The following is a 143845-nucleotide window of genomic DNA, read 5'->3' on the forward strand; positions in this document are numbered from 1 at the left end:
ATTTTTTTTCTGAGGAGAAAAGAGGTGTAAATATGTGTAAATTGCTTCCTGATTCCACACCATTCATCCATAATACACAGTGGCCGGCTGACTGATGGAATGCCAAAGAAGTGATACCTCAGCCAGAAATCAATCCACGCCGCCCTTGCCAGATTCAGCCCACTCATTCACTGTAGTAGGCTCTCATTACAGAGATCAGATTTCAGAGTACCAGCTCAGCTAAGGCATTTTCCTCTATTCGCCCGAGTATAGTCGACTCTAGTGCAACATGAACTGCCTATTAAACCTTATTCCCTGTGTTGGTTTCACCACCCCGCTCAAACATTTACTGTCATAATAACTTAGAGTAATCAAATGCTTGGAATATCGTTTTTCCAACAAGGGAACCAACTGTTGCCTAATCAGGTTTGAAGTCATTTAGATGCACTGTATTTTTTACAATTTGTCTTTATTCTACACTTGTGACGGCTTTGTGTCTGTGACTAAGGTCTCTGTTGCAAGCAACACCGCATCATAGTATTTAAATTGAATTCTTCTTGTCTTTATTGTTGTTATTTATATTGTAACAGCACATAGTCGTAAAATCTAGAGACACATTTGAGTTGAGATTTTCACTCTCTTAAGCAAACTGACATGGCTCATCCTGTAGTGTTCATGAGGTTCAAACTGTTTCGGTAGAGTATGGGACTCCCTAGTGCTCTTCGTTAGAAATGTCTTCTTAACGTTCTAAGAGAACAAAGCATTTGAAAAACCTTGATTTGAAGAGTGAGTCTGTAGCTTATAGTCAAGAACTGATTGACTTGTACACAAATGCAGTAAATATGAACAACAGAATAGTATCCACACATTTGACTGGTGCTCATTGAATAAATGTTTTCTTTTTTAAAAACCTGTGTCAGCTGTGTTTGTGTTTGCATATGTTGAATAATTTAAACGGGGCTCAGAAAGATCACAAAACACTCTGAGTAGGATTCAGCCCGTAAAGACTAGCCTCACTCCCGCACAAAACACGGCACTTGACCTGGTTATGCACATTTGTGCCAGGTTAAAGCAAACTAAGTGACCTTTTTCATGCTATGTCCTTCTAAAAATGTGAATAAGTACCCAATGACATTAAGGATACCTGACACACCCTGTAGTATATCTATATTATTGTGTAGTCATCTAAACATATATCCTTTTAAGGATATAATTTGTAAAAGGGGCAACTCACTTCTGTTCCTTTGTGTGAGTCTGCAGTACCATCATCTTGGATGGTTCCCTATGTCCTGTCCTGCAGATATTAATGGCTTACTGGAGGCCTGTCCACATGCCCACACATTCTTCTGAGCAGGACAGCAAAGCGAACTCGGGTCCTAATGAAAACTACAACAGAGCTGAGATCAGCGACTCCGGATAACTTAGCACATCTTGCAGATGTTTAATGAAAGAGAAAAGATTCAGGTACCAACTTCACTCCAAGCACACACTCCAAATGCATTCCCACCTCATAACTGGATGGAGCACTGAGGTGCCACAGACCACTTAAGGCATCTCTGGATTTCCGAATAGTGAGACTATTACATCTGGGTTTGAGCACTGTATCTGCAATATTGTTTAATATCAACAATATGTACTAAAGTGAAATCTTCATCAACTCTGCTAAGATACCATTGATTATGGAGACAGTAAACAGAAACCATGACAACTCACTGACTATATCTTCAGATGTTCCCCCCTGAAGGATGTTCTTTCCCCTGAGGATGTGTACGACTCAGCATCTCCCTGGCCTCTTTAAATGGGGATTATTTTAGGCTTGGTGACACAAAATTTAAGAGAGGGCAGTACATTACCCCAGCTGAAGAGGAGAGGGGAAACATTTTTAAGGGATGGAAGTACTTTTCAAACCATTGTATTAATTCAACCTTTTTGTACTGAGATTAAACTGTGGAATTGGAAAATGAAAAGAAGCCCATGGTAACTGAAAAATTTCCATTCTATCTAAATGGAAAAGTTTTTTTTTTTTTTTTTTTTAAAGGTCACTACCTGTTTGCTCTTACCAGTTGCTATTGCTCACAAGCAGATATATGCTCTATGCCTAAAATGCTTTTTTATATATCCTCCATATGGTTTTACTTAATTTTCTGCACTCAACAGTCAACAGGTCCATGCAACCCACTTATGCCGGATTCGGAGTGCTATGGCAACAATCCCAAAAAAGAACAGGGGACCTTAACTAGGTTAATGGATATTTGCATAAATGCATTAATTGTTTTGGTGTTTTATCTCCTTTATGTGTTGACAAGCAGCACTGCATGTATCAGAGCTCAAACAGGAGTACACAGAATGTCCATGTGATAGGCTGATTACTTTATCAATATCATCATGCAGATGAGTTTTCAATCATTCAGTCGCTGGTGGAGAGTTCACTGGTGTGGTACTATTGTGTGTCTACAAGCAGATGACGCAACAGTACAATTTGGTTGGAAATAACTCTCCCGATCTGAATGCAATCACGAAATGAGACAGAGAGTCCCATCATTCCCGATTCCTTCTGTTCTTAGCTGCGCGGACATGTTGAGGTTCAATCACGTGGTGGTGAACAGGACAGTCACTAGCTCTTGTGTTCCTGTTGTGTCTCTCCCCCTTTCTTAGGACAATCAAAACCCCTGGATCTTCAATGGCTCTGGTGTCCTCAGACATTTTGTGGACTTCAGGCAGCCCAAGAATCTCCTGGCTAGCCATCATCACTTGCCTGGTGGAAGATCTCTCCAGTGTTCATTATTTGATTGTGTTTAATCCTGTGTGCTAAAGAGCACTGGTGGGAGTCTGTTGGTTCATTGAACCTATCTCTGTCTCCTCCAAACGTTTCTCTCATGACTTTATTTAACATGCTAAAAACTCAGACTAGTTTCAGGTTGACTTTGTTGACTTTGTTACTTGCACCTGTCTCTTGTTAGACCTTGCTCTTTAAATACATCCTTGAGAATTTCAAATGTTTTGTTGTAATGCCATATTTGCCTTCCTTCCTTTGAGTTTGTTTCCTTGAGCATTTTTGTCCTGCCCCATTTATGCCAATGTTACAGGTCTTCATCATTAGAAGATGTTTTATGTCATCTAATTGAACACAGGGGTCAGAGTAGAGTCACTCAGTAGACCAGGAGGAGATACAATGACCACAAAGGGGCCACTGCTGTACTGTAGAGTTCACATTTACAACATGGAGTCAACAGCACAACAAATAATTTATGTGCTATGGACATATTTGGGTCTGTAAGATCTGACCACAATTTCAGACAGAAGAGAGCAGTGTCCTCTTTTTCAAAGAAAATATCTTCTGAATGTAGCTCGTATTCAAGGCAGCAAATATAAGACAGAATGTGAGCATCCTACTTAACAGGACACCTGACCAAACCTGAGAGAGTGAAGGTGAAGCCCAAGGGGGAAAGGCCTTAAAAGCCAGGAGCCACAGCATCTGGGCGTGGCTGAGGAAGCCAGGAGCCACAGCATCTGGGCGTGGCTGAGGAAGCCAGGAGCCACAGCATCTGGGCGTGGCTGAGGAAGCCAGGAGCCACAGCATCTGGGCGTGGCTGAGGAAGCCAGGAGCCACAGCATCTGGGCGTGGCTGAGGAAGGCAACAGTTTTTTTGACCGTGTGCCAGGACTTTGTAATGAGCTGTGCTTTGACAAAAGACTCTTTAGTTTAATATATTTTATTTTATTTCAAACAACTTGTATCCACCATTTGCAATAAACGGTCAAAGGGACCAACTGGACTCACCTCTACTCCTCATCTTTTATATACGCGTCAGAACCAAAATCCAACTCAGCCACCAGTGGTAGTATAATAGGAATTGCTGCTACAAGGTCTGTCAAGACATGCTTCAATGAAACCACCATTTATTATATTGTTTTTTCCATTTCATTATACAGTATATCGTAGTCACAATTTCCCCCCCCCTCAATCAGTGAATTACAATTTGGTTAAGGTTGCAACATATATATGAAACAGACAAGTATGAAAATCTACATGGTGCAGCATGCAATGTTCCCAGAGCTCCATGTGTGTGCTTATGTTTATGTTATTAAATTGTTCTATTATGTGCGTAATGATCCATTTAGAGTTTTTTAATGTCGTTGTGACGTTCTGTCAGCGTTTTTGTGTGCTAGTGTCTGTGCCACCCCTGCCTTGTAACCTGTATCTGCGTATAAGGTCCCTGAGTCGTTCCCCTGTTCTGCATCAGGCTGAAACTTGGACTCTCATGATTGAATCAGTGGAGTAATGACAGAGGAAAGCCTGACTTTTGGGTTTTTGGTACAGTATTTCACAACTCAATTCATTCTCAGTCTGTTATGTGTGGAATAACGTAGCCAGTCGCCAATAAAGATTTTTCAATTTAGCTTTTTCCACGATGGGGCTTTTATTGGTCTGCAAGCTGCATTTCCTCACACTGGAATACTTTATCCTACCTTCAAAAAATATTTAATCACTGCAGCATATCACATGATCTTCACTTAGAATAAGTCAGCACATTGATCTCTTTGTAATTTGTCTACAGTTTAGCATTGTGCAATGGAATGTGTTATCATTCAGAATGTGTATTTTAAGTTTCCCCTTATTTGCTCTACTCCTCTACTTTTTGGGTTGCTTTTAAATGGTTTACTGCAGTGCACACTCTACAGCACAGGGACAGAAATGAACCGCTGGAATAGAGACCAAACAATAGGTTCTAATCAATCTTTGACGTCCCCTGAAGAATGGGCAAAAGGATGGGTGGAGTGCTGCCTCGGGATCTGTGCCAGTGCAGGCTGCTGCTCCTGGGGGCTGTTGCTGCTCCTTCGCCATTCAAAGAACATGAAGACTAACCTTGCCCAGTTCTGACATCAAATTAGACCCTATCAAAGAAGTAGCACAAAATGGAATAGGAATGAAAAGTTTGGATGGGCATTTAATCTCAAATGAAAGAATGGCCTAATTAGTAACAATTATAAGATTATTAGTATATGTAGACCTAGGCATATGGATGTGTGTGTGTGTGTGTGTGTGTGTGTGTGTGATTTAATTTTAATTGGCCATTTAGATCACCCTATACCCTATCTTACCAGCGACATCATGGGGCAAGCCTTCTCTTCCACTCGCATTAAGGAGTTGGGTACAGGGATAGGAGGGGGCGGGTAGGGGGTGTTCAGCCTGGGCAGGGTGTTTTCGCAGTGTTGACCAATCAGGTCCAGGTTTTTTTCCTAAGCAATGACCAGAGAAGTTGAGTGTGAAACGGCGTTCTGGCCAGTTAGTTGAGTGTTATTACGAGTCACAATGGATGCCATACCTTGTTGTTTAGTGTTATTTACGCTACTTTTTGTCACGGGAATGCAAGAAGCTCATGGTAAGTGTTTCTGGACAGCTTGTAATTGTATTTGTATGCGGCGGCGTATGTGAATTTCCAAGTTTAATTTACGCACATGCTTTTAGCATAAACAGGCTGCTTAGAAGCGGTATTCAAAGATGGCGCAGGTCAGGGGGAGCCGTGCCGTCAGGAATGTGTATTGTTAAGCGAAAATCCTGGCTAGATAACTGGATCACATTGAGGAAAGAGAAAAGTCAATGGTTTGTACGGAGCCGTGTGCAGCTGAATTCGTTTGTGCTGGAGCGAGCAAAATATTGCTGCCACTCATTCGTAACCCTGTCTTTGATTTACATCCTGACTGCGATACACGTTAAACATCCTGTTGTCCTACAGTAGTTTAAGAAATAGCCCAATGTCTGAAAAGGTTGTAATTCTTTTCAGCTGACAGGTCGGATGGGCCAAATCGCTTGCCGGCACCGTTCCTCATTTTCTGTTGTAAGTAGCCCAGAAGGCTACCGTGCAGAAAAATGAGTGCCAAAAATACTGAACCTTTGCTCACCCTACAGCATGTGCTTCTATTTTGCTCTCGGTGTTATATATGGGACGCATGTGGATTTAACTGCATCCTATTTGCTCTATCACGGAACCAAACTGGAGCAAACAGTGGAGGAGGAAACGTGGTGTCCGTTTCCTGCCACATAACCTGTTAAGGCAATCCGCTACTTTGTTACAAGTTCTTGTTAACCCGTGCAATTGCTTAGGCTTCTCTGAGTTTTCACACCGCACGGGCTTTCATAGCATTTATTCATCTAAACTACACAAAGAAACAACAATAAACAATCAATGTTCTACTTGTTGGTTGTTCATGCTTGAGCCCGGATTTAAACTCCTGCACCAGTTTAGTATTTCGGACACGGACTCTATGTCCATATAATGTTTAATTGTGAACGGCGTTGCTATTTCATGTGTGTGGTAGCTCACTACGTGAAAACACCGTTGGAATGTTGCTATTAGAAGGCTCTCGGAAGATGCAATTACCCGATATCGCTCATGCGTTCCTCCGCGAAATTAAAATAGGTTATATCTAAATATGCTCTGTTCTGTTTTTTACGATTAACGTTGACATTGAGATTGTCTGCATAAGCAACTAAGTATTTTGATTGCACATGGAATGCATTTGTTACCAAAAGCAAAGAAAAACACAGCAAGGCTACCAAATAACGGGTGGCCGTGACATTAAATAATAAGCTGTCCTATATGTGGGATGCAATGTTCTCCACAATTCCGCTAACGAGCAGAGAAATACTGCTTATCCCCACCCCAGAAGCTTTGTCTGCTCTGTCCTCTGCCCAGAAGCCCGTACAGGTTCAGCCTGTTGGTCTACATCGGGGATTTCTGATGGACCGGCAAACAAAGAGGATATGAACGTGTCTAACTAGCTTAGCCTAGTGTGCGCTGCTCTCGGTGATTTAATGTGAATAACAGTGAGCACCATTACATCAAATATTACTGTCAAAGTGTTGCATTTGTTTCCATGTGCAGAATGTACATCTACTACTGTTGTCTACCTCAGCCTGCTGTGAAAAATCCTTAAGTCTCCACTAATGACTCTGTTATGACTTTGTTACAGTGGTGTAGACAGAGCACTGGAAATGAGCTGCTGTTAAATGTAGTTCGATGGTTGGTAAAGTGAACAATGTGTGTGATGGTATAGCAGTTCATGCTTTCTGTTAATGGCAGTAATGTTCAGAGCGTACTTGACAAACATAAGTCTGAAAAATATGTGTTACGTGCCACCATAAAGACATATAGGTCACTATCATTCAAGCTGCTTCATTTAAAAACTCCCGTTCCTCTTTTCTGTTCTGGCTTTCTAATGTGAAGTTGTGGTATTTTTACTGAAGCTGGTTTCTGTGTTTGAAATATCACCTGTTTCACACCACAGGACTGAGATCGAACAACCAACTTCCGATTCACAGTGACTGCAACAGTGCAAATATGTAGAAGAAGAGATTTAGGAACATCTGAGCCGAGCAAAATTAAACAAGAAAAACAACTACACACTGTATGGATAAATGTATGGTCTGTTACATTTAACAGATATAAAGTGTTGTCTCTTCGCTCTATGTACATGGCACAAGGAATCGCTGAAAGGACTTACTGGTCTCCCCAGAAAAGTGGCTTAGGAATTTTCTGACCGATTTATTTGTTTTGTTTTGTTTGTCTGTTTTTCTGTTTTTATAGTATGTTTATTTTGTTTATGCCGTACTTACTTGACTAAAATGATTTCTTGTTGTGATACAGTCAAGAAATCTGTCTGCCATGGTGTAAGTTTGTTATGGCATAGATAAAATATAGAGATAACCTTCACCTTTTTATCTGCCACTTTATTTCATGCACTATTTTGAGTTTGACAGAATCCCCCATCATCTTTATCAGTGTGGAGACCTGTTCTTTATGGCTGTCAGTCTATTTGCATAGTGATGGGGCCACATTGGCTGCCCTCTCAATGCTCTGTCCCACCCAAACCTTCTCTCAGTTTAAGCTGTAAATATTTCATCGCTCTAATCACCTATTATTTATTCATGACAATGTTACCATTTAATCATTGCGTCTGTGGTGCCAAGTGTCTTAAATTCCACTCCAGAGTGAACCTTCATGAACTGGTGTTTTGATGTGGGGAGGCATGTGTTCAGTTAGTGTCGGAATAGGCCTGCAGAGTTTCTTTTTGCAGCTATGCAAAGGCCACATGTGCATGTCCCAGCTCACCATGGCAGGGGTCAGTGTGGGTAAACTGAGTGGGTAGTGTAGTGGTCCCTGGAGAAGTGGTTATATTCTTATTTTTTTTAAGCAGCCCATGCAGCACAGGATAAACGCCCTGTTTTGAGAAGTGGGTATACCCACTGCTGACTGAAAAAGAAGTGGGTATACTCCGTATACCTGCGTTTACCCTGGACTACACCACTGGGTAAACTTGTTACTGGCCTGCTCTTTTTTTGGTCAGTTGTTTGGCTGCCATGCACAATCTCTTTTTCCAGTTGTTTTTCCCCTGTTTTCCAGCATTGCAGCAAAATTGAGTGGAATTTACTTGTTGAAATCACGACCGTTGGTCAGAGGTATGGTATTTAGCTCTACGTGATCTCAGCCTTGCCCCTTTAGCAGTTCTTAACATGAGTCAGTGCTCTAGGGTCATTCAGATGCATGTATGAGTGGAATACCTGGCTTAAACATTACATTACATGAGTCAGTGCTCTAGGGTCATTCAGGTGAATGTATGAGTGGAACACCTGGCTTAAACATGAGTCAGTGCTCTAGGGTCATTCAGATGAATGTATGAGTGGAACACCTGGCTTAAACATGAGTCAGTGCTCTAGGGTCATTCAGGTGAATGTATGATTGGAATACCTGGCTTAAACATGAGTCAGTGCTCTAGGGTCATTCAGGTGAATGTATGATTGGAATACCTGGCTTAAACATGAGTCAGTGCTCTAGGGTCATTCAGATGAATGTATGAGTGGAACACCTGGCTTAAACATGAGTCAGTGCTCTAGGGTCATTCAGGTGAATGTATGATTGGAATACCTGGCTTAAACATGAGTCAGTGCTCTAGGGTCATTCAGATGAATGTATGAGTGGAATACCTGGCTTAAACATGCTCTAGGGTCATTCAGATGCATGTATGAGTGGAATACCTGGCTTAAACATGCTCTAGGGTCATTCAGATGCATGTATGAGTGGAATACCTGGCTTAAACATGCTCTAGGGTCGTTCAGGTGAATGTATGAGTGGAATACCTGGCTTAAACATTACATTACAGAAGTGGAGTTGTGCTTCAGCAAACAGCACAAGAAAGCAGATATCCCAACTCTGACTGGTCAGTAGATATGTGTCCCTGCGATTATGCAGATGGGTTTTCTTTTCTTGTCCAAAGAATTTCAAGAGACCGTCCTCGTGTGATGGGCCGTTCATTTATCCATCCAATGTCGATGGGGACCACCTGTCCAGTTTTGGTAAAGCTGGCGTAGCGAAGTCTAGTTTGGGCCACTGAGTGGGCATCTTCTCCGTACCCCAGGGGCCTGATGAGGGATTAATTAGCGACCACCTTAGGTACAGCAGCCTTCTCAAAAGCTGCACCTTGCACTTTTCTTTTCTAGCATGGCCTTTCTCGCAGTTATTTATAGCCTATAACATATCGTGCACGTTCATTTATAGCACGAAGTAAGGCAAACACGGCAAGTCTTGGCCACAATTCTCCGGCATGTCCAAACTCAACTGTTCCCTTGAAATGTGCACGGCAACAGAAGCTATGTCATCGTTAAACTGTTGTTCACATCACCAGTTGCAAAGTTGAACGACTGCAGTGAAGGTCTGCCGTTCATATCCATACCTGAGCTTCATGAATGGAGTCGTGATTCCTGTGTCAGGAGGACGTAGCCACAGTGTGTAAGACTTGTTTTGGAATCACAGATCAGACTGCGGAAGGCGCCCCAGACTTGGCTGCCTGAGATGTTTGTGAGTGTGTGTCCTTTCCAGATGGTGTGTGTGTGTGTGTGTGTGTGTGTGTGTGTGTGTGTGTGTGTGAGAGAGAGCAAGAGAGTGTGTTTGTGTATTTAATTGTCAGGGCAAGTATGTCAAGCATTTAAGAAAATTGGCCTATTTCACTCTTAATCAGGTTGAAAGAATGTTTTGTGCTAATTGTGCTTTTGTCGTGGCATGTGACTTGTGATGTCATGTGTTTTTAACGTAACTCCACTCTCAGGACGACCGCTCAATGGAATGGAATGAGCTCAGACAGTGTTTGCCCAGCAAACGATGTCGCTCACGCCTAAGCTGGCTCTCGCTGCTCACACGCTCACGCCATTCACCACCAGCCACAATTTCCTGTCCACACAAAATACTTCAGCCCTTCGCTATTAACTCTCTGGTGTTTTTCTTCTAGGGGGCCACATGTAAGACTACCGCAGACAACATGCTGTAAATGTTTCTGCTGTGAAGCCCCTTACTGTGCTGTGAATGTGTCACAGATGAGTCCTGCGTGTCCCCCTGCAGGTGTCCTGCCATGAATGACTGGATTAAAGGTCACCCTGCTCTTAAGACATCGTGGATAGGATATCACGGATGCTGCTACATCACTGCCTAAGTTGGGCGCGGTTTAAAGCCCATTTTTATACACTGTGATCGAGTGGAGTGTGAAGCAGCTGTTGCATCTCTAGCTGTGTGAATCACATGATTTTGAGAAGAAAATGGTTGGAAAAGACTTGTTCTGCTTCGCTTTCTATGGTGCGTCTTGAAATCATGCTTCTGGTCAGTGGACATCTTTTGTGTCGCCCATAGACTATGTGCACATTTATGTTCATATCTCACACACACACACACACACACACACACACACACACACACACACACATATATATATATATATATAATGGGGCGTGTTGTTTGTGAGTGCACGTGTGTGTGATTAATGTGATTTGTGCTTTGAGCTGAAGGTATCTGTACGAGCTGCAAATCAGCGGTCTACCGTGATTTTTGGTTGCCAGGCGACAGGGGTAATTGATTCATTTTTTCAGGGGTTGCGGCGAGTGAAAGGAGGTGTGTCTCCACCCCCCTTCGGCTCCTCTCCGCCTCACTGGCTCATTCCTTTCTTTCCTCTCTGCCCCCTCCCTCATCCCTCTCTCTCTCTCTCTCTCTCTCTCTCTCTCTCTCTCTCTCTCTCTCTCAATTTTTTTCAATTCAAATGGCTTTATTGGCATGAATGTACGATACACTGTTGCCAAAGCACTAATAATAATAACAATATAATAATAACAATAGTAAAAATAAGAATTGGTAATACGGGAACAGATAAAGTAAGTAAAGCAAGTAAAAGCAAGTAAAAGGAGTAAAAAGTAGTCATTACAATTCATTAATTATAATAATTACATAAAAAAAAAAAAAAAACATATACAGTAATAGGTAAGAATAGATTAAAACAAAAAACAAAACAAAACAACTATGAGTTCAGGCCTATGTTTCTAGGTGGTATGGCCTGCTCTCGGAGGATGTGGCAGGACTGCACATATTCAGAAGCCAAAAAGAAACATGTCTCAATTTCCCCCAGGACGAATGGCAGTTTCTGTTGGTTATCTAGGTTCATGAAGCCAGGGTGGATGTTTTCAAATTGGTTGAAATATGCATTTCTTATATTTTGGTACTTTGCACACTCTCTCTCTCTCTCTCTCTCGCTCTCTCTCTCTCTCTCTCTCTCTCTCTCTCTCTCTCTCTCTCTCTCTCTCTCTCTCTCTCTCTCTCCCTCATCCTCTCTCTCTCTCTCTCCCTCATCCTCTCTCTCTCTCCCTCATCCCCTCTCTCTCTCTCTCTCTCTCTCTCTCTCTCTCTCTCTCCCTCCCTCATTCCCTCTCTCTCTCTCTCTCTCTCTCATACACACGCACGCGGCTGCTCGGCCTTTGTGTCTCGTATTCAGAGGGTCTTTAGGAGCCAGAGTTGCACTACCTTGCTCCATGATATGACGCAACACCTGTGCCCATGCACATTACTAGTTGGTTTGAATCGCCTTGTGAATCCCATCCCAGCTGTATCTTCATAAAACATAGCCTTGAGTTGTCTTTGTGTGTGTTAGATTTGTGTGTCTGTGTGGGCATTTTAAACCCACCTTTTAAGCCGAGCTGCATATTGACTGACCGTTGTTTTGATTGATTAAGAATGCTGAGGATTTGAGTGTTGAAGTGTCTCAAAATGACTCAGCCCATTCCTTATTACTGTTAGATGTTACAGTATATCCTTTGAGTGGACCTTTATGATCAATAAGCTGCTGTGACCACCAAAACTTGGTCAGCAAATCTCCAAAATGGTAATCTTATCATGGTAACAAAGGAAAGGCCCCCTCTCTGGTATTACTCAGACACTTGGTGTGAGTGCCTGCAACTATAACCATACCTGCAATCATAGTATGGGAGTAGGTGTAGGCCATTTAGAGCCATCTCAGGCAGCAGGTCAGAGAAACTTGATTATCATACAGAACAACGAAAGGTTTCCAGACCTGTTGGCATTGAAAGCATAGCTCATTTACATGTACATTAAAAGCATAGGAGTTTTTTTTAAACAGTATGGCTAGAGTTGGAGGTGTTGCTTGTTGTTTCAGAACTGCACCGCTGAATCCTGAGTATGTAACCCCTGCTTCAGTACTGCACTTTACTGGAATGACTACAGATTGCTGCATCAATCATAAAAAAAATAAACGCCCTTTTTCATACATTGCTGATTCAGTCTATGAAGTCTTGTCAAGGACTCAATTATCTTTTCTCTAACAAAAACTTTTATTGGAGCTTAAAAAAAAATGTCCATTTTCCATCAGTTTTTTGGAATCTGTCCCCATGTTCCCAAAGCTTCTCAGGGCTAAAAGTAGGTCCTAACTTGCTGATTTAGGTGATTTGAGTGTATGAGTCCTAACTTTGGGACTTTTTTTGACTAAGAGAAATTCACAAAGTCCCTTAGTGCTAAAAGTAGCAGCTAAGTCAGGGAGAACTAAAGTCAAGAGGACTCCTAACTCACTAAGACTCACTCCCAAATGAACAAAAAAGTGCAGAAGCAGAATTACAGTAAAAAGACTTATTTATATATCGGTCTTTGTTCACCAGCACATGCCTGTCTCTCTGCAGGAGACTTGACGTCAGCCATAGCAACGGAGTCTCTCTCTTAGTTTAGGAGTTATTGCTTTTCTTTGGTTGATCTCAGCAGCTCTGTGAGTTTTAGGAAGAACAGATTAAGGAGAAAACGTTAAGTGCAACTTAGGAGCACTCTCAGAGGTAAGATAAATGCTTTGTGAATACAGGCCGCCTTGATGTGAGACATTATTACACTCTTCAGGTGAATGGCCATGTTGAGGGAATGGGGAAGGACTCCTGTTTGCCACTCATTTCCTGTCGATTTTTCTTCTCACCGAGCAGACGTCTTGAAAGAAAGGAAATAAGAATATTTCGTGGGTATTTTTGCACAGGCTGTCTTTGCCAGTGGTATGCTCAGCAGGTTTGTGTTCGTGTTGGGAGGCTGAGAGGCTGTGCTTGTCCTTGTGTCACTCAGGAGCTAGAGGCACTGGCTTCTCTCTACTTAAAGGACATGGCAGTTGAACCAGTGAAGTGGAAAAATCTTAGCCAGGGATAAATCCAGAAAATAAAGCCAGGGTTCCATGAGAGATGACGGTGACAGAATAAGGAATAGGCGGGATGAAATTACAGCTTCACTGTGGCTAAATTGCTACTCAGTCTGCAAATGGCGTTTAGTTTCATGATTTGTAGGTGTTAATTATCTTCTACAGGTTGACAGTGTAATTGTACCTTGCACTCCCTCTTTTGCAAGAATGAGTTATTGTGACAGAGTGCTGTCACTACAGATGAGTTCATGCTCTGACTGCCATGCCATCGAGTATGGCTCTTTGGCATTGTGGTCAGAGTGCAGGTTTGGTACCCTGTAGACCCGTGTTCAAGGCTGGGTGGGGTGATGGCTCTCTCCCTTTGCTCGAAATGGTGTCAGAAGTTGAATGGTTTGCCGTGAGGTCACCGAAGCAGGCCCAGTTTGTAAACCGTATGAGGGACCCCAAGGTAGGATGTCCCCTGTGTGAGGAGGGACCCCAAGGTAGGATGTCCCCTGTGTGAGGAGGGACCCCAAGGTAGGATGTCCCCTGTGTGAGGAGGGACCCCATAGATGGGTGAAGCACTCGTGTGTGCCGCGCCCTTGCGTCGGAGAAGTACGGTTGGAGGTTGCGTGAAGGATGCCTGTGTGCGCTTCCCGAAGGGGAGGGCAGTCTGTCAGTGCCATTACTACAGATGTGTATGTGCTCTGACTTCCATGCCATCGAGCTTGGCTATTTGGCATTTGTGGTCAGAGTGCAGGCTTGGTAGACCCGGGTTCAAGGCCGGGTGGAGTGATTGCTCTCTCCCTTCACTCCAGTTAATATAAGGTATCTAATGGTGAACGATGCCTATCCTGTTAGCTGGGTTGTAAACCCAACATTGTCTTTGTATTGCATTTTATGATTTAATGCTGACAGAAAGATCCTAACTCCGCAACTCTTTGATGACCAGAACCTGGGCTGCAGTGGCATCGTCCGTCCCATAGTCCATCCCATCGTCTTTTCCTGACCACTTTTCCTTGGCCTTAGTTTTCCTTTTCCCTCTTCTGTGTCCCTTTCCTCTGTTCTGCACAAACAGAATGGGAACGTTCTTTTCCATTCCGGGGCGCAGTTTAATAACATCTCTGTGGTTTTTTTCTCCAGTGCAGAGGTTATGTCTAGACACTTTACACTCCCACATTGGCTGACATGTGATCTGTGGTGTCTGTGTGAGAGTGCCTGTGTGAGCCTGTGGGTTCTCCTGTCTGTTGAGATCTGTGGTGTCTGTGAGAGTGGCTGTGTGAGCCTGTGGGTTTCTCTGTTGAGATCTGTGGTGTCTGAGAGAGTGGCTGGGTGAGCCTGTGGTTGTGGTTGTATTGTCTGTTGAGTCAGGGCTAGACATGGGAAGTGTTGGCTCTGCTGCGAGGCTCACCAGCAGCTTGGCCTCCTCCCCCTGGAGAGACAGGCAGGCTGCCTGAATGGAGTCAGTCTTCTCAGGTCACTGGATCCACGTTCATTTCCCAAGTGATGTGACTTCTCTATCTTAACCAGCCAAACCTTTATCAGGCTCTATCAGACACCTGCTCAGGTGAATAGGGCAGAGATTAGAAGTCAATGTCAGTAATGAAGTGTGAACTTGAATCTATTCAGAGATAAACTTCTTCACAAGTGCCTTCTGTTTAGACATTTAGACAGACCACTGTGAGCGCTTCAAATGAGCTTTATTGGCATGACAAAAAAACTCGCTTTGTATTGCCAAGGCATTTCTAATTATACTGATAGTTGGTATCACTAAGGGAAAAATAGGTAGTGCAATGGAACAAGCTGCCTAGCACTACCAGAGCAGGGGCGTCCCTCTCTACCTTCAAGAAGCTCTTGAAGACCCAACTCTTCAGAGAGCACCTCCCTTCCTAACTGGCACCTTGGCTTAACTTGCACTCAAGCAGTGACAGGCCCGCACTTCTTTTTCTTTCTATGTCTTTTTCTATTTCTTGAAAAAAAGGGGGGGGAAAAGCAGTATTTATTGTTACACCAGCGTCTGCTAAATGACTAAATGTAAATGTCAATGCAACGGTAGTGTGTTTCTTCATGTGCTTTACTGATGGCTTCTCTATGGCCAGCATCTACATCTTGCTGTGATCTGTTCCTCCCCTGAAAACATCCTTTTTTCTCTGGGCAGCCAGCTTTGCCTCTGCATGCCCTTTATCAATAGCCAGGCTATGGTTGCTTAGTCTGCACCTGTTCAAGGTTTTCCTTGGCTTAATACAAGTCACTGTGGATGAATGAATGCCCTGTATACTTCAGTCAACTGTTAATTATTTCACTGTAATAACTTTGAATACATTTCTTGAACCTCTGGAATAAATTAAACATTTTTGTATATATACTGTATGTCATCACTAGTATTTGGTCGTTGATTACAATGCATTTGTTTAGTGCTACTGGTGCTGCTGTGTTCTTTCAGCACTGCAGCACAACTAGGCTGTTCTGGCCTGTGAGTACTTATCTTTCTCTCTTTCTCTCTCTCTCGCTCTCTCTCTCTCTCTCTCAGTCTTGCAGTGTTATTGCCAGAGATGTGTGAACAGTACATGCCACACCGACGGTATGTGCTTCGCCTCCCTCATCAGGCACAGCAGCGGGCGCATTGTGGCCAGCGGTGCCATGTGTCTGCAGGAGGCGGAGCTTATCCCAAGGGACCGCCCCTTCCTGTGTGCCCCATCCAGCAAGGAGGGCAACAGCGTGCACCCTTTCTGCTGCAGCAGCGACATGTGCAATAAAGACCCCGAGGGCTATATAGCCTTTCCAGGTAAGCCTGCCATGAAAAACACTGCTTTTGTGCCATTGCTGTCCTTGCCGTTAAGTTTTGTTTTGTTTTTTGGTAAAACCACAAGTCACACCCCTGGTCATTAGTTGTGTAGTCTGAGACCCAGCATCTCAAGCTCTGCTCCTAAGAGGGTGAAAACCTGAGGCGAGGCCAGAGTTTCAAGCTTTTTGTTGGAAGAAAATGGATGAGAAACTTCACAAGGATAACTGCATTACTACAAGGCTACTTCTTAAAAGGGTACCAAGCCTTCTTGGGAAGTTTAAAACTGACAAATCGATACAAGGGCATACAATGTGACTGGCTAAGCAAGTAACAGATGACCTAATTTCAAAAAGTTAAAGATGACACATTGAATTAATATTTAAAGCAAGATCATTTTTATTTGCATCTTTTACAGTTTCAGTATAATAAAAAAAGGAAATAGGCACCATGCAGGGTCAGTCCCTAGTATCACAGCTTGTAAACGCTTTTTTGTAGCCATCTAAGAGTCTTTCAATTCTTGTTTGGGGGATTTTTGTCCATTCGTCCTTGCATTAGGCTTGTTTAGACATTCCTTTGCAAACTTCTGATGCTGGATTTTGTGGTGAGCCGGCAAAAGAGGTTTTCTTCTGATGACACTTCCATGAAGGTCATATTTGTGCTGGCCATGCTACACAGTAGAACAGTGCACCATTACTCCAGAGTGTGCTAAATCTGCCTGAAGGCATTTTGCGGTCAAATTGGGGTGACCATTCTAGCAATCCCATGAGTTCTGAAAGTTTTCTTGGTCTTGCGGACCTCAACTTGACCTCCCCTCTTCCTGTTAACTGCAATTTCTTAATTACATTACACACTGAGGAAGCGGCTACCTAAAAACATGTCACTATCTATCTCCTGCTTTGTGGACATCAATTACTTTACTTTTCAGAGTGCTAGGAAGCTGCCTGAAGGAGTCCATGGCTGCTGATTGTTTGGAGAAGGTTTGAGGAGTTGTTTACAAGTCATAGCTGTAAATTAATAATTATTATAATAATAATAATAATAATAATAATAATAATGTTAGGATGAGCCTCTAATGGGTGGGTAAAGGTTCCTCTGTGTTATGTAGTGGGATCAGGGATTGAAATCTAAGGCAATGTAATTGTTACCTCTCATATGTCGGAAGACACCTACTGTTACCTCAATCCAATCATTCATACTCTGTAGGCCTGTAAGGTGTTGCTGTGCTTTTCTTGATGGCCGTTTGTTCTATGGTTATCAACATACTGTGTAAGCTACCTTTGTGTTAATTTCTTATTGTAAGCGGGTAGAGCTATTTCAGATGTTTGATAGATAGAAAAATTAGCTGTGGTGGTCTGAGTCCAGGGCAGGCTGTTAGATTAGCGACAATACATTTGGCACTTCGGCCAGAACCACCAACAGCAGCAGCTGGGTTGCAGGATGGGAGTTTCATGGTGAGCGCCTCAAAGGTGATTCGGCTTTTCAGTTTTCTGGTGTGTGTGTGCGTGTGCGTGTGCGTGTGCGTGTGCGTGTGCGTGTGCGTGTGCGTGTGCGTGTGTGTGTGTTCATGCGGCTAGGTGCGCTCTAGTGTGCACGTGTGGTGGGGGTGTCATGGACTGGGATTCATTTGAATTGGGAACGAGTGTGGACATGTGGCCACATAAACGTACTTTACCTTATTTCACAGCAGATGTGACACCGATTCAACAGATTGGAGAACGTACAAGGTCATGATTATGTGTTAAAACAAGATGATTCATTATTTTTGAAGTGATCTTGGTGCATGTCCTATGATTAAAAAGACAGAACAGCCTACATGAGGAAGCTCCCCATACACGCCCATGTTACCTTGGGAGAATGGGATGTTTAATGTTGAGGCTGCCGGGTGCCTGTCCTCCTAGCATAACAGATTACTCATTAGTGCAGGTGTCTGTGATGTTAAGCGATCCTTAGCAGTTTACTTTTGTGTAACTAATGTAATGATACCTTTCTGGTCCTCCTGGTCCAGAACCTTCCACATGCATCACTTCAATGGTTTTCTTGAATCCAAATCAATGTTACAACATCAGTATCAGTAAACCTGTCATGTAGTCAAGTGTTAAAGGTGCTTTGATTATAATCTATTACACTTTTCATTGAATTCATCAAATTATCCTCATGGTCCTCTTGCTTTCCATCCAGCTAAAAAACACAAACAATTTCACAGAATTTCATCCGTCGGACAATTCCACATCAGTTACTGGTAGTCTGCTTAACTCTTTTGTCTAGAGTTACTGAATGGGATGGCTATGTAACCAGCCAACTGTGAAATAATTTTAGTAATATGATTAATTAATTCAGATTTGAAATGGAACTGATGTGATATATTTCTGTCCAATGCTGGTGCTGGCAATCAGGGGCCTCATCATGATAATTGATTTATTGTAACTGTTAATTTTGAGAAACCCTGAAAGCTATGTATTCCTGTTCATGATATTAACGACAAATCATTTTGATGCCTTAATCTGTCTTCATTTTCTAATCCTTTGAAATGTTTCCTTTTTTTATAAATACTTTTGAAATGCATAATTGTGGTGCTCTTGCTACTGGGAAGATAAAATAGTATGAAGTGTATGGATGGTATCAATATTATATCCCGGTATTTTGAATCTGAAGTTCAAACATTTGAAAAATACAGTAAAAAAAAATGTTTGTCCATATCCCCCACCCCTAGTGTCCAAACACAATCCTCTCTCTCTGTCATTGGGAAACAAAGAGAATTGCTCAGACCAATCCATACTCCATATGGAGCACAGAACGGAGGAGTGTCATTTCACAGGCGGTTGAGCTCAAATATCAACAATTTTTGTGTTTTAGAACGCCAGCAAACAGCATGTCTGAGCTTAGCCTTGCAGCGCTGCCCACTCTGATCCCCACAAAACTTTATTCTTACAGTTGTTCTGTCTCCCTCGCTCTTTCTCTTTCTCTCTCGCTCGCTCCTTCTCTGTGTTTGTCTCTCAGACCCCACTCCCAGGAGTCCGGTCCTGGGCCCCGTGGCCCTGGCGGCTGTTATCGCGGGGCCCGTCTGTGTGCTTTGCTTCGTGCTGGTGCTGGTGTTCTACGTGTGCCACACCCGCTCAGTCCTTCACCACCGCGTGCCCAGCGAGGAGGACCCCTCCATGGACCACCCGTTCCTGGCCGACGGCACCACACTGAGGGACCTCATCTATGACATGACCACTTCAGGCTCTGGCTCGGGTAGGACTGAGATCATGACTGTCTGTCATCTCTGATGTGTTTCATTGAGGAAGACTAATTAGTCTGTAATCAACCCCCAAAGCCGGCTGCATGGTCACAAAAGCAGAGAAATTTTTTATCTGTTTTGCCTGGAATCTCGAATCCAATCTTCGAACCACATTATCACACCAATACAATAATAGCAGTGCCATACACCTTAAAGTAATCAGAGTAATACACTAGCAAATTAGATTACATAAAAAAAAACACACTGAAATAAGTGAAAGTGAAATGTAGTTTGCTGTGTGCTAGTGTGAGCTACTAGGCTATGTGCATGGAGTGATTAAGAGCTTTTATGCTTGTAGCACACCCAAGACCTTAGAGAATCACCTCCAGTGACCAAAACAGTTTGTCACTGTGTTTCAGGATATGTTTTTTCACATACTCCATCTCAAGTAAAAAAAGAAAAAAGTAAAAGTACAAATATGATATGCATGCTACTCACATTTTATTGTACCTAAAGTAGTAAATAATTCAAACGATAAAATAAAACATGTCACAGGATGTCAGAACCACAATAGTGCCTGAATCTAGCCCCAAACTCCTGGGGGTTAAGACACTGACTGAAGGGGAAATGCTCTTAGCTTATCAGTTATTTGTATTAGTTTCTCAAACACTGAGGAGCCATTTTCCTCTGCTTATTCTGCAATGTTGAAGAGAAGTAGCTGGTGTGACACATTAGGGCATTTCAATGCTCCACAGGACAATGAGGACCAGAGCCACTGTCTATGATGTGCTTGCAGTTCTCACAAGGATAGAGCGTTGTGTTGGTTGTTTATTTAATAAGCTGAATTCCGTGTGAAGTTCCTTTTCGGCGTAGCATCTCCTAAAGTGGAGGTCGTGTTGTGTTCTGCAGGCCTGCCCTTGCTGGTGCAGAGGACCATCGCCAGGACCATCATCCTTCAGGAGAGCATCGGGAAGGGCCGCTTCGGGGAGGTGTGGCGCGGTCGGTGGCGGGGGGAGGAGGTGGCCGTCAAGATTTTTTCGTCGCGTGAGGAGCGCTCCTGGTTCCGTGAGGCTGAGATCTACCAGACCGTCATGCTTCGCCACGAGAACATTCTAGGATTCATCGCCGCGGACAATAAAGGTGAGACGACAGGACTTTCAGAAGTTGGCACACTCCGAAGGAACTCCTAGGTAGAACTTACTAAAAGTTTAAAATAATAAAATGTATTTTTGCAGAATAAAAGTAGAAACTGCCAAATCCAGAACATTGTGTTGGATTTTAAAAGCGCTGTTTCAATACTCAACCTTTTCATTTCAAGCTATTTCATACTGAATGGGTGCAGTGGTTTTGAAATTCAGCTCTAGTAGTAATTGCAACATAAATTGTCATGAATTCCGCTGCACTAAATAATGTATTGCATCAAGGTGCACAGTAGATGCATCATAATTTTGTATTATTTACTGTGTCGGAATGAAACAACTTGGATTAGATAAAGCAGCTGTAGGTTTAGCTGCTTTATCGCAACGGTGTGAATCTCACTTTCTCTCTGTCTCTCACACTTCCCCTGTCACATATTTTTTTCTCTCTCTGTCTGTGTGTGTGTGTGTGTGTGTGTGTGTGGTTTGTTTGTTTGTTTGTTTGTTTGTTTGTTTGTGCGTGTGTGTGTGTGTGTGTGCTCTTTCCACAGATAATGGCACTTGGACTCAGCTGTGGCTAGTTTCAGATTACCATGAGCACGGTTCACTTTTCGACTACCTGAACAGATACACAGTCACAGTGGAAGGCATGATCAAGCTCTCTCTGTCCACAGCCAGCGGTTTGGCTCATCTCCACATGGAAATAGTGGGCACTCAGGGTGAGTGTGTGTGTGTGTGTGTGTGCGTGCGCGCTTGCGTGTGTAGGCACTATTATTTATATAGCACATTTAAAAACAACAGCAGTTCCTAGTCCAGAGAGCGATGTAAAACAAAAAATACTAGTTTGCATTAAGTTTGTACTCCATAGAGACACACACACCCAGTCTGTCCTCAAAGGACTGACACTGCCCTTGTGTCTTTTGCTGCTGTCTGTACTCAGGTAAGCCTGCCATAGCCCACCGTGACCTGAAGTCCAAGAATATCCTGGTGAAGAAGAATGGCACAAGCTGTATCGCCGACCTTGGGCTGGCGGTGCGCCATGACTCTGCCACAGACACCATTGACATCGCCCCTAACCACAGAGTGGGCACCAAAAGGTAGGAAAGTTTCAAAGTCAAATTATTACACCAAGTTTCTTGCAACAAGTTATAGCAAATGATACCAGTGTGTGAAAGTCGTGGGGCGACTGCACATGATAGGCACACTCCTGCTCCGTAGATGTGAGCGCTAGCGCACACAAAAACACATGGGTTTGCACACACATGCAGCACACAACTCACTGCACAAACTTCTATAAAAAGTTGGAACCATATATTTAAGTGAATTAAGTTGGTGGACCAGCGGAGTTTCATGGAATAACGATAATAAATTACAGACTAGTTGGGAGTTTGAGTCCTCGGATCGCCGACCAGTCCGGTACAAAGAAGTAACGCTGGAAACATGGAACATATATTTGGTTCCTAGCTTAATTACATTGCTGATTCCCTAGAATGGCAGTAGCGACACTGGAAATGGTCTGGGCCAGACCACTTCAATAAGGTTTTTTTTTTTTTTTTTTTTTTACATACCTGGGAAATGTGACTTTATTTAGATATTTCATTGTTGTTAAGCACACAGATATGTTTTAGTGTCTGTCATGTCATCTGTGTTTTGATTGATTTTTGTGTCTTGTGTGCTGGCCACCTCTTATAAATGTTCATTGATCTGTGTAGTGGGGGAAGTCTCAAGTATAGACCTTGAACTGCTGAATGTTGACCTCTGCATAATGAAAGGCTTAATAGGTTTCTGGATATTTGGAAGAGTCTCTGAGCTTTTTGGCCAAACCCACATTTCAACGGTAACTCGAGGCTTGGTCCGTCAGGCAGTGTTAGGATTTTTTGTTATGGAAAGAAAACTTTAGTTAAAGTCCCTATCCATAGTGTAATGATTCATTATGGATGCTTATACAATTGTTAGGTCCAGTCGAGCTATTTATTAATGTGTTCATTTATTAATCATTTATAAATGATTAGACCAGAGGCATTCCATGAGTTTGGATATTCTGGCATAACCCCCACTCTGTCTCTTCACCACTAGTAATCACTCCGCGTTTGATATGGTTTCACCATTGAATTGCACAACGTTAACATTCCATTAATTTAAAGCAAGAGGGCAGAATATCAGGGAGCGACATCACAACGTTACATTGGACAGTTTTCCAGTGAGGTAAAGGGAACGGTGCTTGGCAATGATTGACCCAGGTTGGAAATAATTTTAGGGTGCGGAAAATGAATTAAAAAAAAATCGAAAGAAACGAAAAATCACAATCTGGTGTCTTGAAACTCATTTAGTCGGAAGTAGAACTGTTGTATAAAAGCAATATGACACTTGCATTTGGGGGTTGGTTACCTGCGACACTCAGGCTTTGTGCCTTCGGCCGAATCACAGCTTTGGGGATATCTTTTACCAACCTTGCAAACAGAAGTGTCATATTGCTAAAATAACTTAATTATTCACACATAAGTCATAAGTCACAAGACTCAGGAACAACATCTTTTTAAAGGGTTCTAAACCATTGCTCGTCTTCTGCATTATAGATGTTTGCATTGGATTAAGTGTCGCCCGTTGGATGCTATGTTTGCTGAAACCTGAATAAATTCTTGCAGCAGGCCTCCTGGTATGTTGTAGCCAGGGGTGATCCCCACGTGTGCTATTTCAGTGCTCATGTAGCGCAGTATGGTGTGCATGATGGAAACAGGAGCAGAAGGATGCTCTCTCGTTCTCTCGCTCTCTCTCTTTGCTCCTGCCCTTGCATGGCTGCCTCTCGGGAGAAAAACTGATGTCTTTGAAGGGATTGAAGGAGTGCTGCCTGTCAAAAGTCCTTATCACCGAGATCTGGATGGCAGTGCCTGAAATGCCCTCACAAGGAGAGGAGAAGAGAGCACTATTGCATGGACCCCTCTGTGCATCTCAGGGCCTTGCTCATATTCAGGTTGCTTGCAAACAGTTTGGGCTCCCCTGGTCAACATTTCTGTTACTGTGAGTAGCTAAAGAGTAAAAGATGACCGCAGGCATCAAATTTAAGATGATACTTTTTGGTCACACTTCATTTAGATCGTCCCCTATAGACTATCTACAGATGCTCAGATTATAAACAAACTGTCTCTTGAATCTTTATGGTTAAGGTTAGGGTCAGGGATTGGGTTTGGTTAAGGTGATGTTTGGTGAACAACTAGCCATTCAATCCTTTTCACTTGAAGCCCTGTATTTAAGGCTGTGTGTTTGAATGATACGAAGGAGGCTGGCACAGACTGCTCTGGGAGACAGATGGAGATGGCTCTTGGGACCATTTCACTGGTTTGCCCTTCGTCAGGCCGTGTCTGTTGGTATTTAAGGCTGAAGATGAATGCAGAGCAGCACCCCTGTGTGTGTGTGTGCGTGTGTGTGTGTGTGCGTGTGTGTGTGTCTGTGTGTGCCATCAGGACAGGCAACCTGTGAAATACTAAGAGAAACCCCAGAGATAAATATAGACCGAGGGAGGGTGAACTGTTTAGTTTGAAGTGGTGATTATAGGTTGCAGTATGTATGGTGTGAGGTTGGGGAAAGGGGAGTGTTTGTTTAAGAGGAGGTTTCTAGATGAGTGTAGCAGATTTCATAGATGAAGTGTGTTTGTGTGTTTATGTGTGTGTGTGTGTGTGTGTGTGATGTTTGTTGTGTGTGTGTGTGTGTGTGTGTGTGTGTGGTGTGTGTGTGTGTGTGTGTGTGTGTGATGTTTGTTGTTTGTTGTGTGTGTGTGTGTGTGTGTGTGTTGTGTGTGTTGTGTGTGTTGTGTGTGTTGTGTGTGTGTGTTGTGTGTGTTGTGTGTGTTGTGTGTGTGTGTGTGTGTGTGTGTGTTGTGTGTTATTGCTGTGGGCAGGAGCTGTACTCTGCAGTGCACTGCAGGAATCTGTCACTGTTGATCTGAGGGGAGTTGTGATGGATGAGTTCCCTCCCCCCATTCTCTCTCACTCATTCACAGGCACACGCACACACACACACACGCACGCACACACACACACACACGCACACACACACACATATCCCCCTGGTGTCTTCGGACAGATCCTCTCATCACACCCTCTCTCAAGCCCCTTTATTATCACCTCTGGGCAGAATCTCTCTCACTCTCATAAACAGTCTCTCTTTCTCGTGCGCACACACACACACACACACACACACACACGCTGCTTCTCTACGCTATGCACAATTGTTGATTCTTGTTAGATGCAAGTCTCCAGTGTCAGCCCTGCCTCCTCTGACCTGTCTCTGATGTTCACAGTGACTGCTGCGCTCCCCTCTTTGCCCCGTGTGCCCCCTGTCCTGGCACACCAGCTTATGTCCACTCCCCCAGCTCTCTGGACACCACCACCACACCACCCCGACACACACACACACACACACTTACACACACACACCCACACCCCTCTCCACTGCTCCCACATGTCGCCAAGAGCAAGGCCACAGTGATTTCATGTGCCTTGGACAGCACGGCCGCCAAAGACTTCCTACAATAAACCAGACAGTTTTCAATTTCTGTTTGACCTCCAGCTCAGCTGATAGAATGGAGAGCACGCAGTGGCAGGGCCATTGGACTGTTTCTTGAGTCAGAAATATACTATATATAGACGACTCTGTGGTTACTCCGTGGTCACGCAGTTGCCTCCAAGGACTCGTTGTGGGTGTTGCAAAGCAAAAAAAATAAATAGAAAAAAAGATGGCGTACCAAACTCTGTAGATTGTCGTATTTGTACATAAAAGTTTGCAATTTTTTGGCTTAGATTTTGTTGAAGTTACCGAGAAATAGACACTGTGCAATGTAAAAAAAAAACCTGTTATTGTAACTGAAAAATACGTCTAAGGGGATTTGCGATGTGTCTGAGCCAGCTATCTAATGTTGTCATACTACTACCCACAAGGTAAACAGTGACGTATTGACGGAGTTGGATAGTTACTAAATTACGGAGGTGCGCGGAGAGGGTTTGCCACGACGGAGAGGGCTCTCCGTGTCTCCGTAAACGGACGGCCATAAATTGCGCTTTAGTGAGCACAGATGCTGGTGAAATGTAATGCCAAGGCAGCATTCCATTTGTGAAGTGACTGGGTCTTTACATGGATGTGCACTTGAAACAAAGAAGCATGGAGTTGAATGGTGAAGACGAAGAGTACCTTCTGGAGAACTGACAGGACCATGTTTGTTTTGATTTTTTTTCATTACAGGTACATGGCTCCGGAGGTGCTGGACGACTCCATAAACATGAAACACTTTGAGTCCTTCAAGCGGGCTGATATCTATGCCATTGGGCTGGTGTTTTGGGAGATTGCACGGAGATGCTCCATAGGAGGTACAAGACTGTCTGCCTTTTTTGTTGCAGTTTCTACCATCCATTCATTTAAAGGGGACTAAACCAGTACTTGAACATCGGTTTAAAAAAATTGTGCCCCCATGTGATGACAAATTCTACCTTCATCTGGAAAATAAAAGTAACTTTAATTTCACTTAAAGTAAAGGTTGAAGGAATAAACTGAACTGTTAAAGACTACCTAAACTAGGCCAATATTGTCAGAGGTGAGAGTCAGTAGTTGTTAACCCATGTAACATAGCAACAATGCAAGTCTATCCCTTGTTTGAGAAACGAATGTAATATATTATAAAGTTTAATAAGTCTTATTGCCCTTTATGGAGTGAGTTTGTTCATTGTGTTGACAAATGTGTCCACAGGTATCCATGAGGACTACCAGCTGCCCTACTACGACCTGGTGCAGTCCGACCCCTCAGTGGAGGAGATGAAGAGGGTGGTGTGTGACCAGAAGCTACGGCCCAACACCCCCAATAGGTGGCAGAGCTGTGAGGTATTGACACCAAAGGCATTTTCTCCACTTCAAGCGTAGTTGGTCAAATCTTTGGACCCTGATTAAAGAGTCCAACAGAGGCTTTTCCTCAAGGGACAAACTGGGAGGGGGGGGGGGGGGGGGGGTCGGGGGGGGGTACACAAACACTTGTAAAGAGACACAGATTTTCCTGAGATACAAAACAGGAAATGACGTACTAACCACACTGCTATGTGGTACTTTGCCCTGTGCTAACAGCCTAAATCTCATGAACTCAGCTCTCACAACAATGTGGTACAAAGTTCTACAATCAGATTCAAAAGTATGGAGATTGCGGACCACAAAGAATGCATCAATCACTGTGGGACAACAGGCTGTCTCTCTTTCGTCTCTCTCTCTCTCTCTCTCTCTCTCTCTCTCTCTCTCTCTCACTCTAAATCAGCCTGCTGCTTCATCACACTTAGCCGCAGCGCTAGTCACTGCATCTGTATCAATGTGCTTTTTATTGCTGGGAAGCAGACAATTAGATTACAGCCAATTTGCAGTCATAAAAGCCAGGCTAATCTAATAGTCCCTCTTGTGCCAGCGCAGGCTGCCAGGCAGAGGCCCGTAAGTAAAAGACACTATTGATGAGTGGGCTGCTGAATATTAAAGAGGACTGCTTGGATTTCCCCCGCTTCACTCTCTCATCCCTTCGGGGAGCAGGCAGGGGTGGAATTTGACACAGCATTTCACGTCTCATATGGGCACACGTACAGTACCAGTGTATACACATACTACACATACATACTAGAGCTGAAGCGGTTCACTTACGTGGTTTGGTTCATTGGTTATACATGGTTTTGTGGTTTGGGTTATGGCTTTTGGCACAACAGGAAAAAATCAAATGCAAATGACTGCATTTTGTAAAACAAACAGTGCATGCTGTGGGCCACAATGTTTTTAGGAAGAAAGAAAAACATAAAACTGAAATTAATATCTTCATCCTGGACTAGAAGTACAACAAATACAAAAAAAATTGAATTATAAAAAGTGACATTGTTAAGACAGGGAGCAAAAACAAAAAAAAGGCTGAGGTGTACCTAGTGTATATTTATGTTATATAATACAATATAAATATATATGCATATACATGTCATACATATCGTACATACATGCACATCTGTGCACACTCACACACACTCTTTCTCATACATACATACAGTACAAAACACACTCAGGCTCAGGTAAACCAACACACACCTTGTGGGTAGACACGCACGCACACTCACATACATATATTTATATACATTGGTGCGTCACTCAGTACTGCTTCAGGCCGGCGGTTCACATCCTGCAAGGAATTTTTAAGGATGTTGATGATGATTCTCACCGTGAGGAGAATGGGCTGTCTAGACATATCCACTCTGAGTGAAAAGCTCGGCAGCACTGCCTCTAAGGGAAGGCTTTCTCCCCATCCTCTCCCATGCAGACATCTCTACAGGTGCAGCTCTCTCTATTCTTTGACCGCCGCTAGACAGCAGGCTTGCAGAGCCACAAGGTCGCTGGACATACATCTCTCGTCACGACTTTTAAGTCCTCGCAGCAGTCGTGCATTGGTTGCAGGAGAATTTTAATTTTAATTTAGTTATTTTGTTTTACCTCTTGCGTCACAGCTCCCCAAGTTGCAGGAAGGATATTAATAGTTAGTTGACCTCAATCGAACATCTATAAAAACTCCCTCTCTTTGGCTCAGTGCCATGTCTTCACATCCTCTTACATGCGTATTGTGTATTGCTTCGCGTGATTGAATCGCCTGTTTATGTCCTCTTTGTTGAAAACCTCAAGATAATGGCCATCTCTGTTTTGCGGGCCGGTCTGTAACACACTTAACACATGACAATATCCTCATTATACACAGCATACTGTTTCTGTGTGTGTCAGCTGCACCGGGCTGTAACACACTTAACACATGACAATATCCTCATTAAAAAACAGCATACTGTTTCTGTGTGTGTAGGCTGCAGAGCACGGGTCAGCTCAGGACTCGCTGTGATTGGAAGGATTCTCAAGGTTGTGGCTCAGATTCAAATTAAACTATGTTTGTCTGTTTGTCTGTTTGTTTGTTTGTTTGTTTGTTTGTTTGTTTGTTTGTTTCCAGGTCTTGCGGGTGATGGCTAAGATCATGAGAGAGTGCTGGTATGCGAATGCGGCCGCACGCCTCACCGCCCTGCGCATCAAGAAGTCCCTCTCCCAGCTCAGCCAGCAGGAGGGAATCAAGATGTAGAGCCTTCATATCCACCACATGCACCCATCCTCTCTCCCCCTCCCCCCCTCTCTCTCTCTCTCTCCCTCCCCCCCTCTCTCTCTCTCCCTCCCCCCTCTCTCTCTTTCTTTCTCATTCCCCCTCCCTCTCTCTCTCTCTCTCTCCCTCTCTCTCTCTCTCTCTCTCTCTCTCTTTTTCCATCTCTGTCTCCCAGCAATATCTCAGCCTTTTTGGATCAGAGAGCCAGAGAGGATGAAGCTCTGTTCAAGTATGTATTATCCATCAGGGTCCAGAGCCCGGTCCACCTGGGCTTAGCTTCGATGCGACTGCAGGGGCAAGCGAGGAGGCGGCGCACCCTCAAGAGGTAGTGTGGGCCCTGCTCTTTGGAGCCAAGGCAAGGGGACAGAGTTTCTCCTCTACCCCCCTTGTGACCTCCAGCCAGGCCCACATGGCCTTTCCTCAAACCCCATAGTGCAGCAACCCAGGAGGACAGAGACAAGCCTGGCAGGCCTATATGCTGAATGGAAATGCCCATCACCTCCTTCACCGTGATTTTTTATAACCTTGGGTTAAAACAGCAATGTACAAAGAGAGACCCGTGCCTCAGTGAAGTGTGGACTGAAGGAGCAGGATGAGTGGAAGTATGGCTGCTTTCCTCGGTCACTGTGTTGTTGGGGTACCTGCAGCCTCTGCACACGCTACCCCCGGCCCCCCTCCTTCTCCCCCCTCCCCTCGAGCCACACACTGGCGGTTTTGTCTTTGAGTGGCAGGACCTAGTTCAGTGTCACTGCGGTCACACCACGTGACGTATGCAATATATATGCTCACTCTTTTGTATATATGTATCCATCCATGTAGATATTCATCCAAAAAAAAAGTTTTGTATGCCGATGTATTTATGCGTACGTACATATGGGCAGGTTTACATGGTGTGTGTGTGTGTGTATATACATACATTTGTAGACATCCATTGATACCTCTATTTTGTAACACTTAATGCTGTGTATTTGTTTATTTGTTTGTTTGGGTTTTTTTTGCAAACCATGACGTGGTATTTCCACTGCGCTCGTCTGACCTTCTTTGAGTCATTTTGATTCTTCACTAAGAGGACCTCTTAGTTGTACGTATATGTGTGTGAGTACACATGAGCCGTATGGGTATGTATCTGTGTGCGGGCAAATGCATTGTATCAGAAAAGAGTTTCCGGAGTGCCATAATGTGGCAAGCTCAGTTTGAGATCGTCTGTTATGGTGAAGTAGAATTGGAATGAATGGGGAATTATCAATAGCAGTGAAAGGTGAACTAGCAAGGAAAGTTAAAGCAAGCTGTGTGTAGACTCGAGCTATGTTCATGTCAGTTCAAGGCCATCTTCACTACTCAAGAGTCACAGTAAAATGTGCAGATGCAAAGCGCAGTGCTTTTGTGACTTTACACTGAACTTTATAAACACGAGAAGTTTCTGAAATTATTATATTTTCAGTAATAATTGGCCTTTTTTCTTTTTGCACATCAATGATGGCGTTTTGATCTTTTCCCAAGCCATGTTCATGTCATGTCATGTCATGTCCATTTTTATATGTTTCTATGTATCTATGCTGCCTTTCATCCACATTAGAAGAAAAGCCCACTTTATAAGACGGCTGATAGGCTCTGACCTTGCTGTCTTACGCAGTAAGGCCTTTACATTGCTGACCTCATATACTACAGGTCAGCTTCTGTTTGGGTTGTATCTGTGACTTTTGAAGATATTTAGCTGCTATGGCGTGTGGCTTCATTGATTCTTCATGGGCATGTTACAGCAGGAGAATATGCCTCACTATTTCAAAGAGAAAATAGTACTTAACAGGCATTTTCAGCAGTGTGTGCTTAGAATATGTGGTTATGTCGCATTAATTCTTTTTGTTTTTAATGAAAAGCCTTGCATTTATGTGCTTTGGGGTAGCTCAGCGTCTCAAAGCGCCTGCTATTCTCTCGTGCCATTTTTGCACCATGCACACAGCACCCGATACGTTTGGTTGGTTTGGATTGAATAGCTCAGTAACAGTTCAGGGCGCTGGTCCTCCTGGTCTAGTGAAGGCATTGGTGTATAGTGTTCTGTTCCGTGATCAGGGGGAAAGGATCATGCATTCATGCTGCTATGACATACGGTGAACCAAAAAAAAAAAAAAGCTCTTTTGTTTCAGAGGGGGTGACAACAGAGGCCTGTCATGCAGCTCTTGGGCACCTCCCTTTGGAGCTCCACTGACAGCTCCTCCCAGCATTCATAGCACTGCCCCCGTGCAGCATTCCGGAACCACCAGCAGCCTTCTTTGGTTTTTCTAAAATGGACGGTTAAAAGCTTCCATCCAGGTACTGCTCTCAGACATCCAGGTATTCCACAGCCTCTGAAGCCTCAGCAGCTATGACTGAACAAACCTGCACATCCTCTGCTCAGTATTGCCTTCTCATGTGTACACATAAGTGAGTGTGTGCACACGCGCCTGCCTGCCTGCCTGCGTGCGTGCGTATCAGTGTGCATTCGTGTTCATTGGGTAGCCAACAAGTTTTAAGGAGCTTAGCTTCTTAGTGTCTTGCTTTCCTGACTGGTGTGTGCGTTCTTGTGGTGATTTTTGTTCGGTGTCGTCACGCTAGTGCTGTCGTCTGGGTGACTGTTCTGACTAATGGACTGGTTTGGTTTTAGCCAGACCACCTTCAAAAATGTGTACTACTGTGCCATCATGGGTTAATAAGATGGCGGTTGCCTTTGTCACCCTTCTGTGACCCAAACCCAAATTGCAATTTACTAAATGAATAAATGCCCTAAGGTGTTGTGTCTGACATTTACATTTACTGGTTAGCAGAAGAGAAGTGGTGTCCTAGTCACTGCCTGGAATACATATGCTCTAATATGCAAGGGGGAGGGTTAAATGGTCATCTGGATTTAAGGCAGCAGATTGCAATTGAAGTGCCTCTAGCTTTTCTAAGCATTGTGCAATCTTTAGCATATTATGTTCTTATGGTCCGCTCCACTAAGTTGCAAGTTGCCCAGTAAACTGACAGACAACCGAATTAAGTCATTTAGACACAGTATCTGCACTTTGGTTGTGCCTCCAAGCAATTCTGAATCAAACTGTAAACATTCCATAATTTAGCCTAGTCTTATGCAGGGTGCAGGAGACGAGCAGTAGTGTTGATTTGATAGGAGTGAGGACATTACACTCACACAAAACATGCAAAGGCTTGGGCCTGATCTCGTTCTGACAGATGAACATTGCTGATGCATATATGAAATACCTCTGTTTTTAATGCATTCCTCAATTGAAGGGACACGCAATGGAAGTGGTTTGGGCACAGACGGGGGGGGGGGGGGGGGGGGGGGGTTATGGGTTTATGCTGTAACAACTGTTCACAACATTACCACAGTTGCTTTGCTGCTCAAAGGCCATTGCATACAGGCTTCTGGAAGATTTCTCTTTTTTGTGTTTAGTGCCTAGTTTTCTCATGGAGCATGTTGACCAGTTTTCTTAGTGTCTTGTGTTACGCTATGATCAAGAGAGGGTAATTGTATTTGAAGAAGTTAGTTTCAAAATCTTGAAAGCTATTTAATCGCAACTGAAAATGATAAAGCATAAAAATACCTCTCTAGTCTAGACCAATGTTTTATTTACCTCAGTGTGTATAAAATCTTTTTTTTATTTTGTTTTGTTTTATGTTGTAGATCTGACTTTATTTGATGTAATATCTACATCATGGAGAAATGCACATACAGTCGTTTTTTGGGGGCGGGGGGGATTGTAGCAAAGATTTTTCTCTCTCTCTTATTCATACCGTTGCAGTATTTGACAGTTTGCATTTGAAAGAATGTTGTTTTTCTCTCCCAGTTCATGTTGTCGCTCTTGCAGCAGGGCAGAGCCTTGTTTAAGGAGTTATCATCCATTGGTCAAAAGGATGGTTATTCTCTGACCTATTCTAAGGTCACTATCTATCCTTAGCTTAAAGTGTTTTTTGTTTGTTTGTTTTGTAAAGTGCACAAAGGAAGGAAGGAATGTTCATTGTGGGAAGCTAGAGGCCAGTTGATTATGTATGGTTCCAACTAACATTAGCGAGGTAGGACGTTATGTTAATAAATTATGTTAATAAATCTTTACTGTTGAATGTGGCTCATGTCTTCAGTTTTGAAGTGAAGTTATATGTTTTCAAGAAAAGTCATGCATGAAATAGCACAGCACTGTTTTCCAACAAGTACTGAAAACACTTCGTAAATCCTGGCTTACATAAAGCAGGCAGCATTTTTTTCTATTTACACTACCGAGGTTTGCAGTGATCAAAGAATCCATCAAACGTATTAATTTCTGTGAAGGTAAATTTGGGTAGATTTTTACATGAAACAAATTCCTCTGATGTCTAATCCGGTTAATATCATGAGGGAAATGTGCATTTATGTTCCGCTCTCACGAGAATATCACACGATTAAGTTCATGAAGAGAGTGCCACCACACATGCGGTCACGGAGGACCTTGACCAATCTCTCTTACAAAATACAACAGGGGAACAAAAGGAACCTCGTAGGGTGCACTAGGCAGCCAGAACCAGGAAAGAATAGAAGCCTTAGCAACACAGAAAGAAAACATCTGATCTAATGGAATCAAACTTCTGTAAGGCCGCCCTGCTGGGGAAGCATGTTTAGAGATGCTGAGCACAAAACGATTTGTTCAAAGTCTCGCAAAGTCAGCTATGTGGGTAATTTGGTATAAATGTGGCTGAAACATATGGCAAGCGACTCATTCAAATCATCATCAGCTGCCTCTCATCGTGCAAATAGAGATCAAATGGTCTAAATTCTCAAGGCCTGTATAAGAACTACAGTATATGGTGCAAGTTAATCTATTGATTAATCTATGGCACACCTCTAACAAATAGTTTAATATTAAACAAATGTGATGTTTCTTTATCTATACTCAAAGATTCTATCCATGTATCCTTGCCCGTTAATGTACACTGTTGTATGATGAATGAGTATGGTTTCTTTTCACTCACAGTATTAATTTACCACCTCTTTAATCATCCAATCCCAAATAACAACTTAAATTGGCCAGCATAATTTACTTGAGATGGTAGTCACCCAGAAGATCTCTTTGTCTGATCATGTGATCATGTTCTCTGTCCTGTATGCAGCAGTAGCCAGAGTATACTCAAACTTTTATGAGGTCTGCCATATAAATAAGTCATAACGTGCCGAAGGGCACGGCGGGGTCGGTAGTCCCCCGTCGGAGGCTTATACCCACCTCCACTCCACTCCACTCCACTCACCTGCTGACAGGCCGAATCAGTGGATCCGATTTAATTAGTTTCATTCAAGAAATGATTGGCACAGGTAGGAAATCACAGAACCGCTGTGTAAAATGTCGCTTTTTCAGTTACGATATTTTGGATACACAAGAAGATGACATGCCAAGTAGCACACTGTTTATAATTTGTTGATAGATAGAGAGATAAAGAGTGGTCCTAAAAGATGAAAGTCATTGGGAAATGCCACTCCTTATCTCGCTCTTTCTCTCCTTTTCTCCTGCCCTTGATTCCTCATGCGTAGTACTTTGAACTGAATGATCCTTAATAAGTGTGTGTAAGAGTGTCAAACTGCGTCCGACTTACCAGGATTGTCATGGGAAACTACAGCAGGTGTGTGCTGTGAGCTAATCGCTCTGCACCCTCTGAAGTGGACACCAGATTGTTTTGAATCTTTCAGTGCACAAACAATAAATCAAACCACAGTGACTGCTGAAGCTGTGCCACTGCTTCATGGAAGTAGCCTAACTGCCATCCATTAAGATATTTTAATATTTATGAGAAAATGAATCACAGAGGGAATGAAGATGGCTGCTCAGCTTCTATTTCTGTTGTCGTGATACTAGTATTGAACGACATTGTTTACAACATAATTACTCTTATATCACATGTACAACCCATGGCTTTGGTATTCTGTAATATTTATCATATATAACATTCAAGTTTCTTATGACATTTGGAGGTGCTGTTATCCGCAAATATACATTTGGTAGACAAAGTAGTTGCTCAGGATGTCCGGCTGTAGGACAACATGACAGCAAACTCTATTCACCAATGCTGAACATAGTTGTATTGTTGTTTATGAATACATATTATTAATCTGTATTAATTATTATGATGAGTTTGTTTCATTAGGACTGAAAGGTCCTGATGCAGTGTATAACCTTCTATACTATCCACCTATACTCACCTGTAACTGCACCTCCTTAAAGGATCTTCTTCCTTTAAGGATCTACAGTCCATTGCTTTCAAACCACCTCGACATAAAGGCATTGGGAAATGAGATATAGTGGCTAGAGCTGTTCAGAGTCTCATGGAAGTGCACAGTCCCAGCTACTGAATCTGCAGTGACATCTTGTGGAGTAAATCACCACACACATGCACACCACCTTCATGCTAACTTACTCTTGATCGTTGCATTCCATCTTGCTTGTAGGTCACCCTTTACTAGAGCATCTCAGTAGAGAGATGAGGGCATTTTGCTTGGATAGAGCAAGAGCACCCACCGAAACACATTTTCATTAGATTTAACTTAAAACTTTACTGAAACTGATTCTCTAAGAAACGTTTTCTCAGGGATAGGAAAATATATTCTCAACATATTCTCAAAGTATGTAACACAACAGGGAGAAAGTTTATTAGTGGATGTATGTACATTAATCGTTTCCATGGTATAGATTGAAGAACATAAGACACTGTTAACCCACAATGGTTGGTGCAAATAATGTTTTGCCAAGATTTCCATGTCTTTCAAAAAATAGACAAAAACATCCAAAAGTCCAGGTTAAATTGGAGTAGCGTGAAAGACCAACTTGTCCATTGGTTACTGGAATTTGTAGTATTTTACTATTAATATATTACTAATTAAATAATCATCTGTCAGAGCCTTGTTAAAAGTCAAAACAACAGAACAAACTTTCTTCCAGCCATAGCCTTGGGTATCCCGTATTAGAGCTCAGCTCTCAGCACCTGGCTCAGGTGAAGGAGTGTACGGAGCCTGAGGGGCTATTTCTTCTGTGAGTCCTTCACTGCCTGCTCATATGATGGGGGTGGCTGGCTGCTGTAACCTGGTGGTGGTGCGTAAGGAACAGAGAGATGAAGCGCATGAGGCTGTCCTGGGTAGGCAGGAGAGAAGAGTAGACCCTGTGACCCTCTATAGCTGTGAAGGTCAGTCTCATGTCCTGGGTAGGAGGGAGAGAACAGTTGACCCTGTGACCCTCTATAGCTGTGAAGGTCAGTCTCATGTCCTGGGTAGGGGGGAGAGAACAGTTGACCCTGTGACCCTCTATAGCTGTGAAGGTCAGTCTCATGTCCTGGGTAGGGGGGAGAGAACAGTTGACCCTGTGACCCTCTATAGCTGTGAAGGTCAGTCTCATGTCCTGGGTAGGCGGGAGAGAACAGTTGACCCTGTGACCCTCTATAGCTGTGAAGGTCAGTCTCATGTCCTGGGTAGGGGGGAGAGAACAGTTGACCCTGTGACCCTCTATAGCTGTGAAGGTCGCTCTCATGCAACCCTGCTGGGCATAAAGATTAAAAAAAATCCCCTTCAATAAAACATAACAGCCAATACATCATGTGTATGGCAAAACATGCTTTTAATACAGTAAAGTACACGGTACACAGTGCAGCGCTCCGCACAGTATTGTCAGTATGCCGTCACTAATGTAGGGAAATGGGATGTCTTTTGAGGTTTTTCTACGTTAGTTGCGACACATTAGGTCCAAGGCAGAAGGTAATGAAAACATAACCAGTGAAGTGTAAAGGGAAAAGTAATGGACTGTGAGAGCTGGAGTGGAAGTCAATGTGGACTTTAATAGAATACTGAATGGAAGTCTGGGGGAGAAGGAGTCTCTGGACTGTGGATGAACAAGGAGTCGTGAAAGCCGATGAAGTGAATTGAAAATGAAAGGTGAAGTGCAGGGCGACTGATGTGCAAAGAGTGTGCAGACATGGAGTGGCTCAGATTCAGAGAGTGACTCAAATCCTGATCCAGCTGTGCACAAGCTGATCTGTTCACTCTTAATACTCTGTCGTTTTGTTCAAGGCTTAGGAAACCAGCATGACGGTCTACATGTTTGACACAGCATACTAATGTTAAGGAATATATGTCCAATGATTCTGTTGCAATGCATCATCTAGATGTGTGAGCAGGGATTGGGTACTGGCCTGTTGCTGTGACAGGATGTCTGGTGAAGGACACGTCGAAAGTGGCCTCATCGGGAATGGCCGAGGCATATATGCGTCTGCGGAACAAGAAGCCAACTCCACAACAGAATAAGATGGCCAGCAGTAACAGCAGCCTGGGAGCACATCTACAGCAATCAGTGCTCAAGTATTTCTAACTTGGAGGAAATCTTTCATGTGAAGGAAACTGGACACCAACTGGATAAATGCAAACTCAAACCAGACACAAATATTTGATGAAAATTAGCAACTTTTCATGTTGTTTTGCTGATGTTAAACTGATTTTTCTTCATCTGGAGAAAATGAATGTCACTTCCAAACCGCTTAAGATAACAGAAAATCATGTTGGAACAAAACACATTCTTTTCATTAATTTCCTTCTGATTGCATATTACTTACCAGAAGTACCAGATTTTCTGGATGGAAAGGGCTCGCACACAGCACTGGGTATCACAGCAGTCCTCATAAGTCCTACATCTAAAATTAAGGAGTATGAGGTAAGTCCATCATCACAAACCTATAAACCTGAAACAGAGATAAATTAAACTAAAAAACGAATTAACAGGTATTGCCCTTCTTAACATAATGTACCCTAGGCGAAAGGCACCTTCTCTTTGGTTTTTATGATTTAATTTGAAGTGTTAGCCTTCATGAGAAATAGGCCAATTTAGGTGCTGTCATTAGCTCAGCTTCATTAGCACTGGGTATCATAACAGCCCTCCTAAGACTTATAGCTAACATTAAAGGTACAGGACTTGATTGTAATCCATTACACTTTTTCAATAAATTCAGCTCTAAGCTCCCCATCCAGTGTGTGTGCTATAAAAAAGCACTCCCGTGTGTAATCCTGGCTTTGTAAATGGGACAAAGTGGGTCAGACCAAGCCATACACTGTTCCAACCGATGAACACATTGCTTCAGGAGCATCAAATGTGTTTGGCTGTTGAGCTCAAATATCAGATTCATGGTCTAAATAGGCACAGTCATCCTAAACATATGAATGTGAAAGAGAATTAAGATGAAATTAATGTACAGCTACTGCCCTTCTTCATCGAATGTACTCTCTTGCCTCTCTCCTTCTCTCTCTCTCTCTCTCTCTCGCTCTCTCTCTCTTTGCTCTATATGATTTCATCTAAGTGTGAACATGTATGAGGAATGAGCCACATTGAGGTGCTTTCATTGGCTTTTACAAATGGTGAAATGTTATGGAATATATTTTTTGGCCAATTTCTAGCTGCTAATACAACATCCAGCATCCAGCAGCTGAAGTGAATGTGCTCTTGAGCACATAAAGGCATGTCACCAGACTTTGCCTCAATGGGAACAGATGCAGCTGTAGAGCAGCTGAGAGGACTCCTGCCATGTTACCCACACAACTCCCATTCAAGTACAGCAGGTTTCACATGGCTGAAACCAGTGTCTCTGATCCCAATCCTTTTTTCTTGGGGGGGGGGGGCGGGGGACTTAGCTTATCTATGCTCTGCACCTGTTGCTCCACAGGTGTTACTTTTAGCTTCACACGAGACGTTAAAAGGCACCTGACGATACAGTATGTATCAAGCATGAGACAGACGCTCTGCAGATCTTGACACTGAGCTGAGCTCCAGAGCCATTAATCTCATTTAACGTTTTGTGAACAGATTGAATAGCTTCTGGCCAATGCACCTCCTGTGGTCAATTTGTCAGGGATTCTGTATACAGGCAACTCATGATAAATTGCTCTTATTGTTAAAAACCAGCGAGGAGAAAAATCATCTCCAGTCTTTCCCTGGGAATTGGGGTTTTGTTCACAAAGTAAGGTGTGAGGTTTGGTGTGGAAAACCACCAAATGTGGGCATGTAAATGTGGTTGTACAGAAGTGAATTAAGAGATGATATAGTGTAAATATGTTGTATATGTTGTTATGGCAAAAGAATCACGATGAGTTGTGTGCGTGGTTTATAAAAGGCTGAGCATGTTAAACGATGCGTTGGCAAAGAATGTTGGGTTAATGCCCTCAACTAATGCCAGCCACAACCCCGGAGTTGGCAAAGTCATGGCAACAGAGCTTGATTCCAAAAGAATGCCAAGCCAGTGATGGTTCATCCAAAACCTGTTAGTCACAATCTTCATGCAGAGTCCAGGTATGAAGTACTTACATAAAATAGATGGGATAACTTTCTTCAAAGTACCAGCAGTACTTTTTGTCAGCTGCACACTGTAATGATGCAGTTGAGAGGAGAGGAAGGTTTTCAGCAAGCAAACCTTAAACTGGACCTGACACTACACACACTTATAAAGCAGGTGGTCTAAGGATTTTTTGTTTAATTGTTAAAGAGCTAAATGTACAACTCAGATTATGTCAATTTTTGGAATGGACAGAGGTGTCATTCAGCCAGTAACAGTATTTATTAACATCATTTTTATTATAAATATTAACAGTATTTTGTGGTAAACTAATATCAGTTCTGCCATGGTGCCACGATTGTAATAATGTAATGAAAAAAGCTAAAAGGGGAAAGCGCACGCCATGGTCTGTTCACACAGGAACATTTATAAGTCTGATGACCCCCCCAGTTATGCCCAGCTGAGCTAGTCTTTCAGAGAAAAAGATCACAAAGCGTGGTTTGTCCCATTGTTTTCCACTACTGAAACAATCAACAATAGTCAGCGTCAGGCAAGCTATTAGTGTATGTGTGGGTGTGTGTGTGAGATTATGCACATTTTTGCAAAGCATGCGAGCATTGTTGTGTGTGTGGGGGTGGGTTTAAGGAGAGAGGTGAAAATGAATGGAACATTACTTTTTATAACCAAACTGAGTTAGATATTCTCTATTCATTTATTTCAGAGAATTTTACAAATGTACCAAATAGGTCTTCAGTTGCACAAGTGGTATGCGTGACACAATTGTTTTGTTACAGGAATTTGGTCGTGTTTTAGGCTGTAGGTTGTTATTCAGACGATTTGATGTATTTTACTTTTTATGAAATTGGCCCTCACGTGCATTGTACACTTATAGCCTACTTATCGCACCTTCAATGTCAAATGTCATATTTTTTACACTTGAACTGTAATGTTGGAACTACTTCAAGTTACGTTCGAAGCATTCGGTAGGCTATATGGAAAGGCCAGTCAATAATAATATAATAATAATTAACTCACCTTGTTGAATAACCAAAATGTAATTATGACGAGGACAACTGCCTTCATTTCCTCAACACAGCGTGGAATTCTGCATTGGATAACACTCCAAGACAACTATTCGTTTGCGTGCCAGAAATGCTGTCTAACAAATCGATCGCAATTACTTCAGTTTTCAATTTCTCGGCGCATTGTGACAGATGTGACAGCACTAGCTCAACCAAGGCAGCCACTGTTGCTCAGCATGCAGCTTTGCACATCGTCTTTCAGTCACAGCGAGAGGCGTGCTCACTCGAACACATGGTATGATGTTTTTTTTTTTCATCGGATTTGCTTACAAACGAATTCTCATTCTCCGTTGATACAACTGCGATCTAGGTGAACATGTGTTCTGAGGCTCAGCTTTAAATAAACTGGAACGCAACCTTAGGTCAAGATGTATGAAAGTGTTTTCAGACAGACAATGTTTTCATGAAGTTCATTTTATTTCCAGTGTTTACATGATAATATGCCTTTCTCCCAAATCCATGGCACTTACAGGCGTTGTGTTCCATGTGTCGGAGCTTGGTCTGAGATTTCAAATTCAACATATCATACAATGTCATCAACTGCAAAATATATTTCTAAAAAATAATGCATTTCTAGTTTTGCCTTTTTACAAGAGATAAAACTCCAATATAAGAAATACTTTTTGATCTAGCTAAATGGATACCTGTGTACTGTTTGTAGTGATAAATTGTCCCTTGTGAAATGTTACACAAACTATATTCCAGTCTATAAGCACTCACTTAATCAAGTGTCAAGTAGCCTGCATACCTGAACACAATGAAAATATCCTTTTAAAGTGCATGGGCCAAAAGCATGACTATTGTAAATTACTGTAACATAACTTTGAACAAAAGTTATTTTGTTAACCCCCCCAAGACAAACAGTTTAATTAACTTTAATTAAAATTGCAAAAGCCTGCTAGAGTGAAGTAGAGTTAATGATACTATTCAAGGATCAACACATAAACTAAACACATAAACTGAACAAACAAATCTAAGACAAAGACAATTATCATCTGGAAGTGATTTCAGTGACCAGCTCTCCTCCGTTGAATAAACCGATGTTGTTCACCCAAATCTGTCTGGTCATACCCTTTGAGGCATATTGTTCACAAAACCTACTGATTCATGGGTGTTAAGTTTTTACACCCAAATGCCACATGACCCACCCAATCTCAGCCATTCATAAAAACCTCACCAAAAATGAGTGAGTACCTTTCAGAGTGACATATTACAGCATGCTAGTGTCCGTTTGTACTGACAGAAATAGACAATAAGCCAATACAAAAATTAAAAGGTTGGCAAATTATTGCTATTACGCAAATATAATGCGTATATTCTCTTCAAAACCAATTATACAATGCATTTTTAAAAAAAACAGACTGACTGAGGTCCAAATAGAGGACACAAACACAAAACGTAAAGGTAGTGTTGTAAGTCTAATTTTAAGGTTTTAAAATGTAAAAACAACTAAGACATACTTTGGCTAATTGTATGTCAAGCATACGCTTTCAGAACAAGCATAAAAAGACTGCCATTTGTATAATGCCAAATTGTATTGACTGTGACCTGTATACAGTCTCATAATATAAACCCTATGAGACATTCAATGTGTTTTGTACTTGTGTTAAAGACATTATGATCATTTGTGATATATGACCTGCTCTATGACTATATTTCCGTTTTCTTCCCCTTCAATACTCACTCAAATCATTAAGTTTCATTACATCCATCGTTCTGTAACATTAAAGACCACGGTCATTCCATCTCAGCCCTTATGACAGGTAAGTGCTGATTGTGATGCAAGCGAGGTTTGGCAGCGATAGGTGACGGACGGTTGACTCTACTGAGCAGCAGAATCCGTCTCTTTGGTCTCCGCACTAACCTCACCATCCAGCGGACCCAGGGACACTGGGTCAGGTAGAGTCTCCTGCAAGCTGTCCGCTTCAAGCTGGGCGTCGCTTATGGCAGGCTCGCTGATTGGCTGATCCGCTGCGATGTCCAATAGCAGTGGAGGAGTCTGAGTGGGCAGGGCGGCGGCTTCCAGAGGCAGAGCAGCGGGGTCGATCAGGAGGGAGGAGATGTCTATGGGTGGGACTTCGGGTGACAGAGAGGGGTCGCTCAGCAGGGCGGCGATGTCAATAAACGGGACGGAGGGGTCCAGAGGCAGAGGGGAGAAGCCAGAAGGAGGGGAGGGGGGACTGAGGGGGGGAGGGAAGGGGCTGATGGGATCTGTAGTCTCCTCGGGTTGGGGCGTGGGCTCGACGGGCGAGAGGGAGATGATATCTGGCATTGATTCTGGTTCTGATTCTGGTTCTGGTATTGGTTCTGGTTCTGGGCTCGGCTCCTGGGGCTGCGTGTCCATTTCACTCTCTGGGGCAGGAGCTGGAACCTCAGCATCGCTCAGCTCCTCTGTTGAGGGGAGGGGAAATGATGACATTTAAAAAGCTTACCCGCAATGACATGAATGATGGATGAACATCACAGTTAACGTGACTGTAATGAAAACTAGCTTTTTTTTATTACTGTGAAATCCAAATAAAAATACAGGCAAGATTGCCTAACACCACACAAACACTAAAATCACCTACACACTTACACATACACACTTCCTCTCATGACTATTTTATTAACCAAATTCATGTTGGCTTTTAGCCCTCTAGATGAAAACAAACGTCTGCTTCTGCTCAACACACCTATGCCAGAAATGTCGCTGTCTTTCTCCTCGTGCACAAACAGTGAGGTGTTGGTCATGTCAATGGAAGACACCGACAGGTCCAGACGATCGGCCACGTCCGACACTTCTGAGTTCATCAAGGCAGCCTCTGATTGATCTGAAAACCCTGCAGGACAGACATTCCATTTCACCATTTCAAGAACCCTGCTGCTCAGACGACATCACATGGTTGGTTTACACTAGAATTCTGAATTCTTTCATTGTGTCAGATGTGTTTGTGTATGTAAATCCTACCTGGATCCATGACCCTCTGAATAGGCGGGGGCAGTGGTGTGTCCCCATCAGCGTAGCTGAGGTCCTCAGACTTGTCCAACAAGCCAGAGGCTGCCATCAGAGGGACCTGGAGAGGAGAAAAATTAGGCATTTTCAGAGGCATTCCACATGTATCTGCTTCAAAAAATTAGCTTCAATTTTTTCCAGTACAGTTTTGAAAAACCCCCAACAAGAACGATGCACAAGAACTACATACTGATTTTAAAACGAAATCAACCGAATGATCCATTGTCCTAAAAAAATACCTCTGTGTATCCGTTCGTGGGAACATCAGTAGGCGGCGTCTCCTCCGCGGACGGGGTGGCTGCTGAAGCCTGTGGGCTGCCCGGACGAGCGGGGATCCGATGCAGGTAGCCATATCCAATGCCACAACCTAGACTGAGAGCCATTGGATAGAGTCCATCACAACCCTGAAGTGAGACTAGTGAGAGGTGATCTAAATCACCCTAGTCAAAAATGTTATCATGTTGTCAGGATTCAGGATGTATAAGCACAGTGTACTTACAACAAACAAAAAAATGTGTTTCCTTGTACTTTTGTCTCGTGAAATAGTTGTAGTTATAGAAATAGTTATAAAGAAATAGAGAAATAGAATAAAAAGCTCTTTTCAATCAATCAATAAAACATGGACACAATTATAAATAATTTAACTGAAAGGTAAAGTGTATAACTTGTCCACAAGGGTGCCCTATAGAGCAAAAATAGTTATTAAATGTTATATTATCCTCCTGTGTGTGTGTGTGTGTGTGTGTGTGTGTTGGCTTGTTTCCCAGTTGTAAGTAAATTTAAGCAATCTAGCTACTGCGATAACAGAAGCTGTAAGAGGTAGGGAAATATTTGATCACTGGGTCTGAAGTATATGAAAGCAAAAAAAGACAGTAACATCTTTGTGTTTTTGCTTACATTGGAGTCAGACTTGGTATCTTTACCAACTCCAAACCCCTAAGAATCCTTCATGAAACCGTAAGGCAGACAGCATACCTGCCCTCTCCCCCCCAGGCTCCGTTAGGCGTGACCACCACTTCCCTGCAGGCGTCCGTCTCCATGTGGTAAACCAGCAGTTTCAACGGCTTCCCCTCGTGGGCTTCAATCAATGAGAAGAAGTCTTCAGACTACAGAGACACGGGGGGGGGGGGGGAACTCCATCAGTCAAAATGATATCTCCAAGAGACTTCACCATCTACTTCTCTATTTTCCTTAAAAACATTCTCTGTTTTAGTATCAATACATTGTTTGCCCATAATGTCGGGCATGTCAGACCTCATAAGTGAATCACAGAAAGTGGTTTTATGTGAATAATATAATAATATAATAATACCTACATCTTGCAAGACTTGGTCTGCACCAACGATATAATCGGAGTGAGGCAGCAGACCTGCTAATGCTGCTGGGGAGTTTGCGTCCACATCCTAAACACAAGGTTCAGAGGTTACACAAACCCTCACTGGATCTTCAAGCAGAACAACATTCTACAGGTGGACCATCTCCAGCAGCCAAGCTCACCAGAACATGCCAAACATTTTCATTGGCTCCTTGGAAGCTGCAGAACCTGACGCTGGCCCCCAGCAGACCCTGTCCGCCCCACATGTTGCTGGGGACCACCTCCAGCTCCCGGACCTTCATGGACTTGGTGCTGTACACCTCCATCCTGACAGGCTTCTCCACATTTGCCTTCAGCAGATCCTTCAGCATTTCGTTTTCTTGGTTCTGGATGTGTCAGAAGAAGCTATTAATCGCACGTGATATTGCAGTGTCGTGATGTACTGCTATGTTACCTCGTGTTTATATCGTCAGGTTTTGTAACCCCTGACACTTAATAATAAACACCCAGATCACTGACAGCACACAGTAAGCACAGACATTGAAGGGCATTGACAGCAAGTGTCTTTATCTGCACAAAGGATATGTTAAATACAGGCAAGATCTAGAGGGACGATCAAAGACTTTTGCCAAAAACTAAACTAAGAAAGCTCAGATCAGCAGAGCAGATTGCTGCGGGCAGCTCATTCCAACAGGCTTAATGAAAACAAAGGGACTCTGGGTTAGCATCCAAGAATTTGGCCGACCATCCCTGTCCAGATAAGAGGTCAGTCCTCAGTAAACAATGACAGTTTATAATTGTGTCTACTCAAATCAAATAAACTTACTAGTCGGGTGTTGCCAATAGATAGTATGAAATCAAAGAAGGGTTCCAAACCAGCTGTCGCTGCTGGGGAATCCTGTTGGATCTAAAAATACAAGATACGGGTTGGAAATAAATTGCAAGCATTAGCATACACATGTATGTCACAAAATATAAAACACATTTTGCCGCCAAATGTATATTTATGATTATGAAGGCACGGCCAATTTTAAGTTTAGATCAAACTTGTGTCTGGGAACAAGTTGTTCTCTGGGCCAACCATCTGGAGTTACATAATATCACTGCTTAACTTTAACTTCATGCACTCAGCCATTGCTAAACTGATTCCGAACAAGTGAATTGAAATACTGAATGAAGCGATGCTCGAGTATTAATCGGTTACCATTTGCTATATTTTGGGACATGGATGAGCACGGTCTGTCCTATTGCTACAGTGTGAACCCAATTTAACAGAATGTTTTTGACAAAATCGCTTAAACCACCACGGGCTTACTTCATTATAATTTGACCCATCATTTCCCATTATGTGTACATAGCAAAGAATATTCCACGTAGCCTATTGCACTGGCTTAGTTTGCCAGCTGGCGTCTGAGACGTCCAATAGGTACGGTTCCAGCTTGCAAGCTGCTTTCCTACTTATGCTAGCTTGCTAACTCACTCATCTTCGCTTTATTAGGCTAGCTCATATAGTAGCTTACCGGTACTAAACTTACCCCATGAACATGGTATCCATCCGTCCCACCCTCTGGCACACCAGAACTTTGCGTTAATCCCATGTCGTTTAGTTTAGTATATGTTGAGTTTCTGTGTTATTACATAGAATGAATTATGTTGCGCAGGGAGGAGCGTAGATTTCTTACTTCGTGGCCATATTGTACTAGCGCGAAACTCATTCCAAGGCATAAGAAGTCGAACCCGATTCAAACGATTGCAGGACGGTTAAACAGAAAAAGAGTAAATGATTGGCTTGCACCTTCCAAGGATGTCGTTCCCTGACCCACAATTAACGTTTATCAAAGTCTATTACTATGGATAGCATCCTTTGCTGACATGACTAGTTGCAAAAGGCATTTTTTTTTTTGTGAGTCCCGTTTCCCCTGATGGTCTGAGAGTGTTATCAGTCCACGTTTATGCATTTTCAGTGAGTGTGAGTTAAAAATGTAGTTTATTAAGAAATGTAACAAGTAAAATAAACCATTCAAAACATTTACATATTTATAAAGACATTTTTACCAAAGACGCTCTATGTTATGCAAAAGCAGTAAGAATAATTTACATGGCTGCATTCCAAATATTAAATAAGGCATACTGAATGTCAATGATAATAGATAATGACTCATTTCAATTCCAGTAGAATTTCATAAATATATTTTTGATATTTGATAATTCCTATTTGCCATTACTATCAACAAAAACTGGGGGGGGGGGGGGGGGGGGTATAATGTTCCAGGGGTGTGTGCTTGAGTACTGAAAAGATTGATTGTCATGTTAGTCATTTACACAACAAGAAGGTGTGAAATGGCAAAAGTCTCAGTCAGTGCATTGCCAACACCCAAAACCAAAACCCAACTACAATTTATACCTGTTCTAACTTCCAGTGCGATACTGCCCTGGCACAAGCGCATTCAAATGAATAAGACACTACAGCTGTCTGGATGTGGAAAGTAAGCAGTATAAATTAATGCTAATGTTATAACAAGGCAGGATTAAAACATCCTTCAATTTTGAAAAGTGAAGGAATATCCTTTAAATACATTTAAGCCACTTGATGTAAAGTCTTCCTTAATGTTGTTTATGCACATACATTAAGGGATAATATAAACTCTGCCATTAACATTGACTGCTCTTAATGGATAGTCAGTAGTTGGTTGTAACAAACTACAGCTGTCCGCCATGGCTACGCAACTCCTATTAGTGACTCTAGAAGTTGAGTGCCTAGATCTTCCCCTTGGGGAAAGCCAGTGCCACTGGCCAAGCAAAACAAGTTGTCATTGACATAGGTGTACTCTTTAAGATGGCTGTTGACTGGACTAGGGTGGCATTCATACAGACTGTCAAAGAAGCCAAGGTCGGAGTCAGAGGACAGACTAAGGTCCATGTAGCTGTGAGATGTGTCATCAATAGACAGTGACGGAGTGTCAGGGGTATCTGGTAACACATCACATGGAAACATGGCGTCAGTTTGACTGGTGTTTTCATCCAGGCACACCGACATGGTCCCTTTCATGTGTTCCTGAGGAGGCAGACTGCAGTCACTTCCATCACTGCTGAATGGGAAATCCTCATCTGACTCTCCAAAGCTGAGGCCGTGAGCCATGCCCCTGTCGTCTGTGCCCAGCAGAGGCGGGCAGGACTGAGGGCCTGGGTTGGTGTCAGTGTCCTCGCTCTTGATGGAGGAGCAGGAGGAGTTTGTCATGTCGCTACTGCAGCTGTCCTCTCCCTCGACGGTCAGCTCAGTACCAAAAAGGAAACCGGGTGCAGGAAAAAGCGATGCAGAGTAAGGGGTTGTGACGCTTTCTAATGACAAGGTGTTATCGAAAGGGTTTCTGTGCCAGTCCTGAGCCCCAGGGTCTTCCTCTCGCCCATCCTCTTCCTCACTCGTCTCACGCCTCCTCTGGGGCTTCTCCTCCTGCAGCCGTCTCTCCAGCTCCAGCTTCATGAGCGTGTGGATGTAGTGTGTCTGTACCCGGCCAGCGTTGAACTCGACGCGGCCAGCGGGGTTCCCACAGCTGTCCTTGGTGCAGCCACAGGGGAAGTTGGAACGGTCCATCTGCAGAAGTTGAGAAAATGGACAAACCATCCACACAAAAAAGACATAGATTAACTAAACTTACTTTTCGTACTTACAGTCTTGATACTTCGGCAGTATTATTTGAAAAGCAGTATTTATTTATTGTTACACCAGGTTTTATTGCTCTTAACTTGACTGTTCTCTCCCTTGTACGTCGCTTTGGACAAAAGCGTCTGCTAAATGACTAAATGTAAATGTAAATGTATTTCAAGACGTGCAGTGCTGCATACGGCACAGTGCAGTACCTGACACTTGACGCCCGCCAGGCTGCAGGCGCAGGTGAGCGGCTCACAGAAGCCTTGGCAGTGGCAGCCGCAGTCCTCTCGCCAGCGTCGCAGCTCCTGCAGCTGCCGCTTCTCCTCCCGCTCTATGCGGACCACGCCCGCACGCTGCAGAAGCCTCCGCCTCTGCTTAGAGGAGTACGAGTGCAATAAATACCCTTCCTCCTTGTCTTCTTCCTCCTCCTCTTCAGCCTCCAGCTCCTCTTCTGGAACATCCTCTACCAACAGTATCTCTGCTTCTTGTGTTGTTAGAGTGCCACTGCTTAGTAGCTGAGGAAACAAAATGGGTCCAAGGGTTAGTGTATCATAGTGTTTTTATTCATTCCTGTTATTAGTTATAATAAAAAAAAAATTGTATTCCAATTCAATAACACTTAACTATCTTATACCATCAACTGCGTACATCTATATTTCTAACAGCTTTGGAACCAGTCTATTAAATACACTGTTGCAGTCATGTTTGTCACGTGGGACAGCAGCAGGGAGCTCACCCTCTGTTTGAGAGCCTTCAGTCTCGCCTCCCTCAGCCTGTGTCTGAGCTTCTCCCTGCGCTGGCGCCTCTGCTCTGCCTGGTGCTCTGCCAGGCTGTAGCGGTGGCAGGAGGAGTGTTGCCTCACCATGCCCAGACTGCAGCCCCCGTGGCTGGGCACACTGGTGAAACCTTGGCACCGCTGGAAGAGGAAGACCGTAACTGAGTCGAAGCGGACTTTGCACTTCATCCTGGTCCTCTTGGTCGTCTTCAGAATGGAGGAAACTGAAGAGATAAAAACAAGACAAGTTGTTAACTAATCTGCAGCAGCAGAGTGAAAGGAGCTGGCCAATGGTAGGTATGGCACCAATACTCTACCTACAGGGAGACCGCACATGCATTTGTAACACATATTGGTGTTGCAGCTCTCTCAGCTTCCACTAGATGGCAGGTATATATATTTTTTACCCTCCACTCAGTCTCACACAACTATCCTATTCGACATAAAAACATGTGTTACTTATCACATTTCTATAAAATGTGTAAAAATAGAGTTTTGCTGACCATCCTCAATAAACATATCACCAATCACATTTGGTAGCACTTCAATCCAACTTAGGCCTATGAATAGCTATGACACAGTGAGTACGTTATAAGGACCTAGTACCACAGAATATAGCAGTATGTACTGGACAAATGTTTAAGCGTAAAAAAGCAATAGATGACCTTCCTTTAACATGACAAGAGAATATCAATCTCCTGTTACTTTCTGTGCTCAGACACTCCTTTAGGCATTTCTGTTAGACCCTTATCAGCTGTTGTTCTTCACAAATGCTTTGAACTGATAACAGGAACTTCATGTGAGTGCTTGTGTGCACTGAGCGCTAAGTGACTGTGCACGTTTGTTTGTTTGTTTTTAAATTGTGGACTAATGGCCTATTTAGAATGGTGTGCTGACTCACAGGAGAGGTTTGGGTGATGGACTCGGTGAAAGGGGAGTGGGGACGGAGATTGTCTCTGGTAGTTCTCCTCCTCCGAGTCCAATTTGGAGACGATGGGAGAGGACGAGGATGAGAGAGGAGAGGAGGAAGAGGAGTAGCAAGGTTCCTCATCACTGTCCTCAAATTTTCTTTTGAGGTCCCTGCTCATGGCAGTTGGAAATCTTATCTGACAAAACACAAACAATAACAAGATAACATTAATATCGCGAGTCGCATGGAATGGACTGAGAATGATTCAGAGAAATGGGTCTGGAAAGTGACTGTGTCACTACCATAACTGCTGAGTATGAAGACTAGTCATATCTAGCAGCCTTTCTGGCACTCAATGACAGTCTGGCACAGAAAATGTAGTCAAGCTGGTTTGGCAACTTTACTGGAGTGCTTTTGGCATGGGTAGGTTCAAGGAAATTGAAGACCAGCTGTTGTCAAATTAGTTGCTGATAATAGAAGACATAGTAGTGTACAGAACTGGCAAAGGCAGTAGTCAATGCCTCTCTTTCTCCTCTAAGTGATTAACATTCCTGAAATTCCTTGAGTTAGTCCAGAGAAAAAAAGTCTGGACATTCTGCCTAGCAGAACACCCAAGCAGCCACAGATACACATTGCCCTTAGGTCAAACTTGTTTACAGTTTTCTTCAGGTTTTTACATTGTCCATATTCTACACACCTTTAAAGCAAGACAACCAAACAGGGGGAATAATGTCTCCGTCGCATGACGCAAAGCTGTTATAGAGGATGTGTGGGTGGGTTTTGGGTTACAAGGCATCAAAGCAAACACACACACACTCTCTTGACATACGTCACGGCACAGACCAACAGAACAGGGACTGGCATAACAGCATGGACCAAAAGTGCAGCACGCCCCCACCGGAAGCTACAGGTGCCAAGACCAGCCCAGTATTCTGGCCAAGTCTGACACTCTCACACAGGTACATCTGCACACTCTCACACAGGTACATCTGCACACTCTCACACAGGTATATCTGCAAAGTTTCTCTGGCCCATGTTATGTAAACACCCTCTGCATAATTCCTCCACATCATCCTGACATATTAAACAAGAGTTTCAGATTTATAATTCATAAGAAATATGCTTTTTTTCATTTACTAAAAAATTTGATCCCTCATGATTGCGTTTGCCAAGAAAACATTCCGTTCACTGACCTCACTCTATTCACGTTCCACAATAACGTGTGCGTGTGTGTGTGTGTGTGTGTGTGTGTGTGTGTGTGTGTGTGTGTGTGTGTGTGTGTGTGTGTGTGTGTGTGTGTGTGTATGTGTGTGTGTACATATGCATTGCTTCAGCCACATAAATAATACAATGACTTAAAGCTAAGGGAGAAATTCCATTCTAGCTGAACGTCAAAACCCTCAGCAAGCATCTACACAGAATGCTGAAAACAAGATGCCCAGAGCTAGATGTTGACCAACTGGTACAGATTGAGTAACAACTGAAACAAGTAGCAGGAATTCCTCTCAGTCACACAAGCCTTGGTCTGCAGGGTAAATGTGTGTCATCCACTGGGCCGTGTGTTTTGCACATGAAGTGACGTTTTAGGGGCAGTTTCAGTGAGAGTGGGGGAGAGAAAGCAGGTGCAGGGTGTGGAAGATCACCACCTCAGACCAAGAGTGCTGAGAACAGGCTACAGAGAAGAGCAATCCCACCCTCTCTTCTCAACACACAAACTCTCTCTCTCTCTCTCTCAATCCCCCCCCCCTCCCCCCACCCCTGTCTCTCTCACACACACACACAAACAGACCTATACTGAACCCCAAGGAAAAGCATGACATACAGGACTGAAATGAAATTGATTAAACACATACACAGCCTTTAAAAAGACGGCAAACAGCTAATATACACGCAGAGAAACAAAAACAAATCTGACAGCCTAAAATGGCAATATGAATGTGCAAAAAATGAAACTTGAAACCACTGAACTGAATACGTACTTGCCCTCGTTGTACAATTACTCCACTAAAACACTCATTATCTCTTTCTCTCACACACCCACACACACACACACCCACCCACACACACACACACACACACACACACAGCTTCTCTGCACTTCCTTCCTCTCCCCCTGTTCTGAAAAGACTAGAGAGCCCTTTCAGTGACATGAGTAGATGTGGGAGGTAAAATAAAATGATTAAATGAATCAGGATCATGGTTCACTTGACTCTCTCTACACATAGTGCGCACCCAGTCACATTATCATCAATATTTCACTTAAAGTAAAAGTACCTTAAGGGTGCCATACTACAAAGAAAGTAAGTGAAGACATAATAAAACTGACTAAAATACTAAAAAAAAACAATGATTACTAAAACAACATGAATGGTAAGTTATACAAACTATATTAAAATTAAAATCATATTAAGATCATTCCAAATACAACTTTAGGCTATGTCGGTCATAATAAGTAGCCTACTAAACTAGCTGTTGATGGACAAACATGAAGAGTCATGGGAACGTACAGTGACAACGTTAGTAAACTACTGTCTTCTGTAGAGCCCATACTATAATAGAATAGCACAAGTAATTTACACTCACTTCGCAGCCACGACGCTGAATATGATTTTAAATTCAACAAGAGAACATCATCCATTGAAACTAGTCAACAACACTTAATGTGGACATCAGCACTTACTCTTCGCTGCCGATAATCATGAACGGAAATCGCCAAACATCAGTATTCCTGGTTGTACACAGCTATCTCTGGTAATTTAGCGACAGATGTCACTTATATTTGTATCACAACAGTAACTGTGCGTACGCTGCCAGTTGTAGTTTCCTGTGTAATCCCAATCGCTCTGCAGCGCACTGTTATCGTCAGTGGAAAGCTCCCCCTAGAGTGGTTGACGTATTGAGTAATGTGAGGAGTAATACGCATGTGTTCGCACATACACATACACACACGGAAGGCAGGTCACGGCACGGCACAGTACAGCACAAATATACAAATGATGTGTGAGTAAATCATACATCGGAAATGAAATACATAATACATCTTGTGAAATAGTTACGCATGAAACCTTCGCAGTTGATGTTTATTCATAAATGAAGTCCCATTTGTAAGGGAAATAAACAGACACAAATCAAACATACATACAAAAATCCTTTCTGATGTCAGATTTTATATACTCAGGTTATGTCCACATAGCTGTAGGCTACTGGAGGTCAGTGACCAGAGGGGCTGCTGCAATCTGAGACGTTGGTGCACTCTTGATATGGTTGATAGTCCAAATGTCAGTAGTTTGTCTGTGTGTGTATATGTGAGTTCAGGGAGAGGCAGTGTGTGAGTGCATGTACATTTGTTTGGGTGTTATGTCACAGAGTTGTGTAAAAACCTGAATGCACCTAATAGCTACATGAAGGCAATAAAACCACTTCCTAAAATGCAATCCAGTAGTTTATGGTTTATGATCACAGACCTGATCCCAGGGTCGTATATCATACAATGTAAAAACAGACAGGGGGACTACTTGTATAGTTCCTCAAAAACAACTGGTTTGGCAGCATAAAAAAGGACTGTATAATCTTGAAGATGTGGTTATGGTGAGCTTTAAGTCTGTGCTGTTAATGCTCTTCCATGTGTTGTTTTAGGGAAGTGAGTCAAATTAAAGGCAGGGGGGAAATGTCCCCAGTGTGTTTACCAAGACATTTGTCCAATCACAGACCAGATGAGTTGTTGTCCTGGGATACCAAACAGCCTTTCCTCATTCTCTAACCAGCAAAACCCATCCAAAGTGAAAGTGTTCTACACACAGGTTTGGCCGGTAAATGGTAGTAGGATGTCTGCTCTTCAACAAGCCTGTCAAATGTGAGTGTGGAATGAAAATAGCTTGTCGAAGCTTGTCTGTGTCCAGCCACCATCCCCCACAAATAGACAGGCACACTCTCCCTCAACCCAGTAGATCGCCCAAGTGATTCATCCCATCTGTTAGGTGCTTGCTAACATCACCACACCACATTCACTACATTACCAATGGTACTCTACAGCCTAGAGGTAGTTGTAGGCTTTCATGCAAGAACAGACCTCATGGGAGGTCAGCACTTTCACAGTTCTTGGTCATTTGAGCAGAAACGTGATTCCCCTGCTATTCCCCTCACTACAACGTGAGCTGTTTACCATCTAAATATAGCTTTTATTTATTAGCCACCTCAACGTTTTTAAACTGACATATCTGATTCTGAGCAACCATTCACACACAGAGTTAGTGTGAATGGAGTGTGACCCATGACAGATAAACAGACAGATTCCTTTGCCTGTCCAGCCCTACTGTGCCATTTCAGGACTAAACATTAGAGTGCATCTCTGCAGTCAGTGCTCAAAAGCAGAGGTAGCCATATGTAGGGCAGCCTTGATTATACATTTGGCCAATTACACGTCAGCCTCAGTGATGTTTAAAGTAAACTTACTGTGGAGCCTACAGAATAATGGGGAAGGGCTCTAAGCACTGCCCTCTGACCATCAGTACCAGGGCAGAACTGATCTTAACAGGATATGTTTTTTGGATGGCCCTGTCTCTAGTTTTGTGTCAATACAGAATATCCATTCATTCTGCACAACACATTTTAGAAACCTTTTTTTTTTTTTTCTATGAATGTGTTAACAATGATGAGACAGTGTGAGGGAATTATGATCTCAACACCAAGGCCCAATCACTGAGCAAATGACTGTGACAGGGATGTTGTGTAACTTTCAGTCTGTTAGCCTATATTCTCACTGGCTCTCTCAGGTTGCTGCCACCGGCTCTTGTGGCACCACTTTCAGTCAAGCAAGCTGTGCGTCTGTGCTGTGCGGTGCGGCATGGCAGTGGCCTACATACACTGAGGTTCTGACAAAGTTGACAAAGCTGCAGGCACACATGAAGCAGTGCCCTAATTCCACCCCCCCTCCCTCGATCCAGTCTAAAGAAGGCACACACACGCACGTGCACACACATGCAGACACACCAGAGAGGTCTCAGCTGCTCTAGAGTACAAGGCACCATCATGTCACCCCTCCACAGATTTAATGTATCTTTTCAGTGTCAACCATTTCTCTTATTTTGTTTTGTTCATTGCAATACCGCCATCAACATCACAGCCTACATAACTGCACACACTACCTTTGAACGCAAACAATCTTATTCATGTATACAAATAGGCTAGACTAGACTAGGCTAAGAGCCACACAGCCCAATTGCTTTTGTACTTACACGGGAACTGTCTTCTATAGTCGTTCACAGGAGTGAGTTTTTCATTTTAATTGATGGTCAGAATGGAGAGAAACCTGACATGCCTCTTTATATTGTATGGTTCCACCGGCGTAACCATGGTGACAGCTTGAACCAGGTGTGCAGTTACTCAGTTTGTGGTAACACTGGGTGCAAAGGGTAAAACAGAGCTCAACAAACAACCTCTTTCTGCCTAATTGTGTAATGATGTGGAGGAGAGTCACTCTGGAATGCTCAACATAAACTTTCTCATACTTGCAACCACACTTGTGCAAGTTCCTTTGGCAGACACCCTTATCCACAATGTCTGACAAATGGTGGTTTTATGTGTGTCTGTAGTAGGGTGTTATTACAATCTGCAGCAGTGCCTAAAACCAACACTATAGTTTCTACATACCTCTTAAATGTCTTGGCTGTTTGTAGTTGTCATGATGTCAAGTAAAGCATGTAAGTATGCTTCAAATGCTCCAAATGTGGCATCTAACATTCCATCTCCTTTTAAGAGTAAACACTGAACATCTGCAGTATGCTTCCTTTGTTACTTCTCCCCTTCCCTCACCCTTTCTCCATGGTCAACCATAAGCGATTCTGTTTAAGGAAGAGAATCATTAGGTGATGACACAGTTGGCTGCCATTGGTGTGTACAGTCAGGCCGGAGGGTCTGCACCCCCCTTTTACCTTCTTCACGTTTTATTACGTTACAGACATATTCTACAATAGATTGAGTTCACTTTTTGTCTCAAAACTTAAAGGACTCTCAAACCGTGAGAATGAAGATCATCTGGTCTGATAAAAACAAAATTGAACTTTTTGGCCTGAATACCAAGGGTCACGTTTGGAGGAAACCAGGCACTGCTCATCACTTGGCTAATACCATCGCTACAGTGAAGCATGGCAGTGGCAGAATCATGATGTGGGGATAAAACCTGCTCCAGAGCGCTCTGGACCTCAGACTGGGGCAAAGGTTTACCTTCCAACATTTCAGCGACCCAAAGCACACAGCCAAAGGAGTGGCTTCGGAGAAAGTCTGTGCATGTCCTTGAGTGGCCCAGCCAGAGCCTAGACCTGAATCCAACTGAACATCTGTGGAAAGAGCTGAAAATGCCTTTGAACCGACACTCCCCATTCAACCTGACAAAGCTTGCAAGAATAGGCCTATGCCAAGAAGAATTGGTGAAAATGTCCAGAAACAAATGTGCCAAACTTGTAGCTTCTTTCCCAAGGCACCTTGCAGCTGTATTTGCTGCCAAAGGTGCAGCAACCAAGTATTAGGCTAAGGGTCTGTAACGAAATGTATCCCCTAAATAACCTATTTTTGTCAATAAAAATAAATTGCAAATTTTCTAAAAACCTGTTTTCACTTAGTCATTATTGGCTATTGTATGTAGATGTTTGAGGCAAAAAACAAACTCAATCTATTGTAGTTTAAGTCTGTAGCGTAATAAAACTTGGAGAATGTGAAAGGGGTGTGCAAACTTTCCGGCTTGACTGTATGGAAATAAAAGAGACATCTAGCAACCCAATTAAAAAAACAGTGGCTCCACTTTTGGACTTTGGTGTTCCTATGAAGCTGAAATTCAGAGTTAATCATTCTGTCAGGGTATGTTTAGACACAATGTATTGCATAGTAGGAACCCTCACAAACACATTCATTTGTTTGCTGAGGCATCAAACACAGAGCTGTTACATTTGCAGGATAAGAGTACATCACAGTCTCTCACTCGTCCTATGATAAGGCACAAATGCACATGCTTGTTATGCATTATGGATGGATTTGCACTGCAGTAAGAAGTCACAGTCCCTCCCTGCACATCACTACAGGGAGAAGAGAAGAGCAGCAATATCTGTGGAACAGCCTCCCGGACCACTTCAGGGCAACACAGACACTAGACTGTTTTAAGACTGGCCTAAAAACCTTTTTATTCATAAAGACATTTCCTAGTTTTTAAAAAATGTATATATTTTCTTAAACTTTCCTTTTGTCCTTTAGCACTCTGAGATTCTGCCTAGAATGAAGAGTGCTTAACAAATAAAATTAATTATTATTTATTATTTATACCTGGTACCCGCGGGCTGTAAAACTCATATCCCAGATCTCGAGCATTTTGTCTTTTCAGTTCACCTGCACGCAAGCTGCCTTTATTTCTGTGCCAAAGGAAGAGCATGCCTAGCATAGGTTATGCAATGCCTTTTGCCTTTTGGTGGCGGATCTTATCTGATTCTAATCTTCAACTGTCTGTTCCTTCTGTCCTCTCTTAGAGGCAGGCAGCAGCACACATTTTTTTGGCAGTTTAGCTACAAATATGAGACAGATTAACACTGAATGTTTTTCCACTGTTTGAAACTCCCCCCGTCTTCAAACAGGAGCCCCACACAGGTGTGAAAGACACACACAAGTCAAATATCACCACTGCAGCAAATATTTAATTAAAGTGTTTATGTTGATGATCTATTTAATTTCATTCTCACTCAAATACATTTGTCACATGTCTCTGCTGTTAGTTTATTCAACACATTTCACCTGTAGGCTACTGCATCTTCTGTGAAGATAAAGGTATTGTTACAAAACACATTGTAGGCTTCAGATAGCCTTTCTTAAATGATACAGGAAAAAATATATATACAGTACTGTGCAAAAGTTTTAGGCAGGTGTGAAAAAATGCTATAAACCAAGAATGCTTTGAAAAATGTAAACAATAAATGTTTATTTTTTATCCATTTACATGGTAAGACTGAGCACAGCAGCAAGACACAACGTAGTAATACTGCATCAGCAGGGTCTCTCCCAGACAAAGATTTCAAAGCAGACAGGGGTTTCAAAATGTGCAGTTCAAGCTCTTTTGAAGAAGACGTTGAGGATCGTAGACGCAGTGGTCAGCCAAGGAAACTTAATGCAGCTGATGAAAAACACATCAAGCTTATTTACCTTTGAAATCGGAAGAGTTCAAGCAGTGGCATCAGCTCAGAACTGGCAGAAACAAGTGGTACCCAGGTACAGACATTTACTGTCCGGGGAAGTCTGGCCAGAAGTGGTCTTCATGAAAGAGTTGCAGCCAAAAAGCTCTACCCCGACAAGGAAACAAGGCCAAGTGACTGAACTAAGCACGAAAACATAGAAACTGGGGTGCAGAAACATGGCAGAAGGTGCTCTGGGGCCGTATTCACAAAGAATCTTAGGGCTAAAAGTAGGTCATAAGTGGCGAATTTAGGAGAAACTCCTAAAAATAATGGGCGTGTCAGTCTTAAATGTAGGACTCCTAATTTTTTTTACTAAGAGCAATTCACAAAATATTGTATCCCTAAAAGTAGCACCTAAGTCTAGGACAGCTTAAAACTCCTCATGAGGACTCCTAAATCACTAAGACCTATTCACAAAAAATCGTAAGATGGCTGCAGCCGACTTGGAATTGATAAAAGACATTGCTTAAACCGTGAAGGTATTAATATTGTCTAGAATTAGCGCGGGATGCAATGACGCCTTTAAACAACGATGTGTCCCGAAGTGAAATGTTTGGAAACATAAAGATTTTTGTTTGGCTTCGCGGAAAACGCAACTGACGACACTGGGAATCATCAGTCAGCCGTTTAATTCATCAAACTATCAACGCACTGTAGACCCCACATCATCCAACAGTTTATCCAGACAATCGCCTATTACACAATATCAAAGTAAATTCCATGGCGATCGCAGGAATGTCCAGTGACGGGACACACATTACAATAATTCGTCCACCGTGGCCTGGATGTACCGATGACTGGTGCATTTCAACGGAGAGCGGTCGCAGGGTTTTGAGAACTTAGGCTACCAGCTGGATGCCGCTGGGGTGACAGTGGCTATTGGGACCAGTAGGCTTTCGCCTAGGCTACGGTTCACGTTCGTTTCGCTTTGATCAATTAAGATTGGAGGGCTTGAAGGGCCGTATGTGCTGATATTTGAAGTGGTCAAGGGCTGGAAATATAATATCCTAACAGTTTGCTGGGTGCTTTAATTATTAGCCTACTGCCTTGATCACATGCAATTGCCATATTTTATATTGATCGCTTTATATTTCTCTTAACGTGTTAAGTGTCATTCCCGTTGGATGCACAAACTTGTCATCATGCGTGTGCATTCTGCTAACTGCACTGTCCATAACTATTTAATATGACTTAATTTGAAGCCTAGGTTATTCTCTTATTTTCAGTCGATATAGTGGGATTGTTAGAGAGACGTCACGAATGAGTTTTTAATGAGAGAGCCTGTCAACAACCAATCACCGTCCTCACCCATTCTAAACTCGTGCATGAGAAGCGACGTCATCCATAGCAACGGAGTTTTTATCTTAAGCTTAGGAGTTGGTATTATCCTTAGTATGAGTAGGTCTCAGAGCCGTTGTGAATCACTTTTAAGAAATTACTCCTACGTAAAAGGTTTTAGCGCGAGTTAGGAGCACTCCTAGTGGTAAGATAAAAGGCTTTGTGAATACGGCCCCTGGACTGATAAGTCAAAATTAGAAATATTTGGCTGTAGAAGGAGGCAGTTTGTTCGCCGAAGGGCTGGAGAGAGGTACAATAATGAGTGCCTGCAGGCAACAGGGAAGCATGGAAGAGGTTCCTTTCCAGTTTGGGGCTCCATTTCTGCAAGTGGAGTTGGAGATTTGGGGCCGTATTCACAAAGAATCTTAGGGCTAAAAGTAGCTCATAAGTGGCGAATTTAGGAGAAACTCCTAAAAATAATGGGCGTGTCAGTCTTAAATGTAGGACTCCTAATTTTTTTTACTAAGAGCAATTCACAAAATATTTTATCCCTAAAAGTAGCACCTAAGTCTAGGACAGCTTAATACTCCTCATGAGGACTCCTAAGTCACTAAGACCTATTCACAAAAAATCGTAAGATGGCTGCAGCCGACTTGGAATTGATAAAAGACATTGCTTAAACCGTGAAGGTATTGATATTGTCGTAGAATTAGCGCGGGATGCAATGACGCCTTTAAACAACGATGTGTCCCGAAGTGAAATGTTTGGAAACATAAAGATAGCCTATTTGGCTTCGCGTAAAACATCATTCAGCCGTTTAATTCATCAAACTATCAACGCACTGTAGACCCCACATCATCCAACAGTTGGATGTACCGATGACTTGTGCATTTCAAGAGCGGTCTGCAGCAGGTTTTTGAGAACTTACCAGCTGGATGCCGCTGGGGTGACAGTGGCTATTGGTCCTGGGACCAGTAGGCTTTCGCTTAGGCTATACGTTTCACGTTCGTTTCGCTTTGATCAATTAAGATTGGAGGGCTTAAAGGGCCGCATGTGCTGATATTTGAAGTGGTCAAGGGCTGGAAATATAATAGCCTTACAGTTTGCTGGGTGCTTTAATTATTACTGCCTTGATTACATGCAATTGCCATATTTAATATTGATCGCTTTATATTTCTCTTAACGTGCAAAGTGTCATTCCCGTTGGATGCACAAACTTGTCATCATGCGTGTGCATTCTGCTAACTGCACTGTCCATAACTATTTAATATGACTTAATTTGAAGCCTAGGTTATTCTCTTACTTTCAGTCGATATAGTGGGATTGTTAGAGAGACGTCACGAATGAGTTTTTAATGAGAGAGCCTGTCAACAACCAATCACCGTCCTCACCCCTTCTAAACTCGTGCATGAGAAGCGACGTCATCCATAGCAACGGAGTTTTTATCTTAAGCTTAGGAGTTGGTATTATCCTTAGTATGAGTAGGTCTCAGAGCCGTTGTGAATCACTTTTAAGAAATTACTCCTACGTAAAAGGTTTTAGCGCGAGTTAGGAGCACTCCTAGTGGTAAGATAAAAGGCTTTGTGAATACGGCCCTTGGTCAGGATGAATGGTGTCCTCAATGCTGACAAATACAGGCAGATACTAATCCATCATGCAATACCATCAGGGAGGCGTATGATTGGCTACAAATGTATTCTGCAGCAGGAACATAACCCCAAACATACAGCCAATGTCAATAACAACTATCTTCAGCTTAAAGAAGAACAGAAAGTCCTGCAAGTGATGGTATGACCCCCACAGAGCCCTGGGGCCGTATTCACAAAGCCTTTTATCTTACCACTAGGAGTGCTCCTAACTCGCGCTAAAACCTTTTACGTAGGAGTAATTTCTTAAAAGTGATTCACAACGGCTCTGAGACCTACTCATACTAAGGATAATACCAACTCCTAAGCTTAAGATAAAAACTCCGTTGCTATGGATGACGTCGCTTCTCATGCACGAGTTTAGAAGGGGTGAGGACGGTGATTGGTTGTTGACAGGCTCTCTCATTAAAAACTCATTCGTGACGTCTCTCTAACAATCCCACTATATCGACTGAAAATAAGAGAATAACCTAGGCTTCAAATTAAGTCATATTAAATAGTTATGGACAGTGCAGTTAGCAGAATGCACACGCATGATGACAAGTTTGTGCATCCAACGGGAATGACACTTTGCACGTTAAGAGAAATATAAAGCGATCAATATAAAATATGGCAATTGCATGTAATCAAGGCAGTAATAATTAAAGCACCCAGCAAACTGTAAGGCTATTATATTTCCAGCCCTTGACCACTTCAAATATCAGCACATGCGGCCCTTTAAGCCCTCCAATCTTAATTGATCAAAGCGAAACGAACGTGAAACATAGCCTAAGCGAAAGCCTACTGGTCCCAGGACCATAGCCACTGTCACCCCAGCGGCATCCAGCTGGTAAGTTCTCAAAAACCTGCTGCAGACCGCTTGAAATGCACGAGTCATCGGTACAACGTCCTCATCTTAATGGGGCAATTATTGTAATGTGTGTCCCGTCACTGGACATTCCTGCGATCGCCATGGAATTTACTTTGATCTTGTGTAATAGATTGTCCAAAGGATAAACTGTTGGATGATGTGGGGTCTACAGTGCGTTGATAGTTTGATGAATTAAACGGCTGACTGATGATATCCCAGTGTCGTCATTTGCGTTTTCCCCGAAGCCAAATAGGCTATCTTTATGTTTCCAAACATTTCACTTCGGGACACATCGTTGTTTAAAGGCGTCATTGCATCCCGCGCTAATTCTACGACAATATTAATACCTTCACGGTTTAAGCAATGTCTTTTATCAATTCCAAGTCGGCTGCAGCCATCTTACGATTTTTTGTGAATAGGTCTTAGTGACTTAGGAGTCCTCATGAGGAGTTTTAAGCTGTCCTAGACTTAGGTGCTACTTTTAGGGATAAAATATTTTGTGAATTGCTCTTAGTTAAAAAAATTAGGAGTCCTACATTTAAGACTGACACGCCTATTATTTTTAGGAGTTACTCCTAAATTCGCCACTTATGAGCTACTTTTAGCCCTAAGATTCTTTGTGAATACGGCCCCTGGTGTACCCCTGCTTTGAGACTGATGTGGTTCTCATCGATTCTCATCGATCTTTCTCGCCCCCTAGTGTTGGTTGGTATACAGGCCATCTCTATTCTAATTATCCACTAGTTGGCGCCAAACACTGTAGCCCAACTAACTAACACCTGTTTTTTTAGTAGTTTAGCGAAATGGTCAGTGAATTGCTTTGATGAATGACTAATCGGCTAATCAGATAGATGACAAATCATCTTATTTGTGCATGACACTTTGAATTGGTCCCCTGTCGTTCTCTAGGGACTGCTTGTTGAAACTGGATTGCGCAGGTAAACATTCAAAATCGGGGGGGAAAAATGCACATTTCTATGCTTTTAATATAGCACAGGTCTCAAATGACACCTTTCACTTGCAGATAGAGTACAGCTCCCCCCTTTTGTAAAATGTTCTTAGACCCTACGACTATTAGGAAAATGTTCTATACTTTAGTTCTCGGGAAATAAAGTAAACCATTTAGATTAATGGAAGGGAAGTAGCCTATGTCAGAAGTCTGGATTTTAGCTCAATGCTACTCGATACATTAGCAATGTAATGTTGTCAATGCTTACTTATTGAATACATTTTTAGCTGAAGTTGAAACAGATCATAAGAATAAGATCAAAGATGCATATAAATGTAATAATTAGCTTAGTGACTTGGAATTACTTTTTTGACAGACAAGGAACACTATAGCCTATTTAGTGTCTATATTTAGAGCTGTGAGATATTTATCACATTGCAAAACATTAAAGCAACCCTAAACACACTGGGATCTGATACACATACAATAATATCAGACTTAACATTTGTCCTCCCACTGAAACGCTAAGATGAGTTTTTTGTAAAACGTAAAAGCCGGTAGCGGTTAAAGTCATGAGATCAAACGGCAAGTGGGCCATTTTAGGAACGCACAATGTATGTGTGCCATCTGTGTGGGGGCAGGCAGCTGGTGATATGAGGGTTTCGAGTGGCTCTGGAGGGCACCGAGGTGTGGCCCTGGATATATCTGTCTTGCAGAGTCATGCTGTCTTATTAGCGCTTGCTCACTCACTCATGCATCTCTCCGGTTAAAACCAGGGTGTGGGAAAGTGTCTCCCAGGAAAGGTGACCCAGCACATCACTTACATTGTACATCTGACAACATGCAAAAGCTTTCAAAACACACTTTAAACTATTCTTCGTGGATTGACATGTTGACAATCAAACCTATGTGAAGGATGATTGTAAAATCTCTTCTAGAAAATATGACCAGTGTTTTAAAGATAATTATCATAAATGTAATCATTGTGTCTTGAGGTAGCTTGTGTCTGAGGCAGTAATAAAAGAGGACTTTGGACGATGGAAAAGGCTGTGTCTGGGGAGAGAGGCACAAACTGCAGTTTGAAACGGAGGAGAAATGTGGAGCTGCAGACACTGATAAGGTAAATCTAACAACTTAATGATTTTTAGATTTGTCAAAACATTTTTTTTTGTCCTACAAAAAGATCTCTAACATAGAGCAAGGCATCTGCCAGAAAAGAGATCTTATGGTAGATTAAAAAGAAGCATGATTAAGACGAATGAGTATTGTGTCTCTGAACAATAACCTTTAACTACATTAATTGTGCATTTTTGTAAAGTAATTGCAACAGTTATAAAGTGTTAGACAGTGTAAGCGTTACAGATATAATCCCTTCAAATACATTTTGTCTTGACAGTAGAACTTGAGACAAAGCTGCAGTCCGCATGACATACAGAAACATTAACAAAGTCATATGACAGGCGGGCCGTCTCAGTGTTAGATCATGTGACTGTAGTGAGCACACCTTTCTATGGAAAGTGAATATGCTTCAACTGAAAATAAATATATATTGATGCATCACTACTACACTGCGTTAGCATTTACACATTTGAATGAGTAAATTGCATTTGCATGTGTATAGTAATGGTCCCTAATGTATTTCTGTCTTGGTTCAAATATATTACTGAGCCAAAGGGTACTCTACCACAGTTTATATAAATTCAGCAGTTAATACAATTGTGTCACATACTGTCTGTCGTCTCCAGATAATACAATGTAAAAGAGCATATGTGTCCCATGTTACACACAGCGATGCATTTCTTAAAGGACAGATTCATGGCTGAGTTCATTCTCCTGAAGATTCCACCATTTTTTGTTCTTAAATGGCCTCTTGTTTTCTCCCTCTGGCATCACCTGTCACTGTGAGGACAGCCATCATGAGCAGCACACTTTGGAGAAGCCAATCCCTGAAGAATCTCTCTGGGGGGCAAAGGTCATGGGCATCGCCAGGGCCTGGGAGAAAGTCCGTCTCGCAGCTCGTCCAACAGTGAGTCACAGTCACATGTCAACAAGGAAGCACTTGCCTTACAGCAGAAGTTCAGTCCTGCAATTATTTCTATAAAGACAGTCTATGTTTTGGTTTCAACAGGTATCAAAGTTGCACTGATCTGAGTACTGCAGGCATAGAGGAAAATGGACGAAAGGTTGGGTTTTCAGTCATTGTGAATAGATAACATAACCATACTGATGAGTCTAAAACATGAATATGCCTACCCACATGATTTATAAAGCCATGCTGTATATTACTAGAACCCATATGACATTACAAAAGTCTGTTTATGGTCCTAACGTACTTTGACACACGTGTGTGCTGATCTTTCATTCTCTGCTACAGCATGAGCCCTACACAGATGATGAGCTCTACACAGATGAGGCCCAAGGCCCGTGGGGGGGCGGTAGGCCGGATGCTTCCATCAGGCGCTTCCAGAGCCACCTATTGGAGGACCCCTCTGGGTTCAGAGGATGGAGTACCCTGACCCGGAGCCGCTCCATGGAGGCGCTGCCCCGGCGGGAGCCCGTGGGCACCAGTGCCCTCAGGGAGCTCTTCGAGTCCAAGAACGCCCTGCAGCAGGATTTCTCCAGTAGCCCCCGCCTCCACGCCACTCCTCCTGCCAAGCGGACCCCTGCGACCCCCACAGCCAGCCCAGCAAGAAAGCCAGCAGCCGCGGGCCACGGCAGACCCACACTCCACAGCAGTGAAGTCACACCGGCAAAGAGGGAGGCCACGCGCCAGGTGGGCGTCATGCTCTATATCTGTCTCAGTTAACAGGAGGGACTAATATATGACAGCCAAACGATTAGACCTCTATTGAAAGAATGGTTATCCTGAATAGCTAGTATGGATGGATGAAAGCTTTATTAATCCTGAGGGAAATTTAGGTATCCATAGTCCTTTGAGACCGATTAAACAGCTGTCCAGGAGACCCTCTAAGCTTCTGTCAGAACAGCTAAATGCATAATTGGGCTCCCTGATCAGTCACATATTTCATTTGTCGTTAGACAAAAACATGCTTCTCTGCTAAAACAGGACATTTCATTCAGGATAACTCGCTTATTAGTTAACATTAGTTTCAGTTTGGCATATAATGGATATACTTCTATCTAATCAAAACAATTGTATACATCAGATATTATGTACAAACATATTTATGTGACTATTATTTGTGTTTGTTTGCGTAGAGACCACGTGCTACTGAATCAGAGAGATTAGAGAGGAGGAAAACCATTGGTAGTGTCCCAGCATCTCTGATCAAGGAAGAGAAGGGTCCAAGAGGTGAGTCTAGATGCTCATCAAGAGGAGGGTGCATGAGAGGTAACCCATGGTTACAGGAGGCATTCGTATGGCTTAGTAGAGTTTTAAGTAAAAGTGTTTCTCTTCGCACGGCCAAATGAACGTATCTCGTACACACACCGCACCTGTGCGACCGCGAGGATCAAAAGACTGACTGCGGGACCGTCTCCTGCATAGAAACGGGGACATTCAGAGTCGAACCATTCAACACATCCAGGGTCATTTGATGCCGCCACTGTGGTGCAGACATGCGTGAGGCTGTGCCCACGTTAAAAATATTCTTCAGTTAATCCAAACATTGCACAGGGCAGACATGCCATCACCCACACAAAAACCCTTATAGGCAAACAGTAGCTCCAGTTTCACTGCCAAGGGCTTGGGGTCACTGAGCAGAGACCCAGCAGGATGTAGATGTGTAGACATAGAACTATTCCAGTCACTCATACCGGAGGCATGAGGTGGCCTATAGGGTTACACCTGTGACCAGGGCCCTGACTACACCACTGAGTCCCCAGTCCGTAGAGGTGGCATAGGTCTCACACGTCAGTGGGGAATCAGACGCCGCCTGAGCAAACTGTTAGTCACAAAGGTTTTGACAGGGAGAGGCTTGGCAGAGGATCCTGAAGGGCTTTTTTGGGCACACATGCCACCACAATGCCTACTTTGTTTACTGGGTCAGAGCACCGTCAGGGGGGGTTGAAAGATTGTTTACAACCATGAAGTATTAACTCTTCTAAAGTCTATGTAACTCCTTTTTATGAGTCTAGTCCATTAGTATCAAACTAATACCACTAATAACCCTTGTTAGTTTTTGTTACCAGTAAAAGTCATTAAGTAAAACTACCAATACTGGATAAGCTCTTTTTCAATCTAGAAGGGAAAGATGGTTATTTCTCAGTGGTCACTGACTGGCTTGAGATTAAATGATGAGGATGGGGGGAGTAGAATTGACTTTTCTCAGTGAGTTACCCATTTAAAAAGAGCTCAGTCCTATCACATACAATGTGTCAGAACATCAATGTTGATATACGGTACATAGTTATACATGTTATAGTTGGACATGGAGATATATATTTCACATTATAACACTATAATTCACAATATCTCCACACATATTGTTACAGTAAGGTATGAATGTGTTTCTGATAAATATCTTGCACATGTTGATGTCTAATATAGAGGCCAGATATATGTAGTTTAGACACAAGGACAATCAAGGTCAGAGGGAAACTTGGCCTTGAACTTGGCCTGTGATTTTCTTAACATGAATCACTACAGTTTAAATAGCAGCTTATATGGTTCTCCGCAGAGACCTTCAGGACAGTGGTGACTATTATTTTGAGTCTTATTAGCTATCTCAGTTCACTATGCCTGACATGACCTGTGTGTACTCTTAGTCACTCTCTCACATTGCACATCATGATTGGCTCAGAATTATAAATACACGGCCTTGTAATAGTCGCCAAGACAGGGAGAGGCAGGGTTCAAATGGCAATGTATTCATAATTATAAATACACTAAAACACCTGATGACATCAGACTGGAGGGGAGGGGGGGGGGGGGGGGGGGTCCTGCTCAATGCCAGTAGTAGGCGATGACGCTGGTATTGTGAAACCAAGAAGCAAGGGGAGCCCCAGGACCCCCCCAACCACTTCCAGTTCCACTGACTGACTCAGCCTTGTGGAATACAGGCTGTAAACTTCCCCCCCCCAAAAATAGCAGGCTGGCTTCATCCCAAGCGTAGCGGGGCCTGATAAAAATCAGCTGTCACCAGAGCTACAGGGCCAGAGACAAGCAGAGTGACAGAGAGAGTAGAGCTCGCCGGCCAAACGCTCGGCACAGCATTTGATCCAGAAGGGGGATCCCACAACGGATCACACACACAGAGAGAGGGGAGCTGTCCCACAACGGATCACACACACAGAGAGAGGGGAGCTGTCCCACAACGGATCACACACACACAGAGAGAGGGGAGCTGTCCCACAACGGGTCACACACACACACAGACGGGAGCTGCTTCACGCCACAGAGAGCCTCTAGCAGACAGGACAGCACTGGAGATTAACAATTGAATTCAAGCAGCTTCAGGCACAACAACCAACAACCTTAAACCTGTCAGGTCTGAGGAGGGTGATCGGCAACTAGTGAGTATTACGACATTACGGCATTGGCACTGAATGACTGTGGTATTTTTGACAGTGTATGAAGATGTGGAATTTGCTAAAAGTGTTGAGCCATATGGGTTTCCTTTTGTTGCTTGATTGACGCAAACTTACATAGATGTAATCGCATGAGTTAACGTTAGTTATTTATTTGAGTTTTTAACGTTAGTTTCTTTACTTTAGGACACATTACACAACACAATGTTATCTGATAAGCTGAATATGTGTGTGAAAATACAGCAAATTTCAAATTCAATCACATTTGACACAGTCTATCACAGTGTGTTACTGTAAGGATCTACCTGAGTTCAGATGCTGCTTCTATCAAATTGTATGATTTGATTTTGGTTCACTTGGTTCTCTAACATGTCAGGCAAGCCGAGGTCAGAGGTCATGCCACAGAGAGGCTGAGTTTCCTGAAAGCTTTATACTGCCTTAACAATCATTAAATAATACAAAGGAAGACATTTTGAAAAGACTTCATCTTATTTTCTTTGATCGTACTGCAAAGCTTTCCCCTCAGAGCACTGTCGGTCTAAATTCCAGAGAGCCTTGCTGTGCAAACTGAGAGCATTTATGCCAACGATTTCAGGAAAGTGGTGTTTCCACACTCCCGAGTTTATGAATGAACACGGTTTTGTCACATTTTTAACACATCTTAAACTTCAGAGAAGGTTGTTTTGGGCAGCTGAAGACACTGAGCAAATGCCAACTGCATATCACAATCATTTGGACAGCTGTCAACGGCACTAAAGCACTCTCAAGGCAGAGCCCCTAATAGCTCTGCCCTCTATTCCTTAGTGGAAAGAATGGCAGGAGATAGCCATGTCTCGCCATTAAGTGATGAAAATACCCCCCCTCCCCACACACACCCTCACCCACCCATGGTGGTTCAAAAGTACTATATATATCAAGTATGTGTTTGTTGCGTTAGGTTGTGAAATAATAAGTAATTATGTTAAGCAGAATAGTTAACTTACTTAAGAACTTTGTGATAAGGATATGTAATGTAAAGTAGGATCCGAAAGTCTGATAGTTTAGGAAAGATAGTCATCGCACATCGAAAAGGGTTGGGAGGTACAGGATGACTGTTCAGTAAGAAGATACATTCCCTTTTTTTAATTGTGCACCCGTGAATGTTGTGGTGGCTACCTCACCACACTTATGATGTCAGTGGCTGCCGCTGGGCCTTAATGCTGCTATGGCCCGTTATTCACTCTGTTCATTCAGCTATGCAAACGCTTTAAGCTGGGACTCGTGAGAGGCGCCAGTGTGTGGCCCTGTTCTTTTGTCTGCGAGAGCTTACGGGGTGAAAATGGGGGGTATGCTTGGAGCTGACCGTCAGTTACTGCTGACAGATCTATGCAGCAGGCCAGGGCTGCTGATCGCTCAAACTGGGGGTGGGGGGGGGGGGGGGGGGGGGGGGGGTTACATACCTAAAACACCTTGAAAATATTTGTCTACAACTACTGCACATTGCTGAGCTGTAATAAATCAAGCGAATTCACTATGCTAGATGTGTCCAAGAAGGTTAAAAATAATTAATTTCCATATATATATATATTTTAATTGAATATATTCATTGAATACTCATATAATAGGTCATATATTTTCAGATAATACATTGCATATACAAATTTAGAAGGAAACAATGAAATGGTATAAAGCCTGAACTGGGTTCAGAGGTCAACTACCATGAGAATTTGCAACTCTCAACGAAACATGTTGACTGTGTTTTGGAGGCCTCCAAGGTATTTTGCTACAATGTTATTGTTTAACAATACTGACAGACTTCAAAAGGGGCCACACTCCAGCTGAGCTAGCAGTTGTTGTTGTTGTTGTCATACACTGCAAAAAATGCCCCTCTAGATTTAAGACAAATAATTACATATTTAAGCAGGATTTTGCTTAAAACAAGCAAATTTGGCTGCCAGTGCGTTAAGCTAATTTGGCTTGTTAAGAATTCTTAAAATAAGTAATATTTGCTTGAAATAGGTAAAAATAACCTTACCAAGAAAGCACTAGGTAAGTACAATTTAGCTAGAAACAAGACCAACTAGATTTTTTTCATCTCAATATAAGAGTAATAACACTAGGTTAGAAAAGCATTTTTTGCAGTGTACCTTCTCGTCCATGGTCACTTCATGAGTACTAGTTGTCTTGAGTAAACGAAAAGTTGCTAAATGTTATTTTGCTTTAGTTAACAGATGCATTTAATGCTATGCCATGTTGCTATTATCATGAGAAGTCGAGACAAAGCTAGCACCTTATTTATGTGAAATATACATAGCAGACACACACAAACACACACACACACAAACACACACACACAAACCCTGAAATCAAACCTCAGCCACCACTATTGGGGTCACCTGTTGTATAAGTATGTTGTTTAGTCTGGTTTGTGAAAATAGCATTCACAGTGTGTGGCATTTCCGAACTACAAGCATAGTTTCCACATTTCACACGGTATAACAATAGCTCACAGCGATAAGAGACACACCAGTGGTGCTCAGCTATATATACACATTGCTATCAATGAGCATGTCTACTGAGACACCACAAGGCTATAGCAGTTCTGGCCAATTCATTCTTATCTGCTGTATATGGGTCAGTGCAACTCTGACTGTCCTGCCTGCCAGTTGTATTCATGGTCACACTGCAGGTTCATTTTCTTGTGTTACGGTTGCTTTCTCTACTGCCCACAGAATTACCTTTTATTTTAGGAGAAGCTAAGTTTCCTCTTCAAATACCCATTATACTATAGTTTGCCCTGTAGCTGAGTGAATATAAATATCACCTAATGTCTATGCTCTTTTACTTCACCACAGATAGTAGGAGAAGAGTGCCACTAGGCTCAAGAGCTGCATCCTCTGGCACAGCACAGGACGGCACTACTTCGTCTTTGAGGACCTCCCTGCCATCCATTAGAGACAGATCTGCTCTCTACCTGTCAAAAGCAGCAGCTGCGGAAACACCAGGAACTGCCACACAGCAAGTGAGTGCCTGGAATACCAGCCATGCTTTCCATGCCTCCCAGGCATTTATTGCCCAGAGGTCAAGAGCTGTGACTGGCTGATGTAGATCACTGGGGTGGGTGGGTGGGGGGAGGGAGGCTGACACAGTAAGGTGGGGTTAAGGACAACTGATCAGTGTGACTCATATATGACACGGAATGCAGATCACTCCCCTACACATTTTAGACTGAAAATAATTCCACCATAGAAAATATTTGTGACACTGGTATAAGTGAAATCTGCAAACATGTGACATTTATATCTGCTTGGATTCTACAGGGTCGTGTGGTGCAGGAGCACATTGCTTCTTCTGGAAAGAAAAGCAAACAAAGCAAGGTATTGCCATATTTGCTTGCTATCATTCATTCTCTTGGACTGCTGTGGAACTAATACCCTGTGTGTTTCATTCTGACTTGGTACTAAACAAAATGGTTGCTTATGCTTCAAGATTTCAAAATGTGTAAAAAAGTGAAATGTCATCAGGTTTGAAGACAAATACCAAAAACATCACCTCATCTCATGATTCCTCATTATTGAATATATATACAGTAACTTTTCATTTATGTTATTTTAAATAAATGTATAGCTTGTGTCAATGTATACATGACAAACACTCACTTTTGAGGAATCAACTGCATAAACACTAGCGTAGCTATGTCGGTTATCGGCCAGTTTGTTAAAAAATCGGTCAGTCTGTTGAACAATCAAAATGCTAAGTCTATTAATTAGATTGACATGACAATCCGTACGTAGCCGTTAACACACGCATGCCACTATTATACCCCGTTACGATAGCTATTATATATTGTAACAGACATCAGAACCTGGGGTATTTATAATCTCTCACATCCTGAGCATAACAATTGTGGGTGAAGAGCTCAGAATTCAAATTAACCAGCGTGGAGTTCATCTAACCTCTGCTTGAGTGAGGCTGGTGTGCTGTGAAATACTTCCAGTGAATGAAGGCAAACCCCCCAGAAAGCAGGTAATGTACTGCCAAAACTATTAACATTAACGACTAACCCTGTTTTTAAACAATATTTGTAACAATAATTTTACAACTTTGTTTGCGTGTTGTTGAAATTAACAAAATCCCTTCCCTTTTTCTTTTCCATCCAAGATGGCCGACCTAACCAAACAGATAAAAGTAACTGATGCTAATGGAGAGGATGACCTCCCTCCCCCACCACCACCACCTCACATGGATGAGTCTGTAGCCAATAGAGACCCACATCTCTTGCCTGTTCCCCCACCCAAAGAGACATTCTCAACATTCTACCAGCAGCGGCAGAAAAGTGAACTAAAAAGACTCTTCAAACATATCCATCCTGATGTGAAGATGAACTTGGATGAAGCGATTGATGATGAGATAGTGGAGGCAATGCACTCAGATGAAGCTGCTGATCCAAACTACCAGGGGGAGGTTCAATCCATGCGGTGGATTTTTGAGAACTGGACTATTGACAATATTGGGGATCCTCATACCACCAAAAAGCTACTTGATGAGGAGCACCTCCAGAGAGGGGATGTCAGAGGAACGTCCTCCATGTTTGAGCATGGTGCTTGGGACAGCTCTCAGACATCTTCAGCAGCTGACAGACAAGGTCTGGTCAAGGGAGATGTCCGCACAGCCACCTGGTTGTTTGAGACACAGCCCATGGATTGTCTTGGCAAATCCAGCACTGAAGAAGGGGAACTTGTCGAGGCAGTGTTGAAGGAGCCCATTGTGAAAGGTGATGTTTCGGGCGCAAGGCTCCTGTTTGAATCTAGGCCTCTGGATGCCTTGGGTCGCTGCTGCTCTGTTGAAGATCACAATTTCCTTCGTCTGAAGTCAGAGTTCCAAGAACATAAAGGAGACGTCAAGAAGACAGTGAAGCTCTTTCAGGCAGAGCCCCACTGTGCTCTTCGGGATAGCAGTGGTAACATACACGAGATTAAATCTATTTGCAGGGAGGAGATACAGAGTAGCAACTTCAACACAGCACGCTGGCTCTTTGAGACGCAACCCCTGGATGTCATTAACAAAGAGGCCACTGGAATTCAGATCATTCGGGGTATATCCCTTGAGGAGGCTCAAAAAGGAGGAGTTGACAAGAAGAGGTGGATGTTTGAGACACAGCCGTTAGATGTTATCTGTGAGGGTGCCGTTGAGGAACAGAAGTTTCAGGGCATATCGGTAGATCTGGAGGGAGTAGCTGATGTTGGAATGAAACAAAAGCTTTATGAGACACAGCCTTTAGCCGCAATTAAGGGTGAGACAACGTCAGAGAAAGTGGAAGAGAAGGAGGTGATTGTTGGAGGAGATGTGAAATCTAGCCTTTGGCTTTTTGAAACTCAGCCCACAGAGACAGTGAAGGATAGCTATGAGGTGGGGCGTCTCAAAAGAGTCACCGTTTCTCAAGATGAGAGGGGAGAGGTGAAAGGCAAAAGACAATCATTTGAAAACCAGAACATCAACAAAGCTAAAGTTGACAAAGAGAACAAAGTTGAAGACACAGAAAAGGGGGATGTCAAGTCTTACAAGAACCTCTTTGAAACGATTCCTATTGATCACATATCACAGTCTGAAAATGAACCAACTGAAAGCCGGGATATCACGGCTGGGAACGTGAAAGGTAATAAGGCATTGTTTGAATCAACTCCCCTATATGCAATTAAAGACTGTTCCGGAAATATCCATGAAGTAACAACTGTAAGCAGGGAGGAGATCATTAAAGGAAATGTCCAGAATTACAAATGGATGTTTGAGACAAGACCACTGTTTAAGTCTGAGGACAGTACAGGAAATGTAGAGATTATCAAAGGCATTACAAGACAAGAGGATACAGGTGGGGATGTCAGGCTGGCAAAATGGCTATTTGAAACTCAACCTCTGGATGGCATCCATTTAAAGTTCAACAAAAAAGAGCAGGACACATCAATAGAACAGGAAGAGATTAAAAAGGGGGATGTCAAGACATGCAAGTGGCTATTTGAGACACAGCCAATGGACATTCTGTATGAAAAAACAGAGAAACAACAAGAGACAGAAACAATACCCAAGGCAGATGTCAAGTCACATACATGGCTTTTTGAGACACAGCCATTGGATAACATTAAAGATGGTGATGCCCAAAGTCTAAAATTATCTAAGACTTTGCAAAATGAATTGGCAAGTGATGAAGTTGTCAACGTGAAAACAGTAAAACACCTTTTTGAGACAGAGACCATAGACAGAATCACAAGTCAAACAGACTCAGAGACAGACATGAGATATGTCAGTCAAATTAATGTCCAGTCAGGGGATGTCTCACGAGTGAAAGACATTTTTGAATCCAAGTCTCTTGATGCAATTGGATGTGAGATGATGAAGGCAAATAAAGAGGAGGAGGATATCAGCATCCAGGCAGGATCTGTTCACAAGTTTACCTGGCTTTTTGAGAATCAACCTATCAGTACCATAAATGATAAAGAGGGTGACATAACAATGAGGACTGTCACTGACATGGAGAGTGGCGATGTCGGAAGCAAGAAGTTCATATTTGAAACCTTCTCTTTGGACAAAATTGAGGACCAAGACCAGCTGCTGAGACATCAATCTGTGACTGTGGAAAAGCCTGTGAGTGGTGTTGATGTGAAGTCAAGCACTATGTTGTTTGAATCTCAGCCTCTTTATGCCATCAGAGACAAGGAAGGGCAGTTTCATGAAGTCACAACAGTTAAGAAAGAGGAGGTCTTGAGTGGAGATGTGCGAGGAGCTCGGTGGATGTTTGAGACCAAGCCCCTCGATGCCATTCAAGAAGACAAAGAAGTTTATGTAATTCGGGCTGTCACACAAGAGGATGTCCTTAAAGGGGATGTGAAATCAGCTCGGTGGAGGTTTGAGACTCAGCCCCTTGACTCTCTCACATCCCGAGAGGTACCATCAGTCAAAGTAGTGGAGGACATCACAGGCGGCAACAATGTGCAGCTGAACAAAAAGCTCTTTGAATCTGAATCTGAGGCAGCTCAGAGGAAGTACGTGAGGATGGTCAGTGTCACAGATGTCCAACAAGGGGACGTACGCACCTCGACCTGGCTCTTTGAGACTCAAGCGATCGACTCACTCAAAGGTGAGCCACAGGAGCAGAGTGAAATGCAAACAGTTCTCAGAGAAGAAGTCCAGAAAGGGGACGTCAAGCGCTGCACCTGGTTGTTTGAATCGAACCCACTGGACAAAATTATGGACCTGGATCCCTCCAATGCCAACCCTGTAGATCAGGAGGACATCCCAAAGGCAGATGTGAAGAGCACCACCTGGATGTTCGAAACCACCCCCCTGGATAAGATCACGGTGGAGAGTGTAACTGAATCACTCTGTCGCCTCAGCCAACTCAGCCTCATTCACTCCAGTGGCATCGTCATCCAAGCCCATGATGTTGGAAATGTCATCATGGCAAAATACCAACTTCTTCCCGTCGAAGGCCCTAAAGTCCAAAAGGAAGAAGCTGTGGAGGGAAATATCAGAAACATCATGTTGCAGCTCCTGTACAGACCAAACCTGAAGCCCAGAGTTGCTGTCTTACAGGAGGACGAACAGGGAAATGTCCAGGCCTCTGTGCTGGAGATTCCACTGCCCCAACAATCATCTATCGATGTTGAACAAAAGCAGAAAATAGAAAGGGTCGTTAAGATCATTGAGAGTGTCCTTGTTCAAAGCAGCAAGTCCACTCAAGCTGGACTGGTGATGCAGGAATCTGAGGGTGGGCAACCGGAGATGGCTGTTTACTCCTTCCGCTGCCACAGTGGTCTAAAAACGGAAAGTGTCGACATCCAACGGGGAGATGTCAAGTCCGCAATAGGGAACCTCTTGGCTACTGCCCACAACTCAAGAGTGACATCTTCATGTAGACTGGAAGACAATGAAAAGGGAAATGTGGACCTGTATAGAAGCTGCATCGAGAAGGGGGATCTGCAGTACCTCAAGAACCTACAAGCAGAATCTTTGGAGGAAGACCTTTATTCTGTACCAAAAGAACAGATTGAAATTCTCCAAGGAGATGTAAAGGAAGCCAAGAGGCACCTCAAAGAACAAAAGGACCTTGTTGAGAGAACTGTTTTGGATATTGTGTCAGGGGACGTCAAAACCACCAAAAAAGTGTTCTTGAGCAGTTCAACCGGTGCAAACGTTGACCACTTCGTGCCAAAGGATGATATCATCCCGGGAGATGTCACAATTGCCAAGCAGCAGCTCACTGACGCAGTCAAGCAGCCACTCCTAATGCAGAAAGAAGAGATTGTCTCAGGAGACATCAGAGCCACGCTGGAGTCTTTGGAGCGGGCAAAACAACAGAGTGTACATATGGAGCGGGACGTCATAACTCCCGGAACCATCTATGATCTGGATGTGTCAGTACAAGAGTTAGAGGATGAGGACAGACCCAATTATAAGGAGAAAATTGTTTCAGGGGACATCAAGGCAGCAAAACAGTCCCTGGAAGAGGCGAAAAGTAGGAGCATGAGAGTCGATCGTGAAGTTCTTGTTCCAGGAAAAATATATGACATCAATGCAACATCCTCGCAAGAGGGCGTCTCACCAGTGAAGACATCAGCCTCAACCACAAGTAACCCACAAGTTACGACAACATTTCGCAAGGTCAGTGCCTCAGAAATTTATCAGGGAACCCATGACAAAAGTGAGGCTTTTCGTCAGAGTGAAGTGGAAAGGATGTCAGATTTAAATGCTAGCGGAGTGGAGACATATTCAAAAGGCGCAAGTGTCTCTTACATTCCTTACATAATGTCAGAGAGTGAAGCCAAGAATGAAGAGCATGAAACAGCAGAAGAGGTTATGAGAGGAGATGTGAAGGCTGCCATCCAGTCATTGTATAGTGCTTCTACTGAACAGAGAACCACAGACAAAGAAGAAATTGTCAGAGGTAATATGCAAGCAGCTCTACAGTCGCTGCAGAAGTCTAGTGTTAATGTGTCACAGGGGGATTACAAAGCAGCAATGATTTATAGGAAAGCAGGGCAGTCTTACTCAGAGGGCAGAAAGAAAAAAGACTCAGGGACTGTGTGCAAACAGAATGTAATGTCTATGCCTCCATCTGACACTGCATTGTCTCCTTCGGTTTCAGTAACCTACAGGGAGCATCGGCCCACTGCAGCAATGAATTCAGCACCTGTCATTAGTTCCAGCCCAGCAGAAAGTTCTAGAGCTTCGATCCCCTCTCCTCTGATAAATGAAGGTCCTCCACCACCCCTTCCTCCAAAGACTTGTGAGCAACTAAAAGAGTTAAAGCCAGCCCTTCCACCAAAGCCGCAGTGGTCTCCCATGTCCTCTACTGAACCCAACGACTATAACAGTGACACTCATTACATTCCGGCCATCCCTCCCAAAATGAAAATGGGAAAGTCAACCCCTCCCCCTTTGCCACAGGGGACTGCTTTAATCAAGAATGAAGACTTTAAAGATTCCCACCACATGCATGCAACAAAAGAGACAGAGGGGCAACAGTTGTCCAATACAACAGAAGACAGAATTGCTAGAAAGACAAAGCAATGCACTGAAAACTGGAAGCATGAAAAAACTATTGAAACTCTGTCAGAAAATGCCACAGTTGAAAGCACTGTAGAGATGCAGAAAAATGTGGTACAGAAGATAGACGCTGCAGAAGAGATCCGCTTGTGCATGCAGACTTACTCCACAGACAGTGAGGCCAAGAATGAACTGAATATGGGCTTCAAAGTTGCCCTTCAAAACTTTGGGGGAAGGAAAAAAGAAACGGTGGATGAAACTGCAACTCTGCAGAAGAAAGCCAAAGCCAAAGCTTCAAGTCCACAAGGCACCCTCCTGACAGGGAGTGTCGGTTCATTGCCTGTGTCCCCGGAGCCTGAAAAGGATGAACAAGCCAACACCGGTGTCATTTTGAGGGAAAAGAGAGGGAGGAGGGAAACTGAAAATGAACGCCGTCAGAGGTTATCTGTGCACAGGGATGAAATCATGAAGGGCAATGTGAAAGCAACGATGGACATTTTTGAAAATCTCAGAAAAAGGGAGGAACTAAAGACTCTTCTTTCCCAAGTTCAGGTAATGGAGGGAGACAGAAGTGAAGCGGATGTTAAGTATTTGAGGACTTTTTATGAGAATGTACCCACTTGGGTAGTAGGTCAAAGTAAGGTGCAAAGGCATAGTAATTCTACGTGTGTAAAGAATGTTGATGAAGAGACGGAATCATTGAGAGATGAAACTGACAGTGTCTCCTCAGTTGAGGCTGCGTTTGAAGATCTGGAAAAAGCAAGTATAGATATAATGTGTTTAAAAGAACAGACCTTGGTAAAACTTTTGGAAATAGAAGAGGCAATTAAAAAAGCTTTGTTCTCTGTGTCAAACTTGAAGTCGGAGGCAGATATCATGGGGTTATCAGGACTTTTTAACGAGTCCCTAAAGACAGAGCAATGCTCCCAGAACACAAACAATATAAGGAAAATTAGTATAGGGACTAGTAAAGCAAAAAAGGATCAAAGTAAATCGGAACAACAGGTCGCCAAAGGAAAAACTAAAGTTCAAGGGGAAGTGCCATTGAAAAAGCTAGAGGTTCTTCGTCCAAACCCTCCCTCTTCTCCAGCATTCATATCCATTCACTCTGCTGCAAGAAAAACTACAGGGAGACCCAAGTCACCTCCCCCTCCACCCCCGCAGTCTACTAACAATGCAGAAAGCCGGACTCCGAGCTCAAATGGTTATCACAATCCCAATGGTGATCGGAATCAACCCTCCGAAACAAAGACAGCGAACCACTTTTATAGCCCAAAAACTCCCAAACGAAAAGTCAGCATTCTAGAAGTGCAAACGATGCCAGAGCCAGAGCCAGTGGCCGGAATTATCGGAACAAAAACCGTCAGCGAGACATATGAAGAGAGGGACTGCTTTGGCAATTCATTTGTCTCTTCCACTACATCAACCGTTGTCACGAAACAATCAGAGACCAAAGCCTCCTCCTCCTGCGAGGTTTTGACCAGTCCAAACAAATCAGTGCAAGTCATTGCATCCCCTCTTATGCACAGGTCTGATCGGACATTTGCAGAAAGGAAACAGTCCCGTGGAAATGACAGTAGCAAAGTGTTTGTTACATTTGGCCATACTAAAACAGGTAAACACTAACAGGGATGTTCTCCTCTTGAGGCATAGAAGAGCTCCCTTGTTTATATTCTTACTCCTTGTATGAAGCTAAATTAGTCATACAGACTGTTTAAACATAGTACTTATCCTTTTTATTATTGTCTTTCATATCATTCATAATACCAGTTATCCTTAAAAAAAACTTTGTATGTTTTCCAAAATGTTTTTTTTTCCTCAAAGTTAAATGTAGATTATTTTATACAGTTATGTTAAATAAATTGCCTGTATTGTTTGTTTACTATGCCTGTTTGTCTGATATATTTAGTATCTCAGTCAAATAAAAGAACAAAATGCTTTCATGTTTGTCATCAATTAAATATCCAACCACTCAAGACATATGGACATGGTCAAGAAAAGTATATTACACAAGGCACATTTAACCTTATTATGTTCTTCGACAGCATACATGGTCTACAGTGAATAAAGGCTAAAATGATCTATACTCATATTTTACATCCACAGCAGTCTATGTTCTTAACATCTATTTTTATAAAAAAAAATGTATTACATCATATTGCATTCTTTACCACATTGCTTTTGTCATTATCATAGTTCCAGTCTCCTGCCAAGGAAATGTGTTCTGCCTGTCTGAAGCCAGTGTATCCCATGGAAAAATTAGTGGCAGGCAAACTTGTGCTTCATAAACTGTGCTTCTGCTGTAAACACTGCAAGAAGAGACTGAGGTGAGAGGAGATCATGATGGATCTGTAGTCATACAAAATCAAATCAAACCAATACAATCAGTGTGTTCAAGGAAATAATTATGTTACACATAAGAAAGTATGATGAACTAATTTTGAAACAAACCAATATATATAAACATATATGCAAATTATAGTAACTCAAAAAAATCAAACCCATTACACAAAAAACATATTGCAGATGCCTATTTCTCTTCCATTGCAGTATTCACAATCATTCATCTCTTTATGGGGAGTTCTATTGCACATCCCACTATCAGCAGCTGTTCAAGCGTAAAGGAAACTATGATGAAGGCTTTGGCCACACACAACACAAAGACCGCTGGCTCCCGAAGACAGACACAGCCACGCCTGAGACCAACACCAGCCGGGGATCACAGACAAAAAACAAGGTTATTCCCGTCAATGGCTCTGTGGCATCACCTACTGGTGTTACTGATTTAAGGCAAGGGAACAGGGACACACCTAGTAAGGGCAGCCCTGAGACCAGGAACAAGTTGAAAGTAAGTTGGCCTCCTGAGAAAAAGGGACACAGAGGCAGCCCAGCACTCGGGGGAAATTCACCTTCCATGCGACAAAGCGCCACTGGGAAACAAGATGGCAGCCCTTTGTTTCATCACAAAACAGAGCAAGCTCCAAAACTCGTAACAAATTTACATCACAATGAGGTCAGTAGAAAAGACCCATTTTCACCAGTAAGAAAGACTGGCACTACGCTTCCTGATACAGAAAGCAGGAAGATGACAAGACAAACACAATTTGGTTGTGTAGATTCACAGAAAACTAAAACCCCATTAAAGTCCACTGAATTGATCTCTCGTAACAAATCTCAAACAAGCTCCCCATCTCCAACCCCCAGGATCCTGCCTAATTACTCAGCTCCAGCAACACCAAAGACACACAACTTAGTATCCAGTGCAACATCATCAAGCCCAGATAAAATGAAGAAAACTGTCAGATTTGCATCAGCCATAGAGACAGCAGCAAATGAAAATGAGGAAAACCTGGTCTCAGATATGGAACATGAAAACGACGATGTGTTCGCTGTTGGAGATCCCCCTAGCAGCTCCATGGTGGGCCCTAACAGCTCCATGGTGGGCCCTAACAGCTCCATGGTGGCCCCTAGCAGCTCCATGGGGGGCCCTAACAGCTCCATGGGGGGCCCTATCAGCTCCATGGTGGGCCCTAACAGCTCCATGGTGGGCCCTATCAGCTCCATGGTGTGCCCTAGCAGCTCCATGGTGGGCCCTAGCAGCTCCATGGTGGGCCCTAACAGCTCCATGGTGGGCCCTAACAGCTCCATGGTGGGCCCTAACAGCTCCATGGTGGGCCCTAGCAGCTCCATGGTGGCCGTGATCACAGATGGGCACACTGTACAGACAGAGGAGGATCAGACTGAAGTGACCAACCCTTACGATACCTTACCCAGTGACAACATGAAAGTCTTAGATGGAGGCACTCAGCACATATTGCAGTCAGCCAATGATGAGGCTTGGAACCTCCCCACTGCTTTAGTGAAGTCTGAGGTAGTTCAAGCTAGGAGGGAGGTGGATGAGGACACAGTGATTTTCAGTGTCAACCAGACAGATGATTTGACTGTTCACGGTGGAGCTGAGGTCATTTCAAACAATCACAAAGACCCAGAAATTAAGATTCCTCATTCTGAGGAAAGAGAACCAGATTCACTGGTTAGAGAAATGCAGAAGAGTGAACTGCAGCCTGTCACAGAGGAAGAACATGAAGACCAAAGAAAGAATAGTATGGCAACAACAGGACCTGAGGTGCCTAATGACCAAACAGTGCCTGCTGAGAAATCCAGTGTGAAAGTGAAACAGGAGAAGACCACTGCTTCAAGAGGTTCGTGGTCCAAGGGGAAAAGCCCCCTCTCTAAGCTTTTTGCCCCCAGCACAAAAGAGAAAGCCATCAAAAATGAGGCTGTGGACAACAAAAAGTCTGATGGTAAGCCCAAAAATCTCCTGAGCAAACTGTTTCAGACATCAACAGACACAAAGAAAGAGCAAGAGCCCCAGGGTGACCCTTCAGGTTCAGAGAACTACAAAGCTGAGGAAAACGTTTCGGTGGAAGAGAAGGATGTCGATCCCGTAGGAGCCAAGGATAACGAGTCCCATACACCTCCAGCTCTGCTTACCACTGAAGACCAGAGTGGTCCAGAACAGCCCTTAACAATCCAGAAGGGTCAAAATAATAAAAACGAACGTGGAGCAGAAAGCCAGGTTATAGCAGATGTTCTTTCCTCAGATTCAGACAGGCCTTTGGGCACGGAGGAGAGCAGCTTGGCAGATGTCTCATCTTTAGGACTGTCAACAGCTGACACAAAGACAGAGGTGCCCTCACCTGTGGCCTTTCATTTGTTTGAAGAAGAACCACTTGGCCAAATGGATCAGAGAGATGGAACAACAGTTGAACGTCGAGAAGTGGACATCAGGGAGAGCGATGATCCATTTGGGGCACCTCTTATAGAGACAGAAGCTACAAGCAATATTTTAGGGGATCTATCCACTGAATCCTCCGCTGTTCCTCTTGAACGTCGAGAAGTTGACATCAGGGAGAGCGATGATCCATTTGGGGAACCTCTTATAGAGACAGAAGCTACAAGCAATATTTTAGGGGATCTATCCACTGAATCCTCCGCTGTTCCTCTTGAACGTCGAGAAGTTGACATCAGGGAGAGCGATGATCCATTTGGGGAACCTCTTATAGAGACAGAAGCTACAAGCAATATTTTAGGGGATCTATCCACTGAATCCTCCGCTGTTCCTCTTGAACGTCGAGAAGTTGACATCAGGGAGAGCGATGATCCATTTGGGGAACCTCTTATAGAGACAGAAGCTACAAGCAATATTTTAGGGGATCTTTCCACTGAATCCTCCGCTGTTCCTCTTGAACGTCGAGAGGTTGACATCAGGGAGAGCGATCATCCATTTGGGGAACCTCTTATAGAGGCAGAAGCTACAAGCAATATTTTAGGGGATCTATCCACTGAATCCTCCGCTGCTCCCTCTGCCGATGACCCATTTGGTCTGACCAGTCCTTATAAACCAGAGGAACAACTTGATATATTCAGTTTAACTGACACACCTGCCACTTCAAACCAAAATGCTTCTCAGCCACAGGTGATGTTTGATTTCATGATGGATCCCAGTGCCAATCCAACCCAGAATCTGTTTGAAGAACACACCCCTCAACAGGAGGCCTTTGACTTATTCAGCTCTGATACCATATCAATGCAATCAAATACTGTAACTGGGCTAACAGAAGGCGGATCAAACACCTTTCTTGACCCAATGTGTGATGACATATTTGCAACTGAACACATTGCTGCAAGCAATGGCTTGGCTGTGGATGGTACTCAAGCTCAAACCGACCCATTTGACAGCTTTCAGGGACTAGACAAGGACACACAGTCTTCTATCAAGCAAGACAGTGTTGTCGTTGATGACATATTCTCATCTGCCCCTGGCATTTTCCAAACATCAACTGATTTAGTGGATGGATTTCTGAATCCCGTCACTGTGGACTCCAAAGAAACTAAGGAAGGTGAAACTGCCAGTAGCTGGATGGATGACTTGTTGAGTTAATGTGAACGAGGGTGAAATATCATTAATTTACCAAACATGCAAGAACAAGATAAAACCTGTCTTTTGTTTTGTTTGACTTGGTGTGCTTTCTTCTGTACTGAGTAAGAAGGAAACACTGTTTACCTTTAGACCATGGTGTAGTTTTCTATCATTTTGAGATCGGATTTTCAGATTTGTTATAAAAAAAAACTACTAGTAATGAGTAATATATTTTCACAGTGGATGATTATTTTCAAAAACATGTTATTCTTGGATGATTTTTTAAAACACATTACTCTTGGATCAATGTATTGTTTTATTCTTTAACAAGACATCTTATGTACAGGACAATAAATCAGAACATGTAACCAAAATAATTAACAGAAAATATATTACAGCAAATAATTCAACAACTTGAAGTGCATGTAATAAAATTCTTTTAATAGTCCAAATAGACCTATTAGAATTTCTGATTACATTTTGTTGAAAAACACCTTATAATATACAGAACACTGATAATACAGACAGAGATTATGGAAACAAAAAAGTGTGAATGTGATGAATGTGTAAAATAAATGGCACTTTTTCACAAGAATTTGAAGAATCAATTAAATTTGTATTTACCAATGCAAAAGAGCATGTTTAGTGTTTATGATGGTTTAAGAATCCTCCAGCAGGTGGCGCTCAAGCTGCAGGTGCTTCTTCTTGGGTGGTTTGTACTATTGTGCAAAAGGCTAACACCTGTGCTAATTCTGCATATACTTTTGTAAACACAGACTGATTTTGTATTTCTGTAATAACAGACTTATACTAGGCACAGTACGAGTAGCCTGTATAATGCATGCAAACAATAAAGACAATTTATGAAAGATCTGGAGGCAAATTGCTGAAGTCTTGCATCATAATACACACACTACATACATAAAAAAAAAATCATTGTATTCATACTTTCTGTGTTGTTCTACTGGCGTTGTAGATAGATGTATCTGTCGCTACAGAGATAAAGCTGTATCTATAGTTTGGATTGGGTTTCCTTGAACATTCCCTCAGTGTGACTCAACCACTGAAAGAATACTCCTATGTAACATTTTAACACTCTGTCAAACTGTTTTCTGGCCTCATACATTTTCTGTCAGATTCAGGGATTAAAGAAATACAATGGGGAAAGTCCTTTTAAAGAGCAGCAGACATTGTCATAAAATGAATGTGAGATGTCAGAGAGAAATACATCATTGACACAAACCCTCCAGTCCTAGATCAAAATACACGCCATCTTAGATGCACTGAGCAACTCTCTCCCATAGCAGTGTCAAACAGGAGGCACATGCACAATCCATTCCGATTGCTTCAGTCTGTTAATGCTTTACTGACTGTCCAGTGAAGCCTGCACATAGTTATGTAATTTGGTCATAACCTTTAGAAAAGAAAGCTGCAGATAAGCCCAAGAGGTCTGTCTGAAAGACTGGTTCAGGCCGGTAAAGGTGTGAAATACTGCTGTGTCATTATCTTCCCAAACAACAACTGATTTAGTGGATGGACTTCTGAAACCCATCACTATGGATGCAACATACACTAAGAAAGATGGTACTGTCAGTAACTGGATGGATGACCTTTTGAGTTAATGTGAACAAGGCTGAGATATTGCTCATTTGCCAAACACACACAAACAAGATGAAATGGTGTGCTTTGATCTGTACTAAGTAACTTACAAAATACAATGACAATACTTTGCAACATTGCATCTTTGTCTAGTTTCCTTTAATCGTCTTTGAAATCAGATTTTATTTTCATCTAAAGAATTCTTTATTACATCTTGTAAAAAGCACCTTCCAAAAACAAAACATTGATAATACAGGCGTAGTTAATGTAAACAAAATGTGCAAATGTAATAGGAACAGTTTAAATAAAAGGCACTTTTTTTCAATAAATCAATTCAGCAACTGTGGATGTTTACTTGGGAAAAAACAAAAATCAAAGTTTTGTTGCTATGCAGGTTTTGCAATCATCCAGCATGCTTGGAGCTTCTATCGTCTTCATAACTTTTATGTTCCTGTGAACAGAAATGCAGAAGTACAGTGACTTAACCCTGTTTAGTTAGGGCTTATGAGTAACATGCCAACATCTATGAAACGTAAACCTCACACCCTGCCCACACATGCATGCGGAGAGAGACAGAAAGAGAGAGAACTTCCTTACTTTGGGCTATACCATCACAGTCCATTGGGTTAGATTTTTTTTTTTTAATATTTATTTCAAATATTGCTTTAACCTTCAGCTGAACCAAGCTATATAGGGTAGGGCATCTGCCTAATCCAGCCGGTCCAATCATTCATACCCACACCTACTCCATACCACACTCACACATTCATACCCTCACCTTCTCCATACCACACTCACTCATTCATACCCTCACCTTCTCCATACCACACTCACTCATTCATACCCTCACCTTCTCCATACCACACTCACACACTCACTCAGTCATACCCTCACCTACTCCATACCACACTCGCACACTCACTCATTCATACCCTCACCTTCCCCATACCACACTCACACATTCATACCCTCACCTACTCCATACCACACTCACTCATTCATACCCTCACCTACTCCATGCCACACTCACACACTCACTCATTCATACCCTCACCTACTCCATGCCACACTCACACACTCACTCATTCATACCCTCACCTACTCCATACCACACTCACTCTACTGCCCACCCCGCATACTCCTGCCCCTCACTGTCCCCTTCATACCCCTCTACCTCTCTGCCACTGCGTGGACTCTAGCCTCCCTTAGACACTACCGCCCTCCTCACCTGTTCCCCTCTGTGGAGGACTCTAGCCTCCCTTAGACACTACCACCCTCCTCACCTGTTCCCCTCTGTGGAGGACTCTAGCCTCCCTTAGACACCACCGCCCTCCTCACCTGTTCCCCTCTGCCTCCTCTGTGGAGTCGGGCAGCTCCGTGCGTCTGGTTTCGGGCAGCAGGAAGCCCAGGGCCCCTCCCGTCAGAGCCAGGCTGCTGTACACCAGCGTGGGGAGGGTCCAGTGGTAGACCTCCAGCAGGTTCACTACAGGAGCCAGCATGCCAGCCACCCGTGTGGCTGTGGCACCCAGCCCTGTGGCAGTTTGTCTGAAAAATGGGAAAAAGAGAGAGAGAAGAGAGGAGAGAATTCCAGGAAATTAGCGAGACAAAATAAGTCGTGGAACAAGAACGAGTATGAACGAGCCTAAGAATGTCAATCAGAATATCACTGATATAACCTAAGTTCTGTCAATTGCAGAGACTCAGTAGAAGCAGTGAAGAACACAACACACCTGATGGAGGTGGGGAAAAGCTCTTGGACATAAATATTGCACACGGTCCCCGCCCAATTCATGAAAAACCTCCCCGCTGTAGCAAGGGCAGTAACAGCAATAGCCCCACCTGAAAAGAAGTCACGTGAAAACATGAGGACAGACCATCAGACCATGAGACAGTCACAAGCTGGCAAGGCCATGAGGCGTCACCAGTGGTGGGTGGAAGAACTGCTAGCAAGCTAACCCTCATAGCCTAAGCAGTTTCTTGCAAACCAAATTAAAAGTAGAGATATGCAGACACAATAATCCCAAACAAGAGACCCTCAACTAGATTAGAAGAAAGTTTAGAAAATGTACAGAAATTAAAGTCTGGTTCGGTTGCAAGTCTCCGCATCTTCACAGGATCACACATAACTGGAGTAATTCAAAGGTATCACAAAAAAACCTTATGGCCTGGACCTCTCGGACCCTCTCTGCATTGAACCCATGTAAATCAAATTGCCCCTTGGGGACATTAAAGACTTTCAATCAATTAAATCAATCAATCAATCAATCAATCAATCAATCAATCAACCCTACCTTGTGGAACAGCAAGTGTGAGCAGGCAGATGAAGCCTCCCAGCAGGAGGGTGGAGATGAGAGAGGCTTTTCTCCCGGCAGCCTCCAGCAGCCATATGCAGAGGATGTGGGCAGGCACCTCTGTTGCCCCAAAAATGAACTGAGTGAGAAATATGTTAAGGCCATACTTCCCGACGTTCAGCGACAGGCAGTAGTATGCCAGGTTTAATGCAGACCTGTGTTAGGAAGAGCGTATGAAGTTGAACATGAATGTCGAAACAGCATTACAATCGGTCTTGTCAATAGGTCCATTTATTATAGCTTCACCCATGTGCATAACCACTTTACAACATATGTTACAAAAGCTAAAATGCACTTTTTTTCTGGAAAACAAAACATTAATACATCTATATATTGATAGATGCCTTCATTTATGCTCATGATATACCATCACATTGAATGGACCACTCCTAAAGATCAACCATCCCCTCTGACCGGAGAGGACACTTACCATCCAAACACAATGCTAAAGAAATATTTCCTCAGCACTGGCGAGGCTAAGAGCGCTCTTATGCCACCTCTTTCCACTTTCTTCTCCTCTTTGAGCTACAGGAGAAAAACTGACTTTTAGTCCCATCCCAGTGCTCAGACGACATCCTGGTTTATTTGTGTGGGTGTTGTACAGTGCAAAAGAGACCTATACCTATGTTACTGATCAGTGGTTTCTCATTTCTTTAATAACAGTGTACACTTTTAGATTTAGTGCAAGTATTCAATACATGCACACATTTAAAGACACTATATGGAAGACTGTAAAACAGGAGTGTTTAAAGCAAATTGATTGGGTCCTCATTCAAAGGGAATCTACGCACAGTATTGGCTTTAAATCGCTTTTCATTGTATTTATGCTTTTTGTGTTGCTCTACATGTATCTAGTGTTTGACCAGCAAAAAACATGAACAGGTTTTGAAGCTGTGGCTATACACTTATTTGTAGCTGATGGGATTTGTAGCTGAGGGGCCAGAATTTCCCCACGGGATTAATAAAGTACTTATCTATCTATCTATTTACAGCAATATATCGATTTTTTAGTTGTGTTGCCTTGGACTTTTCCTCAATGTGACTACTCAGGTGTACCTTCTCTAACAGTCTGTCAGGAACTGTGCGTTTGTTGAGGGCAGCTGCCTTAAGAATCAGCTTTCTGGCCTGCTCAGTTTTCCCTCGATCCAACAACCACCTGGCAGATTCAGGGATGAACCTGTCAAAAAAAATGAAATGTCTGTTTAGAGAAAACAATATCATAAAATAGATGTGAGATGTCAGACAGAAATGTATACATGCATACCATATATAAAGAGCCACAAAAACAATAGGTGATCCCATGATAAACTGGGCAATTTTCCAGTCCCGAATGAAGTACACAATACCAGCTTGAATGCACTGGCCGATACCCCCCAGTATTTGTGTTAAACAGGAAGCATAGGCACGCCTGGTCTTCCCAATCCATTCCGTGGCTGTGAAGCAATGGTAGAGGTTTTGTCAGTTACAGTCCTCCAGTATTACTGAGAGATGAGTACAGTGTGTCAACAATTACATTTACCACAGCTACCTCTAAAATCAAGATTGATCTCCAATGAGTCTAAGTTGAGGGCAGACATTAGATTAATGTTTGGTAATGTTAACATTTTACCACAGTAGGGCATAGTATCACCAAGTGATGACATGATGTTGATGTGCAACCGAGTTACATAACTGTTCTGTCAATGCTAAACAATTACTCTTACATCACTAGACACACTGTCACACCTTCACCTCTGGTTCTGTGATGTGCAAGCTAAGCACAACCAGGTGTTTTCAGTCACCATAGACCATAGATCATAGTTCCTGTCCCCAGGTGTCAAAGGTCACTGCATTACACTACAAGACTCCTGTTGACTTCCATGGTGATCCGTTACCTAACACAATGCAGTTAACACGGAATCCTCCATAGGAAACTCCTACAATGAACTGAGATGCCATGTAGAAATAGAAATTGGGAGATAGGCCGGTCACAAAAGTGAAAATGGCCATGATAGCGATGGGTATCTGAGTGGCCCGCTGTCGACCAATCCTGAAACAGACAGGAGCTCAAATTAGGCTTTGACATAGGACTTATCAACACACGTACAATGTCAGTGTTTTAGCTTCATTATTTAAAACATATTGCAAGCAAATTATGTTTTTCTTCATCACCTCTAATATCAAGCTTTACTTAAGTCACATTCCTTTAGACTGTTTTGTTCTTTATATCCTGAGGGCATTACCTAAGCTTACTGTACAGCTGTTGCCCTACTAAACTGTGAAGTTACAATAGTTACTTGGCACTCACGATTCAGCGAAGGGTCCGAACAAGAGGGACCCAACCAGAATACCAGCCATGAACACTGTCTGTGCCAGGCCAACTAAATTTGCCTTATCACAGACTAGATCAAACTGTGAAACAAAACAATGATTAAAATCTCATCCTTGTGAAATGCCTGTGTAAGAACTACAGTATACACTGCTGGCAATGATATACACCATCAACATACGTATATAGATATTTGTTTACACACATATATGCATTTATTAGCGTGCATTTCTGGCCATATATTGGTCATTCTACTAAATAGGTAAATATCTCAAATAAACTAGAAAAGTGGCAGGTGCAATGTGGTATTTACAGGTGTTTCATCGTATCAAAAAGTGTAATTTCAAGGACACTTCTACAGTTGTTTGGAGATAAGAGCTAAGCACAGACAGGACACACATTATCTGGAACTTACATCAGAGACTATGGAGGTATTGTAGACAGAGAAGTCATGCACATATCCATTAATGCAGGTTGTGGTATCATTAAGGCCATTCCCTCTAATGGCCGACAAGTCCCAGTCCACCGGGACAAACATGTGACAGGTGCTGAAGGAGCCATCCTGGTGCCGGGGTATCGTCAGATTCAGCTGCTCCTCCAAAGTCAAGTTGGGGCCCGCTGCTAAAATCCAGTCAGTGTCACAGCGCTGTCCTCCATTGCCTTGATTAAAGATCAGACTTGTGAGGTGAAATGGAAGCAGGGTGTTTGGGAAGCACAGCCCAATTAGGAGGAGTTTTTGGAAGAGACCGAACTCTCCAACAGCCTCTAGAATCTCCCCGAAGTCTGCCATGGTGATGCCAGCAAACGACTCTGCTGGAGAATCACCTTTAAACGATGTGAATTAATGGTTAACTTCACAATTGTAGGGGGAGCTGTGGCGCCAGCGGTAGCATCCCAACCATGCACAGTTTGAGTCTGGCACGACATTCATTTCACCTACAATGCAGTTGCTAACAGTAATCCAGACCATGACTGGCAACCATGGAAGAATATGTTGGGGGGAAATATTACAGTGTTGAGGGAGCTCCTTTGAAAGGGTAACTTCACAAGCTAACAACTACTTCACACTGAAAGAAGTTGAACTGAAGCAAAGCTACCCTAGACAGAAATTAAGTTTGGTTAATTAAAGGCACTTCGAAAAAGTAGTTCGAACTATGCGGTACAAAATTGACAACATACATGTGATACAAAATGATAACAACTTTAAAACTGAATTTGCTTAAGAGATGAAATTATTGAAATAACCATTTGTCCAGTTAATTATGAATCCAAAAGTACAAGATCTTATTTTTTTAAGTACAGGTTTAGTATCCTAAAAGTGCAACACAGAGCCCTTTTGTTTCAGATGCTATTTATTTTCTCACACATTGATCTGCTAGTCGTTCAGCCCCATGAATCTCAACCTTTATGGTCACCATAAAGGGCAATTTAAACCATGGTACAAACTACGTAACGGTGTAAGGCTCTACGTTTCAAGCAGAGACACAGATGGGACTTTTAGTTTCAATTACTCTGCAGTAACTGTGTGGGTGAATTGTTTACATAACATGCCTTTAAGAACATTCTAGAATTGCCTTGTCACATTGAGTTGGCATTATTCAACACACCTCCAGACCTTCTTATCTCTACCCCTCTGTTATGGGTACTTTTTATGGGCAGGAAAATTGGTACTAAAGGTATCAAGTATGATGACTGTGAGATGGCATATTTGTCATGTTTGGTTTCATTTGAAAGGTCTCAGTGCGAGTGGTGAAGTGGTCCTGCAGTGGAATAGATTAGCCTCAATAGATATCTAAGAAGTATGCGAACCCTGAATATTAATATTGATTACCCTATTTATGAAACTGAACTGGGCATTTAAGGGGACATAGCAAAAAGAATCTTGAGCATTCTGTAGCCACTGACTCTTACAGTTTTTGTGTAGCCATCACCTGAGCAGCCAGGTATGTTCATACCCTTATAATTGTTTAGCATGTGTTTATCTTAGCTCTTAGAGTTACTGCACATCCTTATTGGGATTAGTCTAATATTGTATTTCAGAAAAGTACAGAAAGACACACCCACATCCAGCTCTGTGGTTGGTCTGGAAAGTAGTTCTTTCCAACTGCGTCACCCTGGTGACCCTCCTGGACCTTGTTTAACACCATCAACCCTCAAATCTGATGGGCTGTAAAGGTTTAAAACTCTGCAGTTTACATAACATTATATAACATTGACGAAAAGATCACAAGATATTCCAAAGTCTGTGGGAGATGTAGACATCTGAAACCTGACACAGCATGATCTAAATTAAGAACTGACATCTCTGGGAGCTCCCAGCAAACACAGCATGAAGAGCAACAACTTTGGAAGTTCATTCTTTATTGAATATTATTAAAAATAATTAAATGAACATGCATTAAAAACCACCAACCAAAAGAAGGACCACAAAGTGAAGTGAAACTAAATGCATATTACAGTATTCTACCATTGTCCTTGACACATTTGGGGTTAGACCATTTGACTTCTTATCTTTAATAAACGTCTTATTTCTGACAGCTCTGAAATACAACCAAGAATAAACAAGGACATTACTAAATGAGAACACCAATGGAGAAGAGTTGGTTCAGTCCAGAGTACAACTAGTGGCTGTTTTGATGCAAGAGCTATTTCTGAGCAACCAGCTTCTGAAAATGAATGTAAGGTATGCTTGCTGACTCCTATCTTACCCCTTTATAATATTGCCCCGAATACCCAGATAGGTCACAGGAAAAAAAAAAAAAAAAAATCTGTGGCTACCACCTCCACTCCCAAAATGTATTACTCACAGACAATGGTGCATTTCCCACGAATATTTAGGGCCGACGTACTGGCTTTCTAAAACTTGACTATGTGGGTGTAGCCTATCTCTATCAAGTTGGATCTGAGAGAACTGTGTCGTCACTCCCTTAAAGTCAAGCACATAACTACAAGATGTTTGCCAGCTACCCCGACACCATTGGCTCCCATGGGAACATCATGTTAATGTCACCGGACTTCAGGCAAGAAAAAAGAAAATCAAGACACTGCCATGGCTCAAGGACAGTACCATCACATGTTCACAGCCAGATACTTCACCAACTACTGTTAGGGAACATTTTTAACAGATGGTTGTAGAGGTTATGGGTGTTTACATTAAGTACATGTTCTAATTATACAATTCTTCCATATAATTAATGGTAGCATGACTGGACATTTAAACAGAATATTCAGAAAAAGACCAAATAAAAATGAAATGCAGTATGTGTGATATGGATAGTGGAAACTAACTTGATTTGGCAATAAAAATTGATCATCAAGTATTTTCATATGCAAAATGGGTAGTTATTGTTCAGTAACCTGGAAGAGTTCCCCAAAATATATGCAAAATATATACTGCCATTGAGATATTTTACAAATAATTAATCTTACTTCATCCTTTGAATGACTAGATTGCCAATTCAGTCTTACTGGGGAAATGTTATTTACTAAATGTAAGTAGCTGGAAGATAAGGTGCAATCATTTTAGTTCTCATCTTAAGTGCTCTACTACAGTAAGGCGCAAAAAGCACAATTTCCAAATATAATGAACCATTCATGGTACTAAGGAAGAAGTAGGTCTTGGCTTTCTTCAATTGCTCATTTTCAAGATCCAAAATAAATTAGTGGACTTGGCTTTTATATTGAATTAAACCCAATCAACATCAAGTGAATGACCAAGGGCAAGTTTAAAAAAAGAAAAATGATTAAAAAAAATACCTAAGACAGTTTACTTTTCCATCCACATCCACTGCCACTGATAACAAAGGCCAACTGTGAAACTCAACAAATTTGAATATTTATGTATAAAAACACAAATCAACACCAAATGTCATTATTTACATTACATACTAGCATAGTTATCAATCAAGTACTCAGCAGCGGTTTGCCACATTCATAGGCTAATATTGTCTACTATATACACACACACACACACAATATATATATATATATATATATATATATATATATATATATATATATATATATATATATATATATATATATATACATATACACACACACACACACACACATACATACATATATCTATATATATATAAAGTAAGTTTAATAATTCCAAACAGTCGTTTTCACATACAAATCCCACACGTGAGTGACAGCGTGTTTGCTTCAGTAACTACACATTTAACCTTACAACGGTCTTAAAATTGCCCAACGTACACAAGACAGCACTGGAGTTCAAGTGGACCAGTGGACTTCAACATTAACTTGAGTGCACTAGAGGTTGCCCAAGTTCAACACCGGTCACGGCGGGACTAGTAAAAGGTTCTGGTCCATCTCGTGAATGTTATGTCTCGTGAACGTAGCACAAACACCAACACAGACATTAACATAACACTATCAGGTAAAAAGAGACAATGGGAAGCCATCACAACAGCCCTAACCTGTGTCGAGTGGAGTGAGCGTGAGCGTGAGAGGGTTAACGAAAAAAGCAGAACATTTCCCCGGCAGAGATTTGAACTAGTTCTTAAAAAAAGGTTTGTGGTGCAATGAACACCATTAAATAATAGGAATGTTATCATTTTTAACGCCACATCGAAATGACCATGGTGGATTCACAATGTTTTCAAGAAACACAGGCCTGAGTCAGCTCCACTTACTCTCAGTGACAGGCTCTTATCGCATGTGGCCCGGTGCTTGAGTCACAAAACCGCAAGACCGATGGAAACGGAAATAGCCAGAAAACAAGCGCTAGACACTCAAGGAAAACAAATCAGGTGAGCTGCCATCAAATTCCGATTTAGCTTAAAAGAAAAAAAGGGGGGTGGGGGGGGAAGCAACAACATGCCAACGAAACTGAAATGAGGTATTTTTTAGTTTTTTTAAACCAATTCAACGCCAGATTTTCATGATGGACTGTTAGAGGTATCGGGGATCAAATTTCAATTTTAATATAGACATTTAGAGCCTGAAAAATGTAGATACAGTTACAATAATTACTTTTAATTGCACTAAACTGCCCATATTTGTACAGTACAATCTCCTGTTCTTCACTCTATCCATAGTAATAAGGGCTACAGTGTTCCTGGATTCCTGTGAGTATGCTGCCAAGAGGTGCTAGTCACCATCCAATAATCCCCTAACTCCGGTACCATATCCATTCATGCAGTACCTGTTATTGGATCATGCAAATAGAGGCCAACTCAAAAAACAGTGGAGTGTGTGTGTGTGTGTGTGTGTGTGTGTGTGTGTAGATGTGGAGAGGCGAGTGTGTGCGCTCTATACACTGGACTCTCCAGGTGAGAACATCAATGAATATTAACGAGGGGGGGGGGGAACTATCTCTTCAAGCTGTGTTGCAAATGAGTGTGTCAAAGTGCTCACATTATAAGTTCATCACCACGCATTTCCCCAAATGACTCTCACCACAGGGGTCCAGGTGTTCTCTATGCTCACGTGAGGATGTACAAGGGCCATGTGCAAATAAACCACAACTAACATCAACAAATGAAACCACACTCACGCCACTCTACATGACAACAAGCAAACACCCTGACATCTTAGAATCAGTAGTACTGTTGAAAGTAAGGCATTCTTATTAACACGGGACATTATAGGGAATAGGTCAAGATTGTGCAAGTGTGTGTTTTTCTTTTTTCTGTCTCTCGTCTGCTCTTTTTCTTTTTTCCTTCCTCTTTAAAAACAAGAAACACCAGAAACTGAACATTTAGATTTTGTGGAGTGCATGGATGTCGATGGTTGCGCCTTTTTCTAAGTTCTATCAACACTGTAAACGATTCAAGTGCACTTCCTGTGAAGGTCTGCACTTCACTGCAGTCTTTCTCTCTCAAGCTTGACAAGGGCTCGGAATCCTATGTGCTGACGGGACACTTTCTCCTCTTTGGCAGTAGTGGTTTTCTTTCGGCCAATGTCTGTAAATACTATGCGCCTCCGTGCAGCTCTGTCGTCAGGCTGCTAGTGTTGTTATTCTTAACTAATACTCAGCTGGGCGAATCCCATGAGTTTAACGTCATCCGGAAATTCAAAGTCTTCACCACTGGATGCCTTTGAAAAGGAAGAAAGGAAAGAAAAGCGTCGTTGTTTATCCAGTAGGAGGATCCATGTTAACTGATACATTTTTGCTATATTCACTTCAGAATTTTTTTGTATGTTATTGTATTATACATAAAAACACACGATCATTACCAATCACAAGCACGACCTACCAGCTTGAAAGTGACATTTTTGTTGTTTTGAGGGTCATCAACAATCTTCTGCAAATTTGCAGCAACTGTACAGAAGCAGGACAGTCAATTAGGGTCAACCCACAAAATGAGAGTGTTAATGCGGGTAACACATTGAGCAGTAACGCAATGGAGGTCTGCTTGAACGCAACTCACCGACGACCAAGTCTTTCCCATCCACCAGGCCGGCAGTGACCAGCTCCTGGGAGACCCCATCCGGTGTGTCTGAAGGGGAACATTGGGCTCAAGCTGAATATTCGCCATCACAATGCTAGACGTTTGCACGGTCAGCGCAACCCACACCATGTACAAATATGTGAAAGAAAAAAAAGGCCGCATCGTACCTCTTCCTGGCATGAATTCAAAGCGGATGTCGTTGAGTTCCTTCTTCAGATTTCTGAGGGGACATAGAAGTCATTATGAGCCCACCATAACTTTCCAATAAAACAATACTGCTGTTTAAGGCTATTGCACCTTAACATGATGAACCAAGGGCCAATTACCGTACAAGCATGACTTGCCCTTTTGACAAAATACGTCTTCTGTCTTCTATCTTAATTACTGCTCTGGAAGAGCTATTACAGCCTCGAAAGGTGTGCTGTTATGCAACTGTGAGGTGACCTACCTTAACCTCAGCACCAAGCTAATGGCCTGCTGCACCGTACCAGGGGCTGCTCCTGCTCCTGCTGCGGCTGCGGCCTGGGGATTCACAGCACACAGAGAGGATACGAGAGAGAGAGAGAGAGAGAGAGAGAGAGAGAGAGAGAGAGGGAGAACATCAATGAACCAGAACTTCCTGCTGCCGGAGAGGTGTCACCATGACCATGATGTTTGTTTGTTTGGGTGTGTTGTGTGTTGTTTGGGTTGAATAGGGGGGGGGGGGGTTGTATCGGCGGGCTAACCTGAGAGCTGAAGGCTGTTATCGTGGCAGAGGTGAGCTCTCCCCCCAGCTGGCTCTGGGACACATTGGCCTGCACAGAGGCCCCCGCCTGGAGCCCGGCTGACTGCTCCGGCAGTAAGATCTGGTCCACAAGGAGAATTCCTTTTAGTCCTAGTAGCTGTATTATTTTTATTTATTTGTATTCATTGATACCTAAAAACATGTCCATACGTCCACATGACCTACCTCTGTGCTTAAAAACTCTTCTTTCAATCTGGGCGACTGGGAAACACAGACACAAGTCAGAAAGTCAATAATAACTAGGAGACAGAAATGTATATGGTCAAAGGGCATATGTTACCCATTTAAAATATGTCTGAGAGTGTGTGTGTGTGTGTGTGTGTGTGTGTGTGTGTGTGTGTGTGTGTGTGTGTGTGTGTGTGTGAACGCTTCTTCTTACCCGTAGAGCAGCGACTGCTGCCTTGCCCTCTTCACTCTCCATATCCAGCTCATCATCACTCCACTCCCATTCGCCATCCTCAGTCTTATGGAGCCTCCCACTGGAGCCAGGAACTCTCCGCACCTACACACACACACACACACACACACGTCACTTCAGTCAGTTTTGCATATTAAAGTAACACTATGTAGCAATTGTACTTTAAGGTTAGGGTTACGATTGGCAATTTTACCTTAAAATAACAGCTTTAGAATTGGGGTGCTACAATGACGCTATAATTGCCATACCAGGGTCCATAGGCATATTACTTTGCTATGTAAGTTTCTACAGTACTATTCTCTGCCGGACTAGTAAGTAACTTATTTGCTGTTTTGTTTTGTCTTGCTTTGCACTTGCTTGATGTTTGACTGTGTTAGGAAAGTTGTTCACTCACTAGTTTGTCATAGTGTCAAAGTAAGCAAATTTCAACCGGCTCACTAGGTTTAGCCTCTAGCATCTCATTAGCGATTAGCAATTCCTCCATTGTGCTGCTTTAAGTCTGGTATGATAAATAACCCACATCAGTCTGTTCTTACCTTCTTGGATCTGTCTGCTATTGTCGGCGCCCGATGCAACAGCTTCTCTTGTAGATATTCATGATTCTGCAGGGACACAAGTTTACCAGAACACGGTTCTAAGTCAGTCTCTATTTAATGAAATACACATATTGCCTGTAATGGCCTGAACTGAACAGCTGAGCACCAATCCCAACCTCCCTTTAGAACACACTCTATCAGCGGGGCCTTGCCACATTCAACACTGCCCTCTAAAGGGCTGTGTGGGGAAGGCCACTCTGCCGCTAAGCAACACACACACACACACACCTACACACCTACACACACACACACACACCTACACACCTACACACCTACACACACACACACACACACACACCTACACACCTACACACACACTGATGATAAGAAAAGACCAGCACTTATCAACAGGTGCTCAGGCTCTGGTTGCAGCTGACTGGTGGAGTCAGCACGGTGTGGTCTGTTTGTGTGTGTGTGTGTGTGTGTGTGTGTGTGTGTAACAAAAGAACAAAAGCGCATCCTCATGAAAGGAGCAACCCTATGAGGCAGCTAATCCTTCAGACTGACTGGTACAGTTACAGTGGCAGGGTCCTAGAGGCCTCCATGTTTTCAGTTGCCAAGGGATGCGGAGGGGGACGCATGGGTCAAAAAGGCAACTAAGTGAGAAATCTAGTAATTTAATTTCTCTCTTTTCCCCTTGCACAACTGCAGGCACACATCCACAAACATGCACACACACACACACACACACACACACACACACACACACACACACACACACACACACACACACACACACACACACACACACACACACGCTCACTAAGTCTGTGTGAACACATTAAGTGCCTGACTGAGCAGACACTCACCTTTGCTTTTGTGAAGAATTTGTGCTTCAACAGCTCAGCGGCGGTGGGCCTAAGGAGAACATTCAGAAGACAAAGGTTAGGGCACTTTGGAGTCTGGAGGCTGGACAGAGGCCTGTGCTGCATTCCCTAGCAATAATCTGCATGAATTATCAACCAACACCTAATTCACACTGTTACACATCAACGTAAGCTTAGCTAACCACACAATCTAATTCTAATGCTTGTGTATTTAGAGGGCTGGGAAAGAGACTGAGTGCGGTCTCAGCTCAGGATATCTGCACCACTATTTCTCAGGAAGCTCAACATCCAGCACGGGAGCCTTTTTTCTCTTCCTGTTGCACCTGCAGGTAGCTTTTAGCTTACCAGCCATGGCACTCACCTCTTCTCCGGATCCTTCTGTAGGCACAGCGAGAGCATCTTGCGGAAAGACTTGCCATACTTCTTCGTCGTCTCCTTGTCGGTGACGCCCGTCTCCAGGAACGGCGGTTCGTTCTGGAGTGTCAGCATGAGCACCTGCCAAAAGCACATCCAGAAGGAAGCCTGGTGATTCAACCTTAACCGCCATGCACAGAGGACACAGAGGGCCTTGGTGTGGAAGACGTGTACAGAGTGAAACGGTCAGTCCACTCACCTTCATAGGAGGGTACTTGTGATAAGGTGCAGCACCTGTGGCCAACTCAATGGCCGTGATCCCAAAGCTCCAGAGGTCAGCCTTGAAGTCATAACCCCTCACCTACAGACAACAGGCAAAGGTCATCACACCGCACCACTTACACGTCTTAACTCATTGACCTGCTGTTTTGCACGTATTTTGAAGTTAAGTTAAGAATACTCGACTTGGGTCAAGGCCTGGGGGCTAGAGGAGATCTTCCTGCAGAGCACAGTCTGCTTTGGATCAGAATCACAGATCATAGAACAATGGTTGATCAGAAGAAACATGGTTATATTCCAGATTTTTGGACAACGATTTGTTAAGATTATTATATAATAAGTGATGAAGAAATAAAGATAAAATAAAATGTTTACTTACAAACATTCAGAACCACTAACCACTCTGAATTTACTTTAACAAATTATGAATTATAAGAAATCTATGAAAGCAATTCATTTCGGTGCACTAGTAGTTTATCAATACGTTCAAGGCACTTTGAAAATAAAATAAAAGACTGATTTCACGATCACAATACTTGGCTGAATCTTGGTTACCCTCACAACCGGATCTAAGGGGGGCAATAGCTGATACAAAGGTAAAGGACCTTTTTTAAGCTGTGTTAGAGTGGATTCACAAAGTCATGCATTTCTCCAAACACTAACTTTTAATAGTCATATGAGCTCATATTGTGAAGGACAGGCTCTGCTCAAAACTAAAACAAAGACGACTGCTGTTTAAAAAGGCATGGCGGTGTCTGATAGGAATGTTATATATAAACATCCACTGAGGCCTTTTAACAGCATTACTGAAAGTGCACTTAGACTGCAGACTCTCTTGAAAGAAGATGCCCGCTTCCTAATTGCCTGCCATTTGCGGAACAGATCAAAGGATTCACCGGAGTCTGGTGAGCCCTTCAGTCTCACACTGCCTTCCTTCCAACACCTTACAAAGCTGCTGAAAACATGTACATAGGCCACGAAGATTTTCTCTAGTTGGTTTTACTACAATTAACATTTAATTTAGTCACCCATAATCTTATCAAATCTGGCTTCAGGCTGTGCGGCCAGTTCAGCCTGTATGTGAAGCATAACAGGCCAAGGCTGAGGTAAAGAATGAAGCTCAGACACCTGATCGCACAAGAGAAACTCACCTGCTCCATCACCTCCGGCGCCATCCAGCACGGTGTCCCGACAAACGTCTTCCTGACTTTGTTCCGAGTCATGTCACCACCCGTCGCTAGAAAGGCACTCACTCCAAAGTCTGACGATGGGAAAGTGAAGAGGATGAACAGAGAGAAGGCTACAAATAGGGCTGTTGGAGGTCAGGAAGTCCAACACAGTGAGCACAACGCAGCTCACTCAACAAGGAACAGAAAACCCATACACAGTTCAACTACCAAACAGCAACTGTAGCCAATATGGTCGACATGAACCCTTAACAACCACACAGGCTTCATGGACAAAAGAAGAACTGCCTCAGAAAAAAAGAAGAAAACGCTCACTTGTGCACTCCATCCAAGCAGTTTTCATACTTCAATAAATCTGTACAGTGTAATTACAACATGCCGGCCACTAACCCCCACTGTCAGCAATACCAGCGGTTCAAGATAAGCCCACAAATAAAAGGACAGAGAAATAACATGGTTTGCTTTTAATTAGTATTGCTCCCATTAATGACAGGCAGGAACCCAGGAAAACGGACCTGCAATTTGCACTGATCCATCTTCCCCGAGGAGGATATTTCCAGCCTTGACATCCCTGCAGAAACAACAGTATAGACATAAGCAACATTTTCAGCAACAGCCACATGTCACACTTCAGTGTCCAACTTTAGATCTCTAAGCAAAAACAATTCATGCCCTCTCAAAAGAATTCAAACACCAAGTAACAGGATTATTGTAGATAATGCCAGCCCCTTGCAGGTCATGGCTAAAATAGGCATAATAGGTTTCCGTCCTTGCCGCATATATGACAACACTTATAAGATAAATATGCAGCACATCCAGGCCTTCCGTGGGACAACACGACTTTGCCAGTAAAGATTTCACAGTGGATAATGGAGTTGCATAATACAATTCTTATAAATTATTAAGCGATTTACATTAAATATTTAAACTCTCACAACATAGAGTGTTCATTATGGACAGCAGGATTTTATGACTACATGGTTTACAAAGGTAAAGTCTACAATCATATTCCAATACACTTTTTGTTGAACTCTATTCTAGCAGTCCGTTCCGTGAGTGCGCTCAGAACAACTCACAGTCCGGGAAGAAAAGCAGTTTGGTCGGAGCCCTAAACTATGTTCAACTATGTTCAACTATGTTGCTTCAGGAGCACTGCACCAAGGCCTGCACCTTTACAGAATTTCCTGGTGCTTTTATGAACATGACATTCTGAAGTCCTCGTGAGACTCTTCAACTGCATGAAAAAGTCTTGATTAATAGCATTTTTTATTTTTTTCAAAAAATGTGTTTAAAAACTGGTACCTGTGAATTTGCCCGTTCCTGTGCAGGTAGTCCAGTCCCTCCAAGACCTCTTTGAGGATAGTCGCGATACTGACCTCATCAATCACGCCCGACTTGTGCTCCCCTCGTGATATGATGTACTTGATGAAGTCAAGCACTGACCCTGTGGGAGAAGATCAGGACTGTGAACCCCACAGGAGCCATCCTCAGTCACCTCCCTGCAGCAATGCTGACAAACATGGCTGCCATACCCAAGATGCACCAGAAGAGAGTAACGCTGACCATTTGCAAGGTGCTACATCTAAAGCAGTGTTCGCGAAGAGGAACAAACTCCTGATGGGGATTGGCAGAGTTAAGCCACTGAAATCTGACAGACATTTGAGGACACAGTGGCTGTGATAAAGAGACACACATGACCCAGTCTGGGGGAACTTGAGCCTTGATTCCCTTAAAGGATTACCACTCAACAAGAGCCTCCATGAAATGTATGTCACACACACACACACACACACACACACACACACACACACACACACACACACACACACACACACACACGGATGTGCAATCATACACACACCACTGGTGTACACACATGCACGAGCAAACACACAGCTGTCATTCCAATCTATCAAGAGATGCCAAAGCACTTAGATCTGAGAGGAAACCTGCAGCCCACAGGCCAGAGCTGGAGGGAAAGGTCTTTACTTGAAGCACTGGCAAAAGCTGAATTCCAGGCAAAGAGCCAGCATGCCACGGGGTGAAAAATCCATAGGGATCTGTGATTTTTATTAAAAAAAATGAGTTTTTCTCCTAAACTGAAGTGTAAACTTGACAGAATAACGCCTAGCTAAAGATTTTTTTGTTGTTGTTGTTGTTTTTTTAAACACTGACAGTGTGATCCAAGCTGTGTTCAAGAGATTAAAAACGTATCTATAGAATGCAGTCCAAGCAACCCAAGACTTTTCTGAACAACTCAGTTTTATACATTTGCACACATACCATAATATCGCACAGCCCCCCTCACCTACACTGTTACAGACTGCTAATAGCACTGAGTGAAAGAAGCGTCTCATGCTGCTGCTGCTGCTGTGTGCTGAGGCTTGACCTAGACCTGCTCTGATTCATGGACAAGACTGTTTTCTTCTTACAGAATCCCACCTCCTTTACACTCCAAACTGAGGAGCGCACTCAAGATAACAGTGATGCTGGTGTGTACACATGGCAAAGGCCTCCTTTCCCAGGCGCTTTAAAGCTGCCCATTGCTCCTGGGGGGTCCTGGAGGAAGGACGGTCCAGGATAGGAAAATGCAGAGAATAAATTCACAGCGACCTCAGACAGTGTGTGTGTGTGTGTCCTGTGTCGCCTCCATATATGCACGTGTGGGTTGCAGTGTGTAGTGTGTGCCAATAAAATCTGACAATTATATGTTATTATTCACCCAGCCCAACATGAGAAGAGGAGGAGGAGGAGGCAGCCTCTTACCTCCACTGAGCAGCTTCATCACCAGCCACAGCTCATCCCTGACCACAAAGGAGGTGTAGTAGGACACGATGTTGGGATGGTGGCACTGGCTCATAGCCTGGATCTCCTTCTGCAGGAGGTAGAGATGGGGGAAAGAGGCTTTAAACATGTACTTTACAGAGACAGACAAGTCAGACTTTACCATGAATAACTTAATTAGGGTTAGCCTTTGTTAATTTGTTATTAATTTATTTAAACTTAAATAATCTTTAATTATCTCAAAATAGCGGTTTATCTGTGAATTAGATCTCTGCCTTTCAAACTAATAATATAAGCAAACCAATACAGCCAGCATGTTTCTACGCTCAAAATACAGCCGTTTGTGTTACAGCCAAATGTTTCAGCTCATCTCGCACTCAAGATCTTCACTCTAGAGACCACTACAGAAGATTCCAACAGGCCATGGAATCACCAGCAAAGTCTGCACAGCAGAGTGCAGATCTGTACCATGCTCTTCAGCAACATGTGCTTTTAAGTGCAAGAGAGACTGAAGGACACTAGCTGTGTCCACAGAAAGTGGTTATCAATCTGCCACTGCCTTAGCGACACTTATTAACAAAAATTAGACTGGCTACTTCTTTCTCTGTTCTGTCAAGAGGCCTCACACAAAGACCAAATATAGAACAAGTTTCTCAGAAAGGTAGAGTAGATAGATTTTCAGTCCTGAATGTGAATACTTATAATATTTAATATTTGTATTTAACCTGAGTCAAATTCTCAAGCAGCTCTGTATATGCAAAGAATTGCGCACTTTTGACAGGTTGCAAAGTAACCTTTGAATGTTTAGCCTAATTAAGGAGGAAGCCACCAAGGCTGTGAATCTCTGCTGAGTCACCTGTTGTATAACTTCTACCTTCTCACCTGGGTAATAACGCAGGAGAATAATCTCTGCAAGTAATGCAACCCAATGCAACGCAGTGCTACCCATCACAGTAATGACGAGAAACTTCTGACTTTGACCAGACTGGTACTGGTGATGAGTGTTTGAAACTGGATGTGTTTACAAAATGGATAAAGTAAGGATGTTTGCTTAAAAGTAGGATTTAAAACAAAACAAAAATAAACATTAAAAACAAAACATACAACAACATGTTTTAAGTGTATGCTCTACAAAAACGTAATGTACATTAAAAACCAAAACAATAAAAGCCTTAACTATTACATACCTGAACATACCTCACACTCATGCATAGTCCACAAAGTGACACTAAGATTGGCTGCTGGTCTGTTCTCATCTGATCAGGCAGAGACATGCCGACTAAGGACTGGCAACTGCACCATATTACATCATGAACCCATCATTTGGCAAAAAAGAGCCCTCATTGAGGTGACAGGCTAGGGCCATTCCAGGGCTGCTCTTACATAACCAACATGGTCCAGTGTTGAACTACATTCGCCCTGAATAAGACCATGTGTGAGACAACAATTTTAGACGTGACATGTGTAGGTCTCTTTCTCTCCACTAGTATAGGCTAGGTGCACGAAATACTCAGTGTGGGCTGTTTGTTTCCTGTTTAACCAGGTGTATTTGAACCTGCCGCTATTCTGAATGTAATTAGTGTCTACACGTCCTTCTTTATCGTAACGCTGATTCACTAGGTGCAACACCCAACCAGGTCCGTGTAGACGCTAATTACATTCAGAATAGCGGCAGGTTCAAATACACCTGGCTAAACAGGAAACAAACAGCCCACACCGAGTGTTTCGTGCCCCTAGCCTATAGGGCCCTGAATCCTTTATCATTCTAAGCCAAGTCAACATGTGATTGACCACTGAACAATAAGACAGTGAAATGCCATTACCAAGAGCTCGTCCATGCTGGTCTGGCATTTTTCCAGGTTAATGCGTTTGATGGCTACCTTCTCCTTCCTTGGCGTACAGTATGCAGCCTGGACCACAGCTGTGGCACCACTTCCTGCAACAAACCAGACACATATTACAAGATGTCCACACACATTGTAACAGCAGATGTGAGACGTCACACGTACAGAGATCGTTAAACAGAGAATTTATGGGGACGTTTCTCAAGACTGGAGAGTACAGTTCAGAATGTCTACAGTCAAACAGTCAAACAATCTTTTTCTTTCTTTCTTTCTTTCTTTCTTGGCACAATGCAGTGGCGCATCAAGACATGTTATTGAACTACATTAATTGTAACACAGCCTAGTTATGTAGATCAAGTTTCAGCTGCCTTATGTGTCTTTTAAAATGTGCACACAATGCCGGCTAACCTAATTACTTAGAGCATTGCACTTCTATTAACATTTTCTTCCCTCAAATGATGACCATGCTAATATGCAATATCAATAGCTAATGCTGGACAGCTTTTGTGAGAATATGCACATCAAGTAAACGTGCAGGAAACAATCCGTTAGCTGGATAGCCATAGGTAAATTAGGTGAACGAGCTTAACTTGATTTGGAGCTATAAACAAAACATTAGTGTGACTCGTCCAGTTCAACAGATCGAGTGCAACAATGGCAGATACCTTATCTCAAGAGAACTGGGTCTTAGTTTGAGGTCGGTGCCAATTGGCTTGACATACTCCAACTTACAAGCTATAATGTCTTAGCTAGGTAGCCGACTAGCCAGCTGGTTCGTTTAGCTTTTCGATGACTATGCTAACTATGCCCGCTAGCTAAGGTTTGCAAAGATACATAATGTGTGATGGCCAACGTTTTCTGCCGTCAACAATCTAATCCTGGCTATCTACATTCGTGATAAATCACCACTGCTGCGGAAAATCAGAGACATTGACATTACACAGGGTAAACTCTGATATAAATATAGTAAAAACAGTAGCTACCCCTGTTAGCTTGCTATCTGCTGAACTTCTTTCATCGCTACGTAACCCAGCTGGTCTGTAGCTAGCTTGCATCCTAACCGCTAGCAAGCTAACTTAGCGAGCCGGTGGATTCCAGGACACGGAATATGAATCGAAGATTTCGGGCATATATAAAAGCCATGGCGGAATAACTATTCTTTTTTCAAAAATGAGAAAGCACCAAACCAACCTAGCGAGTCAAGGAGCGAAGTTAACTTAGCTGCTGTTAACCAGCCATACCTACCGATAACCTCATGAAGCACATAATCATCCCTGTCGATAGACCAACTTTGGGGGCTCGGGTCCTCCGACATGACAGCAGACAGTGGTAGATTTCACTTGCTGTGTTGAGTGTAAGTAAGCTGTTGGATAACAACAGTTTCCTTAAAGAAAACACCTATTTCTGCAATGGTATCCAGGATAGTACTTCGCCTTGACTTAGCTTCAGTATTCCACGGCCCCCTGTCAACCCAAACTTTGCCACCAGCGCTGTATTCCCCGCCTTTCACGTCAGTGGATGTGACAGACATATGATGATCTACTACGCCATCTTGAATGAGGCAAACGTGGCTAGAGATTTGCTATTTGCTATACACAAACTGGGCAATCTGAATACATTTGAATTTGAAAATATATATATATGGTTTAAGTAAGACATCAAGTGCATGTAATCTTGCACTTCAACCATCAATCAAGTATACAGAAAACATTCAGCCACGATAAAAATGGCGTTTTCTGATGTCCACAGAAAGAGGGTCACGTTCGATTTCGTCGGGCGCCACCACGTCAGATGATGATGACGTTGTGGATGATGTCTGGTATGGTGTCTGTTCACGTTCTAGTTTACCGTTTTAGCTCTTGCTGTGATGTTATTAACAATAACATTTTCATTTAAATTCAATACGTGGCTATATCCCGTCTGGTATTTTGCACCGGTCTGGCTGTAAATTGTGAGAGTTAAGTCTGAGCTGGGTCGGCACTATTAGCCTGTCTACTCTCTGCGCTCTTATATAATTTGTCTGCACAGAAATGTCATCTCGTTTCATTCAAACAGATACACTGTAGCAAACTAGCAGACAGACATGTTGATGCTATGTGGTCCAGACCAGGGGAAAGGTTTAAACTGATGTTAGATGTTCGTGATTAGGTATTTGAGAGGCCTGCATTTTCCACTTCTCAAGAATTTAACTTGGTAAAATGAACAAGCTTGTCATAAAACAATAGGTCCTGGGCTACAGTAAATTTCTGCATGAAATATTTCAGTCTTCAATGTTGTCCTAGCCTTCAATTTGTTAAAACTGGTAGGCTACTGAAACACTGTTTCAATAGACATTTGTTTTAAGTTTTCAAAATATTGTGAGTTACCTACCAACTTGAAATTAGAAGAAAAAAATGGGTGGTTTCTTTGCTGTATTTCTTGCCTGTCACAGTCTTGTCATACTGGTTTAATTGCATTCTTATCTTTCAGACAGTATTTTTGTTGTTTAAAAGGGCTGGCCACAATTAGGCCAGTCACCTCTAGTTTGTAGGGCGTGACTGTGAGGTGGACTGAGGTGAAATTTATAAACATGTCAAATCCCTTGTGAGGGTATAGGCTTCACTCTACCTCAGAATAGGGGCAGTGATTACTTTACATTATTAACAGAAGCTGTTGTCTTATGGTTTACAATATATGTAGGCTACTCTGAATCAAACACATGTCCTTGGTGTTGTTGCCACTTTGCTCTACCAGTGGCGGGGGGAAGGATTAGAGACAGGAATCTATCACTGAAGAATTTCATGACTCTAAAACCATATCAAAGGAAATAATCACAGTGCTCTTCATCATTTAAAGTGTATGTGAATTTCCTTGTCAGTGACCAAAATTGCCTCCATCTACGACCTCTGCTTGATCTCAACAAGTGGTCTCCAGATGTGTACTGTTGTCATGATGTGACAAAGATATATCTGACTAGAGACTAGCTTCCTGGAAAATAAATAGTTATGTGGATATACATGGTGACCACGAGGGAGGGAATTAAGAGTGAGAAAGATGGAATCTTGAGTGCCCTAAGACAGAAGAGATCAGCCACCCAATGTGTTCCCTTACAGTCATATCGCGAAAACAAAAACACACACACAATTTACACAACACAGAATACATGTTCACCCTCCAATTGATTGCTTTTTCTAAAATCTGAGGGACAAAAAGATCCCTGCTTCATGTTAGCCCCTAGGTTTCCAGTTTTCACACAAATTTGTCATTTTTAGGTACCAAGAATAAAATGTTTTTCTTTTTCTTCATGTCAGTTATGACTTACATTAAATGTATCCGAACTTTGTGTTTTTGGCCTGTTTTTATATGTCAGATCAGAATATTTCCATGGTTTAATTTCACACTTAATCCTTCTCTGCATACGATCCCTATCCCACCAACAGAGGGAAGGATTTGGGGGGCCGTTGCCTCTTCCTGTAACGGAGCACAAGTCCAGTGTGAAAATGCACTCACCCCAGTGCTGACTCCGCTGGGGAAGTAAGCCAGTCATGAATGGGACTGCTGAGTATCACAAGAAATGAGGATAAGCTTTCCCACTGTGATTGTTTGACCAGTTAGAACTACACTACAGAGGGAGGACATGTTAAGCCCTTCCACGTTCCTATATGATCAAAGCTCCCATGCAGGTAAAAAACAGTGCTTCACCTTGAGCATTGAAAGCATAATATGGCATAGGATAGTAATTTCTATGCCAACTAAAATTTTTTGATTAACCACTTTCAGTAACAGAATATGCAACCACAGCATAGTGACACCTAAACAAATGCATTTTACCCCTCTGAATAGTATAGAGCTACTTTGCAGTAAAGTTCAGTAAATAAGCCTCTTCCACCTTCAAACATTCAAGCTCTTCATGAATTTAGTTCTGTATTGGCACATGGGGGACTATGTCTGTCATATTGTCGGGTCCAACTGGTAGGCACAGTTCTTGATAAGACTTGAGGGAATGAGTTTAGAGAAGTTACACTACCCTACACCCAACATTAATTTCTGCTCAGAGGTTGATCATCATGGTTCACAAGTAGGCTATCATACCCACTTTAGTTTGTAATTGGCTTCACCCATTTCCCCCTTTGTCTCCACGTGTTACTATGCCCATTGACAAAAAAACATGTTGGCTCATTGAAGGTGGTTAGATATGACCCTGGCCCTCTAGGCTAACATTGAATGGGGTGTTCTTACTGTTGGCTGAACCCAGTTGACCCAGGCCACACCTTGAATGACAAATCCTTATAGTCTACAAAAGCCAAGACTGTATACACATCATAGGCTACTGCGGCCAGGTATCAAGTGACTTTTTTGTCACAGAATAAGAGAATGAAGTGTTTACATCATACACTCCCCGTGAGCTCGTTAGACCGGTGTAGTGGGAGTGGCCCTTGAAAAACTCCTAAAGTAGAACCACATTTTTCAGTTAACTCTTGGGTTGGGTTCTATGAAGACGCAGCAGTGGTCCACAGTTATCGGTAAATAGTCGATTCCCCCATTACCGCGCTAATAGCGCACATGGTTGAGGATTTAAAATAGCCCACCTTCTCCCGTCTGACACCTTCTTGTCCTCTTGAACCTACAAATTGAAAAGAATGGAATCGAATGGCATTGTCAGTAAAGAAGGTGAGTCAGATATTATGTTGCTGGTCCTTCTACGGTGGAAAACCTAGGTTCAATTATTCTTATTCTGAACGCTATAATGCAAATATGCAATCTAGCCTAGGCTATAATATATTGCACGCAGCCTTATAACAGAGTTGTGTATTTATTTATGTGCGGGTCATGGTGATGAAGGGGTAACATTCACTTATTTAAAGGCCATCTGAAATGTTAAAAAAAAAACCTTTTATCTTTCTTAACTTTTGTTTTGGTTATTTTAAAATACTTTTTATTTATGAACTGATATCTATATAACAATGGTCCTTAGCACGAGATGTTGTGGTACCCTGAAGTAGTAACACTAATGAAGGGTAGAATTATAAATGGCCTAGGCATTTCCAGTAAACGTGTGAAGAAAGGTGGGGCAGCAGGTAGGCTATAATTTTATTTCAAGTATCTTTTTCACAAGGCCTTCCTCGTATGTGGCATTTTTGTGTGATGATTCAGGAATAGGCTAGTGTAAAAAATATCGTATTAGCGCTAGCCATGTCTATGTAGCCGAAAGCTGAACCAAGACAATCATTTAAAAAATTGCAGACTAAAACTACTTTCTGTGACATACTACACTTCACCTGTAAATAGCCTACATTGCGAAACACTGATACGCATATACAACGCCGCCCACATTAAACAATGCACACCTGAGTGCAGATACTTGGCACCAGGTCACACAAAACTCATCTCAATGCTACGTCTCTATAGATACAACTAATACACCGAAACTGGCGGTATTTAATTCATTCTGTTTAGACTGTCTAGACTCAGGCCAGGCCTAGCTTGAGGATGGACAATGTTTTCCTTGTACCACTAGATGGCCCCCCACCCTTCCCTATCAATATAGGACTCGTTCTGAAGTTTTAGACAGTTTTAACTGACGTTCCATCACAATAATAAAAGTTATCCTAGGTCGGTGTCAGGCTCGGGCCTTATGATGGCCCATTCTATGGAATTGGTGGAGGATGTAGCTTACTATCTGTTGAGTTCGTTTAAATGTAGCCTGATTTGTAGCCCATATTGCTACTTAAGCTATACAGTATATCACAGTTGGACGCAAGTGCATATTCTTCGTATACTTTGGCATAACATTAGGCTCATTCTACAGTGTCGAAAGATATTGTCCATCTGGAATCTTGGCAAAGCTGTGGCATCGAACAAGTAGGCTACTGTGTTGCTCTGTTTTCCCCTGTCGTCTTCGACGTGATCTGTGATTACAATGGGGATGTTCAAAGAGTGAACTTTGAATAGCCAAGTACACGCCCCAAAGATCCCGCACGGCAGTATTCACTTTTGAATGTATTAGACTGTGGTCGATATCTGATCTCTACGACATCATTTGGGGAAGTGTCACCATGCAGTGTATACAAAGAGAACCGCGAAGGACAAAATCGGAGGAACTACTTCATTATGCACAAAGCAAGAAAGAGGCCCGTATCAACACAAAACTCTTGGGTAAGATAGCTTTGATGAACTTGGCTGTCAAAAACGTCTCTGGGACCAATATAGGTGACTGTAATCGCGACTCCTTCGAAAATGAATCTGTCCATTGTTCATTTTAAAATCATCAGTGTGTTTTTGAGGATATCATTAGGCTATCAATGATCGTCCTGTCGTCATCAAAAACGATTATGGTAGTTGAAAGGTAAGATTAATTAGGCTACCTTAAAAGCAAGTCTACGTCATTGCACCGACACATAACATCATTAAGATGGCGAAAAGGTTTGTATCTCTCGTTCCATCTGTTTTATCCTACTGTTTATTGCTGTGTGTGTCTTGCAGCATCATATGTTGAAGAGAAAAATTATCAATCTATTAATTGGCACGGGCCAAAATACTTATTCAAGTGTGTGCTTTCAAAAAAAGAAGTCAAGGCTGAATAAGTCACATTCTTGCATTCTATCTAAATTGCTGCTGTGGTCGAAATCAGATTTTTTTTCAAAATCTGTGTTACGGAATCCAAATAGCTGTCAGCTCACCATACAAAACTCATGGAATGAAGATGAAGTTCCTCTTTGTGTTGAATCCAAACAGAACTAAAATCAGTTTTACGTGTAAAAGATGTGTGTCGTCAAGTATTATGTAATGACCTCTGGCAAATAATTGTAGTTCTTTCTCTCTCTTTTCTATGTCGTTGCATTAGGCTTGGATGAAGATCCAGACCTTCAGTTTATGCTGGGTGGCGGAGACCTGCTGAAGGTTCGTTCCAGCAACTGGAAGAAGACACGCTTCTACAAGCTGAGGGAGGACTGCAAGACCCTGTGGTATGAGTCACACAAGACCATGAGGGCCTCCAATCCAACCTGTGAGTCCTGCTTCGGCGTCCACCCCACATGTGTGTGAGCATCACGGTCGTCGTCACTCTGTGTGTCCCACTTTACATGAAGACCCGCTGTGGGTCTTGTTCATAGAGCACAATTAACCGAAGATAGCAGCCCTCATAAGGAATATACAATGCCTAAAATCTTCAATTTGAGATGGGTAAATGCCCTCCAGTGTTTTCCTTTTGAGGGTAAAACTCACAGCTTCACGCAGCTTAAGGACTGAGACTAATGTATTGTGGTGGTTCAAGCCAGTCAGAAAAATGCGTTTAATGCTAAAGCCCTTATAGTATCGATGAAAGGTTCATTTGTGGTCTCACGGGAGTTGGGTTGGATGTTTTTTTGCCAAGTTCATTAAACACTCTGGTATGCTCTTGGAGGTATGCATTTACAGTTACATTTCGTCATTTAGCAGACGCTTTTATCCAAAGCGACTTACAAGGATGTATACACATGTTTACACTGATGGCACACTGCACATCAGGAGCAATCAGGGGTTCAGTGTCTTGCTCAAGGACGCTTCGACTAGCAACCTTCTGATTACTAAACCACTTCTCTACCTTCTGTACCACTGTCGCGTGTGTCATTAAGGTCAAATTGGGTATAAAGAGAAGTTGATTGGAAATCAGGTATCACAAGCCAAACGATATGTGGGTACTGTAGAACGGTCACATAAAACTAAGATGGAAGGGGAAAATGTTTTGTGTGAACCCTTGAGCCCCATACCCTCATCTCTTCACTTGACGATCCCTGCACTCATGACATCAAAAACAAACGCCATGCCATCTACAAATGCACAAATTTGAATACATCATAAAAGCAAGTTAACTCAATTATCTTGTATAAGTTTGAGTGACTGTCAGTTTTACATCTGCCCATGCCATATTTTGTGGCTATATACAGTATATTCAAACATGTTTACAGCTGGGTATATTTAGTAGTGTACTCTTTATAATCAGTGCTTTTGTCTTTTACCTGTTATTCTTACTGATATTCATAGAGCCGTGCATTGTGCTTCTATGTATTTTGTTTCTTTTATACTGATCTATGATCCTGTGTAGGTCACTCAGCCAAATGGCAGAGGCAGGCAGGATCTATTAAGTCAAGTTGTAAACTACAAGTGATGCAATGAATTACAGATTATTTCCATGGTGATTTTTGCTTTATTGCTGTTTTATGGCAAACAGGCCAGTGAGTCAGAGGATTATGATGGATAATAAACAACAACTGTGCCTTGCTCGTTCAAACTACTGGTATAGGCGTATGAAAGAACAAGGTTTCAGAGTTGGACTTCCACTTTTTTTACTTCTCCCTCAGATTTATTGGTTTACTATGCGCGATTAAGGAAGTAGTCAGAAAACAAATATATTGTTATACAGAATGCATGCACTATGCACTACACTAATAGTACAGGGCACATGTTTCTAAAATAGCAAAAGAAAAAACTGCACAACCTGTGTGATATGTTCACAACCATTTTCAAATAGGGCTTAGTATCTGCTGGACTGCAGTCTAGCCACGATCAAAGCAATATCCCTCAAAGGTCTGAGTCATCTACCATTACGTAAGATGTATCTTTCTGTTTAAATGGTAATGAGTTTTAGGTTCAAAGTCTTTTCACTTCCTCTCAGACATCAGAATATAAAGTGATCCTCTGGGTTTAAGAGTTGGACTTCCTCTTTTCTTTTCCTCCCTCAGATTTCTCTGTCTACTAAACAAGATACTAAATACTTGAAGGAACTGAATTATGCGCATTAAGGAAGTAGTCAGAAAACAAATACATTATAAAGAATGCATGGATGCATTCAATCATATTACATGGTTTCTTGCATTTAATACTTCCATGTATTATGGAATTACATTCCAATATCTCCATGTATGTTGCACAAATAGATCATCCCATGAAATTCTCTGTCAATGCAAACCAACCACTTACCCTTGAATTTGTAGCATCATGCTCTTAATGAAGTACAGGAATGCAAGGGGTCTATGGTGCTGATTTAGAACTCACTTGTTCCCTTTGATAGTCTGCGTGGATGACATCGCTACGGTGAGGCAGGGCAGGCATACAGAGGGACTGAGGAAGCACACAGATGGCCAGGTGGAAGGGCGAGCCTTTTCCATCCTGTTCAAGAGTCGCCGCAAAAACTTGGACCTGATCGCCAGCTCTGAGCAGGAGGCAAACCAGTGGGTCACTGGGCTGGAGAAGCTCATGTCCAACATGGGCAAACTTACCCAGCAACAGAAGACTGAGCAGTATCCTTTTGAACGGTCAGCTTATCAGTGCCTAGGGCAATAAGATGCAGTAAGTCGTTTTTGTTGTGAAAAGAATGAAAATGCTTTATGCTCCATGACTTCATGACATAGTGAGACATTTTCACAAAACCCCTTTGCACCTTTAAGTTTCAGCCCTCTCACCTAAATAGTAACTTAGTAGGGGATGTTGCTTGATTACTCCCTAGTATAGCCTTGATGTATCTGTTTTAAATCCTTACATCAAAGCCTAAGCTGGATCTTCAACTGCATGCGCAAAGCAGACAAGGATTCCAACAACAAAATGTGTCTGAAAGAGCTCAAGAGCTTCATGCATCACATCAACATTGAAGTAGATGACAAATATGCTCAGGACATATTTGAGGTGATACTATGAAGAACTTCCCTTACAATGAATACAAGGATAACTTGAATTTAGTTCAATTCATGCAATATCCAATGTAAAATTGATTGATTCAAGATATTTATATTAAGGTTTATAACTGTTTGCCACTTTTTTAATAGCTGGGGCATTAATAGGTCGGGTTACGATACTGCTGAACAGAGGAATGATTTTCTCTCTCTCTCCCAGGAATGTGACCAGTCCAAATGTGGATTTCTGGAGGGTAAGGAAATAGAACACTTCTACGAAATTCTCACACACCGTGAGGAGATTGATGAAATCTATAAAGCCCACGCCAAGACTGGGGGCATGATGAACGCTGAGAACCTGCTGAACTTCCTGCTCACTGAGCAGAGAGAGGCTGTGGATCTGAATCATGCTCTCACTCTCATCGACAAGTATGAGCCAGACAGCTCTGGTAGGTAGACCCTCTAGGTCTTAAGTATATGCAATCCACCCATTCGAGGCAATTCAAACACGGCCACAACTTTGCGAGGAATTACAGTTCCCTTCCTCTACAGCGAAAGAGAAGAAGATGCTGTCCAAGGACGGGTTCATGATGTACCTGCATCACCCAGAGGGTATGATTTTCAACCCGTCCCACAAGGGTGTGTACCAGGACATGACTCAGCCCCTCAACCATTACTTCATCTCCTCTTCCCATAACACATATCTGATGGAGGACCAGTTGAAAGGACCCAGCAGCACAGAGGCATATATAAGGTACACTGACTATGCCCCCACTATATAAAGGAATCAAGTTCTTAGTCACATGTGTAAAGAGATGGTACCACACCTGTACCACACCTGTGACTGGTATTATCCCACTTGATTGGTATGAAACCACTTCACTGCCACACCAAACATTTGTGGACAAAGTTCACTTCCTGAAGAAATCTGTTATGGTGGTGGTCTTCTAACACAAGCATAACCCCTCTCAGGGCTCTTCTGAAGAGCTGCCGCTGTGTGGAGCTAGACTGCTGGGATGGATCAGATGGTGAACCGGTCATTTACCATGGTTACACCCTCACGTCCAAGATCCTCTTCAAAGATGCCATCAAGGCTATCAAGGACTACGCCTTTAAGGTACGCCATAAATCAAGCTCAATTGCCTTGGCGTTTCATGAAGGGATTTTTTATTAGACTGCACTGATTGGTTAATAGTTACCCCATTGTTCAACTCTTGTCACTCATTTTCACAGCAAGTAAGTTCACCAATAGTACAGGGTACATGTTTCTAAAATAGCAATATAAATAACTGCACAACCTGTGCGATATGTTCACAATTCTTTTCAAATAGTGCTTGCATCAGCTGGAGTGCAGTCTAGCCATGATAAAAGCAATATCCCTCAAGCTACGATGATAAAAGCAACATCCCTTATCTACCAGTTTTGTTTGATGTGTCTTTCTCTTTAAACGTTGATGAGTGTTTTGAGTTCAAAGTCCTTTCACTTCCTCTCAGACATCAGAATACCCAGTGATCCTTTCTTTGGAGAACCACTGTAGTGTGGAGCAGCAGAAGATCATGGCCCAGCATATGATCTCCATCCTGGGCAGTGCCCTCGTCACAGAGCCTCTCGGGAACCAGATACCCACAGGCTTCCCTTCTCCAGAGGTGAGGATGTATTCTGCTAAATCACTGGTCGCTGCGGTTTAGAACCAACCTCTTTTATTCTAGTTCCTATTACCCCGGGTGGGTGTCATCTTTCTGCAGCTGGAAGGAACACGTGTAATAATGTAAACTGACACAGGGAAAAAGTATTGAACATGCTTACTGATAATTATTTAATACTTTGTACAAAAGCCTTTGCTGGTAATCACACCTTCAAGTCGCCTCTGGTGTGGAGAAACTAGTCGTATGCATTGCTCAGGTGTGATTTTCGCCCATTCTTCCACACAAATCTTGAAGGTTCTGTTGGCCTCTTCTATGAACTCTGATTGTCAGTTCTTTCCTTAGATTTTCAATCGGATTCAAGTCAAGTGATTGGCTGGGCCATTCTAGCAGCTTTATTTTCTTTCTCTGAAGCCAATTACTATGTTTCCTTGGCTGTGTGTTTGGGATCATTGTCTTGCTGAAATCTTGTTTCATCTTCATCATCCTGGAAGATGGCAGCAGATTTTTGTCAAGAATGTCTCTGTACATTTTCCCATTCATCCTTCCTTCAGTTATGTGAAGCTGGTCAGTACCATATGCTGAAAAGCAGCCCCACACCATGATGTTCCCACCTCCGAACTTCACTGTTGTCATACTGTTTTTAGGGTGATGTGCAGTGCAATTTGTCCTCCAAACATGGTGTGTATTATGGCATCCAAAGTGTTCAATTTTGATCTCATCTCATCTGACTATATTCTCCTAGTTTTTCACAGGCTCGTCCAAATGTTATGCAGCAAACTTTAAACAAGCTTCAACTTGCTTTTTCTTCAGCAATGGAATCTTGCGTGGTGAGCCATGGCAGCTGACTTTCTGAATCTCTCCACAAGTGGTCCTTGGCTCTTTAACAACTCTTCTGATAATTCTTTTCACTCCTCTGCCAGAAATATTGGGAGGAGCACCTGGTCGTGGCCAGTTTATGGGGAAATGATGTTCTTTCCAATTCCGGATTATGGCCCCAACAGTGCTCACTGTAACATTGAGAAGTCTAGAAATGCGTCTGTAACCAATGCCACCAGTATGTTTTGCAACAATTAGGTTGCGCGATCTTGCGAGAGCGCTTTGCTTTTACCCATTATGAGATGTGTCTTGTGTGACCCCTTGGTAATGAGACATCTTTTTATAGGCCATCAGTTGGGTCTGAACCAGCTGATATTAATTTGCACTGAAAAGGGGCCAGATTGCTTTCTAATTACTGATAGATTTCAGCTGTTGTCTTGGCTTTCCATGCCTTTTTGCACCCTTTCTTCATGTGTTCAATATTTTTTCCCTGTGTAGTTTCACATTATTACACATAACTTAATTTCTGAACTTTCGTGTTCAATACTTATTTTACCCGCAGTATACAAGATTGATCAAGGATATCAACGCTGAGGCAATTTCTGTGTATTTGTGTATTTAGTGAAATCGCTTTGTGTTTGTGTGTGGACTATGAAGGGTTTGGCTGGATGGATCTGTATGGTGCTCGTGAAATGTCTGGATGAGAGTCCAAACAGCTGGTGACCATTCAGCTCCCTGAATTCTGCATCTGGCTTTTCCAGCTTGCTCTGCTACATCACCTTTATGCTTCCAACTTTACTGAACATTGGCGTTCATATATATTGCAAAGATGAACCGCTAGTGTTAGTGTAATGAACCCCTTAATACTTTGTGCATAAGAGACTATTATATAATGTCCAAATTGGGTAAATGCTCACTCTTCGCATTCAGGTGGTCAGCCACTTCTGGTGGTGCTGAATTGAAAAATCCCCTATAATCACTATGGGGATGTGGTTTTGCCTCAGAGGAATTTGTATTTATATCTTGCATAATATTTGTTTTTCCGTCAGTCCTCGGATGAGGCGTGTCTTTGTTTGGTCAAGCCACTGCTAACAATAGTGAATGTTCTCGTTTTCTTTTTTCAGAAAGATCATATGAGTTGGCAAACACCTTGAATAGTTTTGAATGTATATTTTCACCACTTGTGAGGTTTATTGATTAAATCATGCTGTATAGGGATAGGAAAGGCAATGAGAGTGTTTTTTATGTTGCTTATCAGTAATACACTGACTCAAGTGGTTTTGTGTCTGGATGTCGTTTAGAGACTGAAAGGACGGTTCGTGATCAAAGGAAAGAGATTGAACAAACTCGAGGACAGCTTCATCACGAAAGCCAGCAGCACTGAGGACATTGTCTCTGAGGAGGAGGAATCTGGGGACGATGCAGAGGAAGAAGATCAAAAACCTAAGGTACTCAATTGGCCTCTGTAACTCTAAAAACAAAGCACAATTTTCACGCTGAAATTCTGTTCAGGTATCATAAGGCCATCTTAATGAATAGGTTACTGGTTATCTGTTGGTGACTAAGTCATGTGTTCTGTGGGCTTGCAGGAGAGCAAGAAGTTGAAACTGGCCAAGGAACTCTCTGACATCGTCATCTACTGCAAAAGTGTGCACTTCAATGGCTTCCAGGATGCCAAAGACAACCTGAGCTTCTATGAGATGTCGTCTTTTAAGGAGGGTAAAGCAGTTAAGCTGGCGGAGGAGTCAGGTAAAACATTTGGTGTTGACAGGAAGTCTTCCTAAAACAGTGTGTTAGCTGTCATTATACTATTACCAAAATATATAACTAATGTAGATACATTGGGTTTAAGGAATAGGTTCTTTCCTGTTTCCTGTAATTTAAGCAGATCATTCTACTTCAACCCAAGATGTAAATGTCTCTTTGTAGGACTTGTCATTGTAGTAATAATTGTAGGTATGTGATAAGAATCATTACAGATAATGATTATGAAGGGCAGGAGTGCAAAGGTGAAAAGTAAGAGCTGTCTTTCTATTGCAGCTAACCAGTACATTCACCACAATGTTGACAAACTCAGCCGGATCTACCCAGCAGGCCTGAGGACAGACTCCTCCAACTACAATCCTGTCCCACTTTGGAACAGTGGCTGTCAGATAGGTTGGCTACAGCACTTGGTGATATACATATGAGCCAGAACAGTTTGCACTTTGAGGGCAGATCTCTGTGTAAAATGTGCACAAATAAGCGCGTTAGCGAGCTCATTTTGATAGATAAAAAAACGCCCCTCTTTATGGTTCGTGGTAGCAACTTTCGATAAATCACCATAGCAACATATCAATTAGCTCTAACCTGCTTCAGTGCAGGCTAACTTAAGCTTAGCTGGATAAGCTTGCCACACCCCCGGAAAAAGGAGGGATCCCATTGGCCAAGGATCGATATTAGATAGTTAGATTAGCGCAGGGAGAGAGTTCTTTGCGATCGCCAAGATCCATTATTCCATCGCTGACGATTCAGGCGAAAAGGAATAATTAATTTACAAGACCTTCTCGAGTAATTTATTGCAACCACCACAGTCTTGCGCTTTTTGCTAGTGGTACATTTTTGTAGTGTCAGCGTTTCAGAGAACAAAGCACTCATAATTACATGACAGTGTTATTAGTACACCATAGCATATCATTATTGTAGAAAATGATTAAGGTGGACTCATGATAAGAATAGAGAGAAGTACTCACAATTTATTTTCACTGCTTCAATTTATTGCATTTGTTATTAATACATTTCCATTTAGTCATTTAACAGACGCTTTTATTCAAAGCGACTTACAAAGACATGTTAAACTACACCAAGATTGGTAGATATCACCGCATAGACATCTTCATCCACCGCTCCTTGTATTGCTCTCACAGCGGTGGTGGTGTTGGGTGTTGCCATGGTTATGGTCTTGTATTCTTCATAAGCGTTCATGTTCATCTCCTGCTTGCCAGCGGAGAAAAAAAAGCCTTTTACTTCTAGTTTAGAACCATTACACTGTTAGAAAATCATTGTTTTGGTGATCTACCTTTCCTGCCTTTTGAAGTAGGACGTACATGTACACGCGCAATTTTCCTGATAATTTTAGCCAGCCTTTGACGAGCTGATATATATCCTGTCCTCAAGCAGCTCTCTAATGTTAACAGGACAATTGATTAACTTAGCTTCAGCCATTACGACGAACGGGGCCCTGATAAGAAGGAAATTCAACGTTTGTTTTTGTCTGGCAAAGTGACGTTTTACATGAGCGGCTGTGATGAGATACAGACAGTAATGTTTTCAGACGTTGTGAGAGATAGAGAAATGTTTTTGAAAGTCAACTTTTTCCTGTTGTGCATTTGCAGAGCTTCAATCATGTGTCTACCCAGTAAAGCTAACCCTCCATCCCTCCCTCTCCCATTTGCCGCCTTCTAGTTGCTCTGAACTTCCAGACTCAAGACAAAGAGATGGATGTGAACCAAGGCCGATTTCTGCCCAATGGACAGAGTGGTTACATCCTGAAGCCAGCTTACCTGAGGGACAGGGCTTCTGAGTTTGACCCCATCACACTCACTCGGGGAGAGTGGCTTCAGCACAAGACATTTCATGTCATGGTCAGAGTCTAGCTTATAATTCATGCGCTTCAACCCTCAAATAGATGCGAGTGCACAACTGACAAGCATTAATGGGTCCTCGAATTCGTTGCTCACTCTGAAGGGGTTTGTTTTGTTACCAGGTGATTTCAGCTCAACAGCTCCCCAAAGTAAATCCAAAAAAGACATCCATCGTTGATCCACTGGTGAGGGTTGAACTCTATGGTGTGAACAGCGACGTGGCTACAAAAGAAACAGAGCACGTCGAGAACAATGGTAAGATATAGCCAGCTTTGAGACTTAATTATTTGTGTGTCTGTATGACACAAACCTACATTTCAGTTTTTTTTGTTGCCATTTTGTGTTTAGGATTCAACCCAAGCTGGAATACCACTTTCCAGTTTGATGTTTATGTGCCAGAACTGGCTCTGGTGCGGTTTGTGGTTGAAGATTATGATTCCAATTCTTCCAATGAGTTTGTTGGACAGTACACTCTACCGTTTACCAGCATACAATGTGGTAAGTCTGTCATGTGGTGTGTCAAGTTTAATACCCATCATCCCATCAAAGTGTTTCTCCTGTGAAAAGGTCACCCTCAGGGACCACAGAGGCTCCTTAATTTCAGCCAAATATGTAACTCAGTTCCAGCTTCATTTTCAGAAGCACATTTTTAATTAGCCCCACCGAGCAAAGGCTCTTTGGTGAGAGCATGATAGGAAATAGTATTAATTTAGTCATGTTTGGTTATTTTTCCAGGATATCACCATGTGCCTTTGTTCAACAAGAATGGGGATCTTCTACCTTCAGCTAATCTTTTTGTCCACACCATGATCCTGGATGACGCGACACAGTCTTCACAATAGCCTCAGATCAAAACACCCTTTTCAAAAAGGAAAATCCAAAAATCAACAAAGACCATAGCCACTTTGCACATCCTCTGAGGCTTGGAATACGCCAGGAGGAATTGGCCCTTTCTCTTCTATTGTGACTCTTCCATCAAATATCTCACAGTCTCTCAAAAAAGAACAGACATGAACAGACACTTGCGTGAAGTGTAATCGAAAATGTCACTGCCACTTTTTAGACAATTTTAATAATCCCACAATGTTTTATAATATGTACATAGAAAATACTCAACGGAATTTCAAATCATAATTGATATATTTCAGTAATAATGATTTCCTTCACTCTGTATACAGTAGATATTGCAAATGTAATGCACTTAAATTGACTTCTTCCTGACAGAAACCTATTATTTCAATGTGTGCTCAGTTCAATTTGCAAGTATTTGCATTGAAACAAATGAGGGCAATTGTGGTCTCTCACTCAGAGAAACTCTGAGCTTAGAGAGCAGGAATACAGGAAAAGGCCCTCGATTACCGTTCATCTCTTTTAGCATTCACTTTATAATTTGTCAATCAGTATCAAATTAGTTATTTTAAATCATTTAGCAGTGTATAGTAAATGTATTTGTATGCCTCATCTAAGTATACAGTAAATGTGTTAGAAAACTGCCTGTAGTTATTGTTTGTCCTTTCCTGTACCGCCTTGTAGCCTTTGTATTGCCTCGATTTCAGTGACTAAAAAGACAAGTCAGTGTCACTAATCGGTTCCCATTTAGTCTAAGGAATAATTTCTCTGAGTGAAACTGGATTCAGATGCAAAGTAAATGTTGGAGAATTACATGTATGCAGTACACAGATGCACGTTAAAGACTGAGACATACATCCTTAGTCTGATAGCTGAGGCCTGGTGTGGGACTGTATCTGGAAATCTCCTGAAGGATCGGAAAATGTATTGAATTCAGTTTATTTCCCTTCCATGGTTTGCAATAACGCCCCCTTGTGTCAAGACGCTGCCATGACTACAACTGCAGATCAAACCAAATGGTCAAAAAAATTACCACATTCAACTGACCAAAAGCCTTGTTAAGGGAAATCAAAAAATAATGTTGTTTGCTCAATCTCCTATGAATCATAATCTAACTATCATTAAGCTTCAGAAATGTGATGGAATTACACCAAAAGATTCTTGAAAGAGTTGACAAAGAATGGACAATGCTTTCTATCTCACCCAAATATATTCTGTAGTCTGCAAAACAGGTCCTTGCACTGGAGGAGTTCATAACAGACTTCTCATAGACGATTCATATACAATATACTGAATAACAAAAAAGACATTACCAATACAAACAATGCATCTGTATGCATTCTGTGCGATATGCAAGCATGTAAAAGTGCTGACCCAGATATTCATTAAGACAGAATGAGACAGTGAGAGAATTAAAGAGGCCTGTCTTTTTTTTTTGTAAGTTTGTCATAAAAAGGTGCTTTAATATAACATGTCATAGTTTGGAAGAAATCTTTGCCACAAACCATGAATCATTTCACCATAAAAACATACTGCAAACACTGCACAGATCCTCCCCTTCCACAGTCACAAACAACTCCAACGTTCCCGCTGTTGACTCCTCCACTGGCACATGCCATGAAGGGAATACCCAGAAAGCATGTGAACACCCCTTAAGTACATAAAGAAAGCTTTAAAAAAAAAAATCACCATTTTGAGGACACAGGAAAAAAAATACTGTGGCTTAAAAGTCCCTGCATGAGGAGAAAACCTGTGGTGAAGAACAGCCGAACTTCCAAACAAATATAAATAAGTGACATGGAACTAAAGATAACATACAAAGTGCTTGCAATAATCTGGAGGAAGAGAGCCACTGAGAGAGAGAGAGAGAGAGAGAGAGAGAAAGAAAGAAAGAAAGAGAGAAAGAGAAAGAGAAAGAGGAAGAGAGGCCTGGCTGACACTGGGGTCGTAGTCCTCCTGCCTCTACTGATTGCTCGTGGCCATCAGTGAGGACAGGAGAGCAGCTCTACATCAGGCTCCTGGCCACAGGAGGGAAGTCTGTACCAAAGGAAAACAGAGGCATCAACAACAGCAGCAGGAAAGGATTGGGTACGCAACATTCCAATCTAGTACAACAGTGGGGAACTCCATCCCCTCTTGAATGTCGGAACAGATAAAAAGAAGAAGAGGAGGCAGACAAAGAGGGTAAGGGGGGGGAAAAAACAAAGCAACACGTCCAGTGAAGTGACAGCCAGCAGCAACATGGAAAACTCAGGGGACTAAGTGATAGCGAGAACGACGAGGGCAAGAGAGAACCAGAGAGAGGGGAAGGGGAGACAAGAGAACTTGCTGCCTGTGACTTCCAGCAGACCGAGCACACAGGCCCTGTATCCACTCCTCTTAGGCACTATGGTAGGGGGGAGAGCCTGCCCAGCACTCAGGCCAGACCACATGGGGCCGCAGGGTGAAGCTGCTGAGGAAAGCCAAGCTGAACTACACTCAGCCAGGCCCTCCCTACTAACCCAGCCTTTATCGTCCGCCACGGGCCTGGAGCTCCCACGTGGTCTGGACTGATACGGATCAACATGGCCGCCGAGGGGGCCCGCGCTATACTGCGCGCTGGTGGCCACCACAGGGCCGCATGTAGAGTACTGTACAGTAGCAGCACTGGGAGGGGTTTAAAAACAGGAACAAATCTGATTGGCTCAATACACTGTTGCTTTAAAAAAATAAAATTAAATAAAAATTATAATTAAAAGAAAGGAAGCAAAACAAAACTTAACAGTAAATACAGGATGATATGAGAAATGAAAGGGAAACATTTGTAGTTGTGCACTGCGCTGTGATAGTCACCTCCTAGTGTTCAAACTCTACATTGCGGTCTCAAACCGTGCACTGTAAAGCATAAAAGCATGTAGGCCATTTTCCCCCAAAGGCTTTGAAACAAAACGTCAAAAATACTTAAATCCAATTCTACAAAAATATACATAACATTAGATCTTGATGAAGAAAACAATTTGGATATTGCGTTCCCCGGAAACTTGGCCAGTGAACGCCAGCTGAAGCTTTCCATCTTCAGATGTGGATTACACACACCTGACCTACAGGTGATCCATTCCCAAAATCGAGCCTTTGTTAATGCGGAGGTGTTTCGCCTGAGAAAGCATCAGCTGGAATACCAGCCATTGGCACAGCACATCTCACATCCGGCCCCCTCAAGCTCCACTTGGCTGTTTTTCCCTTTTAAAAGATGTGGAATAAACAGCCACAATAAAACATCACAAATGCAAATGAATTCCCTCGCACCTGCTTATAAGAACAGACAAAATCCTATGATAATCAACAGTAAATCCACCTCTATATAAATGGCTAGAGCTAGCGCAAACAAAAGAGAAACCTAGAATAGGATGGAGAACATACAGCTTTGTTTTCCATGTTTCAGACGTAAAAATCTTGGGCTTCAATTAACAGTGTTGTGTGAATAGAAAGATCCTGACCTATCTCCGTTGTAAAGCATATCGTTTCATTTAAAAGATTAGAGTTCTCTGTAAATATGCCACGTACAAAAATGTATTTTTTACTACCGTAAAAAGGACAATCAAAAAAGGCACTTGCTTTGATAATAAAAGAAATTCTGCCCCACAGTCCTTTAATAACCACTGGAGACTGCATAGCAACAATACAAGGTCCCGGTCAGAGTCAGGACTTCCTCTTTTCCCAGAGAAGGAGCAGGTTGTTGTCGTCGTCATTTTGTGTGTGTGTGTGTTTCTTCTTGTTGTTTTTTGGTTGATAATGAGCACTTGAGAAAATAAGAAAATCTTATCTCCTTTTTTCATTAAAAAAAAAAAAAAAAAACAAGTCTGTTTGTGTGTCGGTGTGTGTGTTGCCCAGTTTTCGAAAGAAGAGCTGCAGACAGGTGTTACTGCAGACGTACCGTGCCATAAGGGCCACAGTGACCGTGTCCATCTGTAAGGGGGGGGTGGGGGAGCACACACACACACACACACACACCAGACGGTAGTCAGACAGCAGATGTCGGTAGCGGTGCTGTTCAGCGGGAGACAACTCTGGGCGGGCCCGTGGAGGGGCGCAGTGGTGGTCTCTGCTGGAACCGGCCCGAAGGCTACCTGCCCCTCAAGTTCTCCAGGACGCCGTACACTTCCTCCTCCTTACTGAGTCCCTCAAAGAAAGGCAGCAGATCCAGCAGCTCTGTGTCGGTCATGTCGTCAAACCACGACTGCACAGGCACCTGTACCACAAGCAAACCACGCAGGAATAGAAATGGGTCATGCTCATTACGACTTCTTTCTCATTTCCCACAAAACATGTATATTTCTTTTTTTACAAATAATCTCAAAATAATTGCAGAGCCACAAAATGCTTCTAGAGCTGCTTCACTGAAAGCCCACAGTGCACACCTGCATGGGTAAATGGGTCACATCCCAAGGAGTACAGGTATTACTGCAAAGCATGTCGGATTTATAAAACCGCATATTCAGTGAATATATCATACAATAGCATCTGCCAATACAATATCATCTGCCAATACAATAGCATCAAGGCCAAGACAACCCACCGCATTTTCGGGATGGAAAATGTAGGATGCTGGCGAGTTATCCAGAATGATGACGTTTCTGAGCTCTCTACCCAGGCGGCTGAGGTCTTTGACGTAGTTGCCCCGGTGGAAGACACAGGACTCCCGGAAGAGCCGTGCGTTGAACACACCCCACTGGTCCAGCAGGTCTGCCACAGGGTCAGCGTACTGTACAGGGGTGAGAGGTTAGAGGTCAGGGGGCAAGTTATATTCAGGTCTCTACAGAGTGCCTCATGTTAGACTACGATCTTCTGCAAAACAACCCTCCCCAAATAGGTTATGGAGGAGGGGGGGGGGGGGGGGGGGGGGGCGTGCTGGGACCCTGGAGTCAGCAAGATGAGAGAGTAATGTTGTCCATACAATTGAACTACAAAAAAAAAATAAGTATCTCCTGAAAGTAAAGAGAGTAAGTGTGAAGCAGTCCTTTATGAGAAAGACAGCTTTGCAGAAGAAAGAAATCTACTCCTAAGCACAAGTCACTACAGCGGACTACAAAGAGGACAACCAAAAATGTGCAGTCTACTCAATGACGGGATTACTTTGCCTTATACGAGATGACAAAGAAAAAACTGTAAATTCTCAGCACCATAACTAACACAGCAGGGCTATGTGACAACACGACTAGAGCAACTACCACAGCCATACAGCTAAAGCTCGGCTACTGTCTGGCTACATTACCAAAGCAAGGGGCACAATGACTTTGAATGTCACCGTTACCATAGAAACACTTACCCATGCCAACTAAAAACACTGGCACGCAGAGAAACAGGGGGGAAGGAGAGATTAGGCTAGCAAACACACTTCCAGAGAAAGACCCTGCCATGCAAACAGCTGCTAGGGCTCAGACAGGCATTAGAGCCTGAGCCAGTGACACTGCGTTAGGCAATGCGTTTGAGTCTCGTCATGTTACAGTTTCAGCCTTCTCAGAAGAGACAGACACCTCCAGTCTCACAGGGTTAAATGTGCATGTAGTGTGGTGGGCAAACCTTGGCTAGACTGGCTGTAAAGAGGACACACTCAAACAGCTCCCCCATCTTCTGCAGGAACTCGTCTACGTAAGGTCTCTTCAGCACGTACACCTGTGAAGAGAAGACAACAGGGCATAACTCAGAGTGAGCCTCGGGTACGACTGGTATCTCCAGTATCACATATCTCATCTCATTCCAGCAACAACATGAGGAGGAAACCACCAGGGGGCAAAAACTTCATCTGTCTATGCCCGAATCAGTCCTAGTCCTAGAAATGTCTGTACTTCCCCACGAAGACGAGAAGCCAACACCCGGTGCAAGTAATCAGGAATAGGCCACCCAGGATATGCACAGCCTATCCTGGATTACTTGAACCAGGTCAGGGCCTGTGCAAGTAGCCCCACTGCAGCTGCAGATGCCTGGGCACGGGCTCAGAGAAAACCACAGTAGCAGAGGTCCAGTCTGGCTTCAGACCAGGGGCTGAAGATAAAATGTGCAGGTCTCTCGCCAACCACACTCGCTGGGCAAACATAAAGCCACCTGCGCCACGGTTACCTGATGAACAGTGCCATCGATCTCCACCGGAACAATGAAGTCAGCATTGCTGATGGGCTGCAAGACAAGAGCAGGAGAGCAGGAGGCGCATGAGAATGAGATTAGAAATGCTCACTAGAAGCAACACAGAGTTTACACAACGAGTCTACAATGATCTTAGTCTGGGAAGTCCCGCCCCACTTCTTCCGGCCAAATTGATTTTGCCTCAGAACTGGGTCTGGCCAAGTATGGATACCCGTTCATTTCAAGATTTCCACAATCCTTGGAGCCAATCACAAACTGGCTTTTGGCTACCTGGCGCGCCATTGGCGGATTTAAACTTACCACGGCTACGTTACAAATTCTACTGCACGGAGAGTTTTTAAACATTGGACATGGTGGCCGCCGAAGCACCGCAAAACTTCGATAAGGCAAGTTTTCTTTGAAAACAGAACAGAAACTTGCCCTGGAACAATTCATACAGAAAAAATATGTGTTTGCTTTATTACCGATCGTTGTATTGTTGTATAGTATCGTTGGTCTGATTGGTTAAAGGCGTGTCCAATTACGTGAGTGAAGTGGATCGCTGATGATAGTTGGCCAGACTAACTGAGCAAATGCAATGCAGTGAAGGGGCAGGGAATTCCCAGACAACAATGATCTACTTTTCGTGTCAAAATGAATTGGTTCAACAGCTGCCAGATGAATGATGTAAATACGAATGAGAAGTCACTGAGAGTGGCCGGGGAAGAGACCATCAGAGGTGCTTGTTTTTTGAAGAGCTCTTCGTTTAGTCGAGTCTATTTCACACGGAGTGCACTTGCACCGCGGTACTGCAAACCGACAGCAGGGGGCATCCTTGCCCTTCCATCATATAATGGCAGGTTTTACAAGCATATTGGTCACCTAATCTGAAGGTCCTTCCATCATGCATTCCTTTAAATGTCACAGCTCTAGTTATACCACACAGTTAAGCGTGGTTGCCTCCTCCACAGCCTGACACCTGTCCACTCCCCTCCTTCCTCCGATTATTCCAAAAGTGGGTAAACAAGGATTGTGACACATTCAGGCAAGTTTAAGAATATGCAGCTAAGGAGCAACTGCGGTCAGCCGTTTCATAGTCTTTCGGCAAAAAATTCCTACTTTCACACACTCTCTCTGTCTCCGTCTGTCTGTTTCTATCTCGCTCTGAAAGAGGGCGAGTAAGTTCAGCCATCCAAACTGTGCTCCATCCTTGCTGGCCCTGTCCTTATCTCCTTCCATCTCCTGCGCTGTCCATCTCGCCCGCTTCTGGGGCGTTAGATGTGCCCTGACTGCCCAGTCACCCTGGATGGAGCCGGGCACACTGAGCGGTGGAATCTGATAGAAATGGGTCATGGTGCGTGGGCCCCGTCATCCGTGAACCACTGATGTTGCTGCTACTGCTACTGCTGCAGCTGCAGCTGCGTGAGAGAGGCCTGTGCAGGGCAGGCTGGGCTGAGGCGGAGTGGGATTGATAAGAGGTGTACTAGGAGGTCTGATGGGCCAAAGAGCCACACACGTCAGTGAGCGGTTACCTTAAATGAGCTGTGCACCAGAGTCTCGTCCAGGTCGATCACTACACACTTCTTGCCATAGTCGTTTATGTTGAGCTCGGAGAGGAGGTATTTCGCTGAAGGCTAGAGAGAGAGAGAGAGAGAGAGAGAGAACGACAAAAGAGAAAGAGAGGTGAGATAAATGTGAGTGTGCAAATGAAGACAGAGAGTGAGAGGTTCTGGTGAGTAATTTAGATTTAGGCTTGCGTTAAAGCAGGACTAATGCGCTGAAGAACTTGAACAAATGTCCCTTACAATCAGGATTGTACATGCAGTGACACAGGGTCTACATTCAAGGCTATGGAGGAGGGCAGGGATCCCCTTCCTCTACATGGAGTTCCCATTCTCCCTGCTATTTAAAACCAGCTGCTGCTTCTAGTCACATGTGAAACACACCAAAAAGCTTATGTTCTGGATCAGTAGTATTAAACTTAGGCCTATGCCCCTAGAAATGTCTTCAGAACAAGTTAGTTCTGCTCAAGGAGTCTGTTTGGAAAAGCACCATTCCACTACTGATCATAACATTCTTGTATACACTTGGAATTGTATATACTTGAAGTTGTACTGTTATACTGAATATCAGATGACTAGTCATCCTACATCTGACCTTGCGAATTTAACAAGTCATACTAATATACGGTATACCAGCACACATTTGCGCTGTGTGACATTTCATAATTCTATAATATGCTTGGCAAACATACAACCCTCAGTACCTATGAACTGCATTAACTCCAGCCTTCCCCTGTAACTGATTACCGAAGAGTGGAGCTTCCCTCCAAACGTCCCTCCCTCTCAGCAGTATGTGCTGCCATCTTGAACACTAAGGTCCTTAAAGCTTGCAAAAGACCACCAGTGGCTCATCATACCTTAATACCTTATACACTGGAACAGCAAGTTTAGTTAGGACTGCACCCTATGGGCAGGAGGAAACTTCACGACTTCCTTGTTAGATTTATTTGCCTGCTTCTCCAGTTAATTGCCATCACCTAAATCCCTGTGGCTAAGTGGATAAACTGGGCTCCGCTCAGCTCCATGGAGAGGGTTGATTAGTAAACCGGAAGTCTAATCAAGGGGTTATCAGTTTAGACGAAGACCTGCTGTTTTCACACCCCTCCCCCCCCAGCCTGTTCCCTTGAAGCAGTACTAGCCCAACTTCCAAACGCTGATCATGGCTAAAATCTCTCCAATCCACCTTTCTTTCACAGGGTTCCTGAGAGCGCACTGCTAATAAAGGCTTTATAAACACTTTATAAAGGCACTTTACTAGTGCACTTTACTGACTGAACTATGTTCAGCATGTACTCCATGCTCCCAGCTTGGAGGAAGAAGAAGAAGAAGAAGCAGAAGGACTATAGCTGGATGGATTGCGATCTTACAGATTCATCAGGCTCATCTTACCTTGGCAAAAAGCCTCAGACCAATTTGGCAGTTGCGCCATGGTATTCAGTCCAAAAATGTGTAACAGATACAGATATAGTATTTCGTATATGGCATCTTCTTCTGGGTGTGTAGTGCAAACATCACTTCAGTTATGCAACAACTCATGAACGTAAAACTAAATATAACAGGAGCCAGCTAAACATTTGTGAGATTATGTTTCCCCCAAATCCAGTTCAGCCATTTATAAAGTATAAGAGTAAGTAAAAGTAGGTATAATACAGTAGCTAAACTAAATAGCCGTCTCAAAAAGCTTCTCATATGTGCATGCACACACATCCGCATGCGCGCACACACACGCGCGCACACACACACACACACACACACACACACACACACACACACACACACACACACACACACACACACACACACACACACACACACACACACACACACACACACACACACACACACGCACAGCATGAAAAAAGAAAAGAAAAATAGGCAATACATACACTGGGGATAGAGATGACCTCAACCTGCTCACACTGGGGCACAGGCAATATGGGGACAGGTGGATGAGAGAAAGAACACACACCAGGACAGAGAAAGAGACATACAGGAAGGAGGTGGACGGAGAAAGAGAGAGAGAAAGAGAAAGAGGAGTGGATGAGAACTACATCGAGTGTAGTAACACACAAAGTAGGCCACACAACAGCGACCATCAACAAGAGCTACAAGAGACTGACTGTATATGACTGTGGACAGACAAAATGTTGACTTTGGATCTGGCCAAAATCCTTCAGACACAACACGTGTAAATGTTGTGTGCTCCAGCACCACACTCTGGAGAGGAAGGAGCTGTAGTATCAGCTTCACTTCACACACACGAATCACAACCTAAACTGTTGGAGCTCAAGGTCACCGGTGGAGCAGCAGGAGCAGAGGTGGTGTGTGTGTGAGAGTGTGTGTGTGTGTGTGTGTGTAAGAGTGTGTGTGTGTGTGTGTAAGTGTGTGTGTGTGTGTGTGTGTGTGTAAGTGTGTGTGTGTGTGTGTGTGTGTGTGTGTGTGTGTGTGTGTGCGTGAATGTAAGAGGGTGTGTGTGTGTGTGTGTGTGTGTGTGTGTGTGTGTGTGTGTGTGTGTGTGGGGTAGGGCAATCTGATCTGCTTACCTTGGGTGGAGCTCCGTTCTCCTCCAGAGGGGGGGGCAGGGCGCTGGTGTTGTTGTTGGTGGCCGGCGGTTCCACATGGTAGCTCCTGAAGCAGCAGAAGAGCGAGCTGAAGATGCTCCGGCGCCGCTGCTTCTTTAAGCTGCTGCTGGACAGCGAGACTGTGGGAGGAGAGCAGCGGGAGGGAAAGAAAAGAAAGGAAGGAGAAAAAGGAAAGAGACGGATTTAGGATGGAAAACAAAAACATGGAAAACATCTCAAACCACATCAGGACGTTCCTGGGATCCCAGCAGTATTCTGAAGGAGATTTTCTAGTGGGATGACTTAATTCTTGTTGAAGTCTAGTTGTAGGATGTCATGCTTGTATGTAAACTGAACATTACAGACAAAGAAGTCATCTAGTGTTCATTCTAGCGCTGATAAAAGTGGATATTTCAGAGCAGGCCAGTTACATTGCCTTAAGGCTGATGTTAGTGGGAAGACAACTGGCTCTGACAACAGACATCTAGAAATGAATGGCAAGCAGAAAGAAAACAATGTGGGGTGGTCTAGTGGGGCATGATTCTGGCGGTCTCCCTCCCTCTCACACACACACACACACACACACACACACACACACAAATACCACTGAACTCTCATTTCAGGTTGGCAGCAGAGAGAACTAAATGTTGCCACTGATGTCAGCAGCAGGGTGGGGGGATTTTAAATTTGGAAAAAAATAGAAAGAGATGGAAAAAAAAAAAGAGAGAAAGAAATTAAATCTCCCACCCCCTTTCCCCACGCAATCCCCATTAAGGCTGCCCAATCGCTCTGCCCTTCAGCCATTGGCTGCCAACTGCACCTCCATTTTAAGCTCCTGCTAATATTTTCCCTCTTTTCCTCTGCTTGCCGTCTGAGTGTGGCGGCACGCACAGAGCGCCTGGGTGGGTGGAGGGGGGGGCAAGAGAGGAGCAAGGGGAAAGGAGGTGCTAGGCAACACGGCAGCCTATGAGAGGGTGCCATTCCCCTCCCGCCCCCTCCAGACGAAGCAGAGGCGCTCCCTAGCAGTCGCGTATGTAGGCGTGCGCACACACACACACACACACACACACACACACACACACACAGCCAAAACCAAAGACCACATGCACATACCCCAATTAAACACACACACACACAGAGGAAAACAGAGACATGCCTCCTGTCAAAACACCACCACATGAATGTTTTTATAGGGAAAACAGACAGAGTCAACAAGGCTTCACGAAGGAAACTTAATTAAAGAAGTACTTTCCAATATAAACCACTGACACTAGTCTGTCCCTCCAGGATTTTGCAAGTTTTCTTGTGCTTTTTCGCCATCAAACTGAGAGAGTATTTTCGTTTTTTTTATATTATAATATTTTTTAGTTTTTTGTTTGTGTTCTTATGGCATTATTACATTTCATTTCACACATTTCTGAGAACTTTCACAACCGTACTTATATGGGAATTTCATCCATACTAAAATGTTATTGAAATTAAGTGTCGTTCCTTGAACTCTCTAAATATTAACAAAAACTTGTGAATTTTAAATAATCAAGAGTAATCCTTTACTGAGAACTGAACATAAAACATGATTTTACAGAGTTCGTTAAACATTCCTGGCCTTACTTTGCAGGTATTCTACTCACTCAAATGAGGCTATCCTTCAATATGCCTATTCAGAAATGGTCTTCTATTCTAAAATGCAATCTCCATGCAGCACAAGCAGCTGAATAACCAGTTGGACGTAACAATATACCTGATGTTTAAAATACAGTTTGAACACTATTTACAATTTCACAAGTGTCTGAAGTGACCACTAAATAAATATAACCCATTTTGTAAAAGTACCCAATTAAAAAGAGGAAATTAAGCGAAGAACATAGCTACTACTCGTGTGAGTTATTAGCATCCAGCTCTGATAAATGCCCTGGTACTTGATATCCCTACTGCCTAGAAAAGCATGTTTGTGGGGATAAGGGTTTATGTAATCCAAAGGGAAGATTGGCATTCTTTCTGGGGCAGAAGCTGGAGACATTGATCAGAGGAGAAGGCAATCAGATACAATCAGAACTGCAGCAGGGTCTTATAGGGGAGAGCACAGCTGTCTCTAAGACTCCTCTCTGGCTTGTCCCTCCCTCTCATTATGGCTGTGTTCAGGGCTTGCAAAATCCAAGGACACTCAAGTTTTATCATTGTGCTTCCAAAATGTAATAACACCCTATCCGACGGGCTATCAGAAATGATATCTCCTTCTCTATTCACCTTTTCTGCTCCTTTGACTCGCTATTTGGAAGAAGACCTCTGAATGAAGTAGTTGTTGACCATGATGGTTTAATCTGTCATGATGGTTTAAGTGTACGCCATAAGGTCGATTTAAGCTTCTGCGTAGAATCAACGCTGAGCTGCACCCTACGCCACAGCCTACGTCGTATCATGACGATCCATGGGGGGGGTTAAAATCCTTTTTGAGCTTTACCAACAACATTTCAAACACAGGATTAAAACGTTGGGTCTTGGGGAAACGCCCCTTCATGCAAACCAGAACCATCCCCCTTTTCCTCCAATGGACATGCATTGCCATGAAGTATCTTGCTCCGCCTATCAAAAATCTTTGGCAGCATGCTAGTAAGCTTAGCCCAGTTAGCTGGATAAATCAAGCTCAACGATGTGTGTCAAACTGAATGCCGATTATTGTAAAACTAAAGTCGGAGATGTCTGTGGCTACACTACAAACATTTCATTTACGATAGCATCACCCAAATTAGTTGGGCAGAATGAGACACAAACTGACTGGAAGACTGGAAAAACAGACGGCCTCTCACTGCAGAGTTGTACTGTGTCAAAGTAATAACTACTGCTATAGAGCAGGGTTTCTCAACTGGTGGGTCATGACTGAAAAGTGGGTCGCGGAATCATTTAGAATGGTGTCTATTTCCCATCAAAACTTCAATGACTACAGAACATATGAGCAGAAGCTTTTATTGTGAAATGCAAGAAGCAGAGTCTTTTCAGTTCTCATGCCCGAATCACATAGGGAAAAGGCAGTTTTAGGAACATTTGTGAGTATTTCAGTCCGAAGTGGCGGGAGAGCTTGGACTTTGAAGCTGTCTACAGGGAATTGTTTAATCTTTATTTTAGAATTCATGATTCTGCTACAAAAGTAAAATGTTAAGCCATTACTGTGGTTATATTGCTGGGTTGCATGGGACTGATATTAGCCAAACTCTATTTAAGCATTGTGGAGTTTAGGTCTAAAACTAGTGGGCTACTTGCAAGCACTCAAACTTGCAAGCACTCAAACTTCTGTCTTTTGGCGGTACTGTTAGTGATTGTGCTGTAAATTTTTGCGGAATTTTCTGACCAAAATCACAGAACTCACCTAGAGTGTGCATAGCCTGGGCGTCTAGTAGGAGTGACAGGTGTGTTTATCCGTCCTTCACAAGACTACATTTCATCACAATTAATTTTTCTACCAAAAGTAAAAAAAAAAAAGACAAAAAGTGGCTAATTGCTCCCTAGTGTTGCTTTAACATCTACCTGATGTAATTCAATTAATCTGCCATGACTGCAGGGACAAAAACAGGCCCTGTGTTTATGGAGCGTTCCATTTACCTCAGAAGTCAAAACTGAGGGCTGGGAATTTTTCTCTCTCTCCTTTCACTCTCTCTTTTACTTTCCCGTAGTTGTTTCTCCCCTCTCTTTCTACCCGTTCCCCTCTTTCTATCCCTCTCTCTATCCCTCTCTCTATCCCTCCCTCCCTCCCTCCATGTCAGATGAGCCCACAACAGCTTTCAGGGGGCTTTCAATCTAATGTGATGCAGGAATTCCAAAACTGGATTTTCATCAGCCAGCTCTTTCCAGGCCATAATGGCCAAAAGACACGCACAACTGTCAACTAAACGTATTTGGTTCACCATTCCTTCATGCCAACTGACCACAGTTGCATCACGGTTTTACCACTACCCAGTACCCTTATATCTCAGAATCTAGAGAAAAAAATAAAAATAAAAAAAGAGTTATTTGAAAGCCTCATTGGCCTGTTATTGTGGATAGAGGACAGATGTGAAGTGCAAGTTGTTTCTTTCCCAGCCTTTCAGCTCGGCACTGGGGCTCGGGCTGAGTTTGGCTCATGCAGTCCTTGGGATATCATTAGTCAGAGGTCTTCAGAGACTGAAATAAACAGTAAACAGAGCTCCATGCTGAAACACAACATGTTGAGCAAAACCTCTGAGAGATACTTGAAAATTCTTGACACCAGGCCACAATTGTAATGTATATGACACGAGCTCAGCAAACGAGAAAGACCTTGAGGCCCAGCTCTGGACTTGCTGGAATGTATGAAACATTCTATCAAACCTCATACATCAATTTCCCATCTTGTTTTCACACTCTCAAATCACATACAAAGAAAAGGAAAATATTCCCCCTTGTCATCAGGCTACTTTGAGTTAAACTTAAATTTCCTTAGAGGCATTGTGTTCATAATTTAAAACAGTTAAAACATTTGATCTCTCAAGAAGGATTCCCTGGTTCCCCTACAAAGACAGCACTGGAGGTCTTCAAGCATAATAAGGGACAAGTCACAGCTCTGAAAGCAAGCGAGAGGCTAAGTGGCAAGAGACAGGTGCACTCACACTTAAAAATGGGAGAGAAGGGTGGACAAAGATAGGCCAGGACCAATCTAGGTGGCGACATGTAGGTCAAATGTCAAAAGTGTGCCATTACAGCATTACCGCTCCCAAAGTCAAAAGTTTTGGCTATATAAAATAAACAAAAATACAAAATGAATTTTAAAAAACAGCACTAAAGCATGGAAAGCATGCTGTTTCTGTCAGATCCTATTGTTTGTTTGTATTGTATCATATTGTCTGCATATATTGTTTGTAATTATTGTAAATATGAGAGAGCTGCAAGATACCAGAGAATTTCCCCACGGGATTAATAAAGTATTTATCTATCTATCTACCTAAACGCAGTTACTGATATGACACAAACCACACGCAAATACACACGGAGCCTCACAGAGCTTAGGAGTTTTTTTGCACTGCACCAAATCCAGCATGGGCTGGCTAATTCGGGGATGGGTGTTTTTTCAGCCTCTAAGCACCACCTCTGCCTGCCAAAAAGCCTGGACAGACTGGTGGGTGGGGTGCTGGCCCTTGACACATCGCACAGAATTGTCTGCTTGTGTAAAACACAAGCACTTCTGAGTGGCCTCTCGTTTCTCACTCTGACCAGAGGGAAAAAAATCTCAGTCGAGGCTGGGGCAAGTATGACCCTAATCAGAAGGATATTAAGAGTCTTTCAAAGTAGCAAAGGCAAAACCACATTTTATTGCACAGCGGATACCAAGTGGGATATTAAGTAAGGCAGCAACACATCCAGAGGGTGTTCCGGTTTTTTTCTGTCTCTGTTTCAGGAGCTCGTCAAAAATGATGTGTACACAGAGGGGTGCCATTTCCTGCACCTCATCACAACACAAACATAAATACAGTCACAGCGCAACTTTGAAGTCTGAAGAACGGTGGGGTGGGTCTCCTACCCTAGCATACTACAACAGGCTTAAGTCATTTTTGGATGGGTAAGTGAGCCTGTAAGAAGAGCCCATACAGCCTAACCCTGACCTCATGCTCCCTGACACCCAATGGGTTACCCTCGATCCTCCGAGGGTGTGCGAGACAGCTTTTAATAGCCCTGCCCCATTAACAGCCACCAGCCAACCAATTACGTGCCACATCCACCAGAGCTGGGCCCACAAGCTGAGCTGCGTAAAGTTTTCTTGACATGTAGGACCACTCCTGAAACAGATCGTAACTGATGCATTAAGGTCATACAGTAAGTGTCTGTAAGTGTGGCACATACCGGTGCGAGCGTCCGCTACAAGCACTATGCGTCTACTGACCATGCATGTAGTGACCCACTTGCTAAGCTCAATAGTCCACACACACAGCAGAAGACTTCTGTAAAACTTTAAAATACTGCCTGGAAATACTGTATCTGTCCAGTGGTTTCAGCCACTGTGGTCCATGGTAGCAATATGCCAACACATCAGGATCGTTAGCTGATAATCCTATTCAGACAAATGAAAGATAAATAAGGGGGACTGACAGAGGTGCAATCCTGCTCCACGCTCTATGATCCTCTGAACTCCCTGGGTCAGCCATGGCATCGGACTGAGAAGGAGCAACCTGCCCTTCCAAGCGTCCACAGTATCAGAGACAGGATCTCTATTATGACACGCTGTCCCTGTTTTAATGGTCATGTCTGCAGGGGCCCTGAGGAGGGAAAAGCACTAGAGAGACCCATCCATCCATCCCAGACAAACATGGAGCCACACTCTTTATCTCTCTCACACACGTCACCAACAGCACTGCCCTCCTCACAGTGAACCCAAACTGACTGACTCTAGAGTGTAAGCACACACACACACACACACACACACACACACACACACACACACACACACACACACACACACACACACACACACACACACACACACACACACAACAGCTCTATGGAAGTCAGGACATTTTTTTTAACCATTTATGTACATCAGTCACTTTGTGTAAAACACCACTGTGCACAGTGAAGCAAGCTGCCTAATGAAGTCTACGTTAAAAAAATCAAAAGACTCTGTTTGCCCTTGCTGATAGGCTTATAGTTTGTCCCAAAACTCAACAGGACGGTTCTTAACTAGGGATGCACCGATCCGATATTTGTATCGGTATCGGTACCGATATTGAAGAAATTTCTAGATCGGGTATCGGTGACAATGGGCCGATCCATATTAAAAAAAAAATTTTTTTTTTTTTTTTTTTTTTTTTAATGTTTATTTTATGTATTTACATCGAGGCTTTGTTTAATTCATATCATGCTCCGGTATCATTGTTTTAAACGGACTGTTATTATATTGAAACACGCACATTCAAAGATTTAGGGTGGCGCGATGGCGGACAATCCAGAGAACAGCCATCAAAAGCCTTCCTGCACGTTAACGTGTATGAAAAACTATCTGTTGATAGTGACGTTGCCTAGCAACGCTGTCTGCTCAGTTAAGTTCGGTGAATAGTGACAAGTTCAGTTCGTCGCCCATCAGTGGCAAAGTAGTTGTGCCTTATACATTTCCAATGCTTAAATCATCATTGTTCGACATGTATGTGAGGCATTGTGTGCGTACATAATGAATGTAAGGGGTTTCATGAAGTTACGACTGTGATAGGTAGGTAGAGTATTATGAGTGCAGGTTGCTATTAGTAGCGATTAGCATGCTAAGCGGAGATTTAGTTAATATGTTCTGATGTTGATTCGCTGTAATAAAGATGGGTTCATCCTGTTAAGATTTTGACTGAATGAGCTATGAATGAGATTCATGTTGCCTAGTGTAATGTCCACAATTATATGTATCGAGTAATGTTAGTTGTGTAATTGTTATCGTGTAGCAATAACTCATGCTAAAATAATTCAGTGCAGTCCCCATTCTCATTGCAGGCACACACTATGTGTACGATCACATGCATCGTCATGTAATGGAAATTGATGAATGCACATTTAAGAGAGATAAAGAATACGGTTTTGGTAATTGTGGGTCTTTTAACAGAGTAGAACCAGCAAATGCATTAACAGGTCACCATGCTGAGCCTCTACAATGTAATGTAAAAGTTGACGCTGGCGGATATATGATTGCTAACTAATATGAACACTAGCCCTAGTTAGAACGTACATTATTTGTGATAATTTTTATCCTATGTTATGAATTGATAGTGATGACTAGACATGATGTTAAGTAGCAAATGAGCAAAAAATGCACCAAGATCTCATGTCATGCACTCCTCTTTTCTCCCTCTCGCACGTGTGGTCACACACATACACACAGTTACCATACTTTCGAGATGTTTTTTTTATATCGGTATCGGATCGGTATCGGCCGATACTAAACCTCAGATATCGGTATCGGTATCGGAGGTGAAAAAAGCGGATCGGTGCATCCCTATTCTTAACTGTGCTGAGGGCTGAGTGTAAATATGCACATATAGTCATATTTGCTCACAACCTTGTACAGGTCAAAACAGCAACACAGTAGCAAGGGTCAGGGGCGGGAATCACAAGGAAATTCACCATTCAATTTATATATTGCTATTGGGTCTTCAAGTGGAATATGAAAACCAACCTGTTTTGTTAGCCAAGAAGCACTATGAAAGGTTTGAGGTTCTTATTAAAACATGCTAATAGTTCAAAATAACTAACTCTTTCTTGACTTATGATGATAAATTAACAAAATAACACAATTCTCAACTTTATTTTTAACCGTTTTTTAAAACATTGGGTAAAATGTAAAGTTGTTCCAACCGTGTGGGGAGAATCTAATAAACCGCGGTCAATCTTGTCAAACACCACTGCCTATCCATGGCTAATTCACTTCATTGGATTGACTGGCTTGCATCCGATCCTCTGGAGCAGTGGATAAACCACTTACAGTCAGGGGCTGATAACACACAGTCCTGGCGCATGGTTGCTGTACTAGAGCCAAAGGTCTGAAGGCTGCCCTCACAACAACGCTGTCAGAAAGACAGGCTGGGCCAGGCTGAGAGCTGCTGATCAGATAGACCGATCTTTCCCTCTATCAATCAGATGAGAATCTGCAGCTACAGGAAAGCACACACACATCCACACACAAAGGCAGATGTGCACAAGGCAGAGGTTATGGCCTGGAAGCAATGTGACACTGAGGCAGACATCTCCACCAGCGCTAACATTCCCACCACTACTGGTCATAACAGCAACTACATGTGGTCATTACTGTTCACTCTGGCCAGGACTGACCGCAGAGTTCAAGGTGTAACTTAAGTAGGCATGTTGCCAAGAATCTGTGAAAAGAACAAGTAGCAGACACATGTTGAAGATTGTTGTTTTTTTAATATATTTACTTTTAAACACAAATATTTGAGGAAAAATTGTACAGGCTAGGCTTGACAACACATGAGAGTTTCGATGTCCTTTTTTATTTAAAACAATTAGCAGTTTAGGTTAACTTTCAAAATGGAACACACCGTATGGAACGAAACTAAAGTAAGACTAATCCCTAAATCGTGGTGTTTAGAAACGAAGAGACGAAAGGTGCTGATATGGGGGGCAATTCCTGTTCCTATACTAGTTCATTACTCGGAGTGACATAGCAGGTGTTAAGAGGATGCTGGCATTTGAGTGCAGCACAACCCTTTTAACAGCTCTAGAAATAGGCAGAGCACACATCACAAACAATGTGGGTGCATACTACCTTAAGAGAAGGTATTTAGACAGGGGAGTTATTGGCAAACCATACACCGACGAAGCTATCAATGAGTAACACATGCGATGTGTCACAACACAAACATTCTACAACCAGAACTTAATCTGGCTGGATGTTGAACAAGAGCGTTTCAGTGGCTACGGCTACAGCAATAATGTTGGACACAATTCCTGATCATTTAAATCGTCTGTCGAACCATGGAATTATACCTAAAGTTAGCCTACTGTTTATGAACAATGACCTATCCGCTTCATGGTTGACATTCGCGAAGTTAAATCACATGTATCTTGCTAACCTAACCTTGGTAAATTACACATTTAAGCAACGACAATAGAATGATCTAGCTAAGTGACAGCAGTATTGTCATTCCACTGCCATTTCCGTAATGAAATACGACGTAATTTATTCATCATACATTCTACAGTCAACATGGATGTTGCGGACTGCAACTGCAGCGACCGATGGCAGCTAACGTTCGAAAATAGGTGAAGTCCCGCCAGTACTGAACATACACCGTTAAATTGACATCCAGAAATTTGCATTCAGTTTAGCACATCTTACGGTGCACGCTCAAGACCGTGACTATCTAAAACTTTGGCTTATCTCACACACTGACATTAGCTGTCAGTGTGATTGAATATTCACGCACATGGAATGAGAATAAATATCACGACTTTCTTACCCTTCTCTTGAGTTGACGATAATATCTCCTCCTCCTTTGGGTTGGTAACCTGCGTAATTATGGACGTGTTGTCCATGGAAACAGGAGGTCAATCCTTCGTGGTTTTCTTATTCTTTTCAGTGTGAGCTATAAGCGAGATGACGTGCTAGTCCCGCAGAAATAAACAGTTTTGAGAAGCTGTGGTCTCCTAGCTAACGGTAGTGGTTGGTGTTAATGGCAGCTAGCCAGCTATTAGCAGCTAACACTCGCACTGTAGCTAGCTATTAACGTTAGCTTTCCTGTGTAGCTAGTTCACGAAAGACCACTGCAACGGCAGCGTTTGACTCGATTTTAATCCGTCAGTACGCAGCATACGTGAGGTGTAACGCATACCGCTAAATATATAAACAAAGTGTAAAATAAATTAAAGTACGCAAAAGACACCTCTCGGGCAAAAACAGGTCCTCAAATGTCCGATGGCTAACATTCGCTAGCTCGCTAATCTATGTACGTTAAACTATTAGCTACAGAGATCTATCTACCAAGCTAGCAGGTTGGCTAGCTACAAGACTATTAGTCAGAATTAATAAATAATGAATATGTCCGTTTAGGAAGCTTTGTTTGCAGTCCAGTTATATCTGAGATTTAGCATGAAGGGTATCCAGCTTCATTAAAGACCCCTTTCAACACAGGATTTTAATCTGTGTTCCCTGTCCAACATGGAGGCTTTAAGTGTTTGGTATTTGCGAGACAGATTTGAAGCAGTGGGCTGAAGAAGGAGGCGGTTTCTAGGAACCCCCTCCCCTCTTATTAAACACAAAAACATTGCATGTGCTGTCCAACACACAGCCTTTGTGAAGTCACCTTGGCCAGTACAAGTTTTCGGTATGAAAGGCTGAAAAACGTCAATTTAGGAGTACTGTACTGTGAAACACAAAATGTTAACAATACAAAATATTAAATAAAACAATAAGGTATGGGCTATACATGTATGCATCCACATATATCTATGTTAAAAAAACAAAGAGGACAGGAAAACAAAGAAGAAGAAACAGAAAAGACCAAAGACTTGGTTATTGAATCATAAAAGCTTTAGGTAGTAACGCGTGGGGGGAATGGTTGTACCAGAGACGTTGGTTTTACGCAGGTACTCCTCTGCTAGACACTTGCACCCCCTGGTGTTTAATTGTTGTGATGCAGCTGGTCTATAACTGGTAAACCTAGGCTACAGGAAACGACTACGGCTACACAACCTCACATCTTCTCGGGTTAATCTGGTTTTGAGATAGGTGTACCTCACTGAGCAGATCGTTTATTATCTTCCACATTATCTTACAATGCAATTTTGCTTATGGGGTTGCTCCTGATCCTTATTAGGCCATCCAATATTGAGCTGTTCTCATTGATAGATAGATAGAAAGATTTATTTATTTATTGATAGGTCCACAGTGGAAAATAGTTGTACAATAACTGTATGCCGGGCTAACGTAACCAGTGGAAAATTGCAATAGCCTAACAGAGAGCAGAGCATCAGACCCAGTAACCTATTCAATTTCCCCTATCGGGAAGAGTTGAAGAACAAAGGAGTCTGTCCACTATTCAGCAACCTGTCACTGAACATGGGTGAATTTGCATTGTAGCATGCTGCACAGCATTTTGTCCCGCATCCCGCATATAATGTCCCACATTTTTATTGGTCATTTATTTTTTAATTGTCAGAATTGAAAACACATGGAAGTGTTCTTTTACATGCCCGGCAAAGTTT

At 42.8% G+C, this 143845-nt stretch overlaps 8 protein-coding genes across 11 annotated transcripts; 3 read left to right on the forward strand and 5 right to left on the reverse strand.

The window, feature by feature from the left end:
* The first annotated feature begins 5231 nt into the window (after positions 1-5231).
* LOC308363566 (TGF-beta receptor type-1-like) lies at positions 5232-31983 on the forward strand. Its single transcript, XM_080836369.1, has 9 exons — positions 5232-5362; positions 15982-16236; positions 19234-19470; positions 20366-20596; positions 21144-21311; positions 21533-21689; positions 25828-25952; positions 26330-26460; positions 28580-31983. The coding sequence occupies exons 1-9, from the start codon at positions 5293-5295 to the stop codon at positions 28703-28705; spliced, it is 1500 nt and encodes a 499-aa protein (XP_080692495.1). The 5' UTR covers positions 5232-5292; the 3' UTR covers positions 28706-31983.
* Positions 31984-42072: 10089 nt separating this feature from the next.
* gorasp1a (golgi reassembly stacking protein 1a) lies at positions 42073-46093 on the reverse strand. Its single transcript, XM_080837974.1, is given in 10 exon segments — positions 42073-42298; positions 42301-42492; positions 42777-42923; positions 43052-43157; positions 43336-43468; positions 44072-44202; positions 44413-44499; positions 44594-44797; positions 45238-45318; positions 45947-46093. Coding segments are annotated over 10 exon segments (1224 nt in total). The 5' UTR covers positions 46010-46093; the 3' UTR covers positions 42073-42218.
* A 1036-nt stretch (positions 46094-47129) lies between these two features.
* LOC308364444 (cysteine/serine-rich nuclear protein 1-like) lies at positions 47130-49923 on the reverse strand (the record flags this gene model as incomplete). Its single annotated transcript, XM_080837576.1, has 4 exons — positions 47130-48003; positions 48270-48575; positions 48797-49059; positions 49737-49923. 4 exons carry the CDS (start codon positions 49921-49923, stop codon positions 47131-47133), a joined length of 1629 nt encoding a protein of 542 aa, XP_080693702.1. The 3' UTR covers position 47130.
* A 15270-nt stretch (positions 49924-65193) lies between these two features.
* Positions 65194-79485, forward strand: xirp1 (xin actin binding repeat containing 1). 2 transcript variants are annotated; one of them, XM_080836562.1, is made up of 5 exons: positions 65194-65451; positions 65898-65991; positions 71003-71169; positions 71468-71524; positions 72309-79485. In XM_080836562.1, exons 1-5 carry the CDS (start codon positions 65209-65211, stop codon positions 79311-79313), a joined length of 7566 nt encoding a protein of 2521 aa, XP_080692688.1. In that variant the 5' UTR covers positions 65194-65208; the 3' UTR covers positions 79314-79485. The 2 variants fall into 2 exon arrangements, with proteins under 2 accessions (XP_080692688.1, XP_080692687.1); XM_080836561.1 differs by lacking the exons at positions 65194-65451; positions 65898-65991; positions 71003-71169; positions 71468-71524 and having other exon boundaries at positions 72326-76802; positions 77287-77406.
* A 5773-nt stretch (positions 79486-85258) lies between these two features.
* On the reverse strand, positions 85259-92731 carry slc22a13a (solute carrier family 22 member 13a). 2 transcript variants are annotated; one of them, XM_080836390.1, is made up of 11 exons: positions 92676-92731; positions 90284-90693; positions 89848-89951; positions 89435-89589; positions 88825-88993; positions 88617-88737; positions 87991-88085; positions 87501-87715; positions 86940-87048; positions 86548-86754; positions 85259-85660 (listed from the first exon to the last, which is right to left on the reverse strand). In XM_080836390.1, the coding sequence occupies exons 2-11, from the start codon at positions 90656-90658 to the stop codon at positions 85582-85584; spliced, it is 1629 nt and encodes a 542-aa protein (XP_080692516.1). In that variant the 5' UTR covers positions 90659-90693; positions 92676-92731; the 3' UTR covers positions 85259-85581. The 2 variants fall into 2 exon arrangements, with proteins under 2 accessions (XP_080692516.1, XP_080692515.1); XM_080836389.1 differs by having other exon boundaries at positions 88617-88993.
* A 1974-nt stretch (positions 92732-94705) lies between these two features.
* oxsr1a (oxidative stress responsive kinase 1a) lies at positions 94706-106812 on the reverse strand. Its single transcript, XM_080837525.1, has 18 exons — positions 106609-106812; positions 105343-105455; positions 103502-103610; positions 102038-102179; positions 101251-101306; positions 100700-100809; positions 99529-99630; positions 99277-99410; positions 98898-98946; positions 98029-98094; positions 97454-97576; positions 97240-97275; positions 97016-97135; positions 96739-96812; positions 96458-96510; positions 96270-96338; positions 96096-96160; positions 94706-95934 (listed from the first exon to the last, which is right to left on the reverse strand). The coding sequence occupies exons 1-18, from the start codon at positions 106676-106678 to the stop codon at positions 95860-95862; spliced, it is 1566 nt and encodes a 521-aa protein (XP_080693651.1). The 5' UTR covers positions 106679-106812; the 3' UTR covers positions 94706-95859.
* A 4586-nt stretch (positions 106813-111398) lies between these two features.
* On the forward strand, positions 111399-121924 carry plcd1b (phospholipase C, delta 1b; the record flags this gene model as incomplete). The annotated part of the gene is made up of 15 exons (XM_080837521.1): positions 111399-111498; positions 112187-112348; positions 114392-114620; positions 114873-115002; positions 115210-115438; positions 115542-115743; positions 115962-116106; positions 116483-116635; positions 118753-118899; positions 119041-119200; positions 119492-119608; positions 120896-121074; positions 121197-121329; positions 121423-121572; positions 121810-121924. The coding sequence occupies 15 exons, from the start codon at positions 111399-111401 to the stop codon at positions 121914-121916; spliced, it is 2343 nt and encodes a 780-aa protein (XP_080693647.1). The 3' UTR covers positions 121917-121924.
* Positions 121925-123350: 1426 nt separating this feature from the next.
* Positions 123351-142794, reverse strand: ctdsplb (CTD (carboxy-terminal domain, RNA polymerase II, polypeptide A) small phosphatase-like b). Of its 2 annotated transcripts, XM_080837533.1 has the most exons (8): positions 142102-142794; positions 132128-132285; positions 131471-131503; positions 129555-129656; positions 128020-128076; positions 127483-127575; positions 126479-126664; positions 123351-126151 (listed from the first exon to the last, which is right to left on the reverse strand). In XM_080837533.1, exons 1-8 carry the CDS (start codon positions 142175-142177, stop codon positions 126026-126028), a joined length of 831 nt encoding a protein of 276 aa, XP_080693659.1. In that variant the 5' UTR covers positions 142178-142794; the 3' UTR covers positions 123351-126025. The 2 variants fall into 2 exon arrangements, with proteins under 2 accessions (XP_080693659.1, XP_080693660.1); XM_080837534.1 differs by lacking the exon at positions 131471-131503.
* Positions 142795-143845: the final 1051 nt, after the last annotated feature.

This window comes from Sprattus sprattus (assembly GCF_963457725.1).
Source record: "Sprattus sprattus genome assembly, chromosome: 4".
Lineage (NCBI taxonomy): Eukaryota > Metazoa > Chordata > Actinopteri > Clupeiformes > Clupeidae > Sprattus > Sprattus sprattus.

What these genes read in the sequence shown, in the direction of transcription:
- oxsr1a (XM_080837525.1), bottom strand. Translation starts at nt 106,678, where the DNA reads ATGTCGGAGGACCCGAGCCCCCAAAGTTGGTCTATCGACAGGGATGAT. An exon ending in TAGCAGACAGATCCAAGAAG is followed by an intron (nt 97,577 to 98,028) that starts GTAAGAACAGAC and finishes GTGTGTGTGTAG; the next exon opens with GTGCGGAGAGTTCCTGGCTC. An exon ending in AAAATGTCACTTTCAAGCTG is followed by an intron (nt 95,935 to 96,095) that starts GTAGGTCGTGCT and finishes TCCTTTTCAAAG; the next exon opens with GCATCCAGTGGTGAAGACTT.
- xirp1 (XM_080836562.1), top strand. Translation starts at nt 65,209, where the DNA reads ATGGAGGCGCTGCCCCGGCGGGAGCCCGTGGGCACCAGTGCCCTCAGG. An exon ending in GGAAGAGAAGGGTCCAAGAG is followed by an intron (nt 65,992 to 71,002) that starts GTGAGTCTAGAT and finishes ACTTCACCACAG; the next exon opens with ATAGTAGGAGAAGAGTGCCA. An exon ending in CAGGAACTGCCACACAGCAA is followed by an intron (nt 71,170 to 71,467) that starts GTGAGTGCCTGG and finishes TGGATTCTACAG; the next exon opens with GGTCGTGTGGTGCAGGAGCA.
- ctdsplb (XM_080837533.1), bottom strand. Translation starts at nt 142,177, where the DNA reads ATGGACAACACGTCCATAATTACGCAGGTTACCAACCCAAAGGAGGAG. An exon ending in TTACAGCCAGTCTAGCCAAG is followed by an intron (nt 126,665 to 127,482) that starts GTTTGCCCACCA and finishes ACCCCTGTACAG; the next exon opens with TACGCTGACCCTGTGGCAGA. An exon ending in TTTTCCATCCCGAAAATGCG is followed by an intron (nt 126,152 to 126,478) that starts GTGGGTTGTCTT and finishes CTTGTGGTACAG; the next exon opens with GTGCCTGTGCAGTCGTGGTT.
- slc22a13a (XM_080836389.1), bottom strand. Translation starts at nt 90,658, where the DNA reads ATGGCAGACTTCGGGGAGATTCTAGAGGCTGTTGGAGAGTTCGGTCTC. An exon ending in TGTTAACTGCATTGTGTTAG is followed by an intron (nt 88,994 to 89,434) that starts GTAACGGATCAC and finishes ATTGCTTCACAG; the next exon opens with CCACGGAATGGATTGGGAAG. An exon ending in CACACTTGCTGTTCCACAAG is followed by an intron (nt 87,049 to 87,500) that starts GTAGGGTTGATT and finishes ACTTCTTTTCAG; the next exon opens with GTGGGGCTATTGCTGTTACT.
- LOC308363566 (XM_080836369.1), top strand. Translation starts at nt 5,293, where the DNA reads ATGGATGCCATACCTTGTTGTTTAGTGTTATTTACGCTACTTTTTGTC. An exon ending in GGGAATGCAAGAAGCTCATG is followed by an intron (nt 5,363 to 15,981) that starts GTAAGTGTTTCT and finishes TCTCTCTCTCAG; the next exon opens with TCTTGCAGTGTTATTGCCAG. An exon ending in CACAGAGTGGGCACCAAAAG is followed by an intron (nt 21,690 to 25,827) that starts GTAGGAAAGTTT and finishes TTTTCATTACAG; the next exon opens with GTACATGGCTCCGGAGGTGC.